At 39.1% G+C, this 141,057-nt stretch overlaps 22 protein-coding genes across 27 annotated transcripts in view; 12 read left to right on the top strand and 10 right to left on the bottom strand.

The window, feature by feature from the left end:
• Positions 1-63,544: 63,544 nt before the first annotated feature.
• BDCG_08673 (uncharacterized protein) lies at positions 63,545-67,934 on the bottom strand. Its single transcript, XM_045424462.1, has one exon. It carries the CDS (start codon positions 67,136-67,138, stop codon positions 64,292-64,294), a length of 2,847 nt encoding a protein of 948 aa, XP_045273164.1. The 5' UTR covers positions 67,139-67,934; the 3' UTR covers positions 63,545-64,291.
• Positions 67,935-68,534: 600 nt separating this feature from the next.
• On the top strand, positions 68,535-71,981 carry BDCG_08672 (ribulose-phosphate 3-epimerase). The gene is made up of 3 exons (XM_045424461.1): positions 68,535-69,328; positions 69,842-70,093; positions 70,227-71,981. Exons 1-3 carry the CDS (start codon positions 69,086-69,088, stop codon positions 70,494-70,496), a joined length of 765 nt encoding a protein of 254 aa, XP_045273163.1. The 5' UTR covers positions 68,535-69,085; the 3' UTR covers positions 70,497-71,981.
• BDCG_08671 (uncharacterized protein) lies at positions 68,776-72,313 on the bottom strand. Its single transcript, XM_045424460.1, has 2 exons — positions 71,826-72,313; positions 68,776-71,736 (listed from the first exon to the last, which is right to left on the bottom strand). The coding sequence occupies exons 1-2, from the start codon at positions 72,069-72,071 to the stop codon at positions 70,933-70,935; spliced, it is 1,050 nt and encodes a 349-aa protein (XP_045273162.1). The 5' UTR covers positions 72,072-72,313; the 3' UTR covers positions 68,776-70,932.
• A 274-nt stretch (positions 72,314-72,587) lies between these two features.
• BDCG_08670 lies at positions 72,588-80,405 on the bottom strand. Of its 2 annotated transcripts, none has more exons than XM_045424458.1 (4): positions 78,089-80,405; positions 74,023-77,994; positions 72,783-73,966; positions 72,588-72,688 (listed from the first exon to the last, which is right to left on the bottom strand). In XM_045424458.1, the coding sequence occupies exons 2-3, from the start codon at positions 74,672-74,674 to the stop codon at positions 73,821-73,823; spliced, it is 798 nt and encodes a 265-aa protein (XP_045282640.1). In that variant the 5' UTR covers positions 74,675-77,994; positions 78,089-80,405; the 3' UTR covers positions 72,588-72,688; positions 72,783-73,820. The 2 variants fall into 2 exon arrangements, with proteins under 2 accessions (XP_045282640.1, XP_045282641.1); XM_045424459.1 differs by having other exon boundaries at positions 72,783-73,956.
• Positions 80,406-82,087: 1,682 nt separating this feature from the next.
• On the bottom strand, positions 82,088-87,598 carry BDCG_08667. 2 transcript variants are annotated; one of them, XM_045424457.1, is made up of 3 exons: positions 87,110-87,598; positions 84,408-87,044; positions 82,088-84,211 (listed from the first exon to the last, which is right to left on the bottom strand). In XM_045424457.1, the coding sequence occupies exon 3, from the start codon at positions 84,194-84,196 to the stop codon at positions 82,547-82,549; it is 1,650 nt and encodes a 549-aa protein (XP_045282639.1). In that variant the 5' UTR covers positions 84,197-84,211; positions 84,408-87,044; positions 87,110-87,598; the 3' UTR covers positions 82,088-82,546. The 2 variants fall into 2 exon arrangements, with proteins under 2 accessions (XP_045282639.1, XP_045282638.1); XM_045424456.1 differs by having other exon boundaries at positions 82,088-87,044; positions 87,110-87,563.
• On the top strand, positions 85,924-86,677 carry BDCG_08666 (uncharacterized protein). Its single transcript, XM_045424455.1, has one exon. It carries the CDS (start codon positions 85,940-85,942, stop codon positions 86,330-86,332), a length of 393 nt encoding a protein of 130 aa, XP_045273161.1. The 5' UTR covers positions 85,924-85,939; the 3' UTR covers positions 86,333-86,677.
• Positions 87,599-89,692: 2,094 nt separating the features above from the next.
• On the top strand, positions 89,693-92,125 carry BDCG_08665. Of its 4 annotated transcripts, XM_045424454.1 has the most exons (4): positions 89,693-90,310; positions 90,433-90,523; positions 90,603-90,787; positions 90,855-92,125. In XM_045424454.1, exons 3-4 carry the CDS (start codon positions 90,674-90,676, stop codon positions 91,449-91,451), a joined length of 711 nt encoding a protein of 236 aa, XP_045282637.1. In that variant the 5' UTR covers positions 89,693-90,310; positions 90,433-90,523; positions 90,603-90,673; the 3' UTR covers positions 91,452-92,125. The 4 variants fall into 4 exon arrangements, with proteins under 4 accessions (XP_045282637.1, XP_045282636.1, XP_045273160.1 ...); XM_045424453.1 differs by having other exon boundaries at positions 89,693-90,314; positions 90,433-90,787; XM_045424452.1 differs by having other exon boundaries at positions 89,693-90,523; positions 90,595-90,787.
• Positions 92,126-93,575: 1,450 nt separating this feature from the next.
• Positions 93,576-94,586, bottom strand: BDCG_08664 (uncharacterized protein; the record flags this gene model as incomplete). Its single annotated transcript, XM_045424450.1, has 2 exons — positions 93,880-94,586; positions 93,576-93,710 (listed from the first exon to the last, which is right to left on the bottom strand). The coding sequence occupies exons 1-2, from the start codon at positions 94,381-94,383 to the stop codon at positions 93,576-93,578; spliced, it is 639 nt and encodes a 212-aa protein (XP_045273159.1). The 5' UTR covers positions 94,384-94,586.
• Positions 94,587-94,649: 63 nt separating this feature from the next.
• Positions 94,650-99,302, bottom strand: BDCG_08663 (mechanosensitive ion channel protein). The gene is made up of 2 exons (XM_045424449.1): positions 96,535-99,302; positions 94,650-96,451 (listed from the first exon to the last, which is right to left on the bottom strand). Exons 1-2 carry the CDS (start codon positions 98,173-98,175, stop codon positions 95,132-95,134), a joined length of 2,961 nt encoding a protein of 986 aa, XP_045273158.1. The 5' UTR covers positions 98,176-99,302; the 3' UTR covers positions 94,650-95,131.
• Positions 99,303-101,191: 1,889 nt separating this feature from the next.
• On the top strand, positions 101,192-103,346 carry BDCG_08661 (uncharacterized protein). The gene has a single exon (XM_045424448.1). The coding sequence runs from the start codon at positions 101,952-101,954 to the stop codon at positions 102,627-102,629; it is 678 nt and encodes a 225-aa protein (XP_045273157.1). The 5' UTR covers positions 101,192-101,951; the 3' UTR covers positions 102,630-103,346.
• A 188-nt stretch (positions 103,347-103,534) lies between these two features.
• On the top strand, positions 103,535-106,335 carry BDCG_08660 (tubulin alpha-2 chain). Its single transcript, XM_045424447.1, has 7 exons — positions 103,535-103,710; positions 103,922-103,980; positions 104,118-104,268; positions 104,352-104,439; positions 104,507-104,578; positions 104,680-105,183; positions 105,257-106,335. The coding sequence occupies exons 1-7, from the start codon at positions 103,699-103,701 to the stop codon at positions 105,724-105,726; spliced, it is 1,356 nt and encodes a 451-aa protein (XP_045273156.1). The 5' UTR covers positions 103,535-103,698; the 3' UTR covers positions 105,727-106,335.
• BDCG_08659 (mitochondrial thiamine pyrophosphate carrier 1) lies at positions 106,177-109,042 on the bottom strand. Its single transcript, XM_045424446.1, has 5 exons — positions 109,020-109,042; positions 107,720-108,963; positions 107,579-107,631; positions 107,370-107,523; positions 106,177-107,293 (listed from the first exon to the last, which is right to left on the bottom strand). The coding sequence occupies exons 2-5, from the start codon at positions 107,750-107,752 to the stop codon at positions 106,547-106,549; spliced, it is 987 nt and encodes a 328-aa protein (XP_045273155.1). The 5' UTR covers positions 107,753-108,963; positions 109,020-109,042; the 3' UTR covers positions 106,177-106,546.
• Positions 106,575-110,468, top strand: BDCG_08658 (gamma-butyrobetaine hydroxylase subfamily). The gene has a single exon (XM_045424445.1). It carries the CDS (start codon positions 108,113-108,115, stop codon positions 109,679-109,681), a length of 1,569 nt encoding a protein of 522 aa, XP_045273154.1. The 5' UTR covers positions 106,575-108,112; the 3' UTR covers positions 109,682-110,468.
• On the bottom strand, positions 108,981-111,736 carry BDCG_08657 (monothiol glutaredoxin). The gene is made up of 2 exons (XM_045424444.1): positions 110,626-111,736; positions 108,981-110,475 (listed from the first exon to the last, which is right to left on the bottom strand). The coding sequence occupies exons 1-2, from the start codon at positions 111,388-111,390 to the stop codon at positions 110,410-110,412; spliced, it is 831 nt and encodes a 276-aa protein (XP_045273153.1). The 5' UTR covers positions 111,391-111,736; the 3' UTR covers positions 108,981-110,409.
• Positions 111,737-118,824: 7,088 nt separating this feature from the next.
• Positions 118,825-122,823, top strand: BDCG_08656 (exonuclease). The gene has a single exon (XM_045424443.1). It carries the CDS (start codon positions 119,073-119,075, stop codon positions 121,254-121,256), a length of 2,184 nt encoding a protein of 727 aa, XP_045273152.1. The 5' UTR covers positions 118,825-119,072; the 3' UTR covers positions 121,257-122,823.
• On the bottom strand, positions 120,973-123,762 carry BDCG_08655 (uncharacterized protein). Its single transcript, XM_045424442.1, has 2 exons — positions 123,244-123,762; positions 120,973-123,188 (listed from the first exon to the last, which is right to left on the bottom strand). The coding sequence occupies exons 1-2, from the start codon at positions 123,549-123,551 to the stop codon at positions 121,655-121,657; spliced, it is 1,842 nt and encodes a 613-aa protein (XP_045273151.1). The 5' UTR covers positions 123,552-123,762; the 3' UTR covers positions 120,973-121,654.
• A 2,406-nt stretch (positions 123,763-126,168) lies between these two features.
• Positions 126,169-127,155, top strand: BDCG_17827 (uncharacterized protein; the record flags this gene model as incomplete). Its single annotated transcript, XM_045426881.1, has 3 exons — positions 126,169-126,183; positions 126,480-126,748; positions 127,008-127,155. The coding sequence occupies 3 exons, from the start codon at positions 126,169-126,171 to the stop codon at positions 127,153-127,155; spliced, it is 432 nt and encodes a 143-aa protein (XP_045282634.1).
• Positions 127,156-127,378: 223 nt separating this feature from the next.
• BDCG_08654 (CAMK protein kinase) lies at positions 127,379-130,821 on the top strand (the record flags this gene model as incomplete). Its single annotated transcript, XM_045424441.1, has 3 exons — positions 127,379-128,299; positions 128,357-128,760; positions 128,820-130,821. The coding sequence occupies 3 exons, from the start codon at positions 127,379-127,381 to the stop codon at positions 130,819-130,821; spliced, it is 3,327 nt and encodes a 1,108-aa protein (XP_045273150.1).
• A 686-nt stretch (positions 130,822-131,507) lies between these two features.
• Positions 131,508-134,027, top strand: BDCG_17826 (uncharacterized protein; the record flags this gene model as incomplete). Its single annotated transcript, XM_045426880.1, has 3 exons — positions 131,508-132,252; positions 132,669-133,211; positions 133,336-134,027. 3 exons carry the CDS (start codon positions 131,508-131,510, stop codon positions 133,764-133,766), a joined length of 1,719 nt encoding a protein of 572 aa, XP_045282633.1. The 3' UTR covers positions 133,767-134,027.
• A 1,270-nt stretch (positions 134,028-135,297) lies between these two features.
• On the top strand, positions 135,298-138,438 carry BDCG_08650 (mannan polymerase II complex MNN10 subunit). Its single transcript, XM_045424440.1, has 3 exons — positions 135,298-137,056; positions 137,164-137,449; positions 137,548-138,438. Exons 1-3 carry the CDS (start codon positions 136,540-136,542, stop codon positions 138,212-138,214), a joined length of 1,470 nt encoding a protein of 489 aa, XP_045273149.1. The 5' UTR covers positions 135,298-136,539; the 3' UTR covers positions 138,215-138,438.
• Positions 138,439-139,339: 901 nt separating this feature from the next.
• BDCG_08649 (NADH-ubiquinone oxidoreductase 12 kDa subunit, mitochondrial) lies at positions 139,340-139,788 on the top strand (the record flags this gene model as incomplete). Its single annotated transcript, XM_045424439.1, has 2 exons — positions 139,340-139,565; positions 139,700-139,788. 2 exons carry the CDS (start codon positions 139,340-139,342, stop codon positions 139,786-139,788), a joined length of 315 nt encoding a protein of 104 aa, XP_045273148.1.
• A 719-nt stretch (positions 139,789-140,507) lies between these two features.
• The window catches only part of BDCG_08648 (pH-signaling protein PalC), a gene marked incomplete at both ends in the record, with an annotated part of 1,674 nt that continues 1,124 nt past the window's right edge, over positions 140,508-141,057 (bottom strand). The window contains 2 exons of the mRNA XM_045424438.1: positions 140,508-140,729; positions 140,796-141,057. The exon at positions 140,796-141,057 is cut by the window's right edge and continues 1,124 nt beyond it. Coding sequence (XP_045273147.1) covers positions 140,508-140,729; positions 140,796-141,057 — 484 coding nt within the window. The remainder of the gene's footprint in view (positions 140,730-140,795) is intronic.

The raw sequence follows: 141,057 nt of genomic DNA, 5'->3' as shown, positions 1-141,057 counted from the left end.
CTATCAGATAATGATTTTTGATAATACTAACTTTCTAATTTGAAGGAAATCATGTGAAAATGACTCTGTATTAGTACTCTGATTTCATAACTCTCATCTGATAACTTCTGTGAACAATTACTTTGTATGTATATATCTCTGAATCTTTCTCTTCAATCAATTGAAAATCCTGAATTCTGAACACTTCTTCAAATGCTTAATTCAAATCTTCATATTTCACATTGATCCTGTCTTCAGTCCAACCTCAAGACACACTACAAAGTCAATATACAATATCTAGAATCAGAGTTGAAGAATCATTGAAGAGTGTCTCTTACAGTGAATGCATGAACTAGTACAAACAATCTTGCATTTATGAAAGTTACATGTTATTACATTGATGAGAACTGAACTTATTGAGAGACATTAATTGAATTTGAATCATTGATCAGTAGTCATACTGAGGATTATATAACAGAGATATTAATAACTGTGATTAAAAATGACTATTGAGATATTAATCTCAGTCTTCTTATAATTACAACTGATAATGCTGTGAATAACTATACTATGATGAAGAGCTTGGAGTAAAAATTGGCTTTGCATTTCTGAAATAGTAAACAAGGTCATATTCTCTGCATTACTCATGTGATTCAACTTGTGATGCAAACACTGATAAAGAATCTTAACATCAAGATGAAGAATAATGAGATGACTGATTCTTGAGATGAGAATGAGATGAAAGTGATTACTCAAGTAACTTTTACATTCACTTTGTAAAAGATAATGTTTTTTAATAATACTTTTTAATATTGCTTTTTAATAACACTTTTTGATAACACTACTGTTAATTTTGAATAGATTGACTAATAATTTAAATATCATAGATTTGAAACATTGTTAATGTGATTTGTATCTCTTCTAAATAACAATAATGATTTCATGATATTCAATAAATAAACAAATCAGTCACATCACTGAATATGATACAGAATGTTAGAACACAGTGAAGTTCAACATATGAGATGACTGTTCAGACTCTTCAATTATATCAGATAATTGATTATTGAGTGCAACACTCTGATTAGAAAAAGATTCAGATATTGAAACTTTCTGATATGAAGTGAACTCAGTTGAAATATGTGATTGATTTACTGTTTCAGTTTTATAAGATAATAAAGACAGTCTCAATCACTTATACACCAATGCTGCAGTCAGCCTGATGAGTGTATAACAGTTTATTTACTCATCTTGAGAAGCAGTTAAATCACTCAAAAAGAAATTCAGTCTGAGATGATACTATAGTGCAGACTATTATTACTGTAAGAAATAAACTGACATATTACTACAGCAAAATGAAACAATCTTTTACAGAGTACTATGCTGTAGCAGCTCTACTAGATCTCTCTTATTAAGTTAATATCTACACTTCTCAAGATTGAACAGAGAAGAAATGAGACTTATATATCAAATTAGTCTGAGACTACTACAATACCAACTATCAGAGATTTGAATGAGCAGATATTCAAGATGTGAAGACAGTGAAATACAATTCTCTAGTAAGTAATGATCTTTGATAACACTTCATATCATATAGAACTATAATACTAACTTTGAAATAGAACTTACATACATTGATTGCAACTGAAAATCAGATAAAACTACATACTTATAAAACTGAATTTGACTGCTATCTTCAAGATAATCTGATGAATTTGCATACTAAATCAATTCTAGAGTTATGAAAAATTGTTGAGAGTACATATTCAACTGTTGCACTGATAACATGTGATATTCTGACAATTTCATTGACAGAGATGAAAATGAAGTGAAAGTTCAACTCAAGTCAAGATATTTGTTACTATCACTGAAAACAATTACAAGAAGAAACAATCAAGAAACTCATGATTATAAAACATGGAATTATCAGACAGTTTAATATCTCTGATCACAGTATATCAGAGAAGTGTAGTTTTCATGAGAAAGTGAAGAATAAACTTGCACAAGAATGTATTTAGTTGTTTCATGAGTGTTATCAATAATCATTATCAAATTCTGATTATATAAGCAATCACTGAATGAACTGAATGAGACTGATTTTAATCTTCAGTCTCAGTCTCATTCTGATTTTGAAAGAATGATCATCTTTCATAGTTTATCCTGAAAAATTACTCTCATTTCACTGTTCTTGAATTAAATCTGGTCATTTTTCACATCATTTCTCTCAGAAATGGTCCATTTTCAGATTTTTTTGAGGCTTGGTCCTGGTGGGACTCACGCCAAGAAATGTATGAGACCAGACCAAATGGGACCAAATGTGAAATTCATGGTCCCGGCGGCCAGTCTAACCACAACCCTGAGCCAAATTGTCATACAAATTGTAAGGTGAAAAGATCTAATCATATACATTAATCTTCTTGATTTTGAAAGATCTCTGACCTGTAATTGTAGAGATATCTGAGAAGTAACTTTCATAAAAACCCTGTCTATCTTTGATGTTTCAAAACATCAATATCAAGTCTCACTCATGTACTGCTCTTCTCAATCTGACTCACCTCTGACAGAAAAATATAAAAAGATATCTCAGTAATAGTATCAAGTACATAATTAACAGATATATCTGAAGTGCATTCTTCATGAAAAATCCTCTCTATCTTTGATCTATTAAGACATTAATATCAAGTTTCACTCTTGTATCACCTCTTCTGATCTGGCTCATTCTCAGTAGAAAAATATAAAGAGATATCTTAGTAACTGTACTTAATACATAATCAGCAGACACAATAACTATAAAATCAGTATATTTCAAGATCTGACTGAGTCTTTGATCCCTGCACAGTGAGATATATTAAATCTAGTTTTAATATCTCAATATTCAATAGATTCTGTAAGAAATTGAGAACAGTAATACTAGATTTCTATTGAATTTGAGAATTAACTCTATATTAATATAATCATTGATAAAGTCTTCTATTTTGAGATATAAATAATCAGTTTCTCTACATCTCACTGATAATATTTATATTATTATATAGAAACAGACTTATATTCTCTATAATATTAAGACTCTGAAGAGAGAAAGTCTTGATAGAGAGTATACAGTAGTATATATCTTAGCAGTTTCTATCTCATTCTTCTATAGTAGTTAATGTAAAAAAAAAGATCTTAGAAATAGTTTTTTACTTCTCTTGAAAAAGTAAGATGTTTTTCTCTGAATTTTATATAATATTCTTACAAAGAATTAAAAACTGAGTTATTTTCTATCATAATTTTATATTCTTTTAAGTAAGAATTACTTTTTCAGTGATTGAAGAGCTTTTATTAATACTTAATTCTTTTGTATACTTTTTATTAACTGATTTGAGTTACACACTTGTTATATGAGAAGAATTGAATAATTTAAAATAAAATTAAATAGTTTTAATTAATTTCTCTGTAAAAAATTGATTTATTTTTTATCAGTTTTTCTCTTAAAAACTGTCATATTATCTGATTTATTATTAATTGATATCATACTTTTTCTCACTATATCTCAAGAAAGAGATTATAAAGATTTTATTAATTTATCTTAAAAATCAATTTTAGTTTATTAGATTCTCTTTAAAAATCTAATCTAGTTACTAAACTAGTGTGAAAAAAATCAGGTATTTTATACATAAAAGTCTTTTATTCTTCTTTTGAAACAGTCTGATCAACTTTTCAATTGAAAACAGACTTAGAAATCTTTTAATTGAAACAGTCTGATCAACTTTTCAATTCAAAAGAGTTCAATAAATATCTCAATTGAAGCAGTCTGATTAACTTTTCATTGAGTAAGAATAATAAGTTCAAAAGTACACTCAGTTGATATGAAAAAAGATGCTTTCTTAAATACTATTTCTGAGATTGAAATTCTGAAGAGAAGAAAGAAAGAAGAAATAGAGAAATAACAAGTTCTTGAAATACAGAAACTTGAAAAAGTAAGCAAGATTCTTAAAAGGCAGTGTCTGAGTGAGATGAATGAAGAAGTTCTGTTAATTCTTCATACTCAGACTAGACAACTAGAGAAGATAATCAAGTTCAAACTTAGAATTTCAAATACAGTTCTAAAAACATTGAAAATTTCTAATATAATTACTGACTCTTCAGTTTACTCTTCTTTCTTTTCTGCTTCTTCTTCTTCTTCTTCTTTAAATTAGAAGAAAATATATGCTTAAGCAGCTGAATCTGCTGTCTCTAAACCTGCTGTCTCAAAATCTGCTCAAAATTCTGAGAAAACTGAGAAGAATACTGCTCATACTTCTACTCATAAAAAAGTGAAGAAAAAAATGTAAAAAGAGAAAAACTTTCAAATCTTCAGAAATAGAAGACTTATTCTCAAAGTCTTAAATCAGAATATCTTATAAAGAAACAAGCTAAACTCAAATTTTATTTTCAGAATGAGAAATGAAATTAATCAGTAGTTCTTTTCTCAGTTGATGACAGATATTAAAGTTCAAAAATCAGTTATAGCTTCAACTGAGTCATCATTCTTTGAAAACTTTATTATTCTGACTACAATGTCTGAATTCAGTGCAGAATTCCTTATTCAGAATAAGAATCTCTGAAAATCAGCAGTAGAATCTTTATTAAATATAATAATTCTATCTGAGAGAGATGAAAAGTGAGATAAATTCATTCTTTATAATATTTCAGTTGAAATTTTTGACTGTGAATAAGAAATACTACTTCTCAAAAATGAATTAGAAGAATACAACTCTATTCAACTGAGAAAAGAGTCTGTATAACTAAATTCAATTGAGTTCAGACAAAGTAGAAGAAATGCCTCTATTCTAGTATATATAAAGATACTTGAACAGTCAAAGATCTCTGAAGTAAGAGTAGCAGATTTAAAAATGAGAGTTCATGAATACAAAGACTCAAGAATGAATCTCAAAGCTCAAACACAGTGTTCAAACTGTCAAAGATATGAACACTTTGTAATCTTATATTTTAGAGACTTAAAATGTGTATTCTGTGCCAGAGATTATAAAACTAGTGAGTGTAAATATGAAACATGCTTAAAAAGAGATGAAATATATCAATATACTTTGCTTAAGTGCTTGAATTACAAAGAAAAACATGTATCTAGCTTAAAAGAATGTATATTTACTTCAAAAACTCAAAAGAACTGAAGAAAAGATGAAGCTCAAAGTCAATCTAGAACTGAAGAGAAGAATCAAGTCAGTAAATCTATAACTGTAAACTTAAAAAGAAGAAACTCTTAACTATCTAAATCTTCAAACTTCAATTCTTCAGCTAAATATAAATAGAATTTGAATTCTCAAACTTCTGTTAAGATTAGAGAATTGAGAAATGACTCTGATAATAAACTAGATATAATATAAGTAGTTGAGATTTCTACTTTTCAAAATAGTTATAATCTACTATCTGATAATAGTGATTAGATTCTACTTAATTTCTACTCTCTTTTAGTATGAATATACAATAAAAATAACAAAAAAAGTTTAAAAACTCTTCAAAAATCACATTTATTGAAAATAATGTGAGTAGAAACTTAAATTGTATTTATTCTTATCTTCAAATTGAATTTGAATAAAAAGTTAATTTTATACTACTTCAGAAATCAAATTTTAATACTGAGTAAAAATATATCATTTCTCATTCAAGCTACTACTACTTTCTATCTCAAAAGTCTGAGATAAAGTCAAGAGTAATGATCTATGAAAGAAAGAGATTAAGATATTAATTTAATCTAAGATTTAATATCATATCTGACTCTGATATTCTGATGAGTGATATTATAAATAAAGAGAATAAGTTTAATACTATTTAACTTATAAATATCTATAATAAAAAGTCATTGAAAGAAAATAATAATATCTGAACAATTGATAGAGAATTTTTGAATATAACTTTCTTAAAAAACTCTATAATTGTAGAAGACTTTAATGCACATTATCTCTGATAAAACTCAGAGTGTATAAGAGTGTCACGCTCCCGGCCGCGTCAAGACCCTGTTGCGGTTCCACACGGCTCATTGCTTTCATGCGGATGATTCCATTCATCCCGCAGGCCATCTGAACCGGTTTCCAACTGCTCTATGACATCATTCAGATATATCATAGAAAGATCTGATTAATGAATATGAGAACCTCACTTCTATACAAGGTCAGCAGATTACTTTTCCTTGGCAGTGAGGCACTGCTGAGGTATCACTCCAGCTATTCTTACTTATGAAATGAGAGAAGGTATCTGCTCATTGTCTATATAGAATAGCTAGATACTGACTTCTCATGAAAGAAGTCAGTAATTTGTTTTTCTTCTACTGAAATATATACAAGAGTTACTGCATATCTCATACAATCTTCTTAGTATATTAAGTATCATATCTGTGATATTCTCACAATAATTCTGTAGCCTACAAGCTCACTATTTAAGCAAGATAGTCAAGTTCATTTATACAGCTTTTTAAATAACTATCTCTATATAACACTGCTGACTAGTCACTGCTTCAGTTTTATCATATTACAATTTGAATTATTTGACCTAATTACACCTTTAAATCAGTTGAGCTTTAACAGACTGATATGACCTCATATATCTGTGCTGAAACCAATCTGATTCCACTCTCTGAAGAAAACACTACATCATTTCCTAGAGTGTGTATATCTCTATCTCAGCAGGAATCTGAGATTTCTGAACTCACTGCACATTTTAACATGAGCTCTTCAACTGCTCTGTTATTATCATGACCTCTACACATCTACATCTATCATGAAGATAGAGAGATTAAGATTGAAGATTCTCTGAGATACAAGGAAAACATCTTATCTGAATTTCACAGCTTTATCTATATTCTTGAACAGAAATTCTGCCTTAACCTGAGCCAGTATAATACTCATGAGATATGAGTAATATACACTGTCAACCTTCTTGAAGACATCTCTGCAACTACTTGAGTCATTAAGAAGAGAGAGCTTGAGTATATCAATACTATCATAACTTAAGAAGAATTCAAGAACTTTCTACTAAATCAAATTAAAGATTACTGCAACTGCAGCTTCACAGCAGTGCAGTGATTCAACTCATTATATTAATAAGATGATGAGAATTCTTCTGATTTCAATACAAGATTTAAAGAATATTGAGAGGAATTAACTGATGATTTGAATCAATTAAAAACACAGCTTTATCTCATGAAGCTGACTCACAAGATACAGATAATAATATCATAATATCAGAGTTCATCAATTAATCACACTGAGCTTGTCAATCTGACTTCTCAGATCTATTTGAATAATCAATTCTCTGAGAAAAAGATTAATAAGATCTCTTCTAAGTAATTAATAATGAGATCTAAATAGCACTGTGACAGCTTCAGTGCAGAGAAAGTAAAGAAGAATTTCAAGTATTCTGATTCTTCACTCACTGTGAAGAAATACTAAAAAAGATTTGATAAAGATCTCTGTTTCAACTGCAGAGCTGATAGTCACTATATCAGTGATTATAAGAAGCTGAAGAAGAGAAGAAACTGAGAAGATATCTTCTCAAAGTTAACTTCTCTTCTGACAAATGTATCTGCAGAAGATAAAGAAGAGAAAGAAAAGAATTGATAATTCTCACATCTCTGAGTTCATGTTACAATCACAATGCATACTCTGAATGAGAAGATATCAGTGAGATGTCTACTTGACTTCAGAGTGAATATTAACTTCATATTCTATTTCTTTTCTTTGATGAAGAATTGAAAGAAGATAGATTTGTCAGATCATATGAAATTTATAAATGAAACAAAATGTCATTGTTTTGACATAATTCAAGCAAAGTGTGTGATCACAGACTTAGAAGAAATCTTCAAGAAGAGCAGTCTGCTTCTTCACACAGTTAATATCATAGATAAGAATGTCATTCTAGATCTTTCATAATTGAGAGAAAACAATTCTCTCATTGACTGAGTCATTCAGATGTGACAGTACTGTCTCACTGATGAAGAGACAGTGATAGAGAAATCTGAAGAGTTTCATTGAAAGAATCTTAAGAAAAAGATTGAGTTGATATACTGTGTAACAGGTGATTGAGACTTGAAAACAGATGAAGAAGTCATCATTCTCACTATAAGATTAGCAGCAGTATTCATCATTGAAGATGAATGTATATGATGTCTCTTTACAGATTTTAAGAATGTCTTTTTAGAAAGAGAAGCAGTGAAGTTTTCTAATATCAAGATATAATATAAGATTCATCTTGAAGACAGTGTAACAGTGCTGTACAGATCTCTTTACAACTTGTCTGTAAAGAAGTTGAATATTCTGTATAAATATCTTGAAGAAGTGCAATCAAAGAACTGAATATGTTTATCAAGAAGTTCAGCAGAGACATCTATACTCTTTGTACTCAAGAAGAATGATAGACTATATCTATGTGTAGACTACAGAGGTCTTAATAAGATGATGATTAAGAATTACTATTCATTACTGTTGATTGATGAGATGATTGATTGATTATCTGAAGTGAAGATGTTCTCAAAGATTGATATATAGAATGTCTATCATAGAATCAGAGTTAACAAAGATGATGTTTGAAAAACAGCTTTTTGTATCAAGTACAGCAATTTTAAATATCTTGTTTTATCTTTTGATCTTTGTAACACTTCAGTCATCTTTCAGATCTATATAAATAAGACACTGCAGAGCCTTGTCAACATCTTCTGCATAGTATATCTGAATGACATTTTAATCTTCTTAAAATCAGAGAAAGAACATGATATTCATGTTTAAGAAGTGTTGAGTCACTTGAGACAGTATCAACTCTATATAAACACTGAAAAATGCTTGTTCTACATGCAGAAGATTGATTTCTTAGATTATATTATTGAAGTGAATAACATTTCAATGAACAGAAGCTGAGTCTTCATCATTGAGAACTGACTGACACTGTGAATGTATCATGAGATGCAGATGTTTCTAGAATTTATGAATTTCTACAGATGATTCATCTATATATATTCATGAATTACTATCCCTCTTACAGATCTGTTAAAGAGAAGTGTGAAAGACAGAAAAATGAGACTATTTATTCTCACTTAAGATGCTGTACAGATGTTTGCAGAATTGAAACAAGCTTTTGCAGATGTCACAATACTGAATCACTTTAATTCTGACTTATTCAGTCAGTGTGAGACTGATGCATCTGAGAATGAGATCTGTGAAATCTTTTCACAGTTGACACTGAAGATCTTTCAATGTTGAAAGAATCAGAGAATAATCACTTCTGAGAAAACAGACAATGAATTTTCTGTAAAAGAAGACTTTTTCACAGAGTTTACAAGATACTGTGAATGAAGATCAGTAGTCTTCTTCTTCAAGAAGTTATCACTTATATAGAGAAGGTATGATATTCATGATCAGAAGATATTAGTAATTATTGAATTCTTTAAGATCTGATAATATTATCTTCAGAGTAGTAAGTACTCAGTGTAAGTTCTCACTGATTATATAAATCTGTGTTACTTCTTGACAACAAAGAGCTTGACAGAATGTCAAGCCAGGTGAGTGAAGCTGCTTTCAGAGTATAATTTCTATATCTGATATTATTCAGATCAGTTTAATCCTGCTGATATACTGTCTAGACAGCCTGATTATAATATTGTTAATACAGAGAAGAATTCTAAAGAACCTCTGTCATCACTGCAGAAGAAGCTGGCTGTAGAGAGTTGAGGTTCTCTAAAGCTTGAAAACAGTGCTGAAGAGGCAGCTGCATGACTCAGTTGTCACGCTCCCGGCCGCGCCAAGGCCCCGTTGCGGTTCCACACGGCCCATCGCTTCCATGCGGATGATTCCATCCCGTCCGAACCGGTTTCCAACCACTCTATGACATCATTCGGATATATCATAGGAAGATCCGATTGATGGATATGAGAACCCCGCTTCTATATGAGGTCAGCAGATTACTCTTCCTTGGCAATGAGACACCGCTGAGGTATCACTTCAGCTATTCTCACTCATGAAATGAGAGAAGGGTATCCACTCATTGTCTATATAGAATAGCTAGATGCTGACTCCTCATCAAAGAAGCCAGTAATTCATTTTGCTGCTACTGGAATATACACAAGAGTTACTGTGTGCCTCATACAATCTTCTTAGTATACTAAGTATCATATCTGTGATATCCTTGCAATAACTCTGTAGTCTACAAGCTCACTATTCAAGTAAGATAGTCAAGTTCACTCATACAGCTTCTTAAATAACTATCTCTACATGTCACTGCTGACTAGTCACTGCTTCAGTTTCATCATATTACAATTTGAATTACTTGACCTGATTACATGTTTGAATCAGTCAAGCTCTAACAGACTGATATGGCCTCATGCATCTGCACTGGGACTGATCTGATCCCACTCTCTGGGAAAAATACTACATCATCTTCTAGAGTGTGTACACCTCTACTCTGGCAGGAATCTGAGATTTCTGAACTCACTGCACATTTTGACATGAGCCCTTCAACCGCTCTGCCACCGCCGCAGCCCCTACACACCTACATCTATCATGAAGATAGAGAGATTAAGATCAGAGATTCACTGAGATATAAGAGAAACATCTTATCTGAATTCCACAGCTTTATCTGTACTCTTGAACAGAAATTCCGCCTTAACCTGAGCCAGTATAATACTCATGAGGTATGAGTAATATACACTGCTAACCTCCTTGAAGGCATCTCTGCAACTACTTGAGCCATCAAGAAGAGGGAGCTTGAGCATATCAATGCTGTCATGACTTGGGAAGAATTCAAGAACTTTCTACTGGATCAAATCAAAGACTATCACAACTGCAGCTTCACAGTGATGCAGTAGTTCAACTCATTACATCAATAAGATGATGAAAATCCTTTCAATTTCAATGCAAGATTTGAAGAATATTGAGAGGAACTGACTGATGATTTGAATCAATTAAAAACACAGCTTTATCTCACAAAGCTGACTCATAAGGTGCGGACAATAATATCATAATATCAGAGTTCATCAACTAATCACACTGAGCTTGTTAACCTGGCTTTCTGAATCTATTTGAATCATCAATTCTCTGAGAAAAAGGCTAATAAGATCTCTTCTAAGCAATCAATGACAGGATCTAAATGATGTCATGACAGCTTCAGTGTGAAGAAAGTAAAGAAGAATTTCAAGTATTCTGATTCTTCACTCACTGTGAAGAAATGTTAAAAAAGATTTGACAAAGATCTCTGTTTTAACTGCAAAGCTGGTGATCACTATGTCAGTGATTGTAAGAAGCTGAAGAAGAGAAGAAACTGAGAAGATATTTTCTTGAAGTCAACTTCTCTTCTGACAAATGTATCCGCGGAAGATAAAGAAGAGAAAGAAAAGAATTGACAATTCTCATATCTCTGAGTCCATGTTACAATCACAATGTATACTCTGAATGAGAAGATATCAGTGAGATGTCTACTTGACTTCAGAGTAAATATCAACTTCATATTCTATTTCTTTTCTTTGATGAAGAATTGAAAGAAGATAGACCTGTCAGACTATGCAAAATTTACAGATGAAACAAAATATCATCATTTTGACATAATTCAAGCAAAGTGTGTGGTCACAGACTCAGAAGAAACCTTCAAGAAGAGCAGTCTGCTCCTCCATGCAGTTAATATCATAGATGAGAATGTCATTCTAGGTCTTCTGTGATTGAGAGAAAACAATTCTCTCATTGACTGAGTCACTCAGGTGTGATGATACTGTCTCACTGATGAAGAGACAGTGATAGAGAAATCTGAAGAGTTTCATTGAAAGAATCTTGAGAAAAAGATTGAGTCAATATACTGTGTAGCAGGTGATTGAGACTTAGGAATAGATGAAGAAGTCATCACTCTCACTGCAAGATTAGCAGCAGTATTCATCATTGAAGACAGATGTATATGATGTCTCTTTACAGATTTTAAGAATGTCTTTTCAGAAAGAGAAGCAGTGAAGTTTCCTGATATCAAGATATGACATAAGATTTGCCTTGAAGATGGTGTAATGACACTGTATGAGCCTCTTTATAACTTGTCTGTAAAGAAGTTAAATGTTCTGCATAAATATCTTGAAGAAGCACAATCAAAGAACTGGATACATTTATCAAAGAGTCTGACAGAGACATCTATACTCTTTATGCTCAAGAAGAATGATAGACTACACCTATGTGTAGACTACAGAGGCCTCAATAAGGTGACAGTTAAGAATCACTATTCATTACTGTTAATCAATGAGATGATCAATTGATTATCTGAAGCAAAGATGTTCTTGAAGATTGATATACAGAATGTCTATCATAGAATCAGAGTTAATAAAGATAATGTTTGAAAAATGGCTTTTTGTATCAAGTACAGCAATTTTGAATATCTTGTTTTATCTTTTGATCTTTATAATGCTTCAGCCATCTTTTAAATCTATATAAATGAGATGCTGCAGGGCCTTGTCAACATCTTCTGCATAGTATACTTGAATGACATTCTAATCTTCTCAAAAATGGAGAAAGAATACAATACTCATGTTTGAGAAGTGTTAAGTTGCTTGAGACAGCATTAACTCTATGTAAACACTGAAAAATGCTCATTCTACATGCAGGAGATTGATTTCTTAGGTTATGTTGTTGAGATGAATGACATTTCAATGAACAGAAGCCGAGTCTCTGTCATTGAGAACTGGCCAGTGCTGCAGACATACCGCGAGATGCAGGTATTTCTAGAATTTGCAAATTTCTACAGATGATTTATCTATGCATATTCACAGATTACTGTCCCTCTTACAGATCTGTTGAAGAGAAGTGTGAAAGACAGGAAAATGAGACTGTTTATCCTCACCCAAGGCGCCGCACAGGCATTTGCAGAATTGAAACAAGCTTTCACAGATGTCACAATGCTGAATCACTTTAACCCTGACTTATTCAGTCAGTGTGAGACTGATGCATCTGAAAATGAGATCTGTGGAATCTTTTCACAGTTGACATCAGAGGCCTTTCAACATTGAAAGAATCAGAGAATAATCATTCCTGAGGAAACAGACAATGAATTGTCTGTGAGAGAAGACTTTTTTATGAAGTCTATAAGACACTGTGAATAGAGATCAGTGGCCTTCTTCTTCAAGAAGTTATCACTCACATAGAGAAGGTATGATACTCATGATCAGAAGATGTTAGTAATTATCAAATTCTTTAAGATCTGATGACATTATCTTCAGAGTAGTAAGTACTCAGTGCAAGTTCTCACTGATTATGCAAATCTGTGTTACTTCTTAATAACAAAGAGCTTGACAGAATGTCAAGCCAGGTGAGTGAAGCTGCTTTTGAAGTATGATTTCTATATCTGATATCATTCAGATTGACTTAACCCTGCTGATGCATCATCTAGACAGCCTGATTATAATATCATTGATGTGAAGAAGAATTCTATAAAAGAATCTCTGTCATCACTGCAGAAGAAGCTGGCTGCAGAGGGTTGAGATTCTCTAAAGCTTGAGAACAGTGCTGAAGAGGCAGCTGCATGACTCAGTATAGAAGGTGGAAGAGAACCTGGGTCCCTGTGAGAGACTGACACTGAAGATCATGAGCTTCTTGTGTCATGTCTTGCAATTATTGAATTGACAAAGAATAAAATGATCTACAATCTTTCAATCTGACTACTTTTGAAATTCATTGAAGAGTTACAGAAGAGGAATATCTCTACTGCAGCTTGAATTCAAAAGTTAAAGAAGAAAGAATCTGATTTAAACTTGAAAGAGACAGGCTCTGAGCAGGACAGTGCTGCTAAGAAATCAAGTTGCTGATAACTAGAAGAATGTGAACTTCTACTACTGAATGATTCAGTCTTCATCTCTTGTAGCAGAGTGATGCATCAGAAGTTATTAAGAATTTATTATAATGATTCCCATGCAGGGCACTTCAGGTTAGAGAAGACTGAGAAGCTTCTAAAATATAAATACACTTAAGACAAGCTCTGAGCAGATGTCAAAGAGTATGTTGAAACTTGCAATATCTGTCAAAGAATAAAGATTTCACAGCATAAGCAATACAGTAAGTTAATATCACTGCCTGTTTCAAAGAATTCATGATAGAATCTATTGATGAATTTCATAGTTGATCTGCTGAAGTCAACAAGAGTCAAAGAATATAACTTAATTTTAGTCATTGTTGATCACTTCATGAAGATGACTAGATATATTTCTATTCACAAAAAGATTAAAGCCTCTGAATTGACTGACCTGTTTTTAGATATCATCATTTGTGATCACAGTGCTCTGAAATCATTGATAACAGATTGAGAATCTCTCTTCATCAGTAAATACTGATTGACTTTTTGCTATCATCTTATAATAAGACATCTCCTCAGTACTGCATTTCATCTGCAGACTGATGATCAGACTGAACATCAGAATCAGACACTAGAACAGCATCTTCAAGTGTTCTATTCATATCATCAGAATGATTGACTCAAACATCTTCTGACTGCTGAATTTGCATATAACAATGCAAAGAATGCAATCTTAAAGGTATCTTCTTTCTATGCTTATTATGAATATAATCCTTCATTACTCAGTGACATTGCAGATGATGTTTCAAAGAGAGAAATAGACAGTCAGAATATCAGACAGATACAGAGAATGAAGTATTTCTCAGTGTCAGAAGTAAAAGTGAGATTGAAACTTTTGAATAAAATTCATAAGAAGGCAGTGAAAAGCATTCATCACACTCAGAAGTAGTAGATGAAATACTATAATTGAAAACATCTTCTGATGAAGTTCTTGATAGAGGATTAAGTGCTACTTTTAGCAAAGAATATCAAGATAATGAGACTGTGTAAGAAGCTCAGTGAGTGATGACTAGAATCTTTTCTGATAATAAGAGTGATGAGTAAGCAGGCATATAAGTTGAAATTACTCATAGAATTGAAATCAATTCATTCTGTTTTTCACATTTTCTATTTGAAGCTCTATAAGCAACACCCTGGAATGAAGCTGCCTTGACTGAATGATATTGAGATTGAGAGTGATATCAAATATCTTGTGAAGGAAATATTGAATAAGTGAACACATTACAGCAAGCTTCAATATCTTGTTAAATGAGAAGATTATTCATTGTCAGAGAATTCATGAGAACTGCTTGAGCATTTGAAAAATGCTGAGAAAGAGATTGCAATCTATAAGACAGCTAGTAGAGACTGCCTTATTATACATCAGAGATGTTGAACAAGAAATATCACTTGAGACTTCTCATTTTTCTTAAAGGATTTTTTAGAGATAATCTCATAGTGATGAGCCAGCATCTTGTAGACTCTGTAGCACTCTTCTTCTATTTTCTTTCAAAGGGTTTTTAGAAGTTTAATAAGACTACACAAGTGTAATGTTCCTGAAGCAGTTAAAAGAAAAGAGATATTTGAAATTAATAAAAAGATTAATATTATTAATCTGTGAACTGCTGCTATTCTAATAGAGCTGCAGCTCACTGAAAAAGTAAAAAGAGAGATCAGAGCCTACTCATCAATAATCACATTCTCATCAAACTCATTCTACACTGTTGAAGTCTTCAGTATCAGTATCTTTGCCTGCTGAGAAGTTAGTACTGTGATGCTGCAGAGAAGCATGCTACAGAAGAGCATAAGAGATGCTGAAAGTGTCAACTTATTAACTTACAAAGTATCTCAGTCATCTGTTTCAACTGAAGTGAGATTCTCTTTAATCAGTAATTGATCTCTGTGATGCTTTCAACAGCAGCATCAGCTAATCTCTTCTTAAGATCAGTCATTCTGAGATGTTTTTTCATCTTGAAGATTCATGCTTTCACCTTCTTTTACAGATGAATAAGAGAGATCTCCTCAGTCTTGACAGAATCTATCAATACTTGAAGCTCTGAGATTCTTGCTCTGTACTGCTTGGGCACCTGGGCTCCTTGTCAGAGCTGATATGACATCTTCTTGTAAGGTAGGTAATACTTACAGAGAGACAGGAGTCATTGTTGCAGATGCAATGAAAACAATGAGAGTGAGAGAAGAGATAGATGCATAAAATCCCTCTCTTCTTCAGCTGCTTAATGCAGTGCAGACAAGTAGTGATACTGGCCAGAGATCACACTGAAGCCTTCTCACAGAGAGAAGACAAAGAAACTGCAGGATTCTGTGAATTCAACTCAGCAGCATTCTGAGCAGGGCTCAGGCATGCTGTGGAAGAGGAACTACAGATTGAGCTTCTCAGAGTCACTGTCCCTGGAATCAAGCTCTCCCCAGGTTCCTCTTCAAATGACCACATGAGGTCATATGCCACTGTATTGGCTGGGGGAGGAGGCGGTGTTGCAACAGTGGTGAGGGGGGCAGAGGACAGACCAGACACAGATGAACTGATCAGCAGAAGAGATGACACTTCACTGCAAGGCATGGTGACTACTGCTGTGATCATAAAAGAAGCAGAAGAAGGAGGAGATGTGACAATGAGAGTGGTGCTCCCGCGGCTCATTGACACTGCTGTCTCCACCTTCAACCTGGCTTTCTTGACAGTCACAGAGGCCACCGCTGCACCATGAAGACATTTGTTACTCACTAGAAAACATCAGAATAAGCTCTCTACTGTTCTTCAAGAATGATACTCCCATGCACTCACTATTACAGATGAGAGAGAGGGGAGAAAAATGTGTCACAGAGGAGAGAATCTTTCAAAAAAATCCTGCCACTACTGTTAGCTTTGTCTCTAAAACACATCACTTTTGCAGAGAATTTCATACATAGAACAGAATATGTTGAGAGATCTGCAAGTCACTTGTTAACTATGTTTTTCCACATTTCAAATCAATATATAAGGAACTCACTTACCACATGTTTGATTTGAACAAAGGTGAGAAAAGAAAGACCTACACAGTCAGCAGAAAAACTCATCTTTGTATCACACACAGCACATGCACTGTCAATTGATTGACAACTGTTGCTATACAACAAAGATAATTCCTAATCTGATAATCTTGAGAGCATAGAGACTATGCTCTTAAAGAAGAGAGCATTGTCATGCTCCCAGCTGTGCCAAGGCTCTGTTGTAGTTTCACACAGCTCATCACTTCCATGCAGATGATTTCATCTCATTCAAACCAGTTTCCAACCACTCTATGACATCATTTGAATATATCATAGAAAGATTTAATTGATGAATATGAGAACCTCACTTCTATACAAGATCAGCAGATTACTCTTTCTTGACAATGAGACACTGCTGAGATATTGCTCCAGCTATTCTCACTTGTGAAATGGGAGGAGGGTATCCGCTCATTGTCTATATAGAATAGCTAGATGCTGACTCCTCATCAAAGAAGCCAGTGATTCATTTTACTGTTACTGAAATATACACAAGAGTTACTGCGTGTCTCATACAATCTTCTTAGTATACTAAGTACCATATCTGTGATATTCTCGCAATAACTCTGTAGCCTACAAGCTTGCTATTCAAGCAAGATAGTCAAGCTCACTCATACAGCTTCTCAAACAACCACCTCTACGTGTCGCCGCCGACTAGCCACTGCTTCGGTTCCGCCACGTTACATCAGTATAGAAGATGAAAGAGAACTCAGATCTCTGCAGAGAACTGATACTGAAGATTATGAGTTTCTCATGTCATGTCTTACAATCATTGAATTGATAAAGAATGAAACAGTCTACAATCTTTTAATCTGACTACTTTTAAAATTCATTGATAAGTTACAGAAGAAGAATATCTCTACTGTAGCTTGAATTCAGAAGTTGAAGAAGAAAGGATTCAGTTTGAACTTGAAAGAGACAGGCTCTGAGTGAGGTGATGCTGCTAAGGAATCAAGTCACTGATAACTAGAAGAATGTGAACTTCTACTGCTGAATGATTCAGTCTTCATTTCTTGTAGCAGAGCAGTGTGCTAGAAGTTATTGAGAATTCATCATAATGATCCCCATGCAGGGCACTTCAGATTAGAGAAGACTGAGAAGCTTCTAAAATATAAATACACTTAAGACAAGCTTCAGACAGATGTCAAAGAGTATGTTAAGACTTGTAATATCTGTCAAAGAATAAAGATTCTGCAGCATAAGCAATATAGTAAGTTAGTATCACTGCCTGTTTCAAAGGGCTCATAACAGAACCTATTGATGAATTTCATAGTTGACCTGCTGAAGTCGACAAGAGTCAAAGAATATGACTCGATTTTGGTCATTGTTGACCGCTTCACAAAGATGGCCAGACTGAACGCCAGAATCAGACACTAGAACAGCATCTTTGAGTGTTCTGTTCATATTATCAGAATAATTGACTCAAACATCTTCTGATCACTGAATTCGCATATAACAATGCAAAGAATGCAATCTTAAAGATATCTCCTTTCTATGCTTGTTATGAATATAATTCTTCACTACTCAGTGACATCGCGGACAATGTTTCAAAGAAGAGAATAGACAGTTAGAATGTCAGACAGATACAGAGAATGAAGTATCTCTCAGTGTTAGAAGTAAAAGTGAGATTGAAACTTTTAAACAAAGTTCATGAGAAGATGATGAAAAGCATCTATTACACTCAGAAGTAACAGATGAAATACTATAATTAAAAACATCTTTCAATGAAGTTCTTGATAGAGAATCAAGTACTACTTTCAGCAAAGAATATCAAGATAATAAGACTGTATAAAAAGCTCAGTAAGTAGTGACTAGAATCTTTCTCAGTAACAAGAGTGATGAGTAAGCAGATATATAAGTTGAAATTATTCACAGAATTGAAATCAATTCATTCTGTTTTTCACATTTTCTATTTAAAGGTCTATAAGCAATACTTCAGAGCAGAGCTGCCTTGACTGAATAATATCAAGATTGAGAATGATATCAAATATCTTATAGAGAAAATATTGAATAAGTGAACATATTACAGCAAGCTTCAATATCTTGTTAAATAAAAAGATTATTCATCATCAGAGAATTTGTAAGAACTGCTTGAGTATTTGAAAAATACTGAGAAAGAGATTGCAAGCTATGAGACAGCTAGTAGAGACTGTTCTGTTACATATCAGAGACATTGAGTAAGAAATACTGCTTAAAGACTTCTTATTTTTCTCAAAGAGTTTTTTAGAGATAATCTTATGATGATGAGTCAGTGTCTTATAGACTCTGTAGCACTCTTCTTCTATTTTCTCTCAAAGAGTTTTTTAGAAGTTTAATGAGACTACACAAGTGTGAAATTCCTGAAGCAGTTAATAAGAAAAAGAAGAGATATTTAAAATTAATAAAAAGATTAATATTAATTGACCTACAGGTCACTGCTAATCTAATGAGATCACAGCTCACTGAAAAAAGTAAAAAGAGAGAATTCTAGAATCTACTCATCAACAATCACACTCTCATTAAACTCATTCTTCACTGTTGAAGTCTTCAGTATCAGTATCTTTGTCTGTTGAGAAGTTAGTACTGCAGCATCACAGAAGAGCATGCTATAGAAGAGTATAAGAGATACTTGAAGTATTAACTTATCAATTTACAAAGCATCTCAGTCATCTGCTTCAATTGAAGTGAGATTCTCTTTAATTAGTGATTAATCTCTGTGATACTTTCAATAGCAGCACTGACTGACCTTTTCTTAAGATCAGTCATTCTGAGATGTTTTTTCATCTCAGAGATTCACACTTTCATCTTCTTTTATAGATGAGTAAGAGAGACCTTCTCAGTCTTGATAGAATTCATCAATGCTTAAAGCTCTGAGACTCTCACTCTGTACTGCTTGAACATCTAGACTTCTTATCAGAACTGATATAATATCTTTCTGTGAAATAATACTTACAGAGAGACAGAAGTTATTATTACAGATATAATAGAAATAATAACAGTGAGAGAAGAAACAGATATATAAAATCTCTCTCTTCTTCAGCTGCTTAGCACAGTGTAGACAAGTAACAGTGCTAGTCAGAGGCTGCATCAGAGCCTTCTTACAGAAAGAAGATGAAGAAACTGCAGAACTCTGCAGATCTAACTCAGCAGTATTCTGAGCAGAGCTCAGACATGCTGTGAGAGAGGAACTACAGATTAAGCTTCTCAGAGTCACTGTTTCTGAAATCAAGCTCTTCTCAGGTTTCTCTTCAAATGACCACACAGGGTCATATATCACTGTATTGACTGAGAGAGAGAGCAGCGTTGCAACAGTGATGAAGAGAATGAGAGACAGAACAGACACAGATAAACCAATCAGCAGAAGAGATGACATCTCACTGCAAGGCACAGTGACTATCACTGCAGCTGTAAAAGAAGCAGAAGAAGAAGAAGATGTGACAATGAGAGCAGTGCTTCTGCAGCTCATTGACATCACTGTCTCTGTCTTCAATCTGACTTTCTTGATAATCACAGAGGCTGCTGCTGCATCACAAAGATGTTTACTCACTAGAAAACATCAGAATAAGCCCTCTACTATTCTTTAAGAATGATACTCTCATACACTCACTATTACAGATGAAGAGAGAGAGAGAAAAATGTGTCATAAGAGAGAAGAATCTTTTTGAAAAAATCCTGTCACTACTGTTAGCTTTGTCTCTAAAACACATCACTTTTACAGGGAATTTCATATATAGAATGAAATATATTGAAAGATCTGTAAGTCACTTGTTAACTATGTTTTTCATATTTTAAATCAATATATAAGAAACTCACTTATCATGCATTTGATTTGAATGATGATGAAAAAAAAAAGATCTACACAGTCAGCAGAACAACTCATCTATTTCTTTATACAGTATACACACTGTCAATTGATTAGTAACTGTTGCTATATAACAAAGATAATTTCTAATTCAGTAATCTTAAGAGCATAGAAACTATACTCTTAAAGAAAAGAGCATTGTCACACTCTCAGCTGCATCAAGACTCTGTTACAGTTTCACACAGCTCATTGCTTTCATGCAGATAATTTCATTCATTTCACAGACTGTCTGAATCAGTTTTCAACTGCTCTATGATATCATTTGAATATATCATAGAAAGATCTGATTGATGAATATGAGAACTCTGCTTCTATACAAGATTAACAGATTACTTTTTCTTAGCAGTGAGAGACTGCTGAGGTATCACTCCAGCTATTCTCACTTATGAAATGAGAGAAGGTATTCACTCATTGTTTATATAGAATAGCTAGATGCTGGCTTCTCATGAAAGAAGTCAGTGATTCATTTTTCTTCTACTGAAGTATATACAAGAGTTACTGCATGTCTCATACAATCTTCTTAGTATACTAAGTATTATATCTGTGATATCCTTGCAATAACCCTGTAGCCTATGAGCTCACTATTTAAGCAAGATAGTCAAGCTCACTTATACAGCTTCTTAAACAACTACCTCTACATGACGCTGCTGACTAGCTACCGCTTCAGTTCCGCCACGTTACAAAGAGCAGTAAGAACAGATAAACTGATTGAATGAATCTTTGAACATTTAATAGATTTAGTTAATAAGTCTGATCAATAAACATTCTTTAAAAATGATATAAAATAGAAATCTATTATAGATCTAATCTTTATATTATAAAATCTAATGAAAAAAAGACTTATAAACTGATTTATTGATTTAAATGAGATATCAGAATCAGATCATGAGATTATTCAATTTAATATTGAACTGAGTGAAAAATAAATGAGTGAAAACTCTCTTCTCTCTAATCAGTTTAACTTTGAAAAAGCTGATTGAAAAGCAGTTAAAGAAAGTATAAAACTGTTAAAATCTGAAAGACAGAGTGAGCTATATTGAAATTCTGATCAAGATATCTCAAATGAAATGCTTAAGAATAGAGTGAAGCTCATTACATCTATTATTCTAATAAGTGTTGAGATAATATTTCAAAGAGAAAATCTTCTAAGTATTTAAAATCTTAATGAAATGAGAATATCTCATCTAAAAGAAAAGAATTAGCTACTGCTAGAAGAGATTGAAAAAATGATATAATATCTGATAAAGAGTTCAAAGCTGTCAGAAATGAATATTTTTCAGATATTAAAAGAGCTAAAACAGACTGCTGAAATAAATTTCTTAAAGAAGTATAAGAAAATAAAGTTTTTAAAGCTTTTAACTATACTAAAACAAGAAATGTAGCAAAACTTTCAGTCTTAGAATATAAGTTTGAGAATGAATCATATACAGTAAACTCTTTTGAGAAAGAATTTCAAGCTTTTATGAGAATTCTCTTTCAAAACTCATCAGATTCAGATTCAGAGAAAGAGAATATATCACTTCTCAACTATATTAATGAAAATGACTGAGAATGATCTGATCTTACATAAGATGAATTAGAGTCAGCTATCTTCTCAAGTTCTGTTAAAACTGCTGCAGAGCCTGTTTCAATTAATCACTTAATTATTCAAAATACATATTCCTACTTAAAGAATGAATATTTTGAGCTCTTTTTCAATCTCTTGAAAAATGAATATCATTCTAAATGCTGAAGAGAAGCCACTGAAGTGATTCTTATAAAACCTAATAGAAAAACTTCAATTTCTAAGTTATATAGAGTAATATCTCTATTAAACTATCTAGAAAAGATTTTGAAAAACATAATAGCTACTTAACTATCTTTTATAAGCTCTATTAATAACTCTCTTTTATTCAGTGAATAAATGAGAGATAGAAAACAATGTTCTGCAATTGACACTGTTCTCTCAGTTATTTATAATATTCAAATAGTAAAGTATAAAGATCTGGTCTCAACTGCAGTTTTTATTGATATAAAAGAAGCATTTAATCATGTTTCAAAGTCAAAGTTAATTCAGACTTTGAAGATATTAAAACTGTCACTTTCTCTAATAAAATAAGTTAACTGTTTTATATCTAAAAGAATCATATAACTTTTCTTTAATGAAATGAAATAAGACAAGACTGAGATAAAAATAGAAGTATTATAAGAATCTTCAATCTCACTCATTTTATTTATAATATACACTGCATATCTATTCAAAGATAGAAATATGAAGATAGTATGATCTCTGAGTTATATAGATGATATTGATCTAGTCTACAGCTCAAAAACTATTAAAGAGAATTTAAAAGTGATTGAAAAAGCTGTAAAGAAAATCTTTATTAGAGCAGATATCAATCAAATTCAATTTAATATGAATAAAACTGTGTTAATTTATTTCTTTTCTAAATTCAATGAGAAAGAACTATCTCTAACTCTTTTAAATAGACAGATTAAACTCAGTTTAAATGTCAAATGATTAGAAGTATGATTAAACTTCAAGTTGAATTTTAAATATCATATTCAACAAAGAACTATCAAGACAGAAAGACTATTGAACAATATTATCAGACTATTAAATACAGAGAGAGATCTATTCTTCCAGGCTATGAGATAGTTATATATAGTCTGTATTATCTCAGTAGCTGATTATGAAGTTCAAGTTTGATAGAATAATCAAGGAAATTTCACTGAACTCTTTCAAAGTCTGTAAAACAGAGTTTTGAGAAGAATTCTGAGAGCATTTAAATCATCTTCTATTAAAGCAATGGAAATTGAAGCTTCAATTTTCTCTTCTACTATTAGATTTGAAAAGACCTCTATAAACTATGCTCTGAGAGTTATAAAGATGAGCTTAAATTATATAATCAGAGAAAGAGTCTCTTCTTCATTTTCATCAATTAACTTTGAAAATGAACTGAATTGAAATAGATTTCTTGATTGAAATGAAAATAATTCTTCAAAGAAAATATCTTCTTAACTGTACAGACTATACTCACTGATTAAAAATCAATTTTCTTCTTTAAATATTGAAAAAGTTGATCATGAGAAGTTATCTCTCTGAAGAGAAAAGCTTGAATCTCTTATAAACTTATAAATAAGTGAACTATCTAAAGAGAAAGAATATGAACAGCATTTAAAGAGAATTTCTACAATTAATATAAAAGACTCTATTCTGATTTATTCAGATGACTTAAAAAACAAGAATTTGAATAAATTAGGCACAGATATTGCTTATACTGAAGATAATATTAATTTTATCTCAGATTTCTGAAATTTAGACTGTGAATCTGAAGTCTTTGATACTGAACTATTTACAATAGTGAAAGCTTTCAAACTTATTAAAATAAAATCTCATAAAAGAGAAAATAGTTTGAAAGAGACATGAATATTCTCTAATAGTCAAGCTGCTTTAAAAAGACTTAGAAATAGTCAGATTTATAATAATCAAATGAATTTTGAACTGATCTTAAACTCTGTTTTAAAAATTTAAAAGAGAAGAACATTAAAGCTGATAATTCATCTGCACTAAGTTTCTGCTTATATAAATATTCATGATAATGAATTGGCTGATTCAGCTGTAAAAAAAGGTTCAGAACTAAGCAGATCTATTCAAAAAATTATGTTCTGATCTTTTATAAAGAGAAAAATAAAAGAATCTTATTTAGATAAGTGAAATGAAAGCTGGTAGAAACAAAAGAAGAGTATACATTATTTGACATTTAAAACAAAACCCAAGTGAAAATCTTGTTTAATTAAATATAAAAAGAAAATATTCTCATCTATAATACAGCTGAAACTAGAATATGACTATTTCAAATTCTATATACAAAGATTTGATGATAGATTTGATTCAATAGAATGCTTATTCTGCAATGCAAATGAGAATTCTGAGTATATTATAATACACTATGCATTATACAATAGTCTCAGAGTCAGATTAAAAGAGAAGTATGATCTAAATCAATTAAATATGAGATTCTTATTCTCAAGTGAGACAGGAATTAAATACTTAAAAGACTTTCTATCAGAAACTCAAGCAGCTATAAGAAAATGACTGAATTCAGAAATATCTGAATATGAAGAGAAGGAAATTGATCAGATATAGTCTGTTAAAACAGCTATATACTATCTTTCAATAATTTATTTCATTACAGTCTCTTGTTATTTTACTTTACTTTTTTCTTTCTATTCTTTTCTATCTATCTATTTAATATGTCTATCTTTAAGACTGTGTTCTCTTTTCTTTTGTCATGTCAAATGATTTCAAAGTATCAGAAGATGTTAAAATACTGCAATTTGTAAACAGTTTTTATATTCTGGGCTGAAATTTTCTGATTTTGCATATCTGAAATTAGTGAATGTATAATAGTTAACTAGATATAGAAAAAACCCTGAGAACTTTTAGTTCTCAGATAGATATCATAGTCTCTGACTGCATACATCTATAATTGAAGAATAATAATAATAATAACTCTCTACTTCTTTGAAGAGAGAAATTGATAGTTATGAAGAGATTGAGTGTTACAGATATTAAGAATATGAATATAAGTTTTCTTTATTTTTTCTTTATTAATCTCTAAATTATGTTCACAGTTCTGTTTCTGTTTTCTTATTTTTTAACTTTAATAAGAATATAATTTCTTCTTCCCTTTATATACACTGTAGACTGTTCATCTCAGTAGAAACTTATTATCTTATAGACTAGAATTTGCAAATGACAGTATTAATATCTTTATTATAATCAGATTCTTAGTGAAGACTGTGTCATTCTAACTTATCAGAATTCACAGTATAAAAGTCATATCTCAGCTTTTACAGATATCTTATCTACTCAGATAATTCTTAAGTGAACTTATTCATCTTATCAGAATACTCTTATCACTGAATCTCGAATCAGAGCTTATAATCTCACTTTTCTGAGTTAATAATCTCTTTAATCTGATATTCTCTTTCACTCTTTAGTACTTTATGAACAGAGTGATGAGTCATAGAATTCTCTTCTAAGAATTCCTTATATTTATAAAGTAAAGAGATATAAAAAATATTGTATATCTGTAACTCAGATAACAGTTTCAATCTATAGAACTGTGAGTTAATTTTCTTTATAATCTTATAAGACTCTGTCTGTAAGAGATTCAGCTTCTTACTAGATCTTCATATAATAATGTTTTCTAGACTCAGTCAGACTCTATTATCTTTGTTGAAACTCTTTATAATATACTTGAAGTTATAGTATCTCTTCTGATACTCTTCAGTCTTTCTCAAGAATTTACAGACTTTCTTCTGAATATTCTGAATTCTCTCAGCTTATTTATGAGCATCATCACACTCTATAGTGTACTCTTGCAGATTTATCAAGATTATTCTCAGATAAGTCTCAGTGAGTATCTCAAAGAGAGTTTTATCTGTGCTGACATACTTTGAGTTGTTGTATATAAACTCTGTAAGTAATAATCAATGTATTCAGTCATTCTGATTGTAATTAATAAAGTATTACAGATACTGTTCTAATATACTTATCAGATATTCTGTCTGATTATCTGTCTATTGATGAAAAGTCATGCTTAGATCTTATGAGATCTTCAGTATAGTTATCAGATCAGATTAGAACTTTTCTATAAAGATTAATTCTCTATCTGAGACAATGTTTACAGACAATTTATACATTCAGATCATATTATTCATGAAGATATAAGTTAAATTCTTTGACTTCAAGTTCTTGCAGATAAATATAAAGTGTGTTATCTTGATAAAGTTATTCACTATTATAAGTACACTGTTAAAGCAGTCATTATATATATTCTTACTTTCAGAGAGACTCATAAGAGTGTTCATTTCTAGCTGTTCTCAAGATTCTTACAGAATAAGTAGAGAAGTAAGTTCTTCATATAATCTGAATCATACTATCTGTGAATTCTGATAAATAGTATAAGAATTCATTATCTTCTTCACAAGTTCTTACATTTTCAGTCAGAAGTATTTTCTTATAAGTAACTTATAAGTTCTAGTATCTGTAAAATGACCTGCTAGAGAAGAGTTATGATATCTTTTAATAAGTTCTATATATAGAAACTCATTCATAGATATATAAATCTGACTCTCTCTTTATAAGAGATTATTTAAGTCTCTTCAATTCTTTATTTCTGCAGAGTTAATCTCTGTTATAAGCAGTTTTTGAATATACTGAGTATATTCATTCTTCAGTTGCAGTTCAGACAATCTGAATAGAAAATCTTATGAAGACTTATACTCTGTTTTCTCTTATATCAGATCTTTCACAGTACTTCTCAAAGCTCATAAATTCTTCAGATTATAGATATTCTCTTCAAGAATTCTCACAGAGATTCTCAGAGTGTTAACTCTCAGTGTTATAAAGAGTAATTATACAGACTTCTTTTCTTTCTCTTCTCTCTTCTCTTATAAGAGATTGAGAGATTCTTCAGTTAATCTCTTTATAACACTCAGTCTGAGTATTCTGTAAAGCTTTTCTGTCTTCTCTAGTCTCTCTGTATCTATCACTCTGATCTTCTTAATATAGTCTGATCTGTGAGAGAGTTCATCTGCTGAATTCTTAGTTTTCTTAATATATTCTATCTTAAATCAGAACTCACTCAGTCTCTGAGCTCAGTGAACCTGCTGTTATAAGAGTTTCTTAATTGAAGTAAACTATTATAAGCTGTTATAATTAGTTCTAATAGTAATCACTATTATGAGACTCTCAAAGTAGTGATATCAGTGACAGAAGAATTTCACTATTATGAGAAGCTTTTAATTATAAATGTTATAGTTGATTTCTGTAAGTTATATCTTCTGTGATAAAAAGATCACTGAAACTCAGTTCTCATTTAACTGTAGTTATAAGACTATTTCTGAAATTCTAAAGAAGAAGATATCTATCTTTAATCTAATTAAGAGTAAGAGATTAAAATGAAACAGTATCACTATATCTGTGAATATCTATTTTAATTTTATAAAGATCTTATAAGCTTCTGAGATAAGAAAGTTCTCACAGTTCTCTCTTCTTAATAATCTTTTTATTCTCTATTTATAGAATATCTTCTTCTTATTTTCATTCTTCAGCATGTCTGTAAGAGTTAAGAAGATTCTTATAAATACAAAGATAAACTGTCTATAGAAATTCACAAAGCTCAGAAAGATCTAAATCTCATAAATACTAGTTAATTCTGATTATAATAGAATAGTCTTAATCTATAAAGATTTTATCTGAATATTATCTGCAGTAATTATATATTCTAGAAAATTAATCTGACAGATACTGAAGTTATACTTTATAAGCTTAATATACAGTTCTGTCTCATCTAAGATCTTCAATATACTTTGTATATACTCAGTGTGTTCTTTCTTCTTTATAAAGTACATCATCACATTATTCAGATATATTATTATAAAGATATTCAGATCTATATGAAGTATTTTATTAATAAAAGACTAAAATATTATGAGAGTATTAGTCAAATTAAAAGATATTAATAGATATTTAAACAATTTCAGTGCAGTTGTAAAGACAGTCTTTCATTCATTCTCAGACTGTATTCACAGTTATATATATATATTGATTATATTCAGTTGTGTAAATATGACAGCTTCTGTGAGATGATTGATTACATTCTCAATCAGAGACAGAGAATAGTAACTCTTTATTATTTTGAAGTTCAGATCATAGTAGTCTATATATAATCTGAGATCTTTATTCTTCTTCTTCATAAATGTCACAGAGACTCTCACAGAGATCTGTGAAGATTAGATAAAGTCATTCTTCAGATTCTTCTTTATATAGACTTATAAGATCTCTATTTTATAATAAGAGAGTTTATAGATTAATCTTCAAAAGAGTTTCTATTCTTCTATTAAATCTATTATCAGATTCTTCTCACAGTGAGAAGAAAGCTCAGCTATCTTTACTAAGCTAAATATCTCTACAAGATCTTGATATTTCTTTAATATCTGAAGCTCAGTTTTCATGACTGTGAAGTTCTCAGATATTTATAAAGTTATTATATAGATAAGCTTGTCTTCTCTAATTAACTCTACAGTATTAACTGATTCTATCTCTGTAAGTAAGTCTATCAATACTGATTGAAAGTATAAATCTGACTTATAAATAGCTATGTGAAGATTATGTCTTTGAAGTTATATAAGTTCTAAGTACATGTTATCTGTGATATTTATAATAATTATAGTTTCTATAAATCTTCTTCAGATTCTGAAGAGATCTTACAATTCAAAGATAACTCTTATAAGTCTCTCAGTTCTCAGATCTGAGTTCTCACACTCTGCTTATTATAAGAGCAGATTCTCAGTTTTTATCATTTAGCTTATTTACTCTGTGAGCTTTAGAGACACTATAGTAATCTGAGATTCTGAGTTTATTAATACTTCTCATACTTATCAAATAGTAGTACTGCAGTGTAGTCTCTCTCTATGAGTAAGTATTTTTATTAAGAGAGTAACAGATTCAGATATTAGCTTTAAAATTCTTAAGAAGACTGTTACTGACTCTGTCTGTAACTTCTTAAATTTCTATTTTAATTTATTCAGATAGTTTGTATGAAGATGTTCTGATTTAGAATAGATAAAGTAGAGACTCTTTTTCTTAGTCTTTCTATTATATACTCTATTTATAGAAGCTTATAAAGCTCTCTCTCTCTACTCAGCAGTCAGATATAAATTTCTCTATATCTTATTATCTTTCTCTGATAAATCTGTTCTCTGTTATTCTGACTCTTACAGAGCTGATTAATGATTTACTCTTTATAAGTCTGTGACTCTTATAGTAATCTATAAGTAATGAATAAGAGTTATCAGTTTCTTTAGAGTTAAGAACTTAGAGTTTTATTTAATAAGCTTATTCTGTATATCTTTATTCAGTCTCTTTATAAATATCATTATTCAGATCTTATTTCAGAACTCTGTTTTCACAGATCTTAATTTATATTATAATTTCATGAAGTACTGTGAGTAATCTTCATCAGATTTCTCATCTCTTTTTCTAATATTAATAATTATAATTCACGAACTCGCTCGATTTTTCGAATAAGAACCCGCTGATAGATCCATTGAAAAGCCCTCGATCATATGAGCATTTTGACCCCATCGCCGACCGCATACCCCGTGTGGTGGTGGAGTTATCCAGCCAAACATGAACCAGACATTGTTCAAAACTCCTGTGTGGGATTATCCCCCATTCTCCCCTATCACACCACAATCCCGGGCCAAATTGCCATACAAATTGTAAGGTGAAGAGACCTAGTCATATGCACCAATCTTCTTGATTTTGGAAGATCCCTGATCTGTAGTTGTGAAGATATCTGAGAAGTGACCTCTGCGAAAACCCTGTTCATCTTTGATGTTTCAAAACACTAACATCAAGTCTCACCCTCATACCGCTCTGTGATTCAAAGGTTGCTTGAGCCAGCGTACGATTACAGGCGTACGCCGGCTTCTTATATATTGAATCTTGTACGCTAAATTAATTAGTGGCTGCTAGAGCTCTCTTTACATTCATACACTAGTAGTTTGGAAGTGGCTGTGTTATTATCTGATGGTTATACATTCTTCTGAATTACATCCTCTCTCACCAGATTCAGTCACGCCCACATGATCATGTTGTATGTCCTAGCTTCATGTGAATTAGCTCACCACTAGTGTTTCACAATTATATGATCTATTCCTGATTCAGCTAGCATTCTGTATACACTCTTATAAAGAAACTTCTACTATATTACATCACTCATTCACTAACTTTTCTCATTCTTCAATCATCTTCTTTATTATCATCATTATTGAATATCATCATCATTCAAGATTTCTATCTCTTCTTCTGTTTAACTCTTTTCATCTGTTCATCTATCACATTGTATGTGTTTCTGACAATGACTCTTCATTCTCATAACAAGCATTATCATAGTGCTCATATCAGGCAGTTTGTTAGCAGTAAGTGTAATATGTTGTGAAACATGATCAGGACTTATTTATCTTCTAACAATCATCAGAACAATGTATTATTATAAATGATAACACATCTTCTTCATCTTCTTATACATTTCTGATCATTTTCTTCTCAGCAGGTTTCTGATCATGTTTTCTGACATGATTTTGCATGAATGCAGATGCTGATATGTTTGTTTTTATTCATATAAAATCTTCATGTGTTGACAGATCTATATCTGCTGATGATAGTGAACTCAGTGTTAAATCATTGATCAAGAACTTGAAGAATATAATAATGAAGAAATTGTCTGTGTCATATATAACTAAGTCTTCTGCATTCTCTTCTATCTTCTCTGTTTCTTTCTCTGCTGCTCTCTCTTAATCTTCTACATCTGTCTCTATGTCTGATTTCTCTCTCACTACCTCTGTTCCTGCAACTCTCACTTCTGCTACTTCTGGTTTTACTGTCTCTGCTTTCATTATCAGCTCTTCCTGTTTCAAGAAGATATTATATAGACTTAATAAATCATCTCTCTCAGTATATATACTTCTGCTCTTCTTATCAACTCTCAGAATAATTTATTGTATAAAGACTATATATAATACAACTATCTAGAGCTCAGTCACAGATACTGATTATTACATTTATTTTAAATATTCATAGTAAGATAATTATTTATTCATATTAGAGAATTATTCTCTCTTTTAATAGTATTGAGATTATAAGTTTTTTTCTTTTTCATCTTTTCTTTCTAACACTGATTTTTCTATTCTTAGAAGAAATTGTTATGAGTTTTACTATGCATGAAGTCATAGTATTCATAGATATTAAGAAGCTTTTTATAACTGTAAAGTTCAATATTACAGAGATATTCACTCTGATGAATTTCTTCAAAATAATAGATCTGTATCAGTCTATTCTCTGATATCTGTTATTCAACTTCATGATACAGATGAAAGATATTCATGTTTTCAGAAATGAGAATATGAATGTTGTACTCTTTTACACCTGCAGATGTGAGACTTGTACATCTTGTCTGAGATGTTGTCATGAGAATGAGCTGTTTACATGCTATATTCTGCTTTCTGCATTTCTCTGTATTCTTCTCTCTCTTTCTGAGAAGCCTCATATGTGTTGTAATTATACATACAATTCTAAGATCAGCAGGTATTCATTCAGTAATTGTTATTCCTACTTTTGCAGTTTTGTATGCTAACAATAGTTCTTAGTTACTTCAGTGTCAGAGATCATTTTAATTGAAGATGATAACACTGCTGAGACTACTCTCTCTCACTCTCAAGCTTCTTCTATCACTTTCTCTTCCTTCTCTGCAGGAAAGATTGTGTATATATCAGATTATAAGTATTTGACTCTGAGTGACTCTCACTGTTATTTATCTGATTCTGTGTCTTCTTCTTCTTCTGTTTCTTCTGTCTCTGCTCTCTCTACTCTGACTTCTGATTCTGTGAGTTCTGCACTCTTCTTCAATTTCTCTACATGTATGCATGCGTATTTCTATATTGACATTTCAGCCAATCTTGCAATAAATGATATTAATTGTCATACACAGAGTGATAGAGAAATTGAAGATATATACAGTGTTATTGCAAGAGCAGCTTGCAGCTCTTGAATTTCTTACAGATCTTGAGTTTTGAGATTTTCTTTGTTTTTGATGTTTTTCAGATAATGTGATGTTGAAAATAGATTAACATGTGATATATGAAAATGAATAAAATATGTATAATAATATTTATCTTTTGCAGCTGACTTTTACAGTTGATAATCAATTTGTTATTTCTTTTCTTTTCTTACACTTTTTCTTTATCTGCTAGTCACTACTCTTACACAATCTCTATATAATACAGTGTTCAGTGACTAGGTTCAGCAGCTTTCATCTTTTATAATTCTATCTCATACATTATACTATCTCTCTTCACCTGCTTAGATCACTACAGTGAACAGCTTATTAAAACTAATCTCATCTGATCTCTAAGCATTCTCAGAGATTAAGATGACTTGATCTCACACATTCACAGATGTTTCAGATAGTTTGTTCTCTGTGATCTCTGTGATTGAACTGATATAAACAGTTGAATTCAACTCTGAATTTCTTTTTCTTCTGTGATCTGACTCATGTATAAGTCTGTTACTTTGAGACTGCTCTTTACTGTGTTGTATCTGCTATCTGTAACATATTATCATATAACTGGCTACAGTCTCATCACTTATTAAAGTGTGATGTTTACCTGATTTCTTCATTTCTTCTCATTCTTTTCTTATAATTATGAAAAGATCAGAATAAGTGAGATTATCTGATTCATAAGCATCTATGATTTCTCTTACTTTGTGAGACTTTTCAATTATAAGTCTCTTCTTTTTCAACACTGATAATAGTGCTGTGAATAATTATAATCTGCTCAGATCTTATATCTTTGCTTTTATAAGTTATGAATTATTGATTAAGTTATATAAGATCTGTTCCTCTGATTCTTTCAATATGTATATTCTCAGAGAATGTGATTTGAGTATTTTATATGATTTAAATCATCTAGATTGAAACTTCTCAGAACTCTCATTATGTACAAGAACTCACATTCTTATCTTGAGACTCAATTTCTTAACTAGTGAGTCTTGTATTCTTTTCAATTGAATTGCTCAGTTTAGAAGTAACTCATTAGCTTTTGCATGTGCATGGCTGATCTCTTTCAATCTTGGTTCCGCGTCCGCGACTGCTGTGTCTGCAACTGCTACTGCTGTGTCTGTAACTGCTGTTCCTGCTGCGTCTGTAACTGCTCTCTCTCTCACCTTTTCCAAAGCATTCTTCAGAATGCGCGGATGCAATCCATACAACAGATAGAATGATGAATACTTGAAGACTGCATGCTGTTGAATCCGTGTGATCAATAGTGCCTGTCTGAGATATTCATTTCATAGTCTCATAGACTTGCTCACTAGATATTTCATTAGTATGTTGCTTAAGATTTCATTCAAGTGTTTTATCTTCTTATTTATTTGTGAATGATATAATGTTGTTCTACAATATTTTGTCTGTAACTGGCTTATGAAATGTCTCATCACTTCTCTCACAAGATTCACACTGTTATCAGTTAGAATCTCATGCAGTATTTCATAGTTAATATAGATCTTATTATATAGAAACTTCACTATTATCTTCTCTATCATCTCTGAAACTGCTTTTATGACTGGCCAGTCAGTAGTGTAATTAATAGCAGTGATTATTTATTAATTTTCATTTAGTATCTGCAGTAATATATCTATAAGATTCATCTCTTATTATTTGAACAGTTGTATTATACACTTCATCTGATATTATACTTTCTTACATTCTAATCCTTTCTTAGATTCTTTCATAATCTGATAATTCAGGCACTTGTGAGTGTACATCTGAATGTTCTCAGACATGCTTGATCAGTATACTTTTAATTTGAGTACATTCATGAGTTCAGAGCTTTCTAAGTGACTGAATTCCTTGTGTATGTGAGTCATCAAGTTGCATCTAAATGAAGATTCTAGATAGAGAGCTTCTGTGTATTCTAGATCACAGTAAAGCATAATATTGTTTTTCAATTTTCTCAGCTTGAAGTTCAGAAGCATCTCTTTTACTACTTTCATAAGACACTTATTATCTGACATCTTGTCATTCTTCAAGTAAGAGATCATGATGTTCACTCATTCTGATTTCTTGCATCTTCTCAGTGTATTTAATATGAACATCTCTTATATCTGATTCATAGAACTCTCACTCATGAAATCAGATCTGTAACTGATTGTATCAGATATTACAGTGTCTAATTTCTTTCAGTATTTAATATGAAGATTATACACTTAAAACTTCAAGATTCAACATGCTAAGTATTTGAAAGGTTTTATTATTAATTATAGATAGATAAGACTTTTATAATTCATGATCACTGTTATTGTATATCTGTTGTTAATATATCTATCTCACAACATCAGTGTATACTTAATTACTAGTAATTTCTTTTCATATACTGAGTAATTGAGCTCAGTGTCTGATAGTTTTCTATCATTATACATTATCAGATGCAGCTTGCTGTTCTTACTCATCTGTAGAAGAGTGTCTCTAATAGCTCATTCAGATACATCTATCTCAATGTAGAAAGGTTTATTATAATCTGATTGAATAAGCACTGAAGATATTATTATATGTTCTCTCAGTGTGAGAAAAGTCTCTTCACATGCAGTATTTCAGATAATTGAATGAAACTTCTTCTTTCATAAATTTATATCTATTTCTCTTAAGAGATCTGAGAGTGATGTAGATATTCATGTGAAATTCTTGATGAATCTGCAGTAATATGAGATTAACTCAAGAAACTGTTGTACATAATATATATTTCTCAGCTGTGATTAATTTGCTATGACATTCAATTTCTTCAGAATGAGATGTATACAGTCATCACTTACTATATATTCTATAAACTTCAACTCTTTCATTTCAAACACACACTTAATTAATTTGATATAGAGCTTATACTCTGTCAGAGTTATAAGCACTTCATTAATATACTTCAGATATTCATTGTATGAGTTTGAAAAGACTAGAATATTATCAAGATATACAAGATATGAGATTTCATTCTATTTATAAAGAATCATATTTATCATTATTTGAAAGATAACAGATGCATTTATCAGACTGAATAGTATTATCAGAAATTTGAACTTCTCTCATTATATATTAAACACAGTTCACAGAACTGACAGTTCATCTACACAGATCTGTCAGTATTCTGAGAGAAGATTAATCTTTGATAGATATCAGACATTTTCAACTGTATTCAACTGTTATTAAATTCATGACAGTGAATATTCATTCTTGATCATAAGCTTATTAAGTGTTTAATAATTGATACACATTCATCACTTCTCATTCATCTTTTTCATGAATAGAACTGGAAAGCCTCACATACTTGATGAGAATTATATGAGATCATGTTCTAGAAGATCAGTGATCTGACACTTCTATTCTTCAAGATATGTTTATGACAGAGAATATACATTCTGATTAACTGATTTTACATTCTCTGTGTCAATCTCATATACAAATTCTCATTTCAGCAGTAATTTCAGTGAAAGATCTGTTTAGAAGATCTTTTTATACTTCTTCAGAAGCTTCTTTATACACTTATTCTTCTACATATTCTTTATCTTGATTTTCTCTGCTTTCAGATCCTGTATAATATACAGAATACTTTTGAATGAGGTCTTATAAATCATTCTCTTTACTTATTAATGTGTAAGCAGATTTAACTCTTCTATATTAGAGACATGAAATGTTCTTCTCATATCAGTTGATAGAATTGTATGAATCATTTTCTTTCTATCAGTCAACTGCATATAACATGTATATTATTAAATCTGTGAATTGAATCTTTGAAATCAATTGAGTCTGAGAATAAGATTGTATTTCACATTCTGCAGCTCTCATACTCAAATATAGCAAGATTATTCTCTGAAGTGTAAGAAAACTCTTACTCTTGCAGATGATATCAAATATCAGTTATCAAATAATCTTATATATTAAGAATTCTTCACTCAGTGAACCTCTTTCAATCTTTAAATCATATAATTATCAATATATTGTATAGAAGCTTCTATATCTGCTAACACTTTTACAGTCATCTCTTAATTCTTATTCAAGTGCTCTCTATACATTAACATTTCAGACTTCAAGATATTAAGATGAGTATTCACTTCATCATTCTCATCTGTACTTCATTTGAGAGTCTACTTCTTCTTTATATTCACAGAATTCAGAGAGTCATCTAACATAAGCATCTCTTTCACTTTGAAGACTTTTTATAGAATATCAGTAAGTGTCTCTGAGCTCACTGATTCTGCTAGTTTTTTAACTTTCTTATCTCTCTTGACTGTGCATGCTGAATGTAATCTTTTATATCATGATTTTAGTATCTGCAGTTGAAGCAAGCTCAATGCTTATAATATCAAGATTTTCACTCAGAGAATTTCTTTTTCAGAGAATTCAGTGCTTTAGTAATGATATTCAGATCTAGATTTATTACATTCAGATGTGTGACTTATGTTATAGAAGTCTGATTACTTATTCTTCACTAAGATATACTCAATTACAGTATTTTCTGTTATAATTAACTCACTTATTTCTATACAATGAGAATATTATATGCTTTCTTCACTGTATCTGACTGTGAGATTAAGCATTTTCATTTCACTCTCAACTCAGATATAAGATCATGAATGAAGATCTATAAACAGAAAGATGTTAAAAGCTCTTTATTTAATATGAGATAGTATAAGCTGAAGTGTGTGAAGTATGATGTAAGATCACTTACTTATCTACACTCAGTAAAGTGTTTATAATGCTTATCTTATATATTCACTTTCTCAAAGTTATGTAAGATTTATTTGAAAAACTCATTTCATATTTATAAGAATGAATATTACTCTGAGTCTGTGAGATTCATCTTTTTATCAGTTATTTACAATGACTTTGCTTTTTTACATAGAAATGTAACAGATCTTAAGACTTATTGAAATTTCATTGACTGTCTGTCTGTGAGTTTATATTTAATCTGATAATATAATTGTATCTGACTTAATCAGCTGATTACAGTATTATTTTTTCAGTTATTATTAAAGCTTAATAACTTCAGCAGATCTCTTAACTTGATATATTTTATACTCAGATTCTCATTCTATACAGTGATCTCTGATAATGTGTATACTTCTGAAGAGATTATGAATAATTATGATGAGATCTTCAGATTCAGTATAGTTATCTATCTGTATAAATATTTAATCTTCTACTGTAGGTCTAAGATCTGGTTTTCTCTATTCTTATTAATGATGATGATTGTATCAGCAAAGCTCTTCATAGTGAATACTTGATTTACAGTGAATGTCAATTGTTATTTGACTTCTGTCTCAGTCTGTCACTGCATATACAAGGCCTTGATCTCATTTAATATTCTCATATATATATGAAGCTTTGATTCTGATTCAGCAGTTTCAGTCACTTTTCTTACTGCTTCAAGTAAACCCTCTGAGAGGTTCTGCATATCTTTCAGTTCAGGTAGCAGAGAAGGGTGTTGTTTGTATCAGATAGAGAAGGTATTCATTTCAGTGATTTTCTTGTTAATTATATAATGTCTATCATTATCACTGTATTATTATATCACTATATCGCTGTATTGTTATATTGTTATATCACTATATTGTTTCTGTTATCATTGTACAACTCTGGTAGTGATCATTTCTCTCTTTTATTTCTTTGAGTGAAGAGCAGTCTTCTTTGAATCTGATTCACTGCTCTTATTTCTTTTCTCACATCTCATCTATTCACATACATAGTATTCACCTGAGTGTGAAGTTTTTCCTCAACAAGCAAAGTAGCATTAATCAGATACTCTTCTGCTCACTGCTCTTCATACACTATCTTTTGAGATGTTCTAGGATTACACTGGCATGATAACTATGAATCACTTCATAGATGAAATTATCATGCCCTGAAGAAGCCTGTGCTTCTCACTAGTTTTTAGACATGCTATCAGATGTGATTCAAAGATTACTTGAGCCAGCATATAATTACAGGTGTATACTGGCTTCTTATATATTGAATCTTGTATGCTAAATTAATTAGTGGCCGCTAGGGCCCCCTTTACATTCATACGCTAGTAGTTCGGAAGCGGCCGCGTTATTATCCGACGGTTGTACGTTCTTCCGAACCACAGCTCTTCTCAATCTGGCTCATTCTCAGCAGAAAAATATAAAAAGATATCTTGATGATAATATCAAGCATATAATCAATGAACACTTCTGAAGTGTAATCTCTGTAATCTGTCTTCAGTGTATCTAGACATCAACATCAAGTCTCACTCTTATACTATTTCTCTCAATCTGACTCATCTCTGGCAGAATAATACAAAAAGATACCTTGATAACAGTATTTGATATATAATCAGCAGACAATAAGTTAATAGAACAAGTTAACAGCATATTAACAACTATAAATTCAGTATATCTCAAGATCTGACTGAGTCTTTGATCCCTGCACAGTGAGATATATTAAATCTAGTTTTAATATCTTAATATTTAATAGATTCTGTAAGAGATTGAGAACAGTAATACTAGATTTCTATTAAATTTGAGAATTAACTCTATATTGATATAATCATTGACAAAGTCTTCTATTTTAAGATATAAATAATCAGTTTCTCTACATCTCACTGATAATATTTATATTATTATATAGAAACAGACTTATATTCTCTATAATATCAAGACTTTGAAGAGAGAAAGTCTTGATAGAGAATATATAGTAGTGTATATCTTAACAGTTTCTATCTCATTCTTCTGCAGTAGTTAATGTAAAAAAAAAAGATCTTAGAAATAGTTTTTTACTTCTCTTGAAAAAGTAAGATGTTTTTCTCTGAGTTTTATATAATATTCTTACAAAGAATTAAAAACAGAGCTGTTTTCTGTTATAATTTTATATTCTTTTAAGTAAGAATTACTTTTTCAGTGACTGAAGAGCTTTTATTAATACTTAATTCTTTTTTACACTCTTTATTAACTGATTTGAGTGTCACACTTATTGTGTGAGAAGAATTGAATAATTTAGAATAAAATTGAATAGTTTTAATCAATTTCTCTGCAAAAAATTAACTTATTTTTTATCAGTTTTTCTCTCAAAAACTGTCATATTATCTGATTTATTATTAATTGATATTATACTTTTTCTCACTGTATCTTAAAAAAGAGATTGTAAAGATTTTATTGATTTATCTTAAAAATCAATTTTAGTTTATTAGATTCTCTTTAAAAATCTAATCTAGTTACTGAACTAGTGTGAAAAAAATCAGATGTTTTATACACAACAGTCTTTTATTCTTCTTTTAAAACAGTCTAATCAACTTTTCAATTAAAAACAGACTTAGAAACCTCTTAATTAAAACAGTCTGATCAACTTTTCAAAAGAGTTCAATACATATCTCAATTGAAATTGTCTGATCAACTTTTCATTGAGTGAGAATAATGAGTTCAAAAATACACTCAGTTGATGTGAAAAAAGATACTTTCTCAAATACTATTTCTGAGATTGAAATTCTGAGGAGAAGAAAGAAAGAAGAAATAGAGAAATAATAAGTTCTTGAAATACAGAAACTTGAAAAAGCAAGTAAGATTCTTGAAAAGTGATATCTGAGTGAGATAAATGAAGAAGTTCTGTTAATTCTTCATACTCAGACTAGACAACTACAGAAGATGATCAAGTTCAAACTTGAAATTTTAAACACAGTTCAAAAAACATTGAAAATTTCTAGTACAATCACTGACTTCTTATCTTGCTCTTCTTTCTCTTTTTCTATTTCTTCTTCTTCTTTAAATCAGAAGAAAACATATGCTCAAGCAGCTGAATCAGCTGTCTCTAAATCTGCTATCTCAAAATATGCTTAAAATTCTGAGAAAACTGAGAAGAATAATACTCATACTTCTATTCATAGAAAAGTGAAGAAAAAAATGTAAAAGAAGAAAAACTTTCAAATCTTCAGTAATAGAAGACTTATTCTCAAAGTCTCAAATCAGAATATCTTACAAAAGAACAAGCTAAACTCAAATCTCATTTTCAGAATCAGAAATGAAATTAATCAGCAGTTCTTTTCTCAGTTAATAACTGATATTAAAGTTCAAAAATCAGTTATAGCTTCAATTGAGTTATTCTTCTTTGAAAACTCTATCATTCTGACTACAATGTCTGAATTCAGTGCAGAATTTCTTATTCAGAATGAGAATCTCTGAAAATTAGTAGTAGAATCTTTATTAAACACAATAATTCTATCTGAGAGAGATGAAAAGTGAGATAAATTCATTCTTCATGATATTTCAGTTGAAATTTTTGACTGTGAAGAAGAAATACTACTTCTCAAAAATAAATTAGAAGAATATAACTCTATTCAACTGAGAAAAGAGTCTGTATAACTAAATTTAATTAAGTTCAGATAAAGCAGAAGAAATGCCTCTGTTCTAGTATATATAAAGATACTTGAACAGTCAAAGATCTCTGAAGTAAGAGTAGCAGATTTGAAAATAAGAGTTCATGAATACAAAGACTCAAGAATGAATCTCAAAGCTCAAATACAGTGTTTAAACTGTCAGAGATATGAATACTTTGCAATCTTCTATTTTAGAGACTTAAAATATGCATTCTGTGTCAGAGATCATAAAACTAGTGAGTATAAATGTGAAACATACTCAAAAAGAGATGAAATATATTAATATACTCTGCTTAAATGCTCTAATTGCAAAGAAAAACATGCATCTAGCTCAAAAGAATGTATATTTACTTCAAGAACTCAAAAGAACTGAAGAAAAGATGAAGCTCAAAGTAAATCTAAAACTGAAAAGAATAGTCAAGTCAGTAAACTCACAACTGTAAGCTTAAAAAGAAGAAACTCTTAACTATCTAAATCTTCAAACTTCAATTCTTCAGCTAAATGTAAACAGAATTTGAATTCTTAAACTTCTGTTAAGATTAGAGAATTGAGAAATAACTCTGATAATAAACTAGATACAATGTAAGCAGTTGAGATTTCTACTTTTCAGAATAATTATAATCTACTATCTGATGATAGTGATTAGATTCTACTCTACTCTCTTTTAATATGAATATATAATAAAAACAACAAAAAAAGTTTAAAAACTCTTCAAAAATCACATTTATTCAAAATAATGTGAATAGAAACTCAAATTGCATTTATTCTTGTCTTTAAATTGTATTTAAATAAAAAGTTGATTTTATACTGCTTCAGAAGCTGAATTTTAATGCTGAGTAAAAATATATCATTTCTTATTCAAGCTACTACTGCTTTATACCTCAAAAGTCTGAGATAAAGTTAAAAGTAGTGATCTATAAAAGAAAGAGATCAAGATATTAATTTAATCTAAGATTTAGTATCATGTCTGACTCTGATATTCTGATGAGTGATATTATAGATAAAGAGAATGAGTTTAATACTATACAGCTTATAAATATCTATAATAAAAAGTCATTGAAGAAAAATAATAACATCTGAATAATTGATAGAGAGTTTCTGAACATAACTTTATCAATAAACTCTATAATTACAGGAGATTTCAATGCACATCATCTCTAATGAAATTCAGAATGTAAAAGAGCAGTAAGAGCTGATAATCTGATTGAATGAATCTTTGAGTATTCAATAGATTTAATTAACAAGTCTGATCAATAAACATTCTTTAGAAAAGACATGAAATAGAAATCTATTATAGATCTAATCTTTATATTATAAAATCTAATGAAAAAAAGACTTATAAACTGATTTATTGATTCAAATGAGACATCAGAATCAGATTATGAGATTATTCAATTTAATATTGAACTGAGTAAAGAATAAATGAGTGAAAATTCTCTTCTCTCTAATCAGTTTAACTTTGAAAAAGCTGACTGAAAGACAGTTGAAGAAAGTATAAAACTATTAAAATCTGAAAGACAGAGTGAGCTATATTGAAATTCTGATCAAGATATCTCAAATGAAATGCTTAAGAATAGAGTGAAGCTCATTACATCTATTATTCTAGCAAGTGTTAAAGATAATATTTCAAAGAGAAAGTCTTCTGAGTATTTAAAATCTTGATAAAATGAGAATATTATATCTAAAAGAAAACAATTGACTACTGCTAGAAGAGATTGAAAGAATGATATAATTTCTAATAAAGAGTTCAAAGCTGTCAGAAATAAATATTTTTCAGATATTAAAAGAGCTAAAACAGACTGCTGAAATAAATTTCTTAAAGAAGTATAAGAAAAGAAAGTTTTTAAAGCTTTTAACTATACTAAAATAAGAAGTGTAGCAAAACTTTCAATCTTAGAATATAAGTTTCAGAATGAATCATATACAGCAAACTCTTTTAAGAAAAAATATTAAGCTTTTATAAGAACTCTCTTTCAAAACTTATCAGATTCAGATTCAGAGAAAGAGAATATATCACTTCTTAACTATATTAATGAAAATAACTGAGAATGATCTGATCTTACTCAAGATAAATTAGAGTCAGCTATCTTCTCAAGTTCAGTTAAAACTGCTGCAGAGCCTGATTCAATTAATCACTTGATTATTTAAAATACATACTTTTACTTAAAGAATGAATATTTTAAGCTCTTTTTTAATCTCTTGAAAAATGAATATTATTCTGAATGCTGAAGAGAAGTTACTGAAGTGATTCTTATAAAATTTAATAGAAAAACTTCAATTTCTAAGTCATATAGAGTAATATCTTTATTGAACTGTCTAGAAAAGGTTTTAGAAAAGATAATAGCTACTCAACTATCTTTTATAAACTCTATCAGTAATTCTCTTTTATTCAGTAAACAAATGAGAGATAGAAAACAGTGTTCTACAATTGACACTGTTCTGTCAGTTGTTCATAATATTTAAATAGCAAAGCATAAAGATCTGATCTCAACTGTGGTTTTTATTAATATAAAAGAAGTATTTGATCATGTTTCAAAGTCAAAGTTAATTCAGATATTGAAGATATTAAAACTGTCACTTTCTCTAATAAAATAAGTTAACTGTTTTATATCTAAAAGAATCATATAACTTTTCTTTAATGAAATGAAATAAGACAAGACTGAGATAAAAATAGAAGTATTATAAGAATCTTTAATCTCACTTATTTTATTTACAATATACACTGTATATCTATTCAAAGATAGAAATATGAAGATAGTGTGATCTCTGAGTTATATAGATGATATTGATCTAGTTTACAGCTCAAAAACAATCAAAGAGAATTTGAAAGTGATTAAAGAAGCTGCAAAGAAAATCTTTATTAGAGTAGATATTAATTAAATTTAATTTAATATGAATAAAACTGAGTTAATTCATTTCTTTTCTAGATTCAATGAGAAAGAACTATTTCTAACTCTTTTAAATAGAGAGATTAAACTCAGTGTAAATATTAAATAATTAGAAGTATAATTAAACTCTAAGTTGAATTTTAAATATCACATTTAGTAAAGAACTGTCAAGACAGAAAGACTATTAAATAACATAATCAGACTATTAAATACAGAGAGAGATCTATTCTTTCAGACTATGAGACAGTTATATATAGTCTCTATTACATCAGTAGCTGATTATAAAGTTCAAGTTTGATGAAATAATCAAGAGAATTTCACTGAACTCTTTCAAAGTCTGTAAAACAGAGTCTTGAGAAGAATTCTGAAAGCATTTAAATCATCTTCTATTAAAGCAATGAAAATTGAAGCTTCACTTTCTTCTTCTGTTATTAGATTTGAAAAGACCTGTATAAACTATACTCTGAGAGTTATAAAGATAAGCTTAAATTATATAATCAGAGAAAGAGTCTCTTCTTCATTTTCATCAATTAACTCTGAAAATAAACTGAATTGAAATAGATTTCTTGATTGAAATGAAAATAATTCTTCAAAGAAAATATCTTCTCAACTGTACAGACTATGCTCTCTGATTAAAAATCAATTTTCTTCTTTAAATATTGAAAAAGTTGATCATGAGAAGTTATCTGTCTGAAGAGAAAAGCTTGAATCTCTTATAAACTTACAAATAAGTGAACTATCTAAAGAGAAAGAATATGAACAGCATTTGAAGACAATTTCTACAATTAATATAAAAGACTCTATTCTGATTTATTCAGATGACTTAAAAAATAAGAATTTGAATAGATTAGACACAGATATTACTTATTCTGAAGATAATATTAATTTTATCTCAGATTTCTGAAATTTAAACTGTGAATCTGAAGTCTTTGATACTGAACTATTTATCATAGTGAAAGCTTTCAAACTCATTGAAATAAAATCTCATAAAAGAGGAAATAGTTTGAAAGAAACATGAATATTCTCTGATAGTCAAGCTGCTTTGAAAAGACTTAGAAATAGTCAGATTCATAATAATTTGCGGAGCGAAGTGAAGCAAATATATGATGAAAACCCTGGTTATTAAAAGTGAAGAATTTTCTTTTTGAGGTTCCTGGCGCGAATACAGCCTACTGATTGATGTAGAATTAAGTGAAGCACAATCCCGTGACATTGCACTATTATACTATCTACTATGTACAGATTCTTGAATAATAGATCATGCATCTCATCAACTATCTACTCTGTACAGATTCTTGAATAGATAATGCATCTGATCAATCACCTCTTATAGATTCTCAAGAGTGAATAATGTGTCAAAAGTCTGTGTTCACTGCTTATAAAATCAGTCTCTTAATTAATTCATTTCTTTACAGTGTTCTACTACTTCTACAGCTGTCTGTCTTTAATATCACACTCAGAGAACTTAGATATTGTAATCTTCTCTCATTACATCTTTTCTATCACTGATTATCTCTTTACACTCTGTAGAACTGTAAATAAATATATATAGTAAAATTAGATTCTTCTACAGTTACAGATTCTATGATAAATGAGTCTGAACTCTCTTTATTATTCTAGATATATTAACACTTCATATAATTAATAGTAGTCTCTTAAGTCTGTGAACAGTCTATTGAAACAGATATATTATCAGAGATTAAGTTTTATCACTATAAGATTCATAGTTCTAATGTATCTTCATTGACAACATAAAAAGAAAACTATTATTCAAAGAGCTTACTGTATAATCAGATATTATAGAGAACATCTCTTATTAACTTTATTCTTAACTTAATTAAGAAAACAGCTGTAGTTATTATCTTTGATAATTAATTTATCTCTTAATTCTACAGATCTCTCTTCAGTCTTTCATCAATCATCTATATTATCATTTAACTCATTCTCAAGTCAATCTTATTTCACTTTACAGATATGCTTTTACTACAGTTACAGTTCTATCTCTTCTATTAATAAGCTGTAAAATCAATCTTGCAGAGTCTTCTGTTTTGAGCTTAGCTCTGCAATGTCTTTGTATACAGAGACTCATGTTCATTAAGATATTTTTAAATGAATCTTGTACTGATCTTAAACTCTGTTTTGAAAATTCAAAAGAGAAGAATATCAAAGCTAATAATTCATCTGCACTGAGTTTCTGCTCATATAAATATTCATGACAATGAATTGACTGATTCAGCTTTAAAAAATAGTGCAGAATTAAGCAGATCTATTCAAAAAATTGTGTCCTGATCTTTTATAAAGAGAAAAATAAAAGAATCTTGTTTAAACAAGTGAAATGAAAGCTGGCAGAAATAAAAGAACAGTGTACATTATTTAAGATTTGAAACAAAACCTAAGTGAAAATCTTGTTCAATTAAATGTAAAAAGAAAATATTCTCATCTATAATACAGCTGAAACTAGGACATGGCTATTTCAAATCTTACATACAAAGATTTGATGATAGATTTGACTCAATAGAATGCTCATTCTGCAATGCAAATGAAAATCCTGAGCATATTGTAATACACTGTGCATTATACAACAGTCTCAGAGTCAGATTGAAAGAGAAGTATGATCTAAATCAATTAAATATAAGATTCTTATTCTCAACTGAGACAGAAATTAAATACTTAATAGACTTTCTATCAGAAACTCAAGCAGCTACAGAAAAATGACTAAGTTCAGAAATATCTGAATATGAAGAGAAGGAAATCAATCATATATAGTCTGTTAAAACAGCTATATACTATCTTTTAATAATTTGTTTCATTACAGTCTCTCTTTACTTTATCTTTTTCTTTCAATTTCTTTCTATTCTATTTAATGTGTCTATCTTTAAGACTGTGTTCTCTTTTCTTTTATTATGATATTGTCAAATGGTTTCAAAGTATCAGAAGATGTTAAAACACTGTAATTTGTAAACAGTTTTTATATTCTAAGCTGAAATTTTCTGATTTTGCATATCTGAAATTAGACTGACCATGTGACCGTGTCTGAGATCAGAACCAGATTTTTTGATAGTCTTATTATCAATTCAACTGATCTTATTACATGATTTTAACATTAGATAGTAGTCTCATACTATCTCAGTGAAACTTACTGTCTACTCTTATCACATTTTTCAAATGAAACCATGATTTTCACTTCTCAATTTAAATTATTTTTATTGCTTTAAATGACTTTAAATCTCATTTGAGTGTTATTAAAAAGTGTTACTTTTTAAAAAATTAAAAATAGTCTAAAAAAACCTTAAAATGTCTAAAAATAGTAACTTTATGCCAAGAATGAGATTAAAAGAGATCAAATGAGATCACTTTCTCATTTTTTTCAAGTCATGATTTCATTTTAAGATCTGATATATAGTCACTTTGTGATTCAAAGATTGCTTAAGCCAGCGTACAATTACAGGCGTACACCGGCTTCTTATATTGTAGTCTCATACACTAAATTAATTAGTGTACACTATGGCCCCTTTACACTTATACACATACACTAGTAGTTCGGAAGCAGCTGTGTTATTATCTGACAGTTGTATGTTCTTTCAAACCACATTCTCTCTCACCAGATTTGATCACATCCATGTGATCATGTCATACACTCTAGCTTCATGCGGATTAGCTCATCACTAGTGTCTTGTAATTGTGTAATCTATCTCTAATTCAGCTAGTGTCTCATGTATACTCTCACAAAGAAACTTTCACTATATTATATCACTTATTCACTAACTTTTCTCATTCTTCAATCATCATCTTCATCATTATCATTATCAAATATTATCATCTCATTCAAGATTTCTATCTCTTCTTCTGTTCAACTCTTTCCATCTGTTCATCTATCATATTATACACATTTCTGATGATGGCTCTCTGTTCTCATAACAAGTGTTCTCATAGTGCTCATATCAGGCAGTTCATTAGCAGTAAGTGTAACATGTTGTGAAATGTATATGGCCAGGACTTGTTTATCTTCTAATGATTGCTAGAACAATGTATTATCATGAATAATGACACATCTTCTTCATCTTCTCATACACTCTTGACTGTTTCTCTTCTCAGCGGGTTTCTGATCATGTTTTCTGGCATGATTTTGCATGAATGCAGATGCTGATATATTGTTTTTATTTGTATAGAATCTTCACACATTGACAGATCTGCATTCACTGATGATAGTGAACTCAGTGTTGAATCATTGATCAAGAACTTGAAGAATGTGATAATGAAGAAATTGTCTGTGCCATGTGTGACTGAGTCTCTCACATCTCTCTCTGTTCTCTCTGTTCCTTTCTCTGCTGCTCTCTCTCAATCTTCTACATCTGTCTCTGTGCCTGGTTCCTCTCCCGCTACCTCTGTTCCCGCGACTCTCACTTCTGCTACTTCTGGTTTTGCTGTCTCTGCTTTCATTATCAGCTCTCCCTGTTTCAAGGAGATGTTGTGTAGACTTAATAAATCATCTCTTTCAGTGTGTACACTCTCACTCTTCTTGTCAACTCTCAGAATGATTTATTGTATAAAGACAGTGTATGACACAACTATCTGAAGCTCAGTCACAGACACTGATTATTATGTTCATTTTAAATATTCATGATGAAGGAATTATTTATTTATATTAGAGAATCATCTCTCTTCTCAACAGTGTTGAGATTGTAAGTCTTTTTCTTTTCATCTTTTCTTTCTGATACTGATTTTTCTGTTCTTAGAGAAAATTGTTATAGGTTTTGCTGTGCATGAAGTTGTGATATTCATAGACACTAAGAAACTTTTCATAACTATTAAATTCAATATTGCAGGTACATCTGCTCTGATAAATATCTTCAGAATGATTGATCTATATCAGTCTATTCTCTAATGTTTATTGTCTGACTTTGTGATGCAGGTGAAGAATATTCATGTTTTCAGAAATAAGAATATGAATATTGTACTCTTTTACATCTGCAGATGTGAGACTTATATATCTTGTCTGAGATGTTATTGTGAGAATAAGCTGTTTGCATGCTGTATTCTGCTTTCTGCATTTCTCTGTGTCTCTCTCTCTCTTTCTGAGAAGTCTCATGTGTGTTGTAATTACATGTACAATTCTAAGGTCAGTGAGTGTTTATTCAGTAATTGTTATATCTGCTTTTACAATTTTCATATGCTAACAATGATTCTTAGTTACTCTGATGTCAGAGGTCATTCTGATCAAAGATGATAACATTACTGAGACTACTTTCTCTCACTCTCAAGCTTCTCTCATTGCTTTCTCTCTCTTCTTCTTCTCTGTGAGAAAGGTTGTGTGCACACTGAGTTGTAAGTGTTCAGTCTCAGATGACTTCTGTCATCATTTATCTGATTCTGTATCTTCTCTTTCTTCTGTTTCTTCTGTCTCTGTTCTCTCTGCTCTGACTCCTGGTCCTGCAGGTTCTGTGCTCTTCTTTAATTTCTCTACATGTACGCGTGTGCATTTCTATATTGATATTTCAGTCAATCTTGCAATAAATGACATTAATATTGTACACAGAGCAGTAGAGAAATCAGAGATATGTATGATGTTATTATGAGAGCAGCTTGCAGCTCTTGAATCTCTTGCAGATCTCGAGTTTTGAGATTTCCTTTGTTTTTGACATTTTTCAGATGATATGATGTTGAAAATAGATTAAATGTGTGATGTATGAAAATGAATAAGATGTGTATAATAACATTTGTCTTTTTGTAGCTGACTCTTATAATTGATGATCAATTCATTATTTCTTTTCTTTTTCTTACACTTTTTCTTTATCTGCTAGTCACTACTCTTATACAATCTCTATATAATACAGTGTTCAGTGACTAGGTTCAGCAGCTTTCATCTTTTATGATTCTGTCTTACACATTATACTGTCTCTCTTCACCTGCTCAGATCACTACAGTGAACAGCTCATTGAAACTAATCTCATCTGATCTCTGAGTATTCTCAGAGATTGAGATGACTTGATCTTACATGTCTGCAGATGTTTCAGATAGTTTATCCTCTGTGATCTCTGCAATTGAACTGATGTAAACAGTTAAATTCAACTCTGAATTTCTTTTTCTTCTGTAATCTGACTCATGTGCAAGTTTGCTGCTTTGAGACTGCTCTTTACTGCATTGCATTTACTGTCTGCAGCATGTTATTATATGATCAGCTACAGTCTCATCACTTATTGAAGTATGATATTTATCTGATTTCTTCATTTCTTCTCATTCTTTTCTTATAATTGTGAAAAGATCAGAATAAGTGAGATCATCTGATTCATAAGCATCTATAATTTCTCTTACTTTGTGAGACTTTTCAATTATAAGCTTCTTCTTTTTCAATGCTGATAATAGTGCTGTAGATAATTATAATCTGCTTAAATCTTACATCTTTACTTCTATAAGTCATGAACTGTTAATTAAGTTATGTAAGACTTATCTCTCTGATTCTTTCAATGCATACATTCTCAGAGAATGTGATTTGAGTATTTTATATAGCTCAAACCACCTAGATTGAAACTTCTCAGAACTTTTATTATGTATGAAAACTCATGTTCTTATCTTGAGACTCAATTTCTTAATAAGTGAGTCTCATATTCTTTTCAATTGAATTGCTCAGTTCAGGAGTAACTCATTAGCTTTTGCATGTGTGTGGCTGATCTCTTTCAATCTTGGTTTCACATCTGCAACTGTTGTGTCCGCAACTGCTACTGCTGTTCCTGCTAGACTGGCCGCCGGGACCATGAATTTCACATTTGATCCCATTTGGTCTGGTCTCATACATTTCTTGGCGTGAGTCCCACCAGGACCAAGCCTCAAAAAAATCTGAAAATGAACCATTTCTGAGAGAAATGATGTGAAAAATGACCAGATTTAATTCAAGAACAGTGAAATGAGAGTAATTTTCCAGAATAAACTGTGAAAGATGATCATTCTTTCAAAATCAGAATAAGACTGAGACTGAAGATTAAAATCAGTCTCATTCAGTTCATTCAGTGATTGCTTATATAATCAGAATTTGGTAATGATTATTGATAATGCTCATGAAACAACTAAATATATTCTTGTGTAAGTTTATTCTTCACTTTCTCATGAAAACTACACTTCTCTGATATACTGTGATCAGAGGTATTAAACTGTCTGATAATTTCATGTTTTACAATCATGAGTTTCTTGATTGTTTCTTCTTGTAATTGTTCTCAGTGATAGTGACAAATATCTCAACTTGAGTTGAACTTTCACTTCATTCTCACTTCTGTCAATGAAATTGTCAGAATATCATGCATCATCAGTGCAACAGTTGAATATGTACTCTTAATAATTTTTTATAACTCTAGAATTGATTTGACATGCAAATTCATCAGATTATCTTGAAGATAGCAGTCAAATTCAGTTTTACAAGTATGTAGTTTTGCCTGATTTTCAGTTATAATCAATGTATACAAGTTCTGTTTCAAAGTTAGTATTATAGTTCTATGTGATATGAAGCATTATCAAAGATCATTACTTACTAGAGAATTGTATTTCACTGTCTTCACATCTTGAACATCTACTCATTCAAATCTCTGATAGTTGACATTGTAGTAGTCTCAGACTAATTTGATATATGAGTCTCATTTCTCCTCTATTCAATCTTGAGAAGTGTAGATGTTAACTTGATGAGAGAGATCTAGTAGAGCTGCTACAGCATAGTACTCTGCAAAAGATTGTTTCATTTTACTATAGTAATATATCAGTTTATTTCTTACAGCAATAATAGCCTGCACTATAGCATCATTTCAGACTGAATTTCTTTTTAAGTGATTTAACTGCTTCTCAAGATAAGTAAATAAACTGTTATACACTCATCAGACTGACTGCAGCATTGGTGTACAAGTGATTGAGACTGTCTTTGTTATCTTATAAAACTGAAACAGTAAATCAATCACATATTTCAACTGAGTTCACTTCATATCAGAAAGTTTCAATATCTGAATCTTTTCCTGATCAGAGTGTTGCACTCAATGATCAATTGTCTGATGCAATTAAAGAGCCTGAACAGTCATCTTATATATTGAACTTCACTGTGTTCTAACATTCTGTATCATATTCAGTGATGTGACTGATTTATTTATTTATTGAATATCATGAAATCATTGTTGTTATTTAGAAGAGGTACAAATCACATTAGCAATGTTTCAAATCTATGATATTTAAATTATTAGTCAATCTATTCAAAATTAACAGTAGCATTATCAAAAAGTGTTATCAAAAAGCAATATTAAAAAGTGTTATCAAAAAACATTATCTTTTGCAAAGTGAATGTAAAAGTTACTTGAGTAATCACTTTCATCTCATTCTCATTTCAAGAATCAGTTATCTCATTATTCTTTGTCTTGATGTTAAGATTCTTTATCAGTGTTTGCATCACAAGTTGAATCATATGAGCAATGCAGAGAATATAACCTTGTTTATTATTTCAGAAATGCAAAGTCAATTTTTGCTTCAAGCTCTTCATCATAGTATAGTTATTCACAGCATTATCAGTTGTAATTATAAGAAGACTGAGACTAATATTTCAATAGTCATTTTTAATCACAGTCATTAATATCTCTGTCATATAATTCTCAGTATGACTACTGATCAATGATTCAAATTCAATTAATGTCTCTCAATAAGTTCAGTTCTCATCAATGTAATAACATGTAACTTTCATAAATGCAAGATTGTTTGTACTAGTTCATGCATTCACTGTGAGAGACACTCTTTGATAATTCTTCAACTCTGATTCTAGATATTGCATATTAACTTTGTAGTATGTCTTGAGATTGAACTGAAGACAGAATTGATATAGAATATGAAGATTTGAATTAAGTATTTGAAGAAGTGTTCAGAATTCAGAGTTTTCAATTGATTGAAGAGAAAGATTCAGAGATATACATATACAAAGTAATTATTCACAGAAGTTATCAGATGAGAGTTATGAAATCAGAGTACTGATATGAGATTGTTTTCACATGATTTTCTTCAAATTAGAAAGTTAGTGTTATCAAAAATTATTATCTGATAGAGTAACTTATCAGCTCAGTAGTAATTTTCTGATTATTTTTCTTTTATTGTCTGCATTCTGATGACTTCAGATGTCAGAAAATTTCTTCAGGGCTATAATCAGTTTATGATGAATGTTTCTGAATGAAGTTGCAGTGATTGCAGTAGAGAGATGACTCTTCAGTAATCTGCAATGCAATCTGTTGATAATTATTTCATAGTTCATCTCAATGTTTGTGTTGAGTTTTTCATAAATTTCATGACCTGAAATTAGATGTGAAGAATGAAGTGATCATTCATCATGATTGAAAGAGAGCATTCTGTGTTGAATTGTAAATAATATAGACTTTGTGATTCACAGTGATTTCTTGAAGAGTTTGTGAATCTTCAATAGAAGTAAAAGAAGTGAAAGAAGTGAATTCAGAAGATATGATAATAATTTGAGAAAGATGATAATTTATTTTCAATAACTGATCACTGATGTGTGTAAGAAGAATTAATATAAGAGAAAATAATCTTGTTTCTTAGCTTAGTTATAATTTTAGTACTAACTCAGATTGAATATCATCAATGTATAAAAGTAAATAAACAATCTTGATTAATCTCTATCATATTTCTTGAAATATATTAATATTGTGAAAGAGAGTATTACTAAATTGCATTATCAGATAATATCATTAAAAATATATTAATATTGTGAATATCAATGTTGAAAAAATGTTGATACTTATACATTATAGTGATTTGTGAATCATGATAGTTAAATATATATATATATATATATATTGTTCCTGACTTGATTACAACTTGTACAATAATTTTTAAAAACTCAAAATTAATTTCAATTATTAATAATTATGAACTTACAACTAACTAATATAAAAAGAAAAAAACTTTTTCTATTCATCATCTTTCTTCTCTTTCTCATTCTTCTTATCATTCTTTATAATTCACTTCTCATTCTTCTCCTCCTTCTTCTTCTTCTCATCTGAGATGATAATCATCTTAAAATCTCTCTTCACTGTCTTCTCAGAGAAGGGTTTCTACTGCTTCCTCTCAGCCAGGTCAATCTGTACCTCAAAATCCCACATTTCCTGGTCTGCTGCCTCGGGTTCCATCTCAGTGATAAGCAGATTGACATGCTCAGAGAGCAGGGCTGTCTTCTTAATATTCTGAATCATGAAGTGTATTCAAGATCTGAATAAGATCTCAATCTCCTTCTTCTCTACCAGCTTCTGCTAATCAATTAGAGAATAGAAGTGTTATCAAAAATTATTATCTCTCAATAAATAAAAAACTTACCAGTTTTGACTTCTTTATCTTCTACTTCAATATCTTCTCAATCTTCTTCTGTTATCACTTATTTACAGTAACACTCTTCTTCTCTCTCTCTCTCTTTATCTTGATCTTAAATCATTCTCAGAACTTCTTCTGATCTCACTACTACTGTATAAGGCTCTTCACTGTCTTCTTCTTCAATCTCTCACAGATGGCATCATTCACATTATTTCTATACTTAGTTCAGTCTAAATCTATCAGAAGTATTACTTAAAATTGTTATCATTCTGCTCTCTTGCAGAGCCTCTTCAAGGTATCATAATGTGTCTTGTGATCTGTCTTCTCTCACTTGAACATCTTCTTCTTCTCTTTCTTCAATCTGTGACAGTGCTCACGCGCCTTGATGATCTGCAGAACTGCAGAATATTTGAAGAAGAATGACATAATTGATTTCAGTGAGTGTTGAAGAGAAGTGAAGACAGAAGAGGTGATCAGAAATGATATAATGATGGTGATGATAATGATGATAATAATGATAATGATGATAATGATAATGATGATGATAATAGTGATGATAATGATAATAATAATGATGATGATGATGATAATGATGATGATGATGATGAAAGAGAGAGTGTATTGAAATATATTACTAACTTATCAAATATAAAGAGACTCAAAGAAAATATTAACAGCTTTCAGTGATGTACAGAAACAGCTACAGTATTGCATAGCAACATCATCTTCATTCAATACATGCACTGTTGATATTCTTTGTATACAGTTATTATATAATCTGTATCAGAGATACATGCAGAAAACAGATCTTTATTACTAGGATAAATAATTACAGCAATTCTCTGTTTTTATATTATAAAGATAAGTTGTTCTCATTTCTTTCTTCTCTCTTTTCTCTTATTCAATCAATCACTAATTTCAAGCTGGTATGAAAACTATTAAAACACTCTCAGAAACCCTCAAATTGAAGAGTATAGACTAATCAAATTTCAAATGCAGAAGAAACCAAATTATCTCCTATCTTCTACAGATTTAATTACTCACTCTCTCTCAAATAAAACAGCAGTCATGTCTCTTTTCCCCCCTTCAATCAAACAAAACATGATCTGTGAAAAGTGAGTATCACATCAGGCCATAATGACCAACATGGCCTCAGCACACAGAGCTGTATATGCACAGTATATGCTGAACTGAGAGACTGCATGAATTACAAACCAGCAGCAGCATTTCAGGGAGAGTCATACAGCATGGAAAAGCTGCAACTCTCAGTCACATACACAGAGAATGAATTGCTGCAGTAAGTGCATGTGTATTGAAGTAATGTTTTTTAATAACACTCAGTCTCTGATATAATGAAAATAGAGTCTCTCTGTGAGATTCATTTCTACCAGAAGTCTGAGAATCTTATATTTTTCAAGATCATCTTCACATGCCTTGTCTGTGAAATTGATGAGAGAAATCATCAATTTCAGTGTTCTGCTCTTAATGTCATTTAAGTAGCAGCAGAGTTCACTCTGACCACACTTTTTAAGTATATATTTTCTAATTATTCACATTTATATAGATATATACTGATTATTTGTTAGATGATGTTAAGACAATGACTCATTGCAACTGTGTTACTCTCACTGTGAGAGATACATGATTGATAATGAACATTGCAAAGACTCTGAGAAGTGAGTATTTTAAGAGTGCTGCAGCCCTGCAATCTTGATTTTTTTTTATTTTTATTTTTTATTTTTTTCTTTTTCTTTTCTTTTTTTTTTTTAATTTTCTTTCTTTTTCTGTCTCTTTTTTTCTTTCTCTTCTTTTTTTCTTTCTCTTTTTTTGTTTTTTTTTTTTTTGTTTTGATTTTTTCTTATTATTTTGTTTTTTATTTTTTTATTATTTTTTATATTGTACATTTTTTTTTTTAATTAAAATGATATTAATTATAATCTATATTCAGAAAAGTAATGATATTTGATAACACTCTCTGTTGAATTTTCAACAAATGAGCACTATATTATGATATTATGTAAGTGAGAAATGATTTCATAGTCTCATTTAATGCCATTTTCAATAATGAGATCAGAATGAAAATGTGACTAAGAATTCAAATATATTCTTTATCTGAGACTAGATTTTTATTTGAAAAGTGAATCTGAGACCTTTAATATTTGAAATAATGGGATTTGAGATCAATGTGATGAACACAAACCATGATCAGAAGTAATGCTTTTAGGCAATGTGACAACTGTAAAGTTTGATCCTGGTCTCAGACACAGTCACACAGTCAGTCTAGTTTCTGCTGCATTCACAACTGCTGTTTCTGCTGCATCTGCAACTGCTTTCTCCCTCACCTTTTCTGAAGCATTCTCTGGGATGCGCGGATGCAATTCATACAACAGGTAGAATGATGAACACTTGAAGACTGCATGCTGTTGAATTCATGTGACTAATAGCATCTGTCTGAGATATTCATTTCATAGTCTTGTAGACTTGCTCACTAGATATTTTATCAGCATGTTATTCAAGATTTCATTCAAGTGTTTCATCTTTCTGTTCATCTGTGAATGATATGATGTTATTCTATGATGTCTTGTCTGTAACTGGCTCATGAAATGTCTCACTGCTTCTCTCATGAGATTCACACTGTTATCAGTTAGAATCTTGCACAGCATTCTATAGTTGACATAGATCTTATTATGTAGAAACTTTGTCATCATCTTCTCTATCATCTCTGAAACTGCTTTCACAACTGATCAGTCAGTAGTGTAATCAATAGCAGTGATTATTCATCAATTTCCATTTGATGTTCACAGTAATATGTCTATGAGATTCATCTCTCATTGTTTGAATGATTGTATCATACACTTCATCTGATGTTGCACTTTCTCATGTTCTAATTCTTTCTTAGATTCTTTTGCAACCTGACAATTCAGACACTTGTAAGTATACACCTGAATATTCTCAGTCATGCTTGATCAGTATGCTCTTGATTTGAGTACATTCATGAGTTCAGAGCTTTCTAAGTGACTGAATTCCTTGTGCATGTGAGTCATCAAGTCACATTGAAATGAAGATTCTAGATAGAAAGCTTCTGTGTATTCTAGATTGTAATAAAGCATAATGTTGTTTTTCAATTTTCTCAGCTTGAAGTTCAGAAGCATCTCTTCTACTACTTTCATAAGATACTTATCATCTAACATCTTGTCATTCTTCAAGTGAGAGATCATAATGTTTACTCATTCTGATTTCTTGTATTCTCTCAGCATGTTTAATGTGAATGTTCCTTGTACCTGGTTCACAGAACTCTCACTCATGAAATTGAGTCTGTGACTGATTGCATCAGGCATCACTGTGTTCAATTTCTTTTGATATTTGATATGAAGATTATATGCTTGAAACTCTGAGATTCAACATGCTAAGCATTCAAAAGGTTTTATTATTAATTGTAGATAGATGAGACTTTTGTGATCTGTGATCACTGTTATTATATACCTGTTATTAATATATCTATTTCACAATGTCAGTGTATGCTTGATCACTAGCAATTCCTTTTCATACACTGAATAATTGAGCTCAGCATCTGATAGTTTTCTATCATTGTATATCACTGAGTGCAGCTTGCTGTTCTTACTCATCTGTAGAAGAGCATCTCTGATAGCTCATTTAAATGTGTCTGTCTCAATGTAGAAAGGTTTATTATAATCTAATTGAATAAGCACTGAGAATGTTGTTACACATTCTCTCAGTGTGAGAAAAGCTTCTTTGCACACAGCATTTCAGATGATTGAATGAAACTTCTTCTTTCACAGATTTACATCTGTTTCTCTTAAGAGATCTGAGAGTGATACAGATATTCATGCAAAATCCTTGATGAATCTGCAGTAGTATAAGACTAACTCAAGAAACTGTTATACATAGTGTACATTTCTCAGCTGCAGTCAATTTGCTATGACATTCAATTTCTCTGAGATGAGGTGTATACAGTCATCACTCACTACATGTTCTATGAACTTCAACTCTTTCATTTCAAACACACACTTGATTGATTTGACATAGAGCTTATACTCTGTCAGAGTTGTAAGCACTTTATTAAGATACTTCAGATATTCATTGTATAAGTTTGAAAAGACTAGAATGTCATTGAGATATATAAGATATGAGATTTCATTCTGTTTATAAAGAATTGTATTCATCATTGTTTAAAAGATGACAGGTACATTTATCAGACTGAATAGCATTGTCAGAAATTTGAACTTCTCTCATTGTGTATTAAATATGATTTGCAGAACTGACAGTTCATCTATATGAATCTGTCAGTATTCTGAGAGAAGATCAATCTTTGATAGATATTGAGTGTTTCTGACTGTATTCAACTGTTATTGAATTCATGACAGTGAATATTCATTCTTGATTGTAAGCTTATTAAGTGCTTGATAATTGATACACATCTGCTACTTCTCATTCATCTTTTTCATAAATAGAACTGAAAAGCCTCACATGCTTGATAAGAGTTATATGAGATCACATTCTAGAAGATCTGTGATCTGATACTTCTGTTCTTCAAGATATGTTTGTGACAGAGAGTACACATTCTGATTGACTGGTTTTGTGTTCTCTGTGTCAATCTCATGTACAAATCCTTGTTCTGGCAGTAATTCTGATGAAAGATCTGTTCAGAAGATCTTTTCATGCTTCTTCAGAAGCTTCTTCATACACTTATTCTTCTGCATATCTTTTATCTTGGTTTTCTCTGCTTCCAGGTTCTGTATGACATACAGAATGCTTTCAGATGAGATCTTGTGAATTATTCTCTTTGCTTATTAATATATAAGCAGATTTAATCCTTCTATATCAGAGATGTGAAATGTCCTTCTCATATCAGTTGATAGAATTGTATGAATCATTTTCTTTCTATCAGTTAACTGCATATGACATGTACATCATTGAATCTGTGAATTGAATCTTTGAAATCAATTGAGTCTGAGAATAAGGTTGTATTTCACATTCTGCAGCTCTCACACTTAAATATAGCAAGATCATTCTTCAAAGTGCAAGAGAACTCTTACTTTTGCAGGTGATATCAGATATCAGTTATCAGATAATCTTATGCATTGAAAATTCTTCACTCAGTGAATCTCTTTCAATCTTCAGATTATATAATTATTAATATATTGTGTAGAAGCTTCTGTGTTCACTAGCACTTTTGCAGTCATCTCTCAATTCTTACTCAAGTGCTCTCTATACATTAATATTTCAGGCCTCAAGGCATTGAGATGAGTGTTCACTTTATTCTCACTTACACTTTATTCAGAAGCCTGCTTCTTCTTTACATTTACAGAATTCAGAGAGTCATCTAATACAGACATCTCTTTCACTTTGAAGACTTTTCATAGAATATCAGTGAGTGTCTCTGAGCTCACTAATTCTGCTAGTTTTTTGACTTTCTTGCTTCTCTTGACTGCACATGCTGAATGTAATCTTTTACATTATAATTTTAGCATCTGCAGTTGAAGCAAGCTCAATGCTTATAATATCAAGATTTTCACTTAGAGAATTTCTTTTTCAGAGAATTCAGTGCTTTAGCAATGACATTCAGATCTAGATTCATTATATTCAGATATATGACTTGTATTATAGAAGTCTGATTATCTATTCTCTGCTGAGACATACTTGATTACAGTATTTTCTATTATAATTGACTTACTTGTTTCTGTATAATAAGAATGTTATATACTTTCTTCACTGTGTCTGACTGTAAGATTAAGTATTTTCATTCTGCTCTCAACTCAGATGTAAGATCATGAATAAAGATCTATAAACAGAAAGATGTTAAAAGCTCTTTATTCAATACAAGATAGTATAAGCTGAAGTGTGTGAAGTACAATGTAAGATCACTCACTTATCTACACTCAGTGAAGTGTTTATAATACTTATCTTATATATTCACTTTCTTAAAGTTATACAAGATTCATTTGAAAAACTCATTTCATATTTATAAGAATGAATATCACTCTGAATCTGTGAGATTTATCTTTTTATCAGTTATTCATAATAACTTTGCTTTTCTATATAGAAATACAGCAGATCTTAAGACTTGTTGAAATTTCATTGACTGTTTATCTGTGAGTTCATATTCAATCTGATAATATAATCACATCTGACTTAGTCAGCTGATTGCAGCATTATTTTTTCAGTTGCTATTAAAGCTTAATAACTTCAGCAGATCTTCTGACTTGATATATTTTATACTTGAATTCTCATTCTGCACAGTGATCTCTGATGATATGTATACTTCTAAAGAGATTGTGAATAATTATGATGAGATCTTCAGATTCAGTGTAGTTATTTATCTGTATAAATATTTAATCTTCTGCTACAGGCCTAAGATCTGATTTTCTCTATTCTTATTGATGATAATAATTGTGTTAATAAAGCTCTTCATAGTGAATACTTGATCTGCAGTGAATATTAATTATTGTTTGACTTCTGCCTCAGTCTGTCACTGTATATACAAGACCTTGATTTTGTTTAGAATTCTTGTATATATATAAAGCTTTAATTTCAGTTCAGCTGTCTCAGCTGCTTTTCTTACTGTTTTAAGTAATCTCTCTGAGAGATTCTGCATATCTTTCAGTTCAGATAGCAGAGAAGAGTGTTGTTTATATTAACTAGAGAAGATATTCATTTCAGTGATTTCTCATTGATTATATGATATCTATTGTTATATCACTGTGTAGTTATATAATTTCTGTTATCATTATATGACTTCAGTGATAATCACTCTCTTCTTTTATTTCTTTGAGTGAAGAGCAGTCTTCTTTGAATCTGATTCATCACTCTTATTTCTTTTCTCACATCTCATCTGTTTGCATATGTGGCATTCATCTGAGTGTGAAGTTTTTCCTCAACAAGTGAAGTAGTAGTATCAATTGAATGCTCTTTCACTCACTGCTCTTTGTATACTATCTTTTGAGATGTTCTAGAATCACACTGGCATGATAACTATGAATTGCTTTGTAGACAGAATTATCACACTCTGAAGAAGCCTGCACTTCTCACCAGTTTTTAGACATGCTATCAGATGTGATTCAAAGATTGCTTAAGCCAGTGTATGATTACAGGTGTACACCGGCTTCTTATATTGTAGTCTCATATACTAAATTAATTAGTGTATGCTATGGCCCCTTTACACTTGTACACGTACGCTAGTAGTTCGGAAGCGGCCGTGTTATTATCCGACAGTCGTACGTTCTTCCGAACCACAACTTTACATGTTTTTTTAATAGCTAGTCCCAGTGAGATTCACGCCAAGAAATGTATGAGATCAGACTAAATGAAATCAAATGTGAAATTCATGATTCCAGCGGCCAGTCTATCTGAAATTGATGAATGTATAATAGTTAACTTTACAGATATAGAAAAAACTCTGAGAACTAAAAGTTGTCAGATAAATGTCATAGTCTCTGACTATATACATCTATAATTGAAGAATAATAATAATAATAATAATAATAATAATAATAATAATAATAATAATAATAATAATTCAGATATTCTCTGTTCAGCTTACAGAGTCTCTTAATTTATTCTCTAGATAAATCTTGAGAACAGATTAATAAGATCTCTTATAATTATTCTCTAGATAATTCAGTCAGTTCTTGACTTCAGTGTAGTAGAGATCTGTTATTATATAGATAACAGCTTCTTCATCTTTTATATTACATAGCTGAGCTTGTGACTCAATTTTAAATACAAACTTGTAAAAGCTTTTATAGATTGTAATTTAGTAAGTAATCTTAAGTAGTTATAGCTTAAGAAAGTTTCTTTTCAGTTCATAGATATCTCTAAAGATTATATCTAGAGACTCAGTTCAAGAATATTTACAGATAGTAAGTATTTCTTATAGAAAAATAGGTTGATTCTGTGAGAGATGCTCAAGAATGTTCTTTACTAAGATAAGTTTATTCATGAATTTGAAGAGTTTCTCTGTTATAGATACAGAGGATAATATTCTGTAAGTACTTAATAAGTTCTCTGAAACTTCTTTTATAAGAGTTATTCATGATTTAGATAACTACTTCTGAGTATCTACAGTAGAATTTATAGAGATTAAAGTATATAAGTTTCTAGTTCTTTCAGTTATAACAGATGATTACTGACTGACTGAGCTTGAAATGTAAGAATAAGTACTTATAGATAGACTGGCCGCTGAGATTATAAATTTCACATTTGATCTTATTTAGTCTGATTTCATACATTTCTTGACATGAATCTCACTGAGACTGACTATTAAAAAAACATGTAAAATAACTATATATCAGATCTTAAAATGAAATCATGACTTGAAAAAAATGAGAAAGTGATCTCATTTGATCTCTTTTAATCTCATTCTTAATATAAAGTTACTATTTTTAGACATTTTAAGTTTTTTTTAGACTATTTTTAATTTTTTAAAAAGTAATACTTTTTGATAACACTCAAATAAGATTTAAAGTTATTTAAAGCAATAAAAATAATTTAAATTGAGAAGTGAAAATCATGATCTTATTTGAAAAATATGATAAGAGTAGATAGTAAGTCTCACTGAGACAGTATGAGACTACTAGTTAATGTTAAAACTATGTAATGAGATTAGATGAATTGATAATAAAACTATCAAAAAATCTGATTCTGATCTCAGACACAGTCACACGGTCAGTCTACTCATAAATAATTATTCAGATGTTTGCAGCTTGATATAATATATACTGTTAACTACTAGAAGTATTCATAATAGAAAGATAAAATGTAGAAGTTAAATATATAATAGCATTTAAGCTGAGTTATAAATAGTATTCATGAACTTCAGTCTATATAGTTGTGTGTAGTCAAGAGCTGCTAACTCTATTAATTACATGAGAGATAGAAATAGAGGTAAAGAATCTACAAGAAGCGGGATTTCTTACATAAGCTCACTTATACAGCTTCTCAAACAACTACTTCTACATAACACTACTAACTAGTCACTGCTTCGGTTCTGCTATGTTACACTCAGTTTAAGAATGTTTATAGATAGTAAGTATTTCTTATAGAAAAATAGCTTAATTCTGTAAGAGATATTTAAAAATATTCTTTATTAAGATTAATTTATTTACAGATTTAAAGAGTTTTTCTATTATAAATATAGAGAATAATATTCTATAAATAATTAATAAGTTCTTTAAAACTTCTTTTACAGAGATTATTTATAATTCAGATAGCTGCTTCTAAGTATCTACAGATAACAGTAGAGTTTATAGAGATTAAAGTGTAGAAGTTTCTAGTTCTTTCAGTTATAATAGATAATTACTAACTGACAGAGCTTGAAATATAAGAATAAGTACTTACAGATAATTATTCAGTGATTCACAGCTTGATGTGATATATACTGATAGCTACTAGAAGTATTCACAGTAGAAAGACAAATGTAGAAATTAAATATGTAATAGTATTCAATCTGAGTTATGAATAGTAGTCATGAACTCCAGCCTATATAGTTGTGTGTAGCTAAGGGCTGCTAACTCTATTGATTACATGAGAGATAGGAATAGGGGTAAAGAATCCGCGAGAAGCGGGATTTCTTACAACAGGCCGTAGCAGCTTCCTCTACAGGCGGTCACATGAGGTGTACATTTTTTCAATCAATCATATCACAGAATGAGGCCTGCAAGATCGCGCCTTCTATTCTAATCAGGTTTTTAATGCATCTAACATATTGCTTCGCTTCACTCCGCAAATTAACTCTATGTTCTTTCTGTATAGATATAATGTAGCTGGCTTCTCTCACATGAATACAAGAGATTAACCATTCTACAGTTCTTAAGGGTAGCTAGCTTTGATCATAAGATTCATATACTCTGTACAATAAACTAAAGTTAAATGCTTAAAAATTCCCCAAATGGTGCTACAGATATTATTGCACATATTATACTCTGTATGAACTTTGATGGTTTATAACGCTGTTTTCAAATTTCTAAAAATCACCAAATGATCTCTTCTGTAAATAATTCTTGCATATCACTAGCATGATTCATAATAATATTGTGTAACACCATTATATCTCCTCATATTTCAGATTGACATTTGCCATTTCATAGGAAAACTAGGGTAGCAAATCCCAAAACAGTTACAGGTATTGAAAAAAAAAAAAAAAAAGAAAAGAAAAAAGAAAAAGGGGGGGAAGAAAGGAAAGGAGAGAGGGGCAGAGAGAAGGACGGAATGAGTGGAATGAGGGAAGCGGGCGGGATAATCAAGTGAGACAGTAGGAATGGTGGATAGACTATGCACGAGCAAGCAGCAAAGATGGAGTGTACACTTCACTGTAGATTCAATATCAGCGGGAAATGAATTGCGGGTGACGGTAGTAAGTGACAGTTTAAAGAGATGAATAGCTTTAAGCGTAGCCATGGACTTTCTTGGGCTTCATCGCCCATCCAGTTACGCACCGCCACCCCGCTCCAGACTGCTGCCCCTCCGCATAAACACCAGGGACCTCATCCAGTAGTTTTCCCTTCTCGCGGCCCATCTCCATCTGGAGTTTCAACATCCATTGTTCCCACATCCACCCACCAAGCAGGCCAGTGATATTGGCTATGTTGCTCGTAGTTCCCATAAGTTCACCGGCTTCAGGATGGATATCTGCTTGCGTCTGAGGGGCAGAGGTTCCCGCACCAAGAGGTAGAAACATCCATGCTCGCTTGGCTGATGAGAAATTGGCTTTCTGCAGTCGAGACATGAAAGACTTAGTAGGGACAGGATCGTACCCGCGAGTCTTAAGGTTAAACCCAAATTCAACAGATACGGCGGCACCATACGATCCAGCGCGAATGATCTCCGAATCCATCAGGAAGAACTCGAGGATACCTCCTGGTTTGAGGCATCGAAAGCATTCCTTCAAACACAGATCGTACTCGTCCTGCTCTTCAGCATATGGGCGATCGGTCTTTAACAAGGCGTGGAAAGTACGAGAAGATATGACGTCGAACTGATTGTCGCGAAATGGAAGTTGCCAAACATTTTGGACAGAGACCTGTCGATGGTTTGAAGGCCCGTTCATTCCTGGATTCACAATGTGCTGCTTCGTAACAGCCGTGTAAACTTTGACGTCGCGGTGATCCCTAGAGACATGCCACGCCCAGCCGCAAGATGGTTCGCCACCAAGGTCTAGCACTCTAATTCGCCGGGATCCGGCACTCTCCACACCTCCCAGAGGAACCTTTGCTCTAGCAAGCCGCTTCACAGCCGGGGCAGACAGGAGAGAACCACCCTTCAAAAATTTTAGAGCTTCCATTGCCCACACTGAACTGCGTAGCTGATGTGTTGCATCCTGTTCCTTCTCCAGCTTGGAAAACTTAGCTTGGTCAGCAAGGATCTGGGGGACGGTGGAATTCCGGGGAGCTTGGGAGAATGGCCCGCGATAAGGAGGGCGAACAGGGTCATTCAGGGCATATTTCCCAACGAGGCCGTCGATGTGCTTGTCCATATAGCTGAGCCGCGTTGCCTGAACGGATTCGAAGCGCAAGTTGCCATGGGAAAAAGCATGACGGGCATTAGACTTGCGTACTAAGCGCTGAAAGGCTCGATAGAACAAGGCGCCACCCTCCACAAGATAACAGGGGGACTTTAAACAAGCGCCGTTTTCCAAAATAGTGGCTAGTCCAAGCGACTTCCTGGTCGAGTTTGGCGAACTATCTTGTGGGCTTTCCGCGACAATTAATGCCGGTGCGCCCTCAACCTGGTTGACGGGATTAGTCTCACGTAATGCGGACAGGTAGGCTGTCTGGGCTGCGAGCCAAATGCTTGTACGGTCGAGATTGGAAGTAGCCTGAAATTTCAATTCTTCTTCGTATAGTTCGTCGTAGTCATCCGCGATATGACCAATGCTGGAATTGCGTTCCCTCCCGACGGAATCAAGGGACGTGTATAAACCATCGAAGAGCAGGTAATTTGCTGCCTTCAGGGAGGCAGGGTCACTGCGACCCAACGGATACGTAGTGGGAAAAAAGCCATCAGATATCATGGGCTGGTTCCAAGGGCAATTGTAGAAATTCTCCGCTGTAGCAGATGAAGGCGGTGGGATGGTAGAGAAACACCAAGTATGGCGTGCATCGCCTCCTAGTGACGAAAAGAAGCCGCCCGGGGATGGAATGCTGAGAGGCGTGAACGGATTTGAACCAGCGGAAGCAGGAATCGCAGCGTTCATGCTCCGGGGTCTGGCAGAGTACAGTTTCACTTCCTGCATTTCGCCAATTTCGTTGACTCCAGAAATATCAGAGTCGCGATCACTATCGTTATCTAACTCGATATGTTGAAGGGTGGCAAGAGCGTTTGTTGGAAGCTCAACACCTATGTTCGAACTATCCGTTGACGAGGGTCTATTGATTTCCGGGATATCCAAAACACTTTGTACGTCAATTTTGGGTTCGCGCTCCGGAATACGCGGGAAATGACCCAGGACATGGCTCCAGTCTTCGGGGGGTTCCATCTCAATCTCAACCTGAGGACTCATGGTCGCACTGTTGGGGGATTCGACGTTCCCATTAGTATCGGAGTCAACGTAAAAGCGTAGATACTGTGCATCCCAATCAACGTCTGATGCCACTTCCAGCTCAGGAGTTCGCGGTGCGCTCAAAGTAGAAGGTTGGTCCGAAGCTGCACTGCCATCTAAGGATGGAGGAGCATATACCTCCGGAACAAACCTTGGCAGGCGAGAGAGAGCTTCTGGCGAAACGGGTATTTTGGGCGGCGGGGTTGGCGGAACAGGGGAATGCTTGTGGAAAGAATTGAGATTGGCCCAATGTGTCGAGGAAGGGGTAACAATTGCGGGATATTTTTTGCGGCTACTACCTGACGAAATCGTGGAGAGTTTTGATGACTTGGTAGATTCGCTGTTCCCCTGGCTGCAAAGGGACGGACAACTATCGCTCAGTTCCCCTTCATCATCCTCATCAGTGGCATCGTAGAGATCGTCAAAATCGGGGTTCTGTCTAGGGCCTAAGTGCATTGAATGGGACGAATCCGTAGATCCTGGAGATACAGCGCGATGTACAGGCCCGAGGGGTGAGCGGCGGGTCGGTCGGGTCTGATTCACTACTGAGTGCCGACCAGCGGCCGCGAGCTTGTAATCAATGGTCCTTTTTCCCTCAAACTGGGACTCTCGTTTATCTTCGATTATGGTATTAAGGTGTCCACTTCGACCCAGCCGAACTTGTGGCTTTGTTTGGATGAAATGGTTCGCCATGGCAGCAGATACCGGATCTGTGAGCGGGCAAAATCCAAATTCGGAGGTTTTCAAAATTCTTAAGCACGTCGAATCAATAAAAATAATAAATAATAAAATAAAAAAAACCAACTAAACGGCTGATCCGTCCTCGGACTGGCGAATTGAATCAAGATCACTGTGCCCAGAATAGGGTTTGGAAAACAAATAAGATATGGTTTTAACCCGATCAACAGGTTAATTTCACGAACAAACCGTACAGAATCAAAGAATGGGGCTGAGGGAAACAATGAGAAATAGAAATAGGAATGAAAAAGAATAATAACGATTAAAATGGACAGCGAAAGGGAAAAGAAAAAGAAGGAAGGGGGAAAAAAAAAAGGAGGAAGCCAAAAGGTGCACACTCAATATGCACTCAGAGGAACAACCAGAGTTGAAAGGAATAAATAAAAGATGAACGCAAACACATCCAGGATTCAGCAGCGGCATTGAAATGGTATTAGTACTCGGTGATTGTTACTCAGGGCCACAGGCTGCGGTCACAATAAGCACCCACGGTCTTCAGGATGAGGGTTGCGAAGGGCCATGATTGGACATGGCAGCATTGACAGCATTGACAGCATTGACAGCATTGGCAGCATTGGCTGCAGAAACAACTCCAAGGGGCCTTGCATGGAACAAGCCTGAAGAGTATTTGGCTGTTGCTGCCAATCAAGTTGATCATAAACCCTCTTCTGCAACCTCACCTCCCTGAGCCCTGAGTCTCTGGGCGGGCGACACGCTGATCGAAGTGACGTGACGGATTTGGGGAGGTTTGGGGGACGAGAGGAGAGGAGTAACTTAACTTTTATTAGTTAACAATTAACTTAGTTAACTTAGTTAACTATTGGTTGGTGTGTTCTAAGCGCCCAGCGTCCAGCAAACCTGGTCCGGCCAGACCCCCAAGCCATCGGCCCATCGTGCTGCCCAATAATAACATGCCAGTGCTGGCCATCGCATCGCCAATTCAGGATTCAGTCAGCCCTTTCATTATTGAAGATGGATTGAAGATGGATGCCAAAAGTAGGCGCGGTTGCAGGGCTGCAGCGAGAGGCCTTGTAGTGCCACTAATAACTTAGTCACCCCGCCGCCAAATAGTTATGGTTATAATTATTATTATTATTATTATTTCGCACTCCAACTCCTCTTCACCCCCAAGCTTTGATTTGAGCAAGATTTATTATATAGTTAGTTACGCGTAGTTATACCTAGCTAACTGTATGTGGAGATATGACCATAAACTAACTAGTTACGGAGGAGAGGAGAGGGGATTCCGAGGTCCACTCATGTGTCAAACTGAGGGATATACATTTTGTACAGGACATACAGTACGTAGTAGCGTAGGCTACCCAACTACGGAATATTTGAATGAACATATCCTATAACTAACTAGTTAATAACTAACTGGACTGATGGTTAACTTAGTTTAAATTGTGTAAGATTTGCCTTTCCCAATCAGGGATAGCCTCGGCATTCCGAGTTTCCTTGTTATTCCTTCGGAAATGGCGGGGCAGAAATTGCAGAAATTGCAGAAATTGCAGCAATTGAGCATTGTTATTATTGTAGATAGCATTTAATTGCGTCTTGGTGACAACTCTCTTCTTCTTCTTCTTCTTCTTCTTCTTCTTCTTCTTCTTCTTCTTAGTTAGTTATTAATTAACTATTAACTACCTAGGTTGTCTCTTCTATTGCCCGCGAGAGCTTTACCCCTCCCCGAGGTCAGCTTAACTTGTTCTTGCTACTCGCATCATCTCACCTCTCTATTTCTCTGCCTAGGATTCCTTGATCAGTTTATTTATTTATTTATTTATTTTTCTTCCTCGCGTCCATATTCGTTCTATAGGAGTCCATCTGTCCTCTCTTCCAGCCCACTCATTCGCCATCTGTCCGCCCTCCTCCCCTCCTCCTCCTCCTCCTCCTCTTCCAACCATGACGCCGCCAGCTATCATTGCTCCGTCCATTCTATCGGCAGATTTTGCCGCCCTTGGGTCAGCATGTTCAGATGTGATGGACTGGGGAGGTGATTGGATTCATGTGGATATCATGGATGGCCATTTCGTCCCCAATATCACTTTTGGCCCGCCCGTTGTAACCAAAATCCGGAAACATGTAGCCGAGCCTAATAAACACTGTGAGAAAGGTACCTTTGATTGCCATATGATGATTGCAGAGGTGAGTTTTGGTTTGCTATAATCCCCCTCAGCCGTGGAGTAATCTGTTTCTCTCGATGACCACAGAGTTGTGTTTTTTATCGGATTATCATTTTTCTTTTTCCTATTCTTTGAATTGGCTTTTATTAATTATTCATTTATTTGTTCATTTTTAACATATATCGACTCAATATTGGACGGTATCCAATGAGCGCGGGCGTAATATTTGACTTTGGAGGCGCTTCCCCAACCTCCCATTGTATTTGCCAGTTGCTAGGTCCAGGGCTGTTTGAATAGTTTCAATTCCGCTTTGTTGTTAATTCACGATACCATGAAAACAGGCAGCCTGCAATCCAATTTTATTGGAAAAGAATAATTTGCTAACTCATCTGCTGCGAGAGAGGAGGGGTTGCTGCGCCCCACAACCCCCCACCCAGCCACCCAACAAACGGCGGCCGGGGGAGGGTTGTGTGTCCAGCGCCAAAACAGCATTGAAATCCCCCTCCTGTTACTGCGCATGATGTCACCCACATAGCCACAGAAATGGGTGAAAGAGTTCAAGAAAGCAGGTTGCAACTTATACTGTTTCCATTATGAAGCAGCCGTCGCGTCAACCGCCGCGAAAGACCCAATGGATAACTCCACAACGCGCCGCACCAGTCCCACCGAGCTTATTCGGTATATCCATGATTGCGGTATGCGAGCTGGTATAGCTATCAAGCCAGAGACGGACGTTGATGTGTTGTGGGATATACTTGATCAGAAAGATGAATTGGACACACCTGATGTGAGTCTACCATAACCACTCGCTACCGCCATAACAAATATAATAAATAACCTCTTTGTACGATATCCAAAATTGCCCGTTTCCGATTGGACTCTGGCATTTCGATCTAATACTAACCAATAATCCTCCACAGATGGTTCTCATCATGACCGTGAGACCCGGATTTGGCGGACAAAAGTTCATGGAGTCTCAATTGGAGAAGGTCAGGGCGCTACGAGCACGGTATCCCAAGATTAACATTCAAGTCGACGGGGGTCTGGGAGAGGACACCGTGAAACTAGCGGCGGACGCTGGGGCCAACGTGATTGTTGCTGGGTCGGCTGTATTTCATGCACAGAATCCTGGGCATGTAATTAAATTACTAAGGAATGCGGTTGAGGATCAGAGGAAAAAGTCCACTTGAGGAGGCCAATGCGAAGTCCATGAAGGTTAGATAGAATTGATGCTTTGCAGGGAATAAGCAGAAACAGCCGATGTAGAAGACGTAAATACTCTCAATACCGTACTGTACATACAAAAATGTTGCTGGGGCGGTTGCGCCTAAGAGACCCGCAAAGGGAAAAGGAATTCGGGAATGGCCCTTTAAATGTCTTTGTGGCGTTTGTATCAAGGATCAAAGGTGCAATACACCCAGATGTGATATAAAGATAGGGATCACCGCACAAGCAGAGCAGCAGCTAGTGAATTATCCTGATTAAAGGGGTTATTTTCTATCATTTTAGCTAAGCGTATAAATCCTGGATTAGCTCTCGTAGCCTCCTCATAACCCACTTCAGACTCAGTCTTCCGAGGTTTCTGCGGTGGTCTCTCCTTCGCCCACTTTCTTCTCCGTGCTACCTTCATCCTTGCTTTGTAGTGGGTAAATCTGCTCCCTCTCCCGCATCATTCTCCTTCCCTTCGACGTGTTCGGTTGCAGGAACGGCATCTGGCTTCTCAGCTTTTCCTTCATCCTCAAGTATGGCCCCTTCCTGCAATGTACTAAGCTCTTCGACAAGCTGGTCTTGGTCGCTGGGCGACGTGGCAGAGACCACAGACCCACGATGATGCACCGGCATGGACACTCCTTCGGGGCTGTTTACCTTCAAGTCAGCAGTGGATTCGGCAGCTACCCCAGAGAGTGACGGTCTGTCAGCCGAGATGCTTTGACGAATTTCTTTTATATGCTCTGGTGCACTTTTCGGTGCCTCCAGGGATTCCGGGCTCCGCTTCGCTTCAGGTTCGGGAGTTTTAGGACTCTCCTGCTCTAATGCAGCCGAGGGCCCTTGGGCAGTCGTAGCCTCAGACTGTTGTGATTCCGGCTGTTTTGATTCAGGCTGTGTTGAGATCGATTTGGCGGCTAGGTTTGTTCTTGTGTTGTCCTTAGCTTTTGAAGCTGCCTCTTCCCCGGCTTGTCGTAAAGCGAGCGTGATGCGATCTTCCGTATGTGATTCCCTTGACGGGGGGGGCTCTTGTATTTGGATTCGTGAGGGAGTGGATTCTCTGGGAACTGAAGTTGCAGCGGCTGTGACTGAGGGGGCAGTAATATCCGGTTTTGACGAAGCAGTAGTCGTGGCCGACGGTATGGGGCTACTTTTAGACTGCGAAATCTGCAGTTGCTCTTTGAGTTCCCCATATTCATTCCATTCCTCAATCTCTTTTAAATCCTAAGCATGGTTCTGTCAGCCACGACATATGCACCCGTGTATAAATATACACCCAATATATGTAATATACAAGTAAAAATGCCACTAACCGCAACGACCATCTCGTCCCTCACCAGCACGGGCAGGCTTTTCCCCTTTGACCGCCTACGCCACATTGTGCGGGCTTCCTCATCTGTGGCAACATCAACAGCCCGAAACTGAATTTTGTTGGCTTTTAGGATTGTTTCCACTCGCGAGGTGGCTGTGATTATGTGGGATGAGCCTGCAGTCAGGGAGGTAAAGAGATAGAGCGTGTCGGTGTCAGAGAAGTAGGATTTGGGGAGAGAGTTAGCCATGATAGGAGACCCGACGAGTGTTGGTTGCTAGGGATTAGATAAATCTGTAATTTGCCTGTACAGAAATGCAGAAATATTAGAGTGAAGGAGCTCTTGAATAATGAATTAGAAACAGCAGATAGAACAAAGCGTGTTGATAACCACAAACAAAATCCATGGCTGAAGGAACAAACAACCGATGATGTCAAGAAGCCGGTGGATTGGGGGATTGTCACGTGTGCAAAATGTCTTGCTGTCTATTCTGTAGTTAACTAATGGAGGAAGCAACAGGGATAGCACTCTCTCTCTCTGTACTCTGGTCAAGAACTTCTTTATTTTCATTTCATATTAGATAGAGCCAACTCTTCTCACCCTTTGACCCTGCTCATGTCACTGCGATTTTCAAGTTACTTGCTTTCTGTTGAGTGTCTTTTCCCTTTATCAAAAATTATCCTCATCTGTTGTGAATAATTAGAACAACCTTCACACATGAACTATAATATATTCTATGACTCTACGGATTTAATCTGTTCTTACCCAGGCATATGGAGCCTTATGAAAGTCATGAAGAGAATAGTCATATACAGGCTTCTTTGATTTCTTCTCTCTTTTCATCCTAGCAAGGAGAATTTAAAAATCTGAATACACTGAGAAGTTAGTATGCTCTGTATATGTTCTTCATTGAAAAGAATATGAACAAGAGTGATCATTCAACTGATTTATGTTACATACTGTTGACAGATAACAGGTCTGAAAATAGAGAAGTGATTGTACCTCCTGCACAACATTCACCTGCCTTAAGGAAAGTAAACCGCATCTGGCTGTCCTTGTTTAGAATTGCGACCAGAATCCTCCCTCTAAGAGTGCTATGCCCTGCAGTGTCATCAATTGTCTATCCATTCAGTCCTCACACCTCAGCTTATAGAAACTAAAATGTCTTTCTCTCTAATGTTCAAGCAGATTGAGCTTTGCGGCTCCTAGCTAGTAGCCATGGTACAGAAGGATACATGGAGACTCTCTGTGGATTGAGCCAGCCACACTACCTGTATGTTGAAGTCAGAGCTTTTGCCGATAAATTTACTGAACCCTCAAATTTTTCACTGTATAAATCTTAATCACTATAGTGTGTACAAGTTTCCATTCGGCACTCTGATGTTTCTTTTGGAGAAAGGTTGCTCCACTGTCATGTCACTGAAGCCAGTCTCATGGAAATCCAGGGACTGTGCAATAAAGGCCAATCTTTGAAGTTCAGAATGAGGTCTCTTCTCTCATGAAATTGAAACTCTGCTGTTTGAATTTGTCCATTGTGTTATTTCAGTGAATTCTGTGTTCTAGTCTTCTTTGAATGCATCCACCAGTGCTTCCACCATGCTGGTAAGAATAGCTTAATAGGCGGGATCTTTGGCCTGAGAGTCTGAAATGCAAGCCAATGACTAGTGAGGCTTGCAATGGAAAAAAAGTATTCACACTCATAGCCCATCATAATGAACTCTGAGGCACAGAGATCCTCAACAAGCTGATATAGTGAGCAGAGAGAGTGGTGTATCACAGATGTGGTAGATTGGGATGTTGTGGATTTTTGATTCCAGATTGATGCTCATTGTGAAAATTAGAGTGGTTTTCAATATCTTCCACTGATAGAAGTGGATATGGCAAAGGAATATCACCATGGAAAGGGCCAAACAAGAAAGAAGAGGGTTGACCATGGATGGGGAGAGGCATGTATTCGCTGTAATGTCGGTCGAATCTCCAATGGAGAATGGCCATGAATTATGGCTCCAAGCGGATTGCACATTTTGTTGTCTGGCGGTGATAACCAGCGTTCGATCTATCTTTGTTTGTCTCGTTGCCCAGGTGTTTAACGGCACAAGCTATTTTTTGAGAAGTCTGCTGCAGTTGATTCACCCTATGCTCAACTTAAAACATTGATTAGCGGGATGATTTGAAGGAGTATCGACTGAGCCAGACTCACCAGAAGAAAGGATATCCCTGATCGGCTTCTCAACCTCCACGTTCCCTGGACGGAGGCGGTAGAGAAGATCTCTAGCATATGCAGCTGCCACCATCGCTGCATATCGTTGCCATTCCTCATTCTTGTGAGACTCTGAATAGTCGCATATTCCGCGAATTACCAGACAGGGAAAGTGGTTCATCAGTCCGGCTGCCTCCATTTCAAAACACAGAACATCTTTCTCCGCTGCTAGTCTATCTCGAATCATAGCATCCTTCATCAACTGATTTCCTGAAGCAATTAAACCATAGTGGATTGCTGGATAATCACCATCTTCAGTCCGTTGGGCACGAACTGTCAACTTTGATGGATGATCACCACAGACTACCGCACAGCTTGGTTTAATGTTTAGGGGATGAATGAATCCAGGTTTATATAGCCTGTCACTACTTGGTTCTGGTCGCTTATACTTCTTTTGTAACCTCGGCTTCTTCTCAAGAACACTGTTGACAACCTTCATGAGCTCAAGACCTTCATTTTCAAAATGTGCCTTGAGTCTATTCACAGCCTGTAGGACTGTTGGCGGCTGGTTCAAAACCCCTGTCTGTATGAAATTATCCTCATGAATCGTTTTGCCGAAGTCATACTGGAACCCACCACCCACCCATCCCATCCCGCGGACTAATCACCACAATGTCACCCAGGCGGATATCATGCTGACTTGGGACGCCGCCGCCAATGCCGACATCAGGCCGTTCTAATGTTGGGAAAACAAAACACCATTGCCACTGTTGCTGCAGAGGAAGTGCCATACTCTCCATCAGGCAAGACAGCTATGGCAACATTGTGGTTCCCCACTCTTCCCAGGGTGTAATCATTGTTCTCATTAGGCTTCCGTTTGCCTAGTGGTTGGGTGTTTTTCATCAAGAAAAGCTTGTGCCGCGACACACTCGAGAACGATGGCACAGATTCAGCCGATCGTGTAGTCCTGAGGGTTTGCTATGCTAGCTGCCAGAGTTTCGCAGCGTCAAAGTGTCTAAGGCAACTCAGAGTCGGAGACTTGACATTCTATCGCTTGTCGGATTGGGTGGAATTACTTTGGATATAGGTATTGTAAATGCCTGAGTGTTATCCCTTTTTTTTTTGGCTTCGCAAGAGAGGTTTAGTTAGCAGAACAGCTGACGCCATGAATTGAGGCAATGAATGACTTTAAGAAGAGCGCTGTTGCTTTCAGCCTAGAGGATGGCTCTAGGCAAGCTGCAACCATCAACCATTAATTAAGCGCTTGGGCTTGACATGGCCCCTTCTTTTACCAAGAGCTGGGAATTACTGCTACTAGTAGACACTCATCACCCTTCAATCTTGCTATCTGGATGGTCTAAGCACACGCAAAGAGGGCCCCAAACCTCAAGGGTCATGGGCGATTACCCAGTAGTATCTCACCAAGCCTCGCCTCCCTCAGGTGCAGCATGGTCAGTAAAGCGGCGTGCCACCGGCACTCCTCGAGGAGGATGATATTGTTGGACGGATTGCAAGCTTGTCGAGCAAGTGTCAAAGATAAGTTGATTGAGGGGAGCATGGGGGCATGTGACTCCGGTTCCCGGAAGTTCCAAGGTTGTCCTGCTGTCGCAATAGCAAGCACGACTGTCCCTGATTTGCGAGGGTCATCGCATAGATCCACATCATTTTAAACGAGGTGTTCCGTTCAATCTGGTCAGAGCACGGCGTCACTGAATTGTAGTGGCCGCTTGGTCATGACTGGTTTGCAGATGTCTCCCCGGCGGCTTGGCGTGCAACTTCGACGCTTGACGCTGCATACATCGGCGGCTACGTGGCAGGCTCACATCCAGTAAGCCCTGGTACATGGGGTCGTTGGCCCCCATCAGCACCCCAAACAGCTCACGAGGTTAGCTCTAATGCATGGACTTCAATGGGCATTTTCATCTCTGGACAAAAACATTAGACGACACGGGATAATTGACAACGCAACTAATCCCTCAGGGAAAGGGCATCATTGTGTGTTATGCGCCAGTCACGCACTGTATTTGGGCGTTTCACTTCAACCGTTTCAAGGGACGAATCGATGCATGCTGGAAGAAAGAATGGACATTTTGCCAAACACTGCAGCGGATTCTTGTCCTGGCGTCGACAATAGTAGTAACCTAGGGATATAATGAATTGGGCTATCCGCTGTTCCGCAGTTCCGCAGTTCTCCTCGTCGTCTCAGATGATGTAGGAACTCTCTGGAGGCCTATCACTTGAGTATACTCCGTACGGTGTATAGAGTAAATGATCCTGAGAGAATCCCGGGACGAATGTGAAGGCGGCAGGGGAAGGTCTAAAGCTTTCTCAGCCAGGACTGTTGTGATGGTGAGAGAGAGAAAAGAGAGAACGGTTTGGTGGGGCACCATCTTGTTGATAATAGGAACAAGAAAAACCCATCATGACCCACGGGCGAGAATTGGATCAATTATTATTGGAGCCCATGTTCATTCGACAACTGGCCGGCAACTCCCTAAGCAGCCGGGCCAAAAGCCAGGCCCATTCACAATCCAACCGTCGCCCGATTTTGCGGCAGGACGACGTTCCTTTGGTCGCCTCACTTTGAAGCTGCGGGTCCATTGGAGTCCTGGTTGGCAGTAGCTAGCAGTAACTAGTTAGCTGGAAGTGTATTGGTTGGACAAAGGGACGAAGGTTCTGTCAGAATACGCTCCCGTAACTATTTCCAACTGGAACTGCCAGCCAGAGAGTCGAACCCGGGTTTGTTTTGTGTCTTTGTGCCGGATCCCAATAATAATAATTATTATTGATGTCGCGATACGAGGATCCTGCACCGGGTCAAACCAGTCCCAATTCTCATCATTCCTTCATCCTTAGTGGCCCTGCGGGTTCACTCTCCAATCACTGCCTTAATAACTTCATGGTTATTCAACTTCGACATGCTCGTATTGGCTGCGGCTTCATGCACGGCTGCATCCCCCAATCCAGCTAGAAGGAATTTCTGCTCCGTTTTATAGTCCTGCTTGTCCTCTCTTCGCCCTCCGCCGATTGCTCTTCTCTCGGCCTTCCCTTTCACTCCCTCCCGAAATACATACAGACATTTTGTCAGGACAGTCCTGCAAAGGCTTCGCTATCAGATCAGAAGATCAGGAAGTCTTCTCTCTGACTATCTATCCCTCTTGTATGTCAATTCAATAATACTGATCCTCGCTTTTGGGGAAAAACTGAATATTAATTAATACAACCCAGATTACCTGCCTTCTCCCCAAAATCCCTCTCTCTCGTAACTCCTTCAAGGAGCCAGGACCAGGACCGGAACCACATCCACCACAACCACAACCACAACCACAACCACAACCACGACTCCAACTACAACACTTGGATAACACGATTTGAGGCACATCTAAACATAGCCATGGCCCCTACTTTCGACGATAGCCTCTTCACATCGGCTCTCACCTCCTCCCGGAACGTCTTTTTGGCCAACAATGCACATCTCCCCGAGTTGGAACGTGAACAACTTTGGAGCCAACTCCTCATCTCATTCATGCCTCATCAAAATGTACTCGCCGGAAACACGTTGAAAAACGGCGATGCGAGTGGAACCCCGGACCCTGCTGCCAAACGATCCTGGGAAGATGTGCCGCGCACGATAGCTTCAGCATCACCTCCAGCCAAACGGCGAGCCACCGTAGGTCACCACTTCTTTGGTTTTCATGTCCCTTCTTCTTGTCTCCTCTTCACTGGTTTAACATCGGCTGCATGTAGACTCCGGAATCTCAAACCGCGGTTGATCCAAGTCGCCCAGTTCCCCAACGTGCATCTCCTGCCACTGTCCGTGTGAACCGTCGCCTCTCGACCAGGTCGCGGAACGGGGGTTCACCACTCCAGAAAGCCGGAAAGCTCCCCAATGTGTCATCTCCACACTCACTAGGCGTCCCGGTTTCGGCCACTACCCCCCCGACACCTTTGGCTCCTAAGCAACAGTATTCCCTCCAAGCCCAACAGCTAAACATCAGCAATATTCACGAATACTCCCCTTCGGAGTACGCCCAGCAGCAGTCTTTGGATGGTCTTCCTGACTCACCATTCATGTTTGAGCCCGGCCCCGAGTCCTCCCCGTTGAGCAACGAGAAGTGGCAGTATACCACCCCCTTCTCTGACGGTTTGGTTCCCCCACCATCTCGAAATTATTCGAGAAGTAACTCGACCGCAGCTGTTGAGATGAGTCGAACTGCAACAACAGATTCTCTCTGCGGAGGAATGGGTATGATCCGGTTCGATTCGACCGGATCAGTGCCTAACAATCTGGCAACGCTAGATGATCATTCTTCTTCCTCTCATCTCTCTCATCAGTCATTAAACATAAACAATGACGCTAATTATTGCATTTCCCCATCTCCTATTTCGAATTTTCGTTCGAGTAGTAACATGAATAATGTTCGCTTTTTTTCTCAATCGTTGCCTGAATCCAGGCCTGCTTTCCCTAACATTTCTCCTTCTACTTCCCTTGCTTGTTCCCCGTCGTCCTCATCCCCCCTTTCTTTAACTCCTTCATCTTCTGAGATGAAGCATTCTCTGTCTAGCGCGAGCGATAGCTCGTCGCTGTCAAATCAGTCTAGGGCTGTGCGGAGGACTCAGGAGCAAATTGTGCAAGGCACACGGCGTATCGCCCCAAAACAAGAAAAGAAAACTGCTTCACACTCAAAAGTTGCAGAGCACACAATGCTTAGGATTTCGTCGGAAGATGGCACGTCACGAGAAGTAGCCGCAATTCCAAAAGCCTCTGTTCACCGTCCCGCCAGAACGAAGACTTACTGTGGTAACTGCAAGGAACACCCAGATGGCTTTCACGGCGAACACGAGTTGAGGAGGCACGTTGAGCGTGTCCACTCAATGGTCCGCAAAGTCTGGGTGTGTGTTGACATCTCGCCTGACAAGCAGTTCCTCGCAAACTGCAAGGCTTGCCGTAACGGAAAACGGTACGGCGCCAACTACAATGCCGCCGCTCACCTTCGACGCACCCACTTCAACCCATGTCAGCGTGGGCGCGGAGGCCGCGGAAAAGACAGCGAAAAACGCGGTGGTAAAGGTGGCGGCGTTCTTCCTCCCATGGATGTGCTAAAGCATTGGATGGAACAACGAGAAGAATATGTCATCGACAACGTCATCGACAGTGACAACGTGGCTGAGGAAAATATCGCTGCCAGTCCCTCCGAACCCAACGACAGCAAGGGCTACACAAATGACTCCCAAGACCAGAACGACAGCCGAAACCCAAGTCAATCGGACGAGGTCTCTATCACACCAGAAACAACCACAGATCTTTACTCAACGATGACTATCGACCTTGACGACCTCAACGCGACGACTTCGAACTCAGATCTCTATGGTCAGGGGTTCCCTAGTGGGTATGATGGTGTTGAACAAATGTCGATGAATGTTCTTGATTCATCATCCTTCTTCGATCCGTCTCTGTTCGATGCTCATCAGTTGGGTGGGCTCGACCCCTTTATTCCCGTTATGTTGTAGAACACCGTTGGTCTACGAGCCCAAAATTTCTTCTTCTATTTCAATCTCCTCTACTTCTATTTCAGCTTTCTCTTCTTTTCGACTTGTCTAATTCGTTTCTTTTCTTTTTCTTTTTCTTTTTTCTTTTTTCTCATTCTACTTTTTCGTGTACTTTTTTCTCTTTTTCTCTGTTCCTCTTTCACTTTGTCTGATCTTAATTTTCTCATTTTCCAAGCTGGAGCATTTATTGCCTCCACACTTCTTTCCTTCGGATTCTTATCATCCGTCCAACATCTCACCATGTTAGCGGACTACGAATCTACTTTTTAACGTACTTTGAATGATGACTGTAACGAGTATGATGGTTTACCTATCTACTATTTCTATTTTCTACTTTTCTTTTCTTTTCTTTTATTCCCTAAATATATATCTTGCCCTGGTCTATTCAATAATCGCCTGAAAATCTCCCGCGATTCAGTAGTTTTATGTATAACCTACGTTTTTCCTCTTCGATTTTCCTTATTTTTGAATCTCTCCCCCCCTTCTGATTTCTATGTGCTCGCTGAAACATAGTAGCTAGCGCGGTTCCCCTCTGCGGCACTTTTTAAAATAATGCTAATAGTACCTATTGTAATGTTTTTTTTTTTTTCGAAAAAAAAAACCAACTCCTTCCTACTTACCTTACCGTAAGTTGTTCTACTAAAGACATTGATCCGTCCCCCCGGGTTTTTTAAAGTTCCAGATACTGAAAAATCTAAAACATGTTTCTCCCTCCCTCTTTCCGCCTCTTTCGAGTGGCTTTATCCCAACGCTGTACATGTGTAATCTACACGCTGCACTAGCAAGATAATTAACAAACGTGCATGAATAATAATAATAATAATAATAATAATAATACGCACAAGGAATGCCCGAATCGCTGTTGCTGCGGGAGTGCGGAGTCTGGTGATCATGATATTCAATTCTGTGTCCAGCTGACCATTTTAATGGATCTGCCTCGGGATTGATTGGCTAGCTCAGGGCGCTTCCTTCCGCCTTTGGATGAACTGTTGATCCTCGTCAAGCCTCACCAGAGCGGGGCTCAGGGTCTAGGGCTGAACGCGGGCCATCGATTCCTACTGGTTGCTGCTGTGGGGATGCCACCATCGGGTGCCGGTGAAGCCATTTATCCGACGGCTGAGCGGGAGAGCTTATTGTGTGATTGGCTGGCTGACAGGGCCCAGGCACAAGCGGGATGACTAAGTATGTGGCTCGACGTGGCTGGACTGTGGCTAGGCGCTAAATTGGCGCTAATATGGCGCTAATAGGGTTATCACGGCGCGATGGTTGTTCTACGCCGCGTAGATCATTATTATCCACCCCGGAATCGATTCATCATCTATAAGACTTATAAGGTTACGACCAAAATTCCCTCGGTGGCGAGGTTGTTGTTATTCTTCGAATAATAATCACCTAGATACTACTGTGTCTAGACGTCTATACGATCCAACACAACTATCGAGTCTGCTGACCCCAAGCGAGCAAAACTATACCACCATTATTCTCTCCAGTTCTAAATTATAATCTAGAGACTACTCTTTTCTCCTTGCGTTAAACCCCAACAACTTTACCCCTATCTCGCTCTCTCCTCTATCTAGAGACATCATCATGGCTTCTCAGGGTAATTACCCGCAACAGCCTCCACCTCCCCAGCAAGCGTAAGTTCTTCCCTCGATCCCCTTCACCCGCTCGCTCGCCCTTCTACACTCACAACAACCACCTAACACACTAGTTTTTTGTCCCCGCTTTAGCTACGGTGGCTACCCGCAGGGCTATCCGCAACAGGGATATCCCCCTCCGGGCCCTCCTCCGGTACGTTTTCCATTCTCTATCCTATCCCTCCCTCCCGTTCCTTGCTGCCGGAGCGCCCAAGCTCATAAATAACGGCTGACACAAACCACCGCATAGATGCAGATGCAATACCAACAGGCTCCTCCGCCAGAATCCCCCAGGGATAAAGAACGTGGATGCTTAATGGCCTGGTACGTCTATTATCATACACAAAAACACACACACATATATATATATATATATTATATACCCACCTCTCCCTTTCAAAAATTTACAGTATCACTAATATCTCTTTTCCTATGATATCAGTCTGGCAACGCTCTGTTGTTGCTTCCTTTGCGAGGAGGCATGTGAATGCTGCATCGATTGTATTTCATTCTGCTGCTAGTTTTGCTAGTCTTCGTCTGTTCGTACTCCGTTGTTGAGCTATGCTTCATGCTTATTCGTCGAATGCAACATACCTACATACATACATATACGTATAATATACGTATAATATATACGACAACACCCTGCATTCTGTGCAGTGCATAGCGGGTCTCTTGCTGCATTGATCTTTTTTTTTCACTTCCTTTTCTCTTGGAGGGGGGGTTATTTGGTTACTGCGGGCTTATATATATGTAGCTCTATTTGATATTCTGTTGATATTCTGTTGATATTAACCTGTAACCCTATTCTGGGGCCATGATATTATTATTATGGTTCGTATAGCCCTAGGTTACAAGGTGGAACGAGGTTACGATCCTGGGGAAGTTAGTGTAGGTTCTCAATCCAACAAAAATGTTTGGAAATTCAAAGTGATACAGCCATAACGGCCTTATTCTTTTTTCATCATGAAACTCTGACAGATTCTCATGTGCATGTACTCGAAGTTTAAGGGGTGGTCTGTTGAAATTGAGTGAACCGCGTAGTAGTAGTGCATGTATCATTAACGGGGTATCAGAACAGTAGAACAGGAGAGAAGTAAAAGCTAACTATTGCGTTCAATATTATATATAAATATCTAACAGCCGTTCAACCAAGTTCACATGAATCATAATCGTATCCAACCGCTATATATATCTGCACTTCCATGTCATTAAAGCACACCGCGCCGTAGGAGAAGCCCAATAGTGGAAACAGAACCAAAAGAAAAAGATTCATCAGTCGATTCAACAAAAGGCATGTAAGATCATATAAGCCCCTAGAACGCGACATTGCTCACTTACGCCATTGCATTTTGGAAGTCCTCGGTGCGACGCTCCGCCGCCTCCTTGGGAGAAGCAAGCACCCATTTATCCTTAGCAACCGGCTTCAGAACCCCTTCTTGGACCGCCCACTCTCTCAACGCAACATCTTCGCAGGTTTCCACGTCGCGCTTCCCGTAATGTTTCCCAACATGCTCCATACGGTCATCCCAGCAGTAGGTGCCAGAAAACTCCCGGCCGCAGAAGGTACATATACTCCGCCGCGGCGCTTTCCGCCGCTCAATCCAGCATCTCTTACGCACTTTCTCTAGGCTCTTGTCAAAGGCATCTTGCTCCTGCTTGCTTGGGGAGACTCTGTTAGATGACGCCCACGGAGAATGCATACGTCGTTGATGCTGCGTGAAAAGGTCCTTGCGGTTGAAGTCATTGGGTGAGCGCAGGTTTTGTGAAGATGAGGTCGGAATGCAGGATGATGACGCCTCTGGGGTGGAAACATTACAGCTTCCCACGTCGCAGCGGTAAAATCCAAGCTGGAGATGTTGAGAAGAAACGTGGCGCTTCCATTCGTTTTTGGCAGAGAAGGTACTGTGGCAGCCATATGGGGCAAATACGCAGATAAACTGACGATCGTTGGGCTTCTGTTGGGACCAAGAGGAGTAAGGGCCTCGAATAGACCGCCCTGATTTTAGCTTGCGTCCCTGTTTTGTGGCCGGCTTGGAGAGGACGTGGTTGCGCGTTGATCTGCGGTTATTGTTTAATTTCCGTGGTGGTGATGGCATGCTTCGTTGAGATTGGATGGAATATGCTGTCCGCTTGCGTGGGAGCGGCCCCGGCTCTGTTCTGGGAACTTGCTCGGATTGAATTTGGGTCATTGGGGAGGCTGTTTGGATATTGATCTCCTTTGGAAGTTCTCCAACTTCTTGTCCGTCTTGGTCTGCAAGAGAGGATTTGATGACTCCAGGAAATGAGCTCCTCTTGGGGAAATTTGCGTGGAAGGTAAATGATCGTCCAGCCCATCCAGAGTCGATTTCAAACCTTTGTTCTGCCTCCGGGTCTGGATCAGGGTAGTGTTGGACTTCGCGAAGGCTGACTGAGTGTTCACTTCCACAATAAGAGCCTTCCACGTTTGTGGAGAGGAAACAGTTCGATGGCCCTCGATGTTGGAAAGTGTCACTTAGAGGCGAGGGAAATGGGCTATGACTGCTGGTGCATTGGGACTCTCGGGATGCATATACATGGCTCCACGACTGTTCACTCAAGTTAGAATCGGCTTCTGTCTCACCGCCACATGATCCGCTTGGGGATTCGTATCTCCAGCTTGAACGAGATAAACCACTGGGTTCGCCATCGCTCTCCTGGGCTGATAATGTGTGCAACTGGTAAAACCTAACGTGTGCAATCTCATCCGTAGCGAGAATTGGCGAGCAGCTATCGGCAGACTTTACCAAGTATGGAAATTGAGTCTCCGTGTATGTTGTTCCGGCCGCTATGGCATCATGTCGGAGCTCGCAGGTATCAGAAACATAGGGGTAGCTAGCTGGGGTTGTTACAAAAGGCAGAGTAGTCGCATTCATGGATAAAGAGTACGGGTCTCTCGATGGCTCATCACCGGAAAAGCGAATATAAGGAACGTCGTTTATCTCTTGGGTGAACCCGATATCTGCCATTTTAACATAAGCAAACTATTATCAACTCAAGTCAGCAACCTCCCCAAGGTCGTGGCATCCGTAGAAGCTTTCGAAGCTTGAGCAAAAAGTGGGTATTATTAGAGACAGAAAGATGAACGTATGATGTCATGTCAGACATACGAGTATAAGTGAGCTCTTCGGAGGTATTCATGTGGAGGGGATCATCACTCAATATAAAGAAACTTCTTACCGGCCCATCCTAACTAGACTTAATGGCCCTGGTAGTTAATCGAGTACGGCGTCAAGTATTAACCAAACGAGCAAGCAACACACGAGGAGATGTCGCAGAGCCGCACAGCCAGTCATAATTTCTACGCTGAGAAAGAAAAAAAAATTGGTTGTCGACTCTGGTCGAATCGAGTGATGCAAAGCTCAACCCTGGTCAGCCCCTGCATGGGCAGGATGCGGGCGTTGGGGGCTGTTTGTCCAAAACTGGTTCGCCAGGTCAATTGATAGCGGCAGTGCCTGGCGAGTTTGCGAACAAGACTCTAACTAGCCCAGTGGCCCAAGAAACATGCAAGGATGTCTGGGGCGCATTAGAATCATAAAGGGGCTACGAAAGCAGCCTACAAGATAGCCCTGCCCTGTGCAGGGAAAGTCAAGGCCGGGGATCGTCATCATTTCTCCTCCTTACGGCATCCAAGATCTGCCGTCACCCAAACTCCGGGGAGTCGGGACCCAAAAGAGACTCGGGTGCATGATCTTCGAGTTGAGTTATTCTTGGAATCGGCATGGTGACACTCGTTATGGTGGATTTTGTGCCGAGGGAGAAATATGTGAAATTTCAACTAGCATCCTGCGGCACAGCTTTCAGCGTTTTAGAGGGGAACGACTGAGCAAAAGCAAACATCCGGACGCTTCAGACTGGCTGAACACGTAAGATGCTGTTATAGCATAGTTATACGCTGTACCCAAAGAAAATTACACGGCTTGCTATGGTCCTTTGGGGTAAGTAGACTAATGTTGAAGCCCCTTGTCTCCAATAAGTTGTAAGGTGCCAGTTGGATCGGAAACAACATCGTTCGCCTGCGCCGACGGCGACTCCTTGGCGAGTCAGCCACATTGGGGGATCTGGGGCATCCTCAATTCCTCATTAATACAGCGTAATAATTGATGCTGGGGAAATCCTCCGTTCAACTGGGATCACCGCGGGGCAGCGAGGTCTGGGGACACTGGCTTGCGCTAATGTCACCAGGCAATCGAAAGTGGCTAATTACTTTTGAAGCTAGAACGCGATGGATTAAAAAACAGGGCAAAAAAGAAAAATGCGTTGCTTCATGGTAAACTCATGTTCACGACGGCTGCTGTTAGTAAATCTCGACACAACCGCTCATGACTTAAGCGGAGTTAACTATCAAAAAAGGCATGTACGGAGTAACTGCCCATCTGATTTTGTTTCGCTTTAGCTCCAGCTGTCACCAAGCTATGCAAGGCAAACCGGTGCCTTTGCGCATGAGGCAAACTCGTTACCATGGAGTTGACCAGGGGTTTGGGGGTTTCGAACCAAAACTCAGATTGCTGGTGAAGAGTGAAGCTGCGTCCGCTCAAGGGAAAAACGGCACCATGTTACACCAGGCGTAACCAGGCGTTGTTCATGGGCTCAACCCCGGCGCCGCCACTATTCCGTACAAGCGCGATCAATTCCTGTTCTGGCATCCGCAGAGAGGAGGGGGAGAGGGGTTAGATTCCGCGATGGACTGTGCCGCTAGCTAATTTTTAGCAATGTTGAAAGTTGTCGGTGGGCAGTCTTGGACGAAGCTCTTCCGCTGTGTAGAGCTGGGCAACTCTCGACCCAAGTATCCCGGCTCGTCGGATGGTTTCATCCATGCCTTCCTATCCTATTGGAACTATCACCACCCCGGAGTAGCTGTGGTGTTGCTCGCTCTCGAGGATATGCAAAAATGTTTTGACAAGATATTCTTTGTAGCCTCTTTTGAAGAACTGATGGTTTCCACCCTAAATCTCAGCGAGCTTCTTTGCTTCGGCGTTGAGAAATTTGTTACATGTGTCCTGTACAATGGATACCCTATTATTGACTTAGCACTGCAAAGATTGCTGCTTAACAGGGTGCAACTATTAATAATTCCAGAGGCGTGGGGTGTCCCCGGCTCCTGATAAGACTCCACTTCCCCGGTTTAGATCTAATTGCTCATCAGTATCTGCTTTTGTACCTGTGACTGTCTGTTTTTTCTTCTTTTTTCTTTTTTTTAGAGAGAGATGGAGGGTCAGCGAAAGATTGTATGTACTACGTTACTAGTTATATTTAGAAACGTTTGCCATAGCACAAAACAACACAGAGCAGGCTCTGCGATTCAACTTTGAAGGAGTATGAAATCTTTAGCCATTCCTTGCTTAGTGTGAAGATATGAAGGACTTAAATTGTTCTACTTCCTAATTAATAGAATGTTGTCTGTCAGTTTTTTGCCTTTTTTCCTCCGCTTTCTTGATGTTCTAATTCGTGGCATAGTGGCTTGGGGGCGGGGGGGGGAGAACTTTCCGGTTTTGAGATCGGTACGCGGTACGTCGACTCAAGCCCTTTTGCTTATGACCTCTTCTGGCTGAGGAAGGGTCCTTTGTCAGGGAGGCGGATCGACTTGCGTGAATATTTGGAACCCGCCTGGCATGGGAGCGAGGCAATTGGGGCCCCTTCAAGGAGCTATTATTGCAAACTTCGATGTTGAAAGCCTGTCTACGCAGTAGTCGAATGTGTCCATCTCGCTTTGCTAGATTTGGAAGCCTAATCGCACTAGCCCCCAAGTCCACGAAAAGTGCGTGGCAGTGTCTTCGAACTGCCGATGCACCTCGCTCCGTGTTGCTATTTATTATTCTTCTTCCATTAGTTATCTTTCCCGCGATGATGTCATTGGAGATCTGCGTTTGACGATACCATACCGTTGATGGATTTCACCGGGAGTTCATGAATCCAGGGCTTGCAAGATTCCCAAAACGCAGTCTCTTCTCCCAAGCAAAGGAAAGGTAGGCTACGCATCGTTCTTTTCTTTTGCTTGTCAAGCAGAAGTAGTTAACTAGTCGCCGCCTCTCATAGGCTGTGAAAGTGAAAATGCGCGCCGAAACAACGCAGCAACACCCCAACCGCCAGCAAGGATCAAGGATGGCGGGCGGTAGAAAAAAAACTAAAGCATCCCCACTAACGATGAAGCTCAAAGCAAGTAGCTGATTCTCATCCAATAATCTCGCCGGGAGGGAGCCCGTAGTTGGGAAGGGATCATTGGGCGAGGGCAGCGTGGGCAGAGAGGAAAGGCGGCGGTTACTGTGCCGGAGTGGAAGCAAGACGTTGCGTGTGAGGCTCAAGCGATGATTAATCCGCCTCTTACCCACAATCCGGCGCCTTTTATCTTTCCAAGTCCAACCTCATGCCAACTTAACCATGAGTACCAGAATAGCTATCCACAAGGGTAAATTTCACTGGGCATGATAGATGCCCGCTTGTTCGGCAGCAAATAATGATCAATACTCCAGACGAACTATCAGCCCTTCCACGCCCAGTTGAAGTCAGCCATGAAGATGAAGAACTTGTTGGCGCAATGCGCGCTTGGGGATTGTAAATAGTTGCATCTCAAGAGAAGTTACAGAGTAGAGGCTCTGTTTTGAACCACTGTTTTTTCCTTCCCTTAAGACTGAATAGCTAACCATGTCGTCGAACCCAGGTCTTGAACCCTTATACAATTTCATGCCCTCCAGAACTTAGGACCGTAGCAGGTCAACAAATGGGGCCTTTGGATGAATGCCCTTCCTCCATCCGAGGATTTTGCATCCAGTAAATTGATTCGTTGTCCTGTCCCCTCAACTTCGCGATTGTTAATCGTTATCAACGTTCTGATGTATGCTCTACACAAGCTTTTTGCCGAGGATTGCCATCTCTGAACTGGTGTAACATCATGATTGTTGCAGAGGTAACAATGAGCATGGTATTAACGAATATCTGAATACATCATTATATTCAGTAGGCGGAGTATATTACTTATCACTCAATATGTAGATCGTATATCGATGCTACACCGGCAAAATGAATATCAGGAGTACGTGCTGCCTAAGTATGTACTGTACAAAACAATGTACACAAGGAAACAGACGGTGTATAAACATACTCTAGATAGCTACCATGTTCTCGTCCCCCCTCATGTCAAGTGATCAAGTCAAATGCATTGGTTTAATTATTGCCTGTCTTTTGGTATGAATAACTGAATTTATTTGTTGTTATATCCTTATAGTTGTAGTTTGTCTGTTGACTAGTTCCATACTGTGAGACAATACAACGGCACAGTTTAAGTCTAAGTGAATAGAAAAACGCTCGTGTACTTTATTTCTATTCTTTCTTCTCCTTCTTTCCCCCCTTCTTTGGTAACTACCCTAACAAGCCAATAGAAAAACACTGCGCCCACAATTTTCGCAGGAATAAAGGCGAACAAAATGCCAATGTTGGACCAGTGATCTGCACAATAGATATTGACATGCTCAAGGTAATCGTCAGTTGTCATAATTGTGCAATACTCACACATGTCAGTTTTGTCTGGAGTGAGGAGACGACCATTAGCGACCCCGTGGAAAGAACAGAGGAAACAAAGTAGATGAATGGGGAGAGGTGATAAAGAAAGATCCACAAACGTGGCATGGCATCCAGCGTGGCAAGGACACTGTGTGATTACAAGATTAGCGAACAACTACCATATGGTTCTAGACAGTACATCTTATTGAATGCCTACCTGCAGAAGATGAGAGTTGACGAGAATAACAACTGGCCGACATTGCCAGCTGTTTCGGCTAGGTCAATCCCTGAAACTGGAAACTACCATAGAACCAAACGTAGAACCATAAAAGTGGAAGATCCTTCCGCTGAAACCCCATCGGATAGTACCAGGCGAAAAAAAGCAGGGACAACCATGAGGTTGTTCTAAGGAAGCTCTACCATGTGTGTGAGCTAAAAGTATGAAAGCTTTCCACGAATAGTTTTTGATGGATGCTTGTGTACCTATGTGTGAGAAGGGTGTTAGCTTCTTCAAATCTATGCAACGGGGTTTCTAACTATACCTCATAAAATGATCTCATTGCGATGTAAGATGGGATACTTTGCTGTGTCAACATAGGAAACATGTTTAGAAACATAAAAATCCTGAACAGTTGGTTTTGTAATACCTGGAGACTTTTCGGGGCGTTGTAGAAGGTGAAACCAATAAATAAGAGGCTATAGAATATTTAGTGATTGTATACCCTATACCCGAAGAAATAGAGAGAGCCGTAAAATCAAGCAGAGAAGTACTCTAGGCATAGCCTCCATCTGTTGAACAACAACTTACCGAGACAATAGCAATAAACGCTTTGGAGTAAATGTATACTGGATTGCGCCAGTACTGTTGAAGCATCCGTTGTTGGCAAATCAGATATTGGTACCATAGCGGCATTGCGGATTCTGGAGATCCTTCTTGAGAGCCCCGGTTCTTCTGCGACTATTCCCTCTTCATAACAGCCAGCGAACGTTGCACTTTAACCTTCTCTGCGCTAGAGTTCTAGATCGCTGGCTAGTCTTTATTGGTATGGGAACTAGGAGCAAGCACCAATAACTAACCTCCAGCATCCACTCGGCAGGGTTGGCGTCAAGGGGACACTTTGAGGCTCCCTTCTTCTCGAAATATTCGACCAGTGTGCTCATGTTCTTCCCAAGGTCTCCAAAATAAACCGCTTTCCCCCCTTCGGTCAAAAAAAAGCAATCGATCATTAAAAAAGATGACGGTTGGTGGATGATGCACAGGATGGCTTTGTCCTTCCGTCAGCAAGCTTTCGCATCAGGTTTGCAGATGGACCAGGCCGTCGGGCTATCAAGGCCAGACTTAGGTTCGTCGAAAAAGAGTAACAGTTCGGGCTTGGCCGCGAGTTCGACTCCGATACTGAAGCCTTTCCGTTCCTCTACGTTCAAGCCCTCTCCAAGGACGCGAACAACCGCATCGGCGTATTACTGCATGCCTAAAATCTTGATGGCTTCTTCGATATAGGCAATTTTTTTTGGCACGTGGAGTGATGGGTGGTTGGCGAAAAAGAGCGCTGAAGACCAAGGATTCACGGACAGTGCTAGTTTCTGTATGTAGGTAATCGTTCTGTTGTATATATATATCCAGTTTTCCGCTGAAAGGACGCATCACAAGACGGCCGTCAACTAACATTTCGCCTGTTACAACACCCATTGTGACACGATTAACTAGACCGATTGATCTGGAACCCCAGACGTCTCATCTAGAAGGGATAAAAAAGCCTTCCATGCCATTCGGTCACTGATTGAGGACGGGCTCACGCGTAAGCAGCTTACCTGACTGGTATGTTTGACCAGATGCACGCAAAATTCAGTTAACCATCTGCTACCCAAGACTCCCAGTTGTGCCTATTTCATACCAGGCAATTACATTCCCTCCCGAGATTCACTCCCTGCAAGACATATGCGCCGCCATGGATTTTTCGCAAATCCGTCTGCTGCTGGGACTATTACAGGAGGCCGGCATTCCTGTCTGCATTATAGGCGAATTCGCTCTGAACTACAATAACGCACCACGCGTCGTTCATGTAGGTCCATTCTCTTCGCATCTGCCTCCCGCCGCAGGTCCATATGCTTACTGTTCCGCGCTTGTAGGACCTTGAGCTTTGCGTGCCTGCGGATGATCTCGGGGCTGCAAAATCTGTATTCGAATCCCAGGAAGGTCTGCTTGAAATAGAGGACAAGACGAAGTATAACCTCTATACTCAATACAAAAAGGGTTTCCCTCGTTTCCGTTCCTACTCCAAGCCTAGGTTCTATGTGGTCATATTTACCGATAAACACTACCACCTAGACCCTCTGCAGAAATGCGTGATATATCAAAAGGAGCATCAGCACACACGGGAATACAGCCGAGAGCTGCTCGATTCGTTTTCGCCAGACGAGATCGCCACTCTTCCGTTTCCGCGCTTTACTCCGCTCTTCAGGGGTTTCTGTCGCTCTTACATCGAGACCCAGGAGGCTACAGCTGCGATGGCTGCCGAGTGCCTTGTGGACGGAATGAACATCAATGAGGAGTGGTGTCATGCACACTTCGACCCTCCTGAAAGTGCCGAGTCGGGTTTTGCCCTGAGACTTGTAAATAGTAGAGGGTCTCGGATTGATGACTTCTCACTGAATCAGGTAACCTGTTTCATCCCCGATCTCCAAGAGGCGCAACGACTACAAAGGATTCCAGGGTTTTATGAGTAGGTGGTTTGAATCGGCTCGGACAAGCTGGCAACTTTGCTATGTCCCTTCTGAGGTAATGTTTCAAGCATGGGTGTGCCCGAATATTAGAGCGGATTTGTTGGATTGCGTGCTTGCTGCAGCCAGCAGCCTTGGCCATCTGGGATGTTGTTAGTGGTTCATCACTAATCTTGGTTATCATGTCATGAATAAGCTCAAGCTTCAAAGATGCTAGATTTGATTCCATCTTGTGCAGCAAGAGAGAGAGATAGAGTGAATGGCTTCTGTCAAGTATCACAGAAGTGAGCATCAAAAATCAAGAGCTCTGACAGTGTCATTTGACTAGTTTGCATAAAATATTCTATTGATACTGTACATGTATAGTACACTCATTGATGAACATATATCAAACATTCTTAGATGATCAAATACATGATGAACAGAGGAAAACTCAACTTGACAAGAAGGCAACACTGCTCAATTCTTGGGCTGTACTATGAGATCAATTTCAGAACATCCTACCAGGTTAAAGATGTTCATTTTGGCTGCCATTTCATGGATGTGAGGCTATGCTATTAAAGAATCAGCAAGTCTGTGTTTCATACATCATTTTCATATCTGAAGTCAACATAGTCTGGAATTAGTCTCCCTGCATTTGACTGAGCTCTCTTGAGATCAAGCTTAATCTCACAATTTGTTGTTGACATTTGCCTTTGAGAACTTTGTGAGATATCTTTACACACAAAGATCAGATGAGAGAACTGTATCTCATTCACTTCTTATGAGAATTGTTGACAAGAAGTTATATTTGATAATGATTATTGTGTTGCATCAAACAATACATTACAATACAATTATGAATAATAACTACTTGCACCTGATTACTGAATGATGATAGAAAGCAATAGTAGATAAAGAAGATGCTGAAGAACATGAGATAGATTTTTCTAGAGTTCTATAGCTAAAATAAGCATAGTTATTGATTTTATCAGACTTGAGTGTTTTTAACAAGAATCAGATGTTTTTTGATAATGATACAGAGAAGCCCCTCTCATATTCATTAAGTTAAATGAAAGGATTAAGACACACAGAAAATAAATTATTAAATTATGGAGATATCATTAAAAATATTTGATTCTTCGAGTGATTACTTTATGAGTGGTTGAGTAGTTGAGGAGAACTTCAATCAAGCAAGGCAATGTTTCTCGACGGCGCAGAGTAGAGTTATGGAGAAAGTGAGAGGGCCAAACCTTCGTCGTCTTTAGCCCTTAGGTATAAGTTAGCGGAACCAGTGACTACCAAGCAAATATTGGGGACTGTATTTTTATCTCGCTCTGTTGTTGCTTTGTTTTCTTTTTGCTACTATGCCGCGAGATAAAGAGTCTCATTCCCCTTCCCCAGGATGTTCCCCCGTTTCACTTTGTTGCTGGTAATCCAGCCAGAGTTATTCGTCGCATCGAGACGACCATGGACCCTAATAGCAAGTCGGCTAGCTCAGTAACTAAACGAGCGGGAGACAACGACAGTGGAGTTTGAACAATTGTAATATATATTTAAGAAAAGAAAGGCAAAGTTAAGGAAAAGATGCAAGAAATATCGTACTAGCCTTTCTACCAGTCAGACCCAGTTAGATTACCTCAAAACTCAGAGCTTCCGCTCTAAATTTCTTTTGTCAACATATAGCAGAACTACTTCGCTATGAACGCGCCCCCTTGTTCGTAGATCAACCAAGGTAATTCTCAAATATCTATCATTGATGCAGTGAATTGGAACAGGTGACGTATATCTGTGCGGTTAACTTTACTGCATGTGCGAAATATCTAGGTAATATATTTGTATATATCAACACGCCTAGACCAAGACCAAATCAAATATATGATCTTTATAAAGGTCAGATATAAATACATATATCTGGATACGATGACTCAACCAACCGCCAATACAAAGCCACAACACTCCGGTCCCTATCCTACACTTCAGGATATCGGCAAATATCCCGAGCGTCGTCCTTCACGCATTCCCAAATAACCCTCCTCACCTCCATCCCGACCTTCTCAATCGAATCTACCGTCCAGATCACATCCAAATGCTCATATTCCTCAATTACCCTCGAATGCACAACACGAACATAGGGCTCACTCCTGCCTTTTAGCCGCCTTTTAGCCGACTGCCATCAGTAAGCTGATCCGAACCCGCAACCCAGAGCGCCATGGGCGGGAGCATTAGAACAGGGTATTTCCTACCCCCGTTTGCAGGGTGGCTTTGCCCATCTGCTTTGGGTGTCTATAAGGCACTTGGAGGGGCGATACAGTCCCTATCGCCGGAGGGTAATGGTTTGTATTCCTTCGGATTGTACAAATGCCAAAGTATAATTAACGCACCATCTTCTGTCTGAACTCTATAGGACTCCGCATCCAGCCCAACCCGTCTGGCATAGTAAGAAATCACAAACAAGGGGGTCTTGACCGCCTTCCAGTGGTTCATAGGGCGCTTTGCCAATGCCCACACTTCGTTCCTCAGCGTCTACTTCAGAGCGTGGAACTGAGGGTTTGGCTGCTAGCTTTCGTTTCTCATCGTCCCACACCCACGCCGCACTCTCCCTTGCATCCCGCCGCTGGCATTCCTCCTGCCAGAACGGCCTATCCTTTTCTGGGTCCCCACCGCGAAGACGGATGGATAGGTCTTTGGCAGCGATTAAGCTACTGCTGACAGATGCTGCAAGCACGATGCCAATGAGAAAAATCAGGGATAGACAAAAGGAGACAGCTCGTAAAGCGCGCCATTGGACGGCAGTGAAAATGGAGGGTGGTTTGTATTCAGGCAGGGGAGGGAAAAGGGGAATGATGAGGATGTGGATTCTCGTCGATGATTGGTGGAAGAGCGGTGATACTGATACTTTTCTCAGAACCAGGACCACTTGAGCAAGACGATGCAGACGCGCAATGTTTTTCCGCATCTACAGCGGGCGGTGGGGGGTAGCTACTGATGATGAAGCGATGGTAATTGTATACTCAGTGCCCTTAAAGGCGAATGATGTTCCTGGAGTATCATCGGCGTTTGCAGTTTTCATGGCTATTTCTCACCCTCTTCTATCGACTGGAGTAGTTATACGTGTACAGAGGCTAGCACTGCCACCGCACATGGAAAGATTCAATGAACAACTATAAAATGGATGGATAAATGGATGAATGGATAAATGGATAAATGAATACATGAATGAGTTGAAAAGAGTGAAGAGTAACTAATCAATAAGCTGAAATGGAGGTAGACTCTCTGCTTCCTGCTTAACTAAACTATTAGTGAACTTATTAGCAGCTGGAACTGAGGCTGGGCTGGTTAGCTACGAGAACAAACCAGGGAGCTCGGAATTTGTACATACATATTATCCCGCAACTAACTGGGTTCCTACTTGTTGTCATGATGCTTTGGCACCATGTTTTGATGACCTAACAAAAAAAGACTCCCACTGAAAGTTGAAAATCATAAACCAAGATAACCACGCAAAGTATATATACAAGAATACAAATAAAATGCGAGAGCCAGCGATATGCAGGAATCCATGAGATGACGGAACAAGACAATTTTTTATTTGGTATATTACTACTTAAAAAATATTGCCAATATTTTACTTCTCTATTTTTCTGCTTCTCTATTTTTCTACTTCTCTATTTTTCTATACATCTTTTCCTCACAGAGACCCGTTCTCATCTATTCGTGTCATGCACAACCGGCCTTCGCCCTCTATCAGAAGAATCATCGCCCTGTGCCTCTTGTGGTGCAAAACTGCCTGAAGGCAGCTCCGGCGCGTCGTTAGGTCCATTTTCCCGAGTCAGGTTGTAGCGACCTTGTTCCATGAGCTCCGTTTCGGCGACTTCCATATCCTCAGACCGGCTATGCGACCAGCCCCTGCCTTCCCTGGAGCTCACAGAGTGAGACCCCCCCAGGCGAGAGAAGAGGCGGTTGCGCTGGATGGAGGACGAGATACTGCCCCGGGACGGGGATCCGGCGGCGGGGCCGGCAAGACGGGAATGGTGGGAATCTATGGAGGTGCGGGCGGTGGCGTGGGAGCGCGATTGCTCGAGGGAGTCGAGACGGCGTTGGGTCTCTGCCTCTTCCTGTTCGCGCCGGCGGCGCTCTGCCGACTCGCGATTTGCATTGAGGATGACCTCGTTGACGCGGTTTTTACCCTGGCGGTCTGCGTGGACGTCGGATATCGAGTCTGCCGCGCTGAGCTCGCTCATTCCTAGAGAGAAGTCGACGTGCCTGGACACTGACTCGCGGCGGCCGCGGGTGGAGGAGGTCGTCCCGGAGCGGTTTCGGAGGATGGAAGGGTTATGACTGACACCGGTCGAGGGTGCACGGCCCAGATCGCCCAGCGCGTCACGGGATTCCGAGATCAGGTGTGGATCAGTTGGGCCGTCTCCCGGGGGGATAGGGCCGCTCGCGCTGTCGCTATAGGTGGGAGGAGCGCCCTGGTGAGAAACGTGATATGGCATGTCATGCTTCGCACCGATCATGTTCATACGTGGTCCTTCGATACCCACCTCCTGAAGGATGAGCATGAGAGCGCAGATAAACTTGTTGCGTCGCTGTAGACGCAGTAATTCGTTTTGCCAATTTGATTTGTAAAAGAAGACGACATTTAGAGTGACGGAGTAGTTTTCTGTCACCTTTCGTAATTCGGTAAGGATTTTCCCTTGATATTCGCGGTTCTCAGACCGTACAAACTCTGTAAGCCGTAGCCGGAGGGTGTCAATTTGCTGAAGGGTGGTCCCGAATTTGATGATAATTGGAACGGCTTCGGCAAGGGCGCCGCTACGTCGTTGGTTCAGAATGAAAAGCGTATTGAGGTAGCTGTTGGGTGCCTGCACCACATGCCCTTCCATCTTCTTAAATTCTGTATATAGCAACGCAATTTCTTTCACGAAATAGTCATCACCAGTTAGGGTTGCGCCGGTATTTCCGTAAATGGAAACACGATCACCCACGTCAAACGGGTGCTTGATGAAAACGAATACAATAGACTTGCGACCAAACCAAGCTCAGTTAGTATGGCGAAAGAAAGTAGCGGCAAGGATTTGCAAAGAGTAAATAAAACGGTACTTACCTGTAGAAACTCCTGGGCTGTAGCAGAGAATAGCCAGGAGAGCGCCAAGAGCGTGGAGCCCGCCGAAGTCAAGACACCGGCAGTGGATGCGGAAATGAGAGACAAAAACACAAGGATAGTAATGACGACAACGATGAAAACAAAGACATTATCGAGCTTAGAAACGACGGAATCCAAATCCTTCAGGGAGGCAGTGATCGACTTGCGCTCTCTGCCGATTTCCACGCAGACGGCTTCCAGTTCCTCCATTGAGATATCACCATTCATATCCTTGTCAAACATGGTGAAGGCAGCTTCCGCTTCGTCGCCGTTGTCAAAGGCGGCCTTTAGGTCTCCGGAGAAGATGGTATCGAAACCGTCGCGGACAAAAGTCCGATACATACGGCGGGCGAGGACCTGGCTACCTGATGTGGTGCTCAAAAGGGTCAAAACGACTTGGTGAGGGTGGCTGCTTTTATTCACGGTCTTCCCTGTGAAGTCACCTGCGACGGCTCCAGCTACGTCCCCAACCTTGTTCAAGGCAGATCGGGCAACTCGCTGGGCGACCCCAGCATACTGCATCGGGGTCCTGTTTCCGGAGGTCTGTGGCGGGGATTCCTCAAAGTCGCGATCCTCCAATTTAATTTTCTGCTTGGAATAAGCATATAGCTTCGCCAAGCTGCCGATCTGGAACTTGTTGATCTCAATTCGATCCGCATATGTTCGTAAATGGAAGCTGATGGCGATCAATTGGATGATGATTTTCTCTATAAAATTGAGAGTTGCGCCGACGAAGACTGAAACGATGATTTTGTTAACAACGACCTCCCACGGCTTGGTCCCGCGGTCGCCATCGATATGGTGATTGGTCATGGTTGGCAAGAAGGAGATCTCGATCCCGAGCCACCAGAAGAAAAGTGTAGCAGGTAGTTCAAGCTGCTTGCCCAAATCGCGCCACTTCTTCGAATTATTGGTGAGGACACTAGCTACCATACTCATGGGGGTTGGGAGAAATTTGGCGACAATACGGGCAGCCCAGAGAGTGAGCCAGACGATCTCCAGCCAGACGGAGAACCAGAGCAACTTTACACCACCTACATTGGCATGAGGATAAGCGAGCAAGCCGACCAATAGCGGGATCAGAAGGATTAAGACGAGCGGAATGATATAGGTAAAGTATCGGACAAGGAAACTGGATTCATGAACCTTTTTGAAAAACCTGGCCAGATTCGTTGTGGGATTATCGGGTGGGTTGTAGATGGCGGCCTGCTCATGCAGAGGGTTTGTTGCGGCCTCGAATTCGTCCATGGGTTCGGAACGTCGGGAGCGAGTGCGTGAAATGGACATGGACCGGCCACTCTTTTCATTAGAAGGGACCTTTTCCTCAATCGATACAACACGTTCTGCCTCCATCATAGCCAGTTCGTCATCTAGACGGTGGGCCACTTCCCTGGCGTGGGACTTTCGGGACGGTGAGGTACACGGCGAGTAGTGCGATTCTTGATCCATGGCGGCATCGACATCCGGGGGTTTTAATTTCGGGTTTGGAGGTTGTGAGCCATCATTCACCACAGTGTCGTCCTCTGAGGAGCTATTATTCCGCAGGGGCGCCTTCTCATTGTGCGGTTTGTAATTCGGGTTCTCGTCAACCGGCGAGGTCATATTGGAGTAGGTGGCTAGGACGTTTGTATCCTCTATGCGTTATTTTTATTTCCCCCCCCCTCCTCTCGATTCTTCGGTCGTTGTTGGTTGGGCTATAAAAGCCGCAAATGCCCCAGAGTGTGACCCGATGCGGGACGTAGTGGTTAAAGGAAACGGTAATGTGCTGTGAGTAATCGCGCGGCGGTATAGGATATCGAAGGGCGGCGGGGAGAGGTTTTATTTAAGATGAACTATTACAGTCGAAAAAATGGCATATTTCGGAAGCCAAGTGATGAATGAATGGAGGCGACTGATTGACGAGGGAATCGCGAGGGGGAGAGCTGGCGGTTGTGGTTTGACGAGGGGCTATTGTTTGATAAGTTATAGTGGAGTAGTTCGAGAATCGGGCAAGATGCGATCTGCAAGATTAAGAGAAAAGACGGAGAAAGAAAGGGGAGGTAGCGGTATGCCAAAAACGGAGATAAATAAAAAAATATGGATAAAAGCGAGGGAATAAGAAGGGAGAAGGGGATGGGACGATGACGAAGCCAGTCAATGGCGGATGGCCATTGTTCTGTTGTTCTTGTTCTTGTCCGGAGCGGGGAGAGACCGAGAGGAGAAGAGATTTTATTTTCTCTTGTACTCCGTAGTTAGTTAGTTAGTCGACTATTCCGAGGAGAGTGGGACTGTCCCGCTGCGTAGTTCAAGGGCTAAAGACAATGTATGTACAGTATGTAGTAATAAGTTAATAATATTGTACATGTAAGTAGGTATGCGACGCGAACCAAGACTCAAGACGGGGAAGATCCGCTGTAGTTTGTTAGTAGTGACGGATAATGGGTAACTATACCAGCTCCTGGTGAGGTCCCAACACAGCAGAGCAACAAGTCCTTTTTTTTTTTTTTTTAAACCCAATCACACCACACCACAACACTGACACTAACTACTCCGTACTGATGCCGTAACACGGGCAGATGGGTGGATGTGCTGGTGGAGACAATAATAGCAAACCTCTGGCCACTGTTATTCACTGCTCATGGATTCTTCTTCCTCCTGGAGTTCTGGAGGTTCGTTGGAGTGGAGATTGTAGCTAGTAGTGTCATTGGAGTGGAGTGGGGAGTGGGGATGACATTCCTTGGCATTCCTGGGCATTAGTTCCTGGAATGTACAGTACATGTACAGTACAAGATAAAACGAAATGAAGCACCGCAACAAACAGGCTTGATGTTGTCATTGGAATAATAAGAAGAAGAAGAAGAAGAAGAATAATAATAATAATAATAATAATAATAATAATAATAATAATAATAATAGTTCATCGTTATAGTAAAATGAATTGAGATCCTAGCTGTTATGTATACACTTCTTAATACGCAGCGTATAAAATTCTCCGAACCCATTATTCCATTCGCAACACGCCACATTCCACATTGTGATCAAGGCGTTAACTAGCCATCGCCACCCGCGGGCTAATAATAATAAATAATAACGGCTTGACAAACGGGGAAGGGGAAAAAGAGTTTAATTTCATGTTTCAAAACCCAGAAAGGATCCAGGCACAGAAATGCGAAACCGCTGCGCACAGTACAGTACAGTAGTTACGGGTCAACCGAACCATTATTTCAAGATCAAAGATTCTATTATTAGTTAGTCCAAGTCGGAGTACAGTAACTACGTACTGTACTGCCATAAAAACTACCCGCCATCCGACGTCGGGAACCCCTTTTTCGGCTTCTTGGCTTTTGATATTTGCCACCATCAGGAGGGATTAGAGATTTGGGATTTTGGGGGTTTTTCCCCCCTCCTTCTCTTAGCCATTCCTGGGGTCCGCAGAACTAGACCGACCTGGTGAAAATATAGTAATGATAATGCCAAATATGCTAGTTACCTGCATCCATCAGCCCCGCCTTTTTGTGAACGAAGAGGAGATGATAAATTCACCACCCGTGGCCTTGAAAAGAGAAGAAAAGAAAGAAAAGAGCTAGACAACGATCAGGATATAGGTAAGTTACTCTGTACAGAGCTTATACACATGTACATAAATAAGAAATCTACTCATCACAACAACACTAAAGCAATGAAATATTATGTGATAATATTGAATTTGAATTCTCCAAATGTCTAAAGGTTCAATAATAAGTTACTAGTTGAGTACATAAACTCGTATTGAGCTTATAATACAGTAAAGTTGAGAGAAAGATCATAACCAATATGATAGCATAGCATGTGCAGATAATTATAATGCCATCAAGGACCCCCCCTTGTATAACCTCTAACTAGTTACCTCTGTCAAGCAAGAATTGATGGAGTGAGATCACATGCAGACTCTAACTTAGGGTTTGCATAAAAAAGACCACAAGCACTCATAACTATAGTAGCGACAAGACAGGTAAGAACATCATCCTCTTGAATGTGGATTGATAAAAGTCTGACCCCTCATGTCATCATGGTATATGAAACTGTGATGAATTTCTTGTGTCAGAAAGAATGCTTGATGCACATCCTGTTCATCTTTTGCTCCATCCCCTTGCTAGCAGTGCAGTCTCCCCAGTATGATCAAAGGCAATGTCATGTCAATTCCAATGGGGTCAATCTATAAAAATGAGTCACAGAAGAGAGAAAGGCCATGATTTCATGAATATAATCTCAAAGTGAAATGATATTCATTATTTTCATTGTGATGAAGTAGGTAAACTTGATGAAGATTTCTTCTCTTCTAACTTTTGACAAGCTTTTCTATACTCCGCAGTTGTATTGAGGATGCATAAAGGATAGATAGGGATATATATCTATATTCTGCGGTGCTCTGCACCCAACGATATCTTTAAGACGGCGCGAGTTTTGGGTAACTAGTTAGGGGAACTGCGGCGCGTTTCGAGCTTGCACATCGTTCAGTGGAACAATTTTTCATCAGGACTCCACAATCTAATTTCAGGCATAAACCCTTCCCGAAAGCTTAATTAATTTACCTTTTGTTACTGTGCTAATATGTAAAAGGGCAATAGTTTGTGTCGCAAGTCCAGGTTCGATACGCCGAGGTAATCCTCGCAAAGCAAACTAAGATCAATTCGAGTTGGCGTGTGGTAATCTGTAGTTACAGAGTATTACTGTGGTATGATAGTTAGGTCGTCCCTGGAAGCTGGTTGGTGATCTATTCTTAGCCTTAAGCGCCGATACAAGCGTTTGTCTTTCTTGTCTGCAGGCGTGGTTAAGCGCTGTCCTCCCGTCCCCTCCCCAAACTCGCTTGAAAGGAAGAACGAACTCCCATCCATCCCATGCTCCCCATCTTACCTTTTCCGCCTGTCCTCACTCGAGAAACACACGTTTACGGCGGACGGCTTCTCCAAGCTACTTTCAAGTTCACAGAATACGTGACAACGACGAAATCTTTGGGCGATTATTATGCAGCGTCCTCCGCTTCGTTGAATCGTTGGCGGGAATGTCTGGCATTAGTGGTTGGTTTCGGCAAACTCAGAAGTTCATGTGGGTCAATCAGCCAAACCCCCAAGCCAGCGGCATTAAACCCACAGACCAGATTTCCTCTGGATGATTGTGACATCTCCAAAGTCTCGGATGAAACTCTCATCGGTCTTTTTGACACTGCGCCAGTCCTCCACTCCTTTTAGGGAACCCACATCGTCCGCCTGTCTCGGACACTCATTCTTAAAGGCGGTGTCAATGCACGACCATGTGAAGCCAGCATTCTGAAGCTTGTTGGCGAAAAAATCCTCAATTCCGGTCCCCAAGGTTCATCGAATCCTCAACATTGAGACTGAAAATGTTTATTTCGGTTGCAAATGCTTGATGTAATGGATTTCGTTGAAGGCAGAGTAGTTGAGGATTTTTGGAACAGTCTGACTGAAACGGAACGTGTGGAGATTGTCAACCAAACAGCCTCTATACTCAATACTCTGCAGTCCGCTCCGGTGCCCCAGGATCCAGGACCAGTGGGCTGTAAAATATGCTTGGCCCAGGGTTTTTGGTTCAGTAGTATGGGAGGCAGGCCCTTCAACTTGAAGAAGGACCTGGAAGACTGGTTCAACCGCAAACTTACAATCTGCCAACATTTCAAACAATCCCCAAGCACTCTTCCACAATTTCGCATCGACAAACTAGTTCTCACATATCAGGATATTGCTCCCCGAAACCTGATATTAGGCCCTGATGACAAGGTCTGGCTGGTTGATTGGGGCTATGCTGGGAGATATTCCGAAGGATCCGATGCTGCCTCATTGAGTGTGAGGAGGTATAGTGCACCACTTTTTACTGATATGTTGCTTGAGATGAATCCCAAGCATGTGGGGCTGACGGAGCAGTTGAAGTGGATAGTGTATGCTTTGACGACGGGACAGTTTATTTATGTTTTGGCAAATGTTTGGCAAATCGGCAAATCGGCTGTTGTATACCCTCCATCAGCTTTCAAGAGAAAGATTTTTACCCAGGCATTATCTTCGCTTACTACTCGAGCTCATTGACGAAAGGTCAGTGGTGGACGGATTCCGTCTCCAATCTAGGTGATGGTCTAGTACTACTATTTCACAAGATAGCCTCGTAGCAGTATTGCGCCGTCCCTGCCACTTCCAATCGAATGCTTACTTTGCTTGGTGAGAGGTGGTTCACTGGCTACCATGCTGGAAATGCGAGGTGCCCAGGAACAGTCGGCCAACCATTGCCCGACTGTTCCTTGGTGATACACGCCGGACCGTAACCAATGCTGCACACGAAGCAGAGACATATCGAGTTCTTCATTAGTACTGTAGTCTGTGGCCAGTAGAAAATGATTGCTGTGACTGTGAGGTGCTATGACTAACAAAATATGGGTAGCACTAGGGGTCTCGACATAGGTGCAATGTAGAAAGGATGGAGGGGATATAATATTTTAATGTACTATACATGTATGTACTGTACATTACAAAATGCACGGCATGATGAATTAAAGATATAGATAGTTATAGCATGTTTTTCCGTCTATAGATTATTCGAAGTGACGTGAAGAGAGTTTTGGTGAACCGTGGGAACTGGCAGGAGAGGGACAGGGGAAGGAAGTTAAGATAGTATATGAAGGGGAGCCCGTTGTTTATTTATTTGCCTTGATTTCTGGATAGTGAACACACAATGGCCTCTCTCTCTCTACATCCGGGAAGAACAGAGCAATTTACCCGAAGAAGAGATGATGATGATGATGATGATGATGATTGTGGTGGTGGTGGTGGTTGTGATTGACACTGAGAACGGCTACATGAAGTGGACAGCACCTCATCCACGTGATCTCAGAACGCATCCCCTCTCCCCCTTTTCTTGGCGGCCGCTGACGCTAACCGTGTTGGACAGTTTTGATGTGTTTGGCAGTTCCTCACGTTCAACCTCTGCCCTTCCAAGTTCTCCTCTCCTCTCCTCTCTTCTCTCCTCTCTTCTCTCTCTCTCTCTCCATTCCAAACGCCGTCTTTTGGTGATTGCTTGCTCTCCTTCTCCTCCTCCTCGTCGCCCATCCCCATTGTCTCTCCTTCTCTTCCTCTTCCCACGTCTTGCATCACATCTGCCATCATGAGAGGCGAGGTACGTTGCTCTTGAATGTCCCTTTGTTTACCCCCTGCACGCCCTATTTCAACCCGCGTTTGTTGGCACACAACAACGCCTCCCCCTCCCCTCCCCCTTAGCTCACATACACTTGTTAATCCCTTCCGTCCATCAAAATATAACGATTACACACCCCATATATTATTGTGTTGTTTTGATATGATGCTGACATTTAAAATTACGCCTTTAGGTCTGCCATCTCCATATCGGCCAGGCTGGTACCCAGCTTGGAAACAGTGCTTGGGAACTGTACGCTACCAAATCCCTCTATTCCCTCACCGCTTTTCCACTTTGCTTATCTTCCCTGATAATCACGCCTGAAATTACACCTGCATTTCTAAGTACCATGACTAACCGCCAATGCGACGTGTCTATTAAAATTTCAGATATCTTCTCGAACACGGTTTGAAGGCTGATGGTCGTCTGGACCCCGAAGCCACAGACATTGGTGAAGCTGGGTCCTTTGAAACCTTCTTCACCGAGACGGGCAGCGGCAAATATGTTCCTCGCTCTATCTTCGTCGATTTGGACCCTTCCGTATGTCTAACCAGGATCTTCCAAGGGAAAAGGAGCATCATGACAGGGTTTGGTTAACTGGTTAACTTACGGACTATATTTAGCCAATCGATGAAATCCGCACTGGTCCCTATCGCCAGCTCTTCCACCCTGAAATGTTGATCAGCGGAAAGGAAGATGCAGCAAACAACTGTATGGATAGGGGACTCTCATTGTGCCGATTGGAGAAATTTGTGACTGCTGACACATCTGTTACCAGATGCCCGTGGTCACTACACCATCGGAAAGGAACTTGTCGACAGTGTCATTGACCGAATTCGCCGTGTTGCTGGTATGACTGCCATTTTTGGTTTATTTTCTAGATACTCGTGGATGCTACAATTCCCCCCCCCCAATTCGAATGAACAGACCACTAAAAAGCACTTACAATAGACAACTGTTCGTCCCTCCAGGGATTTTTGATCTTCCACTCTTTTGGCGGTGGTACCGGTTCCGGTTTCGGTGCCCTCCTCTTGGAGCGTCTCTCCACCGATTACGGCAAAAAATCCAAGCTCGAATTCGCTGTCTACCCAGCACCCCGTGTCTCAACCGCCGTTGTCGAACCATATAACGCCGTTCTCTCTACCCACAGCACCATTGAGAATTCTGACTGCACATTCCTCGTCGACAATGAAGCTGTCTACGACATCTGCCACCGCAACCTTGATATCCCCCGCCCTGGTTATGAACATCTCAACCGCCTCATCGCCCAAGTTGTCAGCTCCATCACATCTAGCTTGCGCTTCGATGGTGCCCTGAACGTCGATCTCAACGAGTTCCAGACCAACTTGGTCCCTTACCCTCGTATTCACTACCCCCTCATCAGCTACGCACCCGTTGTATCCAGCAACAGAAGCTCCCATGAAAGCTTCAAGGTCAACGACCTTACCTTCCAATGTAAATATCACATCGCCCTCCAAACCCAATCCCCCTAACCAGTCAAGTGGATCAGCTCCTAACATGAATACAGGCTTCGAACCAAACAACCAGATGGTCGTCTGCGACCCACGTAATGGAAAATACATGGCCGTGGCTCTCCTCTACCGCGGTGACGTCGTCCCCCGCGACTGCAACGCCGCTGTTGCCTCCCTCAAAGCTAAGACCTCCTTCAACCTTGTCGAATGGTGCCCGACTGGCTTCAAGATCGGCATCAACTACCAGAAGCCCATGCGCGTGCCAGGCGGCGAGCTCGCTCCAGTCGACCGCTCCGTCAGCATGTTGTCCAACACCACCGCAATTGCCGAGGCCTGGAGCCGTCTTGACCACAAGTTCGACCTGATGTACTCGAAACGCGCCTTTGTGCATTGGTATGTTGGCGAGGGAATGGAGGAAGGCGAATTCTCCGAAGCACGTGAGGATCTTGCTGCGTTGGAGAAGGATTACGAGGAGGTTGCCAGCGATAGTCTGGACACGGAAGGGGATGAGGGTGTTGAGTATTAAATATGACATGAGTCACTACCCCATTTTTCGAAGTTTCCTCTGCTTCTTTTTTATTTGAAATTACAAGACAAGACAGAGAGAAAGCAGAACACAATAGTCTGTTATGATACGTCTCCTTGCCTTCCCCATTCCCAAACAACCAACCCCCTTGTTTCTTGAAACCGTCTCTGTATTGTTTCTCCCTGCTCATGCCAGCGCCAACGTCTATGCGAGTGCCATCCTTTTTGAGCTATACCATCTTATTTTAATTCAATCCTATTCGTTTGAGATGCTCTCTTTTAATGTCTGTTTCTTGTTGTGAAGTGAAAAGTGTTGTTTGTTGGATGTTTTCGTTCGTACATAAGGATAACATAGTATAGCAAAATTGACGTCGAGGTGGGACAGTTGATATCGACGTAATTATCAAGCCTATCCGTTGGGGTCTTTAGTTGTTTTCGATTGAGGTAACGTGGGAGGTATACCACTTGACGAAAGTATAGCTCACAATGGAGATAGTTTTGCCGTCCGTAGGAAGTACATACTATAGCAAACCTAGCACAAGCTACTGGGTTGGAAGGCATGCCGGGTGCGTATATGTACAGTGCAATACAAAGAAAACGTATCCAGGAATGTTGCTCAAGTATATATGTATCCTAACTAGCCAAGCATGTGCTCAATATCTTGTAAGGATTTATCCTGGCTCCATTCCCATTTGAGCATAGAGAAACACCAGAACTCCCCTGATGGGCAGGTGCCCTTATAATACAACCAAAAAAGCGGCTCATACCCTTACCAAAATTTCAGACCAACGTAAAAACAGCTTATAATCCACTCAGCACCACTATTCCCCACCACCATCACCATGATCACCACGATTCATCTCCTTCAACAACCCCAAAACATGCTCATACGTCCACATCGTCACAGCACTCGCCGGCGCAGCCTTGATCAAACTAACCGTCAACCCCCTATACAACCCCCTAACCCCCTGCGCCGCCAAAATATCCCTTATAGTCCTCAACACCCCCTCATACACGGGGATATTGGTGTGAATATACCTCGCCCTCGTCGGGCCCTGCACCTGCAACCGCTTCCTCACGAGATCCAACGGAAACACCCCCGTCTTCGCAATCACGCTCGCCACCACGCCCGCGCCCGCATCGCCCGTACCATACGGCAATTCCCAGCCGGCAATGGGGTTGCGCACGGCCTCGTACGCAGCGAAGAAAAGGCCCATGTACGGGATGATCTGGGCGATGGCGGCGGTGGCGCCGCGGAAGAAGCCGCGCGGGCCCTCTGTGCGCGCGATGTCGCGCACGGACGCGCGGAGGGAGGCATAGATCTTGTCGTTGCCCTGGGCGGCGAAGCGGGTGCGGAGCAGGTCGAGGGGATATGTGGAGGCGGTGGCAAGGCCGCCGGCGACGGCGCCGGAGATGAATGATTCGGCGGGCTGGGGGATGGGGTGTGGGAGGAGAGGGAGAGGGGGGAGGGCGCGGAGGGCGCTAGAGACGGCGCGGTAGCTGGAAAATTGGATGCCGCCATAGCAGACGTAGAGGAGTTCAGCGGGTATGTTGCCTTTCCAGAGGCCCTGGAGGTTTGGGTTCAGGTACTTAGTTGGTTGGTTCAATGGGGTTGTGGAGAGGAAAGATATGGATTGGACGTACTGTTATGCCTTCATCGCGGAATATAGACTTGAGGGTTGAGAGTGTCCCTTTGTATACAGGGCCTTTGATGTCGCGGTGGGAGAGGGGGTCGGATAGTGAATGAACTTGGAGCTGCAGGCGGATCTTGACGACATCGAGGGGTGCGATGCAGAATCTAAGGTCTGTTAGAACGTTTTAAAGGTATAAACTCCAGGTATATTGCTGCGTACCTCGAGACCAGGCCAGCAGCTGCGCCTGCAGCAACTACCTGTATTCTGTTGCCCTATAAATTCCGGAAATATTAGTTTTCAAATCCAGATAGAAAAGAGGCCACTGCATATATAATTTTTGATTGAAACATTCCCACTCACTTCCTCATTGAGATGTTCTCCCCCAGCCGACATACACAGACAAGAGTAGAGCAGAGATCTCTCCCGTTTTTCGGTAGTGACCGAAGAGATTCGAAAGGTTAACTGGAGATTTCCAAAGAGAACATGGGTGGAATTGCTCTCTTAAACAAGATATAAACACCAAGAACAACAAGGATTGAATTCATCGCAAAGGAAATAAATATCCAGAAATCCTCCGAATCACGTGATTCGATACTGCCGGGCGATTTTTCCCCTATGGCGGCTCGCAAGAACGACAACAACAACAACAACAACAAGGACGAATGGCAGACAGATAGACGACCCAGTGGCAACAATTAGGCGCTCTTTTGCCTCGCTTATTGATAGCTTAGATTCCCCAGAGAGATTGGCGCCATGTCTTTTGCTCTCGCGCCTCTGCGCCAGGCTCGAGCGAGGCTGGCCGCTTCATCCCAGCTTCGACGGACTGCCGGCCAAATTGTGTACCCGTCTATTCTACAGCTGCGAGCGGGTTACAGCGATTCCGCCGAAACCCAGACTGCCCCCGAGGCATCTAGACCGATCGTGAGGAGGATCCCGTATGCACCTGGGAAGGAATCAACAACAAATGGGAAGCCGCTCGTGCGGATGGTCGGAGGATCACCCATGAGGTCCTTTATAATCCCTTCCGTCAAGTCTGCCGCAGTTGGCGAGAATGGCACAGTGATGATTACGACCGCAAACCAACAACTGGTTTATATCCATAGCATTCGATTACGGGATGCCTGTACCTGTCCCAAGTGTGTCGACCAGTCGACAAAACAACGAGAGTTTCGCATGACTGATATACCCGATGACGTTGCCGTGGAGACTGTCAAAGTTCAAGATGGCCAATTGGTAGTGACATGGCAAAATGATATCCCTGGTTATGACGAGTCCCATGTGTCGACATTTTCCCCAGAGCAATTGTCTATTATGACCGCGGTTGAGAAGTTTTTCCGAGCCAAGGAGGGCCGCCGCACCTCTTGGAATAAATCCATTATGGAGGAGAACCAGCATTGGGTTTCGTTCAAAGATTATATGGAGGACGATTCACAATTTTTCCTTGCCATGCGCAGTTTGAAGCACTTGGGCTTGCTTTTTGTCAAGGACATCCCGGATTCGGCTGAGATGGTTGAGAAGATTGCGACCCGCATGGGCCCGTTGCGCAATTCATTCTACGGCCAAACATGGGATGTCCGCAGTGTTCCAGATGCCAAAAATGTTGCCTATACCAATAAACACCTTGACTTTCACATGGACCTGTTGTATATGAAGGACCCACCTGGGTATCAGTTGCTTCACTGCTTAAGGAACTCCTTCGAAGGCGGCGAGTCGCTCTTCGCAGACACCTTCCTGGCGGCGGTACGTTTGCTGCGAAACGATCGCTCTCTGTTCGACGCCCTTGCCAGAACGTCCACTCGTTTCGAGTACAAGAATAACAACCAGCATTACCAATATTCCCATCCTACAATCGAAATCGAGGCTGGAGAGGAATTCCTCGGAAACCCGCCCAAGACGAGCACTACCCCTTACGTCAACTACGTTAATTATTCCCCGCCGTTCCAAGCACCTTCCTACCTAACAGAGCGCGTGAAAGACGTTTCGGATGTGAAACTCTACCTTAAAGCCATGAAAGCCTTTGCTGCCGAGCTTGCCAAGCCAGAGAACATATTCAAAATTAAACTGGAACCGGGCCAATGCGTGATATTCCAAAACCGTCGTGTGGTTCATGCGAGGAACGCATTTGACCTCTCCGGGGCCAGCGATGGGGAAAACAGCGGCGAACGATGGTTGCGCGGCGCATACGTGGACGAGGATGCTTTGAAGTCGACATATCGCCAGCTGAGTCAACGGGATCAGTTCAGTTGGATGAACCACCCCGCACGCAAGCTTGTAGCGAGTTTATATGAGCAGAAGACGCAGACTGCTACGAAGGATGTTTAAAGAAGTCGAGGATCAAAGTCAAGACACCCAGAGGCAAGGGCTCCGAGCTTTTGGGCCCTTGCGTTTGTGAATCCCCCTGAACGAATGATAGAGGTCAAGAAATATGTAGTTTAGCTATATTGACTAATCTTATTGTTCAGCATCTGGTCAGGGCGATTCTAATTTTTTTTTTTTTTTTTTTTTTTTTTTTTTTTTTTTTTTTCGATTTTCATTTCAGTGGGTGGAATAGTATTTGGAGAAGGAATCAGTATGCAGTGAAGCGAGGAGCTAGGGATTGTGATCTTAGAAATGCATATACTGGCAATTGTGCACTGTATTTTAGAATTCGATATTTCCACTTCCTCTTCTCGTGTTATTTTACATTTAATTGGCAATCCCCTCAATTCCATTGATTTTGCATTATTATCTGATTTTGGGCTTTATAACCTGCTGTCTGCTGTATCCATCCCGGGAAACCCTCTCTCGGAAAGTGCCCAGTCCGATTTGAAGGGTGGATACTATGCCAAGTGGCCCACGTTGCTTTCATGCTCAACTATCCCATGCGTGGAGATAGCACTAGGGAAAAGCGGGAGAAGGTCGAACTGCTTTTAGAACAAGTATACCACGGAAGATGTAGAGAGTCGTAAGAAATAGATCTGAATACGAAAATTCAAGACGGAAGAGTTTACTGAAGAAATTGCATTCCGCAATTTAATCAGGGGAGTGGAAAGAACGAAAGATATCTATGCTTATCCTCGCGGTGCTACCGAGTAATCTTTGAAAAACTCCGGGTTTGCGCTGACTTCCTCCTTGACCTGTTGGGATTTGAATAGCCGCAGGTTAGTTACTGGCATTTTACAGTTGGGTTGGTCCAGGATAAGAAACCCAGGAGGAGAAGCGTAGGGAGGCCAAACGTGGCCCATAGAAAACTTATACATATAAAGAAAATTAAAAGAATAACTCACTATATCAAGTCCACCCACCAACTCGCCCCCTATCCACAACTGAGGGAACGTCGGCCAATCAGCATACTCCTTCAAGCCCCGCCTCACGTCCTCATCCGCCAAAATATTGAAGAAGCCATATTTCACGCCATTCTCACGAAGTATAGCGACGATCTGCCGGCTGAAGCCGCACTGCGGATCGTTTGGTGTTCCCTTCATAAATAGCATGACTGGGGCAGCCTTCACTAGTTCATCCAGACGGGCGAAAAGCTCTTCATTCGTGGGCGGTGGGGTGGGGGAGGTGGAGGTTGCGGCTGCCCCATTTGTGTTGGCGCCAGGGGTATCAGAGGTGCTAGAGGTGGAGAGGTCTTTTCTTGGTTCTGCATGAAGAGGGGGGGGGATGGATTGCTTTTCTGCCCCGGTGGTACTGCCCGTTGCTGTCGCACCGCCGTGTTGTTCAATGGCGGCGCGGGCTTTGATTGCGTCGGAGCCGGAGAGGGACTGGAGGGTCTTGCCGTCGCGGACAAGGACGATAAAAGGGACTGCAGTAACGTCATATTCTTCGGAGATATCCGGGAGCTCTTCAGCGTTGACGCTGACGAAGGAGATGGCGGGCGGAGTGGTGGCGGGATAGGTAGAAGCGAGGGTGGAGAGCACGGTGCGCATCTGGGTGCATGGTGCAGCCCAGGGGGTGTGGAAATAGAGGACTAGAAGAGCGGATGATGGGAGGGAGGAGACATGATTATAGAAGGCTTCTTCCGAAGCAATTTCGTTCAGGGTTGACATGGTTGCGGGTTCCAAGCTGGATATATCCCGTTGTAAGGCGGGGTATGACTCGAGTAATAAAGGTCCTATTGGAAGCTGGAGAGAAAAGAGGCACTTGGATATGCGACGAGTAAGATGTTATACAGAGAACTACGGGAGGAGAGGACAGAGAAATGGAAGTTCGCGAATTTGGCGACGACGGCAAAGGCAATGTCTCCGGGGGATGTAGTTATGGATGGATTTGTATGCTGCGAATCTCCCGCGGTCGGATGTAATTTTTTTTATCAGATTGTCCGATCGCGTTATCAGATTTGTCACAGAGCTTTGGAGTTCTTGGTGCCGGATAATCATTGTGCCGTTACATCACGTGGCAGAGGCAAACGGAGCAAACCGCAGCTGGATGCCAAGCCATGGTTGTATCTCCAGCGCATTACGCAGTTGCAGTGCAGTACATACATATAGCTACTTAAACAGCTTGATACGCAGCCCTGGAAGCCCTGGCTACTTCCCTTGGTGAATCAGAATATTTGTTGCTAGACCACCAGAAGCCATCGGGGCCCGACAACAAGGCTGAGACCGAGCTGCCTTTCACAGTGTCGGATTGGGTGTCACGGATGAATATGTTGAAGACATATGAATCTTATCTGTATCAAGATCTGCTTGTTATATTATCCATACACTATCTAATCTATCTATTTCATACAAAAGATGGAGCTATTTATAGTAAAATATATGTGCGAGCCAAGAGAGCTAGCATAAGTGAGTATTAGATAAGTATTGTAGTAAGCTGATGATGATGAGAAATATTGTAGTAATATGATGTTAATGGCATTCAGTAATATGATGTTGATGGCATTCAGTAGTGTATAACTTCTTTTTCCTGACACACCCTCTTCAGTGAATGTAACATGTAAATGAAAGTGTAAATGAAGATGTAAATAAAGCTGCAACAAAAAGAGTGTAGATGAATCTGTAGAGATTATATCAAGATAGATTATTTAATCTGCTTACATCTTGATGATATCTGATATATCAACTAGGCCTAGCATCTTGACAAATTCTGTATGTTTCTGGTGTGGCAGAGCCTTAGTGAGGCCATTCACTGACATCTGAGTCATAGACACTCAATCAACTGTAATATTGCTGAATTGAACATGTTCTCAGAGTCAGCTTTCATATATATCAATATGACAGAGCTTTGTAATTATAGAGGAATCTTTCTTTGTAAGAATGTTAACAGTTTGATAATTATCACATTGAATACAGATCTTATAACCAGATTCAAATTGAATATATTAAAAGAATCTATCTCACTAGATAGACTTCTTATCAGCTTATGAGATAGCAACAAGCTCAGCTTCTGTAATAGATATAGTTATAATTATCTATCTATTTGATTTTCAATCAATAGTCTCACTGAATAGTTTGAAGATATATTCTTATATAGAGCAGTGATTCAGATTATCTGTGAAAGAGATATTACTAATGACTTCAATGATATCAGATTTAAGATCAAGTTGTAGAGATCTGTCAATATTACTATCATATTAAATAGCAAGATTCTTCATATTATATAGATAAGATATTATTCTATTCATCTCTGATAAGTGATGTTCTGATGAATTTATCATGAATATAGCTAGTTTACTCACTGTATATGTGATATCAGAGTAAGTTATCACTGCTAAGTAGATGCAGAAGCTGATTCATTATTGATAATAATGAATTTTTGCAGATCTAGCTAACTTGTTAAAAGACTCTAACAGAGCACTAGTTAGTGAGATATATACCTTGCAGATGTGTGTAAGATGATATGTATTAACTATCTTATCAATATAGGTATTCTGACATAGTCAGAGCTTCAAGTTGAGATGATTGTGTATTATTCATATGTTGAGAAATCATTTCAAATCTCTCATCTATCAGATCTTGTAGACATTTTTAAGATCTTTAATTAGTTAATCTCTTTCTTTTGAATCTTCTCATTATGATAGAATGATAATATCATTTACATAGAAGAAGATGATTAATTGATTATTAGAGAAGAGATATTGATTCTCTAATATAGAGATGAAGTCTAATATTCTCAATATTGAAGATAGTTCATTTAATCAGAGAAGAGATAATCTATGTAATTCATATAGTGCTTATAGAAGTTTTAGCATATAATTTATATACTTCAAATTTTGCATTCTCTTCAACTTTCATCATTCATCAGATAGTTTCACATATACTAACTCATTAATATCACTATTAATAAAGACATTGATTTCATCTAGCTATTCTGCATCTAGATCAAATGCTGCTGTTAAAGCTAATAAGATTCAGAGATCTCTGACAGCTAGTGTGTGAGCTTTTATAGTGAGATCTGTGATTGATTGAAGATCTCTGCATACATAGATGTGAGCTTTGTATTTCAAAAGAAAACCTTCATCATTGAATTTGTAGATGAATACTTATTATAGAGAGATAACTGAGACATCTCTCTGTGATCTGCTAGTAATTTCATATATATTCTGCAGAGATATACTATCTCATTCTCACTTAACAGTGTTCTCAAATTCTTCATAATGTGAGTGTTTTTCAACATCTGCTCAATGATTCAGTGAATCTGGCATTTGAGATCTATGAATTCTTGAAGTTGATATGAATGCTGTTGATGTAGCTGTATTATTGATAACTGTGAAAACAGTATTAGAAATTAAATTTTGAGACTTGTTAAAGTCTGTGTGTGAATTTGAATGAGAGAATGCATCATTGATCATTTGATAAGAATTGTCTTTGACAATTGAAACTGTCACAAAATGAGCAGCTCTGCATTTTCAGGTTCTGCAGCTATCAATGATATTTACTTCATCAAAGTCAGTACTGATATCATGAGCTCTAGGTGCAATGTTTCATATTCTATTATCTATCATAGCTGAATAAGTATTAATATCAACATTGAAATCTGTTGACTCTGGTGTTGAATCTGGTGTAGAAAGAATCAAAACATTATTTTTCTTCTCTATTTTTTCAGAGCTTTGAGCATTTTCTTCAGAATGAAAAACATCAATATCTGCATCTATAATCTCTTTCAATTGATTGATAGTAGTCATTGATAGTTCTTGAACTTTCATATATAGAAGCTTCACCTCCTTAGATACTCAATCTCTTAGTTGTCTTTTAATGTAGAGGTCTTCTGAGTTGAATTTTCTATTCTCATCAAACATCACATCTCTTGCTCTTATCACCTGTTCTAAGTGTGGAATCCAAATTTGATAGATGTTTGTTGAATTATATTCAACTAGATATTCAATATATGCTCAAGAATCTAGCTTCTGAGAGTGGTTTCTATTGAGAACTTCATCTGATATCTTTGCATAGATGTGACATTCATAGATTTGAAGATGAGCACAGAAGTGCAGTTTGATTTGTAAGAATTCTTTCAATACTTATAGAGATGACTTTCAATCTAGAATTCTAGTTGAGGTTCAATTCACTAGATAGATGGCAGTAAGTGCAATCTCAGAGAATAGTGATTGTGACAGAAGAGATTCTATCTGTAGAGTTCTTGTCTTTGTTATTAATATTACTTCTGCTCACTCTGCTGCATCATTTTATTCATGAATATACTCTGAAGAATACTTCATCTCTAGACTCTCATCATTCACTTAATTTATGAAATCATCTGCTTTCTTAATTGCAGTATCATTGTTGATATGAATAATCTTTGTAATACAGTTGAATTGATGTTTAATTCAATTGATAGCTTGTCTAAGAGCTTTTCAGATTTCTGATTTTCGGATAGCTGTTATAGCTATATGGAAACATAGATAATCACACATGAAATGTATGAGATAACACTCACCATTATAGCACTGTGTAGGGCCATGTGTGATATCCGCGTGTAGGCATTTGAATGATATTTGAGATCTAATGTGAGAATATCTAGATATTTGATTTTTTACATTAGAAAGATGACAGAGTTTGCAAAGCTCAGTGATAAGCTCATCTGCAGCATCTTCTAGATTGATGATTTGAACATCAGTTGCATCATTTACAAGCTTTTGAATGACGATTTTTAATGAATGTTCTAATCTCTTATGCCATGTAGACTGAGTAGCTATAGAGATCTTAGGTTTTTAAGAAGGTTTTATATGTATTGACAGGTTGAAAGAAGAATGATTTGTAGAAGTTGAAGAATTTGAAGATTTCATTTTTTCAGATATAGTGATGTTAGATGTGTGTGATGTGATAGCTGCATCAGCTTCAGTAGTGGATTTTTCTGAGATAGTTGAGAAAACAGCTGTTTCACTATTATATTCTGTAACTAGCAATCTCTTAAATACTTCAATGCATGCAAAGATTGTATTATCTATGCATTTTCACAATCTGAAGTCTTTTCCATCATAATAGATGCCTTCTATATGGAAACACAGTTTTCATATAATGATATTTGTATGGAAATTCAGAATGTAAGCTGTGTTGATAAGTTTGACATTGAACTGCTTTTCAGCTTCATTTATCATGATAGTTCTAACAGTTTCATAATCTTCAACTTTAGTGCTGAAATCACCTGTATAAACTTCTGCATTCTTGTTCACAGGTGTAAAGAATAGAAAATGTGTTCAATTATTGCATATATGCTGTTTCACTTCAGTATCAAAGATTCAGGAGTTTCAGAGATAGAAGTGAGAATGTGAAGAGTTCATTGATATTTTTCAGATTTGCTGATTGATAGATTGATTATCAATAGATTGATAATCAATAGATTGATAATCAATAGATTGATGATCAATAGATTGATAATTAATAGATTGATGATTGATAGATTGAGAAACTGATTACTTCAGAATTATTTCTTCTATAACTGCTTCATTAACATCTACTATATCTGTATTTATGAATAAATCTCTAGATATCACATGATCAATACATCTCTTCAATTCTTGATTTTTAAGAACTTGATCAATCTGAGTTCTCTTCTCCTTATTTTTCTTTCATTCAGATGACTTTCTTGATGAATTGAGATAGTAGTACTGAGTGTATCAGTGATGAGCTCTGCAGATGCAGTTTTTAAATATCACTGATAATGATTGCTGAGATCTTTTATTAAGAATAGTAAAGTTCATAGGTTTATCTTCTTTGAGAATACTTATTTCTCTATATCATTTCTTAAAGTTCTTAACTAACTCTATCAAAGATATGACATCTTTATCATATCAGACATTCTTAGCTCATGCTTGTATATAATCTGTATCAATAGCTAGATTCACATTTAAGAAATCTTTCTTCAAGTTAAACTGTTCAGCTATATCTGTCTCTTTAATATCATTTTCAATGAGAGATCAGTCATTTAATCACTTCTCTATATCTCTGTTTTTCAGTGCTTTGCAGAGATCATGATATCAGGTTCTCATATCATTCTGATAATTCACAGTCATGAGTGAGAGTTAATCTCTTAATAAATAAATAATCTCTTTCACATCTTCATTCTCACTGCATACATGTCATAGCTCTGAGACATTCACTGTTCTTTATATAACATCTTATATCTTTGTCATACCTTCATTCAATTTCTCATATTTCATATATTTGATTTTTCATGCAGTGATCTTAATATCATATGCTATCTTGACCTCTGCAGTGATTTCTTCTGAATACTCAGGTTTCAGAGATTCTTCTAGTTCAGAGAAGATATCAGGTTTATCAAGATTGATGAAGTCTGATATCTTCTTGTCCTTTGCATATTCTAGCATATACTTGTACCAAAGTTTTCAATCTTCAGAAACACTAAGGTGTACAGTTGCACTAGACATTGTCTTGTCTGTTATATCAGTCAAGTATTTCAGATAGATATGATCAGAATTCAGAGTGTATAACAGTTAAGTATATCAGAATGTATATGAGTGAGAATCTATTGTCTCAGTTCAAATAATAGTTATCAGTTCAAATGAGGACAGGAATCTGATATGATATAACAGTTGAGTTGATCAGACTGTATACAAATAAGAATCAATCATCTCAGTTTGAATGATTGTTTATCAAATTTGAATGAGGATTGAGATCAGTGTATCACACTTCTCTTCAGATACTGCTTACCAGGAATCAGATATGGTATAACAGTCAAGTTGATTGAACTGTATATGAATGAGAATCAATCATCTCAGTTCAAATGATTGTTGTCAAATTTGAATGAGGATTGAGATTGTGATGTATCACACTTCTCTTCAGATGCTGCTTACCGGGCTCATAACTGTCGGATTGGATGTCACAGATGAATATGTTGAAGACATATGAATCTTATCTGTATCAAGATCTGCTTGTTATATTATCTGTACACTATCTAATCTATCTATTTCATACAAAAGATGGAGCTATTTATAGTAAAATATATGTGCGAGCCAAGAGAGCTAGCATAAGCGAGTATTAGACGAGTGTTGTAGTAAGCTGATGATGATGAGAAATATTGTAGTAATACGATGTTGGTGGCGTTCAGTAATACAATGTTGGTGGCGTTCAGTAGTGTATAACTTCTTTTTCCTGACACACAGCCTGACCGATATCAGAACATATATTGCTGACACTCCCAACAGCTTAGGCGGATTCTGTGTCGGATTGCCCCAATAACTAAGGAATTTTCTTCTTCTCTTAACGAGTCATATTCAGTTAGAATACTTCATCCAACCTTAGTGGCCCCTTTCCGTGCCCGTTTCAATATAAAGATTCCGTCTGATATACGATATAGAGTCGTTCACGAAGGATCGAGTGATTAAGTGATTCGATATGTGCTCCCGTTTGGCCAACGAGGAGGGCCGTACGCCCCTGACAGCTAATAATGAAACCAACCAGAGTTATCAGTGAGTTTTGAAAATTCGAGGACAAAACAAGTTTATTCCATTTCTCTTCAAAACAGCTCCGAGCGACTCGTCGAGTGGACCACGGACCACGTATACCGCTAGGAGATAGAGCCTATATATTGTTATCTGGATACCCACAGAGCCGTGAATCCGCTCATTCCGACAGAATTACCTCGACGCGATATGTATGGACCTTTCACTGGTACTATGTTTGGAGACTCTTTTAGGGCTGTCGGATTTTTTTTTTTTCTTTTTTGCTTATGGGGGTTTGAGAGGGGAGAATCTTGTCGTAGCTTGCAGTAGGGGTTGCTGGCAATAGCATTGTGATCTATCCAATTCGTTTTCAGCCTTTATCTATGGCAGTTGGTTTTCACGTAGTATGATCCGTCTATTTGATATCTCCAATCCCAGCAAACGGGACGAAGAAGTCTCAGCTTTGCATTTCATATACGTGCTGTCGTAATTCATGGACTCGTGCACTCGGGAAGGAAACCTCGACGATTAGTTACTCATCCACGCTCCTGATCATGTGGCTCAATTAGGGCTTGAGCTTGTCATGTGATATAACATTGTCCTGGAAATTTTCGCGTGAAGGGATCGCGCATCAACCAACGAGGTGATTATTTTAATGCATTGTATATGCGAACTTTCGAGAAACAAGCTGAGTGTTTCTCGGCTATATGCAACATGCTCTGGTAATCATCTCATGGCCACTCCTGTGTTCTTTCATTGTATTGAATAAAGGTACTACTTAAACCCTTTCTCCATAAAACCTTTCACCCGCTACACATCAGTTCGTGCGATTTGTACAACTGCTGCTTGGCGGTTACTATCTGGCTTCTGTTCTAGCCAGCGGGATCTATGACTTCTGATAAAAAGCGTAAACGCTCGCAGTCATTTGTGCGAGGCGCGAATGTCAGCCCCAGCAGCACATCCCCTACTCCCCAAAACAGCACTGGATTTGGCATAGCAGAGACTCTTTCGATGCTCCGGAACGACAGTAACAATACCTCCCAAACGCCTGAAGCGGCGGCACCAATGAAGAAGCGAAAGAGAGCAGGGAATGAAAAAACGAAGTACCCAACCCTAACCTATATTGAAGGTCGATTGCAATCTTCCATCAGAATTGCAGATTTGCAGGGACTACTCCTTTATTGCTTCGGTGATGGCATTGCGCCGCAATGGATTTCAATGAAGCATTCTGGTCATGTCAGGAAAGTGGTCATCCTAATGGTTCCTGGTCTGGAGATTGGCATGTTTGACGGTACTGTTCCATTGGTACCTGACAAGCGCCATGAGTCTGCATCGGATATGAATGATGCCGACGATTCTACGACTCAGCATACTGAAAGCGAGTGGACCGAAGTCCAGCGTAGCGAGAAAATCACGGGTGAATTTGACCGATGGAAAAATGGCCTTCCAACTGCACCGAGCACAGCTCAATTCAACCCAAAATCGCTTGCGGCGGACCAGCTACCGGACCCCCTCAAACCGTTAGCTGAGATTTTTCCACATGTTTGGCCTGTTAAATCTCCGGGAGACACGAAATATAATAAGGTGCACTCACCGCTGCAAGCAATTCTATTGTCCGCTCTGCCAAAGTCTAAAGAGACAAATGAATCTAAAGGCCCGAAACCTCCTCGTGGCGCAGACAACTGGCCATCGAAACGAACGCCTATTACAACCTTTATTAGTTCACTGAATGATTTGATGGATAACGAATATGTGTTACATCCGGCATTATTCGATAAACCCGAAGATGCCTCTGCTAACGCGAATTTACGAGCCTCTTTGGGACAGGGTCCCGATGATGGCTGGGTGGACACCAAAGTTGACAGGTATTCAGATGGTACAGTGTCAGAGAATGACATTCAACAAGGTAGTATAACATCAGGGCGAGAGATACTGTCCCTAGACTGTGAAATGTGCATCACTGAAGGAGGATCTTCGCAACTCACGCGGGTTAGCCTTGTCTCCTGGGATGGTGAAGTGGTGCTGGACGAATTGGTCAAGCCGGAGAAGCCTATTATCGATTACCTGACACGTTTTTCCGGGATAACGAAAGAAATGTTGGATCCTGTAACAACCCGTTTGCCTGATGTCCAACAGAGGTTGCTGTCTTTAGTGGGCCCTCATACTATACTAATCGGCCACTCTCTCAATTCCGATCTCTCCGCCCTCAAGTTAACTCACCCGTTCATCATCGACACCTCAATCATCTATCCCCACCCTCGTGGATCCCCCTTGAAATCAAGCTTAAAATGGCTATCGCAGAAATACCTCGGGAAGGAAATTCAGAAAGGCCAGGCCGGACATGATTCCATTGAAGACGCACGAGCCGTACTCGAACTTGTGAAGCAAAAGTGCGAAAAGGGTGAACAGTGGGGAACAGGCGATGCTTCTAACGAAAGCATATTCCGCCGACTTTCACGAGCCAGTGTCCCAGGGAGGGCCGCTAGTGGTGCGACAAAAGAGGGTCGAACAGGAGCTGTTGTTGACTGGGGCAATCCGGAACGAGGATTTGGATCTCAGGCGACAGTTACATTGGGTTGCAGAAACGATGACGAAGTGGTTGATGCTGTGAACCGCGCTATCAATGGGGATGAGGACGGTCGCGTGGTGCCGGGCGGTGGTGTAGACTTCACGTGGGCGCGCCTACGTGAACTGGAAGTCTTCCGCGGCTGGTGCAACCGCATTCCTGACCCGTCCAATGTAAACCAGTCTACTGCAATCCCAGTCACAAGTGCGGAAAGTGATAATTCCGAATCCGAGCGCCTCGCCTCTGCAGTCGCGAAAACAGTCTCGTGTATCCAACGAATCTTTGATTCCTTACCACCATGTACGCTGTTCATGGTGTACTCGGGCACAGGCGACCCACGGGAGGTTTCCCGTCTCCAGGAGCTACATAAGACCTACATGCAGGAATTTCGCAGCCAGAAGCCGTGGCATGAACTCAACGTGAAATGGACAGATACTGAGGAGCAAGCGCTGAAGAAGGCTTGCCAGAGGGCGAGGGAAGGATGTGGGTTCATGACTGTAAAGTAATCTGGCAATTTTGTTTGCTGTCTTTTTTCAAGACCTTCGTGTGTTATCCCGCTTTAATATCCTACTTTAAATAACATCTGGAATTCGCTTTTCCATGTGCATGTACATATACTCCGTATGTATAGTCGATTTCAAGGCTGGTGTGGGTAGGCAACTATTCATGATGCAGCGTATAAACTACACTAATAGGCTTCGGGGGGTTGGTAGATTTGGCTACCCTAAAATTATTTGACTAGTGGGTATGACAATTGAAGAACCATCAACTTTCTACCTTGACTAAGCTGTTTAATGTCTGTTACTGGATATAGACTTGTCAAATGCATATTTACTGACAGGGAAACAAAACTGAAGGCCCAAAATCGATCAGCGTTGGCTCCTCACCCCACCTCTTCCTCACTTCAACCTGCGGCCATTTCCAATGCTTCTTCTCTCTGCATGGCTAATTTTGCGAGAGAATCGCGGGCTGCGATTTGCGATTTACGTCTTCCACGAGTCGGGTGGTGAAGGCTTGTGGATTTTGCTGTTGTCTGTGTAGATTCTTCTTGCTCGTTGGCAATCGGGCGAGAATCCTTCTGATCAAGCGGTGGGTTATCACTGTCGGTTTGAGAGTTGGGGATCGTTTGCTCATGGGTCTGAATGTTTGGTGCAGGAGAGGACGGGCTTTCTTGTAGTTCACCACCCTGTAACTGTGCTACCGGTTCCTCCCCTGTGTGGACCTGATTGGGCTCAGTGCTGGAGGAATGCTGAGTATTTTCATTATCTGGAGGGGCAAGGGAAGAGCGTCTTGAGAGTCGCGCACTGGCTCTTCTTGCTCTGTTCACAGGTTGAGGATTGTCCAGGGTTCGGGACTCTACGGCTTGTCCGTTAATGGCCTCCGTAGGACCAGGCGGCTTTGTTGTGACCTGGGTATTAGTATCGGATTCTTTTAAAGGTATTTTTTTCGTCGAAGCCTTTGCGGATAAAGACCCTCTTCGCGGTCGTCCAGGAGGTTTCTTTCTGGTAGCATTCTCTTGACTTGGTTTGGCAGGGTCGACTTGGAAAGCTTGGTTTCGCTCGTGCGCTTGACGTTTGTTTGGGCTTGTGCGGGAATCCTTTGCATTGCTCTCTCTACAATTGACGTTACTAGATAATGCTCGATATTTTGGACCCTGCCACGGTTCAGCAAGTTCATCAGTGTCAGAATTCGAGCCTCCATGATGGGTTATATTTGAAACGAGGCAGATCGGCTGCGAGTTGTTATAAGGAGGTTGAGACGCCGTGTTCGCCGTCGAATTCCGTCCTTTTGAATTCCGTTGACCGCGCCCAGCATCAAACAGAGAAATTTCTTCTGGGAACGGGCGTTTCCCGTTGGAATTCAAGTTTAAGGGGTGATCTCTTTGATTCAAGACTAGAGCCCCGCCATCTATATTCGGAGACGCGACAAAAGGACGGTTATTAAGACCAGAGGTTGGCTCAACCCGAGTTAACAACATATTTTCTAACTGGCTGCATTTAAACCTTAGAGAATGATTTTCTTGTTTAAGCGCTTCTATTTCAATCCCTTTCGCTCTAACTTCCCGCAACGCCGTGGCGATTAGTTCGTAGCCATCATGTAATGGTGCTTGTGGTGTGTGATTTCGGGACGAGATTGTAGTTTTTAGGCACTGAATCTCATCCCGTAGAGAGCTGATTGTATGCTTCCATTCGTTGATCATGACGTGCATTTCGTCCGAGGTAGCTCTTGCAGACGGGGTGTTTAGGTGCCTTTCGTTGTCTTTACTGCCGGATTGACCACCTGTTTGTTGCTGATAAGTGCGTTTTTCACAGTTATTTGGATCCGCGGCCTCCAAAGACGATTGTTTCGTAACCGCATCTAGGCGTGAAGGGACTAGCTCTCTAGTAGTGAGATCCCGTAGGAGGATTGAATGCGAGGACCAAAAGAGGTTGAACTGACTTGAGGGGTTTAATATATATCTTCGGATAAAGCTTCGCGATTGTGTCAACTCACGGATATCCATCTTTAAACATTTCCTTCTGAACCCCTTGCCCAACAGTTTCCAGACAGTTTTTGCAAATGGTTGACTGATATTGTCCATCCTCGGTTGGGTGCGGCTCAGAACGCGGATTGGAAAGGATGTTATTGTCAAATAGGCAGATCGACCCGGGTGTGAATAAGTAGGAATCGCAGCTAGTCCATGAGTTCGGAGCGATTGCTAACAGGGCGTCGCATCTACGGCAATGACAGGTTACAGTTCTGGAAGCCTCCCAAGGGACTAGGAGAGAGGCCGCTGAGGAGATGATGGGGTTGGCAGCCATCAAGTCGAGCAAGAAAACAACGCAGCTATGTTCCTAAATGGCTTTGATAATATTTGAATATTTAGCCGCTCATCCATGCTCCTTCATATGACCGGTAGCATTAGATTCTTGGGCATGAACTCAGTTAAGGCTGCTTGCTGGTAAAAGATTGTGAAGGTTTGGTAAAGTAGATGCAACTTGCTGCTGACTAACACACACACATTACACTGGGATAAGTTACTCCGGTTTCCGGTAGTTAACTAGTTAAGTTAGTTAGCTAGTTATTTTCGTCAAGGCCTCCCTAATATTTTAGTGGCATGTTAATCATCATTCCGGGTGGGCGCATTCTCAAACATCCCCATACAAATAGGAGGGACAGCTTCTCATTCTTATTCCCTCCCTCTCTGTACAGAGTACATCAAACCTGTGGAAATAACTTTTTTGGTCTTGTTCCATGAGTAAGTCGTAAACCCTAGCTGGGTCCAGAGATGTACCTGTTCTGTCAAATATTTGGTGAGATTCCTTATTTTCCACCTAGCGGGGGCAGCAGGGGGTGGGTTGGGCGGTGGCCATGTTGGAGACAACGATTTTCACGTAGCAAGCAAAACAAGATCTGGAGCAATGGAATGATGGGAATTGAATATGTACAAGCGATTTGAACCTGTCAAGCTAGGGGAAAGAGGTATTTATATATAGCCATACATACTAACGCGATTCTATCCGTACAAACAAATCGATCCGAACGTAAAGAGGCCGGACAAACCCTGAAGTATATCATAAAGAGTTAACCTTTTGGATCATTCCGTACGATACGGTAGCAACCGCAGAATACTTACTTGCCATAGCTGGTCAGCGGTGCGTATGGGTTGAGTTACTTCAATGCGCAGGCAAACTCCGCAATAGCCCAACAGTCAAAAAGAAAAATGCAAGAAAAATGACATCAAAGTACACCAATGGCAAGCAAAGAAAAGAACAGTTAATACCAGCGCGAATCGACTAATCTCCCTCAGATATCGCCAATGTAAAACGACAATTGTTCAAGCAAGACAAGATATCAACCCATGTAAAGGCTTTTTTTCCCCTTCTGCTGTGCGACATTGAGCCATTCAGGCACTGCCAGGATTTCCTCAATCAGGACCAAGTGTCTATCAGGGTTGGCTTGGTAATTGCCATGGGTTTCCTCGGGGAAGCTGCATTGTATGTACCGAGACAGTCATGCACGGTACGTGAGCTCGCGTGAAGATTGTGTATTATGAAGATGTGTAACATGGGGCTCGACCTTTGTCACGGTAGGTCCCTGGTTGAGCTTCCAACTGCAGAGGTAAACGGGCGTGCATTCACTTCCCATGTCATTAATAAAGCTCTCTTGCCGTGCCCAGAAAACGTGTATCTGCGTTGTTTGTGTAGAGCGGAAGACCGAACCAGTCCACGGATTCTCTTTATCGCGGTAGCAAGTAGCAACGACTAAAAGCTTTCTTCCTCGTTTATAACTGTCCGTCCAGAACTCTCCAGCTGCTGAAAACTCACTCAGATTCGTGTGTCAGCAATGGGTAAAAAACGAGGAATAAATTGTCACTTGGGAATGGAAGAGGGTAATCCCGAAAATTATCGAATGCTGTTTTCCCATAATTTTTCGAGTGGCTTTGGGCGTCTCATTCAAGATCACGAAGTGGCCTCAAATTTCTGAAGACAATCACATACGCTCTGAGTGCTGGCAAAAATTCCCTTCACGACAAGAATATAGAACATAATTGATAATTGAAGCAATACAAAATGGGTTTTCTGCTCATATTCTTCCCAATCAACACCCGATGGGGTGGGAGGTAGAGAACGTGGTCATGACTTTGGTCGATGGTGCCGCATGTCTGTGTGCGGAAGCCTTTCCCGTCTGGTTGTGAATTCCTTCCTGAAACATGTGCTGAAACACATGCCCATAACGCGCCCAACTGTTTGGATCACCTCTAATATGAAACGTTGGTAACGTTTGACGATCCTGGCGTCTGCCACATGGGGACACGGTGCCTGAAACCAGTCACGCTCCTCCTATCTGACTCATGAACTGAGAGGAGGGGTTCAATAGGCGGCAGATCCTTTTGTCGTCACACGGTGCCTAGGAAAATCAGGCAAGAGGGTAGTTGAATACATGGTACGGAGTAGTTAAGCTATAATAGTGCTGTGCATCAACGATATGACTCTTTAACCCTGCACGTTTAAGCTTCTGGTGAAGGTTGAGGGTTCCTGGGTGTGGTGGTTCGGCAACGGGATCCCGGGGGCGGGGGCCGAGAGGCTCTGCCCCCGGCCCCGCATTTGGCAAAAGCGTCGGGTTTTAACTCCAGGGACGACTCGGGCCGGGAACCTTCTGCCTAAGCAAGCACCTGACGCCTGGGGCAGCCTAGGATTATCCTTACGCCGACATTCCGAGAGACTTCGCCGCAACCACGATATCTCGCCATCGAGCTTCACAATTATCCTCGTTTGCTAGCCTCACCCCAAGATAGATTGCCCACGGGTTCGGCTCTCCCGCAATTAATCCGCGGCTGCCGCGTTAACCTTCTTGTTGGACTTGCTTAACTCTCTAGAGAACCACAATTTTTGTGTGAACTCTCAAGTTTCTAGTAAGGAGAAGCTCCTCCAGTCCATGGGTACGGTACGGGTAAGTCAAGGCCTAGCCATTGTGCTCCCAAAACATATTTACTTTGTATTATTTTGAGCCAGGTGCATTGTTGACTGATGGAAATCATGTGTTATTGATTAGGTTAATTGCCGCTATTTCTGTTTGAGCCACTCAAGTGTTCCCCTCGCAGCAGCGATTGCCCAGTCCTGTCGGCTAGCAGACGTAGCTAATAAGGCGCCCCGTGCAAGATATATGAGATTTCTGGGTCATTGGGATAACTGGTTGTTGGCTGGTGTTGCCTAGCTCTTCAAAACCTCTAATAATTGTCCAGGCAGAAGCGATTACCTGCCCGGAAAGTCAGGCACCTTGGCAGAAGGTCTCTTGGCTACTACATCTTCCGGACTCTCACATTGATCTCGACGTTGTCGCCAGGCGAGCGGCTACTGATACTCATTGGTTTGAAAGTTCCGCGTGGTGTGACTCGTCTCTTAGCGCAAAGGAAGACCGCTGGAACCACATTTCTCGCTGCCTTATCCTTGCCTGTCAAGAATTTATCCTGTCGTTGGCCAGCTGAGGAAATTCCTCTGCCGCTTGCAGAGCAACGGTAAGCTTGCGAACCTTTCGTCCTAGGGCACAAAAATTCGGGGAGGCTGTTTTCGGTGCTTGTATGGCATTTCAGAGTCTTTGTTGGCAGGGTGACGTTGCAGGAAAATCTCAATTATAAATATTCCTTCCTTTTGTCCGTTGCTAAGCAACAGGCAACGAACCCCTTTCGTTTTCAAAAGACCAACTTTACTTTCCACGCGATATTTTGGATTCAATTTCCATCGCCTTCGAAAACTGACTGACGGCTTGTAATGCAGACCCTCACTGCGCCTTGCGACTGGGGTTGGAACCCCTTGTGACAATTCTCATCCGACGCTAAAACAGAGCATCTTTAAGTATCCTACGGGACTCATCCTCTCACCGACGTACAACTTTCTTTCAGAGAGGGTAATCCATATTTTCTGATACCTTCGCAAAGGCAGCGCCACGAGGGCGGATGCATGGTCTTCAGCCTGCTTGACGGTTTTGATGAATCACACACATACAAGTCCCATTTCTTGTATTTACCTGGGGCCATCTCCATCCATTTTCGATCAGTTTTAAAACCCATCAGCTCTACAACACACTCACTTCCCCTTCACTTCCCGGCTGCAGAACTATCTTCCGCATTCCCTAAACCCCGTTCACAATGGATGAAGCAACGCAGCTTTCAACGCAACCATATGCCGACCCTCGGCGGATAGGGCTCAACAACTCCGGGCTTGATGAAGAGGATGTTCCCGACATCATCTGTGTTTTACATCCGAACTCCATGGCAGCCCACAATGCTGTATCTGCGACTGCGCGTTTTGGCCCACAGCATATCTTACAAAGGGACAATCTTGAAAACGACACCGGACTTCCCAACAGCTCTCCCGGGGACATCGCGTTGAGGCTTTCATCCTCTGTAAAAGACGTGAGTATGGGCTTTTGTTTCGGTCGTAATCCTAATCGCTGCGATATAGTCCTCGCTCGGGATGATAGCGAAAAGAAGATATCAAATGTGCACTTTCGGATCTATCTAACGCGCGACAATATCTTGATGCTACAAGACACTTCAACCAATGGGACCCTTGTAGATGACAAAGTTGTTCGGAAAGATAATAAGTATGGTGCTTCCTCCACACAAATGCTCGTCCCCGGCTCTATCATTCACGTGGCGAATGATTCGACCACTGGCATCAAGTTCATAGTCCGTATTCCTCCTCGGGATGGCTTTGAGCGTGAGTACACACAGAATGTGATTCACTACATGAACCGAGTACAAAACGCATCCAAAAAATATGGAGATGGTGGAGCAAAGCCTGGAAAGGCGGCACAACGTAATGGTTATCTTATTGTCCCTCAGCAAGGCGGCAATACTCATGGGATGCACTGGAATGGCGGTTCCAAGTATAATGTCACGGGACAGGTTGGTAAAGGCGCATTCGCCACGGTTTACAAACTCGCAACGAAAAACGACGGCATGGTCTACGCTTGCAAGGAGCTCGACAAACGGCGCCTTATGAAGAATAATATTTCAGACCACAAAGTTAACAATGAGATGTTGATCATGAGCGGATTACGACATGTAAGGCCCCTTTCTTGGTAAACATATCTTTACCCTATGGAGACTAATCCTAGGTAGCCGAATATTGTCGAATTCAGAGACTATCATGATCACGATAACCGTTGGATCTATATCATCATGGAGTATGTCCCCGGTGGCGAATTATCCGCCTATCTTAATCAATGTCATCACCTCGCGGAGGAGCAGGTAAAAACAATCTCTCGACAAATCTTACATGCCCTCCAATACCTTCACAGACGGAAGATAACACATCGTGACATCAAACCGGATAACATTTTAATCCAGTCATTTGATCCCTTACATGTTAAGCTTTCAGATTTTGGCCTCTCCAAGGTCGCCCAGGAAGAATCCTTCATGAAGACGTTTTGTGGAACGCTCTTATATTGTGCCCCTGAAGTTTATCCAGAGTACGACAACTATAGGCGGGGCGAGGCAAGGAAAAGGCGACGTGCTGCTGATTCGTGAGTAACTTCGTGTCATTTCACATCGGGCATTGTGCGTACTAACTATGTGTTTCTAGGGTCCCTAGAACATCGCCGTACGATCAATCGGTCGATATGTGGTCTTTTGGTGCAGTGTTATTTCATATCCTCTGTGGAACTGCGCCCTACGCTGGCCGAGGAGATGATAGGGGTGCAACTATGCTGCGCAATATAATGACAACCGATGCAGATTATGACTTGCTTCGAAAAGCTGGAGTATCGGACAGTGGTATTAATTTTGTTTCGAAGCTTCTTAATCGCGATCCGAGAGCTAGACCCAAGGAGCCCGAGTGCTTCCAACACCCGTGGATCGTTAACGTTCCAGACGAACTTGATTACACAGAGTTCGACGGTCCCAAAGTTCAGGATATCGACACAACTTTAGCTGCCGTAGGTGAGGCTAATGAAGATGAAGAAGCAGATAGGCTTGACGCCTCTCGCCTTCATCTTAATGATAAAGTTGATGAAGATTTAAATGAAGAAATTGAAGATCAGGAGCATGGGGTTGAGGACGAAACACCCACTGACCACAAGGACGTCAAAAGACAGCGACTTTCTCACTATCCTGAAGATGCAAGCCAGCACGTTGTAATGGCCCAAGTTCCAGCTATAATCAAATATCCTTCGTTGCCAGACCTTGGTAGCTATGATCTAGGCTCTGGTCTCGGTGGCCAAGGAACTCAGCCGCCCATGCCACGTCTTTTTGGGGAGATATCCGGGCCTGCTCTGAGGAGTTCCGCCGCATTTGAAGGAAACGCAAACCGACCAGCAGCAATGTTTGACTTCCAGCCTCGTTTCCAAGATGAGGATGTTTATGATGACCCTTCCTCAGAGATGGAGTCGTCTCTAAGTTTCAGCAGTATTGATAATCCAGCAGAGCTACAACATCAACAACTGCCTATCGGGTTGGAGCGGGGTGCTTCTGCCCCAAGTTTAATGGGAGCGGAATCACTAGTGGGTCAGTTGCACATGGAATCTCCTGATGTCAGAACACCAATCTCCACAGCCCATAATAGTAATAATCCAACCACCCCGGAATCTTCCGTGGGCAATGCACCCTCGTCCCAAGCCCGGGAATCAAAATCTGGCGGCCACGACGAGGCTAAGAAAAGGAGTTCAAGCCAAAAACCTGGTGGGCTCGACTCTACCGACCAAGCACATCGAAGATCAGTCGGCCAGGAATCCATCCCTACCCCGAAAGTTACGCCCAGAAATCTCACCAATCCATGTTGTCTTGTGCGTGAACAAACATCTAAATCGTTCGACCCGAAACACCTGCTCGAGCTCGCCACCACTATCGACGAGCACACTGGAGAGGAAGTCGCACAGGTCGATGGTTCGAATACCCCTGAAGAGCCGAGCGAGGCGAACGAGACGAATACGCGGTTCGCCTCCAGGATCACGAGTCCTGCAAACTCCCCGAGACTCACCCCTCCCTTCGGAGCGCTCATATCACTTCCCGGTTCAATCACAGATGTATCACTCCACCTCGAATCACGCATGACATCATGGGGCCGAGGACCAAGAGTCAATGTTCGTTACTCTGATCCTATGGATAGCCGAATCCCGGCCTACGCCCTCGAACTCACTTTCTGGGCACCGTCGATCGAATCCCGCATCGCAGCCGGTGAAGACTGGCGAAAGGTTCCTGGTGTCATGGCCATCCTCTCTACCAAGGCGAGCAATTGCATTTGGGTTAATGACGTGGAGCTACGCAAGGAGACGCCGGCGAAGGATGCGCGTCTCTTCGGAAAACTGTACACAGGCGATATAATCACGGTATTTAGGGATCGTGAGCGCTATCTGCGCTTTCGATGCGAGTTTTATCACGGGGAAAGCATGAAGCTGCGGCCGCTTGAGGAAAAAGGGTTTCTTATTCAAAAGGCGAAGTATCCGAAAAGTGGGAGCAAGGGAGACGGGAGTTTGAAAACTGAGCAGGCTGCTGGCAACACCACAACGACGGCGCCCACCATCGCTCCAGAGACGGACGGGGAGAAGAGTGTTGATTGGAAAGACAATAAGAAGGATAAGAAGAAATAGTTGCTTGATATCTCCTTTTTTTGTATTTTCCCTTTTCTTTTCAGGTCTGTTTGATATGGTCGATCCGCAAGCGATGAGATTTTGTTTAACTTCCCTTGAAACAGGGCCCGTATGCCTCAGTTAGTTGTATCCGACACAGCTTCCTGATTTATGCTCTCATACGCTGTCATTTTGTCCTTTATTTACATACTATTTAAACTAGTCCGGTTGCCGCACTCATACCCTCCTTGACTGCATCTTCTTTTTGTTCACGCGCTCTGACCGGGATAGTGAAAGGAGATGATATTGTGAATGAAACAAAGCATCTACATAGATAGTACGGCAATGTACACGCAAATTGTCATGAAACTCAGTAAATATTGTCACCGCTTTTCCAGGAGTAGTTGTGGCTAGAAATTCTTCCATTGGTAATTTTCATTCTTCTGGCAGCAAAACGGCCAAGGATCGGGTTCAACCCCTGAAATTAGCGCCGAATAAACTTCTGTTTCTCCTCCCTTTGTTCGATATCTAACGCCCCCATGAGGCGACACGGAGGATTCCCGAGGTCTGCGCTAGGCTTACCTAGACATCGTGCAATTTTTGCAAAGGGGAAGATGGGTGGTAATTCAGGAATCAAATAATAAATACCACGGCTGCACTCTGCCGATCCAGCCAGTTGATCGCAGAACGATGATAGTTCCGTCAAGATGAGAATACCAATCCCAGTGTCTGTTCTTCAGACAATACCTCTATCAGTGCTGCTGGGCCTGACATCTCTCCTGCCCTACACGTCGGCCCAATGGTTGTATCCGCCAAACATTCCAGAAGGCAAATCGCTCTCGGATTACACATCGGGTGCAGACCCAATAATCAGCGACTATTACGAGTATGATATCATCGTGGGCGGGTTCCGAACGCCCAAACCCAGCTTCACGATCTCCCGGTGCGCCAAAAAGGGACGAACGGAGCCCATCTACCCGTCAACCGTCACGTTCAATTCCTCCGACGGACATCTCGCTGCTGATGGCACCTGGCAGTATATGGATTCTCATAGCAATGGCCCATGGTCAAACGAATACCCAGCAGGCAAGCACCCATGGATCACCCCCGTGTGGCATTTAGTTGGCAACGAGACGACAGGGACTATATGTTGGTGGGAGTTGTATAGTGTCAGTGAGGAAAAAATACACTGCCATCCGACACAGGGGCGGGATTGCGAATCGCCGTATACGCGGGCTGTGACAGTGCTGGGGAATGATACGGAGAATTACTTCGCAACGGTACCGTTTACCGTGCACGCGGGGTTGAGGGAAGGGGGCAGGAATTATACATGGAATAGTGGGGACCATACGGCGTCCAGAACAACATTGGTTTTCTCAAATATGCCGACAGGGAACACGGCGGTGGGGTTGCGGGCTGCATTTTCATATACGGGAGCGGGAGTCGAGGGCGGTGGGTTGTTGTTAATGGCTTTGATGGCATTCCTGGGTGTTATTGGGAAATTGCTTCTATAGACCTGAGCAGTCCAGACTGTTCAGAGAATTCTATTTTGTTCTTATGGGACGACGGGTTTATTTTCTTGTCTGCGCATGATACCAAACGCTGGTAGCTTGCATCAACCCATAACGATGCATCTATCCGCCGGGCTTTGTGTATAATGTACGTGTACATGTATGTATGTACAATGTACATACCTTTACATACATGTACATTGCCGGTGTCGATATGAATGTATAGGTGATGATCATTTATAGCTCTCAGACATCTCTATTATATATAGACACGGTTTTAACATATTTCGTCTTTTCCCATAGATCGAATTTTCTCGATTTTCTAACCCCATCTAAACAGCCCTTTCGAATAACCAGCGTGGGCCGCTCCGATGAAGACCAACAGTATATCTCTCAAAGCGGCATACGCCATACCACTACCACCGCCACCACGTAAGTTCCCAATCCTCTGCACAGCTCCTCCGTCTAACACTCTAATAGGTCCCCATTTCCCAGATGGCGCGGTAGTGGAAGAAGTTATACAAACAGTCAATCATGGTAGCCAGATTCGCAGATTCACAGTCGTCCCGGCGAGTCCGATTGGGCATACTATTTCGCAGTTACCCCGTCTGCGGCGGATAATATGGCGGCGAAGAAAGCATAACCACGAGTACAACGTGCGCCGAATATACAGGCCATCCCAGCGCGAAGCGGTTCTTATCCAGACACGGGGCCAAAGTGTGTACTCCTGCGAGGACATGTGCACCAGGTGCCAATCGGGATGTGGGCCGTTCACAACATGTGTAGTCGCCAAGGTGAGCGGAGAGGAATCTCCCAGATCAGGAGCCTGCGCAAATTGCGTCTGGCGTAGTTTTCCCAGAGAATGCTCCCACCGCCAAGCTATGAATGGAGATACTGAAGGTGGGCGAATCCTTCCTATCCATGTCCCATCCATACTTTTTGTGTTTTTGCTTTATCTTCGATCTGAAATCCTGTTACCTTTTGCTCCCCTTTCGTTGAATGCATATTGACGTGCCAATCAAAGGAACCGATGAGGAATGGCAATATGTAAGCGGCGACGATGACGAAGAGGACGACGAAGGAGAAGAAGAAGAACCCTTTCTACCTAGGCCGTCGCGGTCGTCGCGTTCACGAGGCATAACCTCAAGAACAAGGTCATCCAAGCGAGATTTGAAAAGGAACAGCCGCACCACAAGAGGCGAAACACCCAAGCCGAAACTGTTGACGACGCCGAGAGCAAAAATACTACCCTGTCCTGCGGTCGTTATTCCATCTCCGTCGAAGAGAAATACCGCCACCCCAGCAGGGCAGAAGTACTTCAAAATCCCTCCGGGCTTGTCGCCAAACACAGCAGAAGATATCCACCGTGCCATTGACGAGCTGAATGTAGTCCGTGCAAAGCTATTCTCCCGCCTTGAACTGCTAGAGGCTGTGCAGGCGGTCGACTGGGAGTAGGACCGCGGGCTGACCTTGGTGGTATTCCTTTTCGTTAAACTCTCGAATCCGAAATCCGTATATAGAAGGGGGGGGGGGCATGTTAGACAAGTTAGACAAGAGAGCGAGTTGCTAGCCTAGCAGGAGATTAAATTCCAACGTGCTTCAGAATTTACCGTACTTTAATTTGAAATCTCTCGCGAGCACAACCAGCCGAATCATACTGCATATAGGAAATGGCAGTTTTGTCTCCAAAATGTCTTACAGATGGGTGTAAAGTAACTCTCTGATATAAAATGAGTGCATGCCAGTCGTGTGGTTAGGGTGAGGTACGACACGGCAATTGGAGATGTTCCATTCTTATTGATATCTTGCTGCCCCATGTCCCATGAAGATTCCCTTGAGCAATCAATCTCTAGATAAAACCACAGGGTAGAATCCCGATCTCTTCCTACAGCCAAGTAAAATGCGCTGGCATGTTAAAGACAGCATTTTTTTCCCCCGTAGATGCCGAGCTTACGGTCATTCGCTTGCTACACAGATACAAGGAGAACTGAACAGCTCCTTTAGCACCCGAAATCAACTGGACACCACCGGCATTTAACGAACTCGGGGATGCTCTCTTCTCGAAGTTCCCTAAGATCCAGTTCCATATATCTGGATGTGCCTTACGGGAAGGGTAATGAGTTGACTGCGGGGAAAAAGGGGTTCGTTCGTTGAGTTGAGCTGCGGAAAATACTTCTTTACTTGCTGGAATTCCCAGAAACGGTATGGTATTCTAATAGCTAACTACATAAATCAGACACCGGCGGGCAATTACAAACAGGACGTCTCTGTTGGTTGAAGGACAATGATGAGTATCCGTCGTATGTTTGAAATTTCGGGATTGATAAACATACTAACGTATGTAATAGAACAGTGCAAAAGCTTAATTCCACATAATACTCATTATTATATGGATACACACCAATTACACTAAGTCCTAATGTAATTAGTTATTATAAGCTTCACCCCACAGATCTCTCAGGTGTATCCCCGGCCCGGGCCTACACAGTAGAGCCCCGGGTAAAGGGACCCCCCCAGGTATAGAGACCCCCCCAAGGGTATAGAGACCCCGGGTAAAGAGACCCCCCCAGGGTATAGAGACTCCGGGTTATACAGCGTAGAGAACCCCTGAGAATAGAGGGGATGGAGCCCTCCCATGATGTGGGGGTCACTATTTCATACAATCTCCAATGAGGAGGAGATCTTGATGACTTTGTTGCAGCACAATCTCAACATCAACAGGACTAACCAACTATGTAACTAGTAGTTAGTTAGTGACTCGCTGAGTAACTAGTTAAGTACGGACGGTACGGAGCAAATGTTACAGATTATTAGACATGGCAAGGGATTAGTGAGGGCCGCGTGGAGCGGTATGATAACTACGGTAGAGAAATGAAATAATAATAATAATAATGAGGGAAGACGGGACAACAGGACACATATACAGGTAACTATGGTATGATAATATGAGCACGGAGTAAGTACTGTACATGTGTGGGTGGTGGATGTGCAGTATATATATATATAAAATAAAAAGGGAATTATATAATATCTTGAAGGAAGAGAAGCATCTAAATATCTAATGAAGAGAATAAAATAACTGAAGAGATCTCTGAAGATTGATTTTGTTTTGTTTGTGTTTTTTTTGCTGTTTTTGTGATTGTTTTTCTTTTTTTTCTTTTTTGGCTGTCGAATCAACACCTCAACTTCTTCTCCCTTCTCTTCTTCTTCTTCCCTCTCTCTCCATTCTCCACTCTCCATTCTCTCTCTCTTCTCTCCTATCTCCTGCTGCTATATAATCCGTATATCCCATCCCGCCGACCAATCGGGCCCTGCGATGTGTCTCACCACCCGCCCTCCTCCACCCACCCGCCGCCCATCTAGCTCATCCTCGTCGTCTCCTGTCTCGCCCTTAGCTTCTGGGCACAATCGCCCCCAATCGCCTCAATCGCCTCAATCGCCTCAACCGCCTCAATCAATCCAGGATTGATATTTCAAACTTCAGACAAATCTCAGTCGCTACAGATTCTCCCTTGGCCGCCATTGCTACCATCGATCACCAGACTTCTTCCCCTTCCTCTCTCACTTATACCAAGTATCCTTTTACTCACCTCTCGCCTCCTGAACTCCTCTTCCGCTGTGCCTTTTTTCTCCCTTCGGCCCGCTAAAACTCTTATCCCTCCTATTCCTGTTTTTGTCAATCAAGAGACTTCGAACCCACCAAAGAAAAACTCGCAAGATATTCAAAGTATAGCTCCTTCGCCGCAAACATAGTCATGCACATACACTATACATAATCTATTAATAAGATATATACGCATACATACGGACCTGCATACACACAAAGACGCAACAGGAGATTCTGTGGAAGCGCGGCCACCGAGGCGGGCAATAAAGACACATACACACACACATATATATATTCTTACATACATCTCCCTGTTCGTGGGTTGAAAGGGAGAGAATTCCGCCCTCTCCCATTCTTCCTGCTCCCCCGTATTCGCCCTTCATCCTGGCTTCAAAATCTTCGAGGGATAGCCGCTCTCCCGGTCCGCACCACCGAAGACGCTCCTCTGTCCGCATCACCTCCTCCGTAAAACACCTCCAATCCTCCTCCAAGCGGGCTCAGGCGGCAGCATCAGCAGTAGCAACAGCAGCAACCACCTCCTCCCTTTCGCCTAGCTCAGGCTCCCTCCCCTCCATCGCCTCCCTCCCGTCAGGCACCCCTCCATATCCGGGCCAGTCGTCCATGTCCCTCTCGAGATCACCCTCCCCCCGTCGTGGCGGAGGATGGTCCAGCCCCGGCTTAACCATCGGCGCCGGCAGTTCTAGAGGCTCCAGTCCGCGAAGGGGATTCAACGACATAGCAAACAGTAGCACAAGCAGCGGGAATGGGGCTTTCTATCCAAACGGTTCACCAATCGCTGGCTCGGGTCCTGGCAACGGTGCGGTGACCTGGGCTTCCGCAAAGGCGAAAAGTGACCGCATAGTCGGCTACCCTTCCTTTTCCACGCGAAACAATGGCTTCTTTTCGAGACAGCGACGGAAAATCTCCGCAAGCCTACCGCGCTTCCGTGTTAATTCCATGCTGGATTACAGTGAGAAGGAAAAGCTGGGTCGCGGGCGATGGCTGCCACGAGGGCTAGGCGACATGCCCATGCGCGCTCGTATCAAAACTCTTCTAGGCAGCTTGATTCGGCGGAAAAGGTTCAGATACTTGCTCCTCCTGCTACTAACTTTTCTCTTTTGGCTGTTCTTCTCAACTCGTGAGTAACCCTCGTGGTTTAAATTTTTTTAAATTTTTTTCCCCCATATATATAGCTCGTATATGTTAAATAAAAAAAAAGGAAAACCCCCCACTAACATTTGACAGGCATTATACAATCATACCGCGCATCCTCGATAGGTGGGGGTAAGAAAATCGTGATGCTCGTGGGCTCGAATATCGGCGGAGGAGTCATGGAATGGAAAGGCGCTCGTGAATGGGCAATTGAACGGGATAGTTTGAAAAACAAGAGGAAATACGTCCAGCGCTGGGGCTACGAACTGGAAATCGTCAATATGGTTACGAAGAAACGATACGCACACGAATGGCGCGAAGGGTGGGAAAAAGTCGATGCGATCCGCCAGGCTTTACAACGATATCCCGATGCAGAGTGGTACGTACATGTTCAATACAGAATATTATATGGCCAACAAAAAAAAAAAAAAAAAAAAAAAAAAAAGCCAAAACTAACAAATACATCCCTCCATCCAGGTTCTGGTGGCTAGACCTCCACACCTACATCATGGAACCGACCTACTCCCTCCAATCGCACGTCCTCAACCACCTCGAATCCAAAGCCTACCGTGACATCAACGTCTTCAACCCGCTCAACATCACCCACCCCCCCACCGCGCCCTACCTCGATCCCATCTCCCTCTCCCGGACGGGCGACGACAAAACCTCCTCCATAAACATGATCCTCACCCAGGACTGCTCCGGCTTCAACCTGGGCTCCTTTGTCCTCCGACGCAGCACCTGGACCGAGCGCCTGCTGGACATGTGGTGGGACCCCGTGCTGTACGAGCAGAAGCACATGGCCTGGGAGCACAAGGAGCAGGACAGCCTAGAACACTTGTACATCAACCACCCGTGGGTGCGGCCGCACGTCGCCTTTATGCCGCAGCGGCGCATGAACTCATTCCCGCCGGGCGCGTGCGGGGATGGCACGGACAGGCGCTTCCACTACCTGCGCAAGGAGAGGGATTTCATCGTCAACATGGCCGGCTGCCAGTGGGGACGGGACTGCTGGGGAGAGATGTATTATTATCGCCAGCTGGGGTACTTCCTGAATCGGACGTGGTGGGAGCGGTTTAAGGAAGGCTTGGCGGACATCTTTTTCAAAATGATTGGGAGGCCGCTGAAGAGGCAGTTCACATAAATTTACCTGTTTTTATCTTTTATGTTTCTTATTTTCTATCTTTTTTTTGTTTTCTCATTCTGTTTATCGATTATCCTGGTGATATTCCTTTGGATTTTTCTTGTTATTTTTCTTTCTTTTCTTTTCTTTTTTCTTTTTTCTTTTTTTTTTTTTTTTTTAAATATATATAAATTTCTTCACCTTTTCTTGTTCTTTCTTCATTTCTCTCTTTTCGTCTGATCAGGATAGGATACACTTTCTTGCTTTCTGCTTTCAACTTGTGCCATGATTTTTAATGTTCTCTTCTCCCTTCAAAACTTCAAAACTCTACATTGCATGAGAGCGCCTCTCTCTCTCTCTCTCTCTCTCTCTCTTTTTTTTTTTTTTTTTTTTTTTTTTTTTTTTTTTTTTTTTTTTTTTTTTTTTTTTTTTTTTTTTTTTTTGTCATTATTTGTAATTTCCCACTTTCCTTATCCATCCCCTTTTATTTCCCCATATTCTTTTATTTTTCTTGTATTGTACATTACATGAACATGTACAATTGCGCCGGTTGTTTCTTTATTCTTCCGGCTTCCCTTCGCATCCCTGCACTAAGCCTGCTCTACGGAGTAGACATGCATGTATTCTAGCGACCTGGACATTTACATTTCATGCATTATGTTTTCTACTGTCATCCCAAAATATTTTATTTTTATTTTATTTTCATTTCTTCATTTTGTTACATATACCTCCTTGTTGAACTGGCTGACATCTCTGCATGGTGGATGTTGATATGTGTGCTTCCATATATTATGGTCATACACATACCATACATGGATATAAACACAGATAAAATATAGCAATTCAGACTGTATATTTTGAAACTGTTACTTCAGCTTCTAATTTCAATAAACAACAGCAGATTCATGCTGTATTCTTTGCCGTATCGCCATAGCTCTCTCACAAACATGGAAAGTTCATAGATCACGTGATCACTCTCATTCTGCCGCTCATCCAATAAGCAGCAACATCCAAACCTCACATTAGGCAATTGAATACCCCAATTCAATATCAGCACGCTCCAACCAGACCAATTGCTTTCCATTTACCTACCCCAGACCCATAGTCACCCGGAGAACAACAGACACCAGAGGAGCAACAACAAACATGCCCACCCCGGAATCCGCCGCCTTCCTCGCCAAAAAGCCCACCGTAGCCCCCAGCTACGACGGCGTCGACTTCGAGGACACCGCCGCGCTACACAATGTGCGTGACGCCATCATCCGCGAGCAATGGGTGCGCAGCATGATGGCGCGGCTGGTCGGTGAGGAGCTGGGGAAATGCTACAGACGGGAAGGGGTTAATCATTTCGAGAAGTGTGGGGTGTTAAGAGGTGGGTGGTTTCTCTCCTATGTGTTTCCGTGCTTTATATAATTTTATTTTTATGTTTGATTTCCCTTGGGGGGATTATATTGTGTGTTTGGTGCTAATTTCTAAACCGTGCGGTGCGGTATGGTGCGGTGGTAGATCGGTATTTCGAACTGTTGAAGGAAGCGAAGATCAAGGGATATTTGTTCCAGGAGAAGAATTACGTTTCGAAACCGGCGTCGTCGTGAGAGTGTGTTTGGGTGTGGGGGATGTAAAGTTGCTGCCGGCGGAGTCGAGGCCGGAGAGTGAGAGCGGTAATATGAGCTGCGGGGAGCAACGATGTGTGCGACGGCGGTGTGGTGGAAGCTTGAGCGTTGGCCAAATGGACGGAAGCCGGATTCTATCAGACGACGGATGATTACCTGCCTTGCACGCGAATTGGAAATGACAAGCGGTGGTGGGATCGGATTACATGGGATACAGGCACTGTCCTGGCCTCATTTGTTTCGTTGGACCAGGAGCACCTCGGTCTTGAGCGGAGGTATCACTTCGTGCCCCAATGGCGCCCTGCGCTCGAAACTCCTCTCACCTGGGTATCGGTCCTCAATTGCGACTTTTCGACCTTCTTCTAGCCGGGTCTTATACAAAATTTCGTTGCGCGCAGTTAGTTACCTCTGGTGGCGTTGCTTTCCCAGCAGCCCTAGATTATCTTTGCTCTCCCCTGTCGATGCCAGTTCGGATGAGCAGAGATATGTGCTGATAAACATGAAAAAGAAAATATCTGTGTACTGTATATATAATAGATTTAAAAGGGAAAAAAACGTTAAAACTTATATAGAAGTCATTATTATCATGTCATCTTCAATTAAGTCATAAACATTCCTCTCCACTTAGAAAAGATATAGAGACTACATATAAGTGAGTCCATCAGCCAAATGGCTTACAGCAAACCCCGACAGAGTATATACTAGAAATATCCCCTCTCAGACACTTCCCTGTCATCAACTTCTTCATCGCTGCTACACGCCACATCGAAGGACTCATTGGTTTCTGGTGGCGCACGCATGCCTACTAGTTGTTCCGCATCGAGTTGCGGCGGGCTATATGCTGCAGGAGTGGAGTGGATGTCTCTACCTGAGGGTAGGTTTGCTAGGTACGATGATGACGAGGGGATGAGCTGGGTATTTATCTGTATCCGGCCGGTTAGCAGTTCGCAACAAATTTCTCTCTCCCCCAGGTGCTAGTATAGACATACCGTATCATTTATCTTCACCCACTTCGCCTCAAGCATATCCAGCACCCTCCCTTCCTCCTCCCTTCCAGCATCGTCCCCCCAGTCCATTTCCGCCTCGCGCTTCAGCTCCTCCCCCCTCGACGACGACGCCGCTTCCTTCTCAATTTTCCTCTCCTCCCTCCGCTCCGACCACCCCCTCTTCAATTTCGAGAATTTCGCACCAAACCCCCCCTTCCCCGTCCCTATCGCATCCCCTTCCAACGTCCCCCGAAACCCCAATACT

Source organism: Blastomyces dermatitidis (assembly GCF_000003525.1).
Source record: "Blastomyces dermatitidis ER-3 genomic scaffold supercont1.11, whole genome shotgun sequence".
Taxonomy (NCBI): domain Eukaryota; kingdom Fungi; phylum Ascomycota; class Eurotiomycetes; order Onygenales; family Ajellomycetaceae; genus Blastomyces; species Blastomyces dermatitidis.
The sequence above is the reverse complement of the archived record's forward strand: the minus strand, read 5'-3'. Positions and strand labels throughout refer to the sequence as shown.

Coding starts and splice junctions, on each gene's coding strand:
- BDCG_08673 (XM_045424462.1), bottom strand. CDS start 67,138: ATGGCGAACCATTTCATCCAAACAAAGCCACAAGTTCGGCTGGGTCGA.
- BDCG_08672 (XM_045424461.1), top strand. CDS start 69,086: ATGACGCCGCCAGCTATCATTGCTCCGTCCATTCTATCGGCAGATTTT. Junction 69,329..69,841: donor GCCATATGATGATTGCAGAG/GTGAGTTTTGGT, acceptor TCACCCACATAG/CCACAGAAATGGGTGAAAGA. Junction 70,094..70,226: donor ATGAATTGGACACACCTGAT/GTGAGTCTACCA, acceptor AATCCTCCACAG/ATGGTTCTCATCATGACCGT.
- BDCG_08671 (XM_045424460.1), bottom strand. CDS start 72,071: ATGGCTAACTCTCTCCCCAAATCCTACTTCTCTGACACCGACACGCTC. Junction 71,737..71,825: donor GGGACGAGATGGTCGTTGCG/GTTAGTGGCATT, acceptor AACCATGCTTAG/GATTTAAAAGAGATTGAGGA.
- BDCG_08670 (XM_045424458.1), bottom strand. CDS start 74,674: ATGGGATGGGTGGGTGGTGGGTTCCAGTATGACTTCGGCAAAACGATT. Junction 73,967..74,022: donor CAGGGATATCCTTTCTTCTG/GTGAGTCTGGCT, acceptor CAATGTTTTAAG/TTGAGCATAGGGTGAATCAA.
- BDCG_08667 (XM_045424457.1), bottom strand. CDS start 84,196: ATGGCAGATATCGGGTTCACCCAAGAGATAAACGACGTTCCTTATATT.
- BDCG_08666 (XM_045424455.1), top strand. CDS start 85,940: ATGTTGAAAGTTGTCGGTGGGCAGTCTTGGACGAAGCTCTTCCGCTGT.
- BDCG_08665 (XM_045424454.1), top strand. CDS start 90,674: ATGGATTTTTCGCAAATCCGTCTGCTGCTGGGACTATTACAGGAGGCC. Junction 90,788..90,854: donor ACGCACCACGCGTCGTTCAT/GTAGGTCCATTC, acceptor CCGCGCTTGTAG/GACCTTGAGCTTTGCGTGCC.
- BDCG_08663 (XM_045424449.1), bottom strand. CDS start 98,175: ATGACCTCGCCGGTTGACGAGAACCCGAATTACAAACCGCACAATGAG. Junction 96,452..96,534: donor CAGCCCAGGAGTTTCTACAG/GTAAGTACCGTT, acceptor TTTGGTCGCAAG/TCTATTGTATTCGTTTTCAT.
- BDCG_08661 (XM_045424448.1), top strand. CDS start 101,952: ATGCTTGATGTAATGGATTTCGTTGAAGGCAGAGTAGTTGAGGATTTT.
- BDCG_08660 (XM_045424447.1), top strand. Junction 104,269..104,351: donor TCGTCGATTTGGACCCTTCC/GTATGTCTAACC, acceptor GACTATATTTAG/CCAATCGATGAAATCCGCAC. Junction 105,184..105,256: donor CAACGACCTTACCTTCCAAT/GTAAATATCACA, acceptor ACATGAATACAG/GCTTCGAACCAAACAACCAG.
- BDCG_08659 (XM_045424446.1), bottom strand. CDS start 107,752: ATGTCGGCTGGGGGAGAACATCTCAATGAGGAA. Junction 107,524..107,578: donor GCTGCTGGCCTGGTCTCGAG/GTACGCAGCAAT, acceptor AACAGACCTTAG/ATTCTGCATCGCACCCCTCG. Junction 107,294..107,369: donor TCCGCGATGAAGGCATAACA/GTACGTCCAATC, acceptor CCAAACCTCCAG/GGCCTCTGGAAAGGCAACAT.
- BDCG_08658 (XM_045424445.1), top strand. CDS start 108,113: ATGTCTTTTGCTCTCGCGCCTCTGCGCCAGGCTCGAGCGAGGCTGGCC.
- BDCG_08657 (XM_045424444.1), bottom strand. CDS start 111,390: ATGTCAACCCTGAACGAAATTGCTTCGGAAGAAGCCTTCTATAATCAT. Junction 110,476..110,625: donor TGGTGGGTGGACTTGATATA/GTGAGTTATTCT, acceptor AAATCCCAACAG/GTCAAGGAGGAAGTCAGCGC.
- BDCG_08656 (XM_045424443.1), top strand. CDS start 119,073: ATGACTTCTGATAAAAAGCGTAAACGCTCGCAGTCATTTGTGCGAGGC.
- BDCG_08655 (XM_045424442.1), bottom strand. CDS start 123,551: ATGGCTGCCAACCCCATCATCTCCTCAGCGGCCTCTCTCCTAGTCCCT. Junction 123,189..123,243: donor ATGTTTAAAGATGGATATCC/GTGAGTTGACAC, acceptor AAACCCCTCAAG/TCAGTTCAACCTCTTTTGGT.
- BDCG_08650 (XM_045424440.1), top strand. CDS start 136,540: ATGTCCCTCTCGAGATCACCCTCCCCCCGTCGTGGCGGAGGATGGTCC. Junction 137,057..137,163: donor TTGGCTGTTCTTCTCAACTC/GTGAGTAACCCT, acceptor AACATTTGACAG/GCATTATACAATCATACCGC. Junction 137,450..137,547: donor CGATATCCCGATGCAGAGTG/GTACGTACATGT, acceptor CCCTCCATCCAG/GTTCTGGTGGCTAGACCTCC.